Source organism: Rousettus aegyptiacus, unplaced genomic scaffold (genome assembly GCF_014176215.1).
Source record: "Rousettus aegyptiacus isolate mRouAeg1 unplaced genomic scaffold, mRouAeg1.p scaffold_m13_p_1, whole genome shotgun sequence".
In the NCBI taxonomy this organism is placed as follows: domain Eukaryota; kingdom Metazoa; phylum Chordata; class Mammalia; order Chiroptera; family Pteropodidae; genus Rousettus; species Rousettus aegyptiacus.
The window spans coordinates 59,889,388-60,033,566 of record NW_023416284.1 but is presented as its reverse complement, the minus strand read 5'-3'; the positions used below and the strand labels follow the sequence as shown (position 1 = coordinate 60,033,566).

General features: G+C 35.6%; 3 protein-coding genes across 3 annotated transcripts; all 3 read right to left on the bottom strand.

Annotated features, from left to right (window-relative positions):
- Window positions 1-25,473: 25,473 nt before the first annotated feature.
- On the bottom strand, window positions 25,474-52,898 carry CLCA4 (chloride channel accessory 4). Its single transcript, XM_016148525.2, has 14 exons — window positions 52,740-52,898; window positions 45,625-45,765; window positions 45,333-45,480; window positions 42,575-42,683; window positions 40,903-41,080; window positions 40,354-40,572; window positions 37,950-38,177; window positions 35,393-35,570; window positions 33,960-34,066; window positions 31,327-31,542; window positions 30,453-30,720; window positions 27,717-27,887; window positions 26,532-26,765; window positions 25,474-26,175 (listed from the first exon to the last, which is right to left on the bottom strand). The coding sequence occupies exons 1-14, from the start codon at window positions 52,896-52,898 to the stop codon at window positions 25,742-25,744; spliced, it is 2,790 nt and encodes a 929-aa protein (XP_016004011.2). The 3' UTR covers window positions 25,474-25,741.
- Window positions 52,899-77,879: 24,981 nt separating this feature from the next.
- On the bottom strand, window positions 77,880-106,630 carry CLCA1 (chloride channel accessory 1). Its single transcript, XM_016148524.2, has 14 exons — window positions 106,469-106,630; window positions 101,714-101,854; window positions 101,399-101,546; window positions 98,929-99,034; window positions 94,662-94,839; window positions 91,776-91,994; window positions 90,997-91,224; window positions 87,590-87,764; window positions 85,716-85,822; window positions 84,188-84,403; window positions 83,090-83,351; window positions 81,626-81,796; window positions 79,285-79,524; window positions 77,880-78,300 (listed from the first exon to the last, which is right to left on the bottom strand). The coding sequence occupies exons 1-14, from the start codon at window positions 106,628-106,630 to the stop codon at window positions 77,912-77,914; spliced, it is 2,742 nt and encodes a 913-aa protein (XP_016004010.2). The 3' UTR covers window positions 77,880-77,911.
- Window positions 106,631-119,454: 12,824 nt separating this feature from the next.
- CLCA2 (chloride channel accessory 2) lies at window positions 119,455-143,782 on the bottom strand. Its single transcript, XM_016128071.2, is given in 18 exon segments — window positions 119,455-119,746; window positions 119,748-119,919; window positions 124,462-124,520; window positions 124,561-124,655; window positions 124,657-124,719; window positions 124,722-124,741; window positions 128,551-128,802; window positions 128,805-128,820; window positions 131,107-131,230; window positions 131,598-131,698; window positions 133,130-133,245; window positions 134,075-134,243; window positions 135,250-135,480; window positions 138,908-139,045; window positions 139,047-139,139; window positions 141,168-141,272; window positions 141,274-141,325; window positions 143,658-143,782. Coding segments are annotated over 18 exon segments (2,223 nt in total).
- Window positions 143,783-144,179: the final 397 nt, after the last annotated feature.

Here is a 144,179-nt window from a genome sequence, read left to right as displayed (position 1 = left end):
GTACAGCCACTGTGGAAAACAGTATGGAGGATCCTCAAAAAACTAAGAATTGATCTACCATATTATCCAGCAATCCCTCTACTGGGTGTTTACCCCAAGACTTGAAAACCCATATTCAAAAAGATATTTGCACACCAATGTTCATAGCAGCATTATTCACAGTGGCCAGGACATGGAAGCAACCAAAGTGTCCTACAATAGATTGGCTGAAGAAGCTGTGTTACATATATACAATGGAATATTACTCAACCATAAGAAGAAATGAAATACTGCCATTTGCAACAACATGATGGACCTCAAGATAATCAACGCTAAGTGAAATAAGCCAGACAGAAAAAGTTGAAAATCACATGATATCACTTATATGTGGGATATAAACCTAAAAGCAACAAATGAACATGACAAACAACAGAGACTCATGGACATGGACTATAGACTAGTGATTACTAGGGGGCAGGGAGTGGGGGGAGGTAGACAGTGTAAAGGGGGTCAAATATGTGTTGACATAAAGAAATTTAGATATGAGAGGTGAACACACAGTGTAAACATATATATGCCTTACTGTTTAAGTGTACTACTGAAACTTACTGGATTTTGTTAACCAATATCATCATAAAAAAATTAATTAATTAATTAATTAATTAATTAAAAAAAAAGACTAGGGCAGGAATTGTTTGTTAGAATGATACTATAAGCTCTTTGATTGCTCTTTGTTTGTCTTCATCTGCTTGCCAGTCCAGTTTAGGTGTGGTCTCCCCCATAATAATCTTCTCAAATCTCTATGCTAGAAGTAATATTTTTTTTGAATTTGTTCAAACCATTTATTCTATTATTTATTTATTTATTTTTAATTTTTTTACTTTTTATTATTTGTATTGCATTTATTATTATTAATATACATATTATACCTCCCCTACTTAGATTGTAAACTCCTTGGAGGAAGAGACTATTGTTTTCTGAGTTTAACTTCTCTAAACCTGAATTTTGCTTACCTGTAAAATAGAGACAGTAATACCTACCTGGAAGGAATGTTGTGAAGGTTAAATGAAATGATGTGTGAAAACACGTATCGTAAGTGCCTGTTAGATAATAGGCCCTCAATTAATGTGTATTTCTTCCTTTTCCTTATCCCTTTTAATTCATGTGAAAAAAATATATGAGTGTTTTTATATATCAGACTCAGTGCTCTATTCTTGAGAGAATACAGAAATGAGTAAAACACAAGCATTGCCTCCAAAGAACTTGCAGACTCATTGCATGAATTAGATTAGAATAAAAAAAGATTAAAATAGAAGGTAGAGTAAGAAAAGTTCTGCAAGAAAGTTACAAATACAGTGTGAAGGAGCCAAAAGTTGGAGAATAGCTTCCATATGATGGAGGAGGGAATCAGAAAAGTTTTAGGGGCAGATCATTCTTAGGGAAACCAAGTTATGAGGTTAATTAATTTTCCCTAGAGCATACTTTCAAGAAGGGGCAATTTAGGATTTGAATACAGGTCATTCCATTTCAGAGTCTATGTTTTTAAAGTATATGTGACTATGTTACTTTTCAAAAGGATGAATCAGTATTGACCTTGAAAATTATTGTTAAAGTAGTTTCTTTTTGTTTCTATTCTAAACTAGTAGTTTAGAAAAGATCCAAGAGAAAGTGGATCGCTATGATTAACTTGTAGGAATCAACATAATTTTATTTTTGTCTTGTTTCAAGTTTAGATTGAGTAATGGAATTTTCTTCTGGCTGTTTTGCCATGAGAATTTAGAGTTAAGTACAATACAAGTCTTTCATAATTTATTCATTATCAGATATTTTTGAGGACAAAAACCCTTTCAATGAATCCTTAAGTTGTATCTGAAATTGAAATGGCCAACAGGAGTAAAAATAATGTTGTCATAAAATTCCAGAAACTTTATCTCTAATAAAGTTTCTTTAAATGATCTTTACTAAATTTGATTTCTTTATTCATTTCCTGCTGCCTCTTCCTCCTGAAAGATATTTTTCTGGATGCATCATGGAAAGATGTAAGATTGGAAGGTACAAGTGTTCAGGTAATAGCAAATCAGTTTTTATATAGTTATACTACTTTTCAAAGAGTTACATAAAATGAATTAAAAGCAAATGCCATTCTTTGTAATGTGAGATATGAAGAAGGAAATGTTAAAAGCTCAGTTGTGGATATGGTACACTGATTTAGAGATCTATGAGCCATCACAGCCCACACACCCACTCATGGTCCAGTGCAATCATTCATAGATGTCATAGTTAATTCCTAAAGAGATTATGCTCGAATTAACCAACTGTTACCTAAATTTGAAGTTGAAGAATACAGTGACTTGGTAGCTTAATTTCCATGTAGATACTCCCTCTTTATTAACTCTTCTTTCTTTGCTTTTCCTTTATGCCATCACTTTTAGAATGTCATTCTATACTTATGATCTGCATTTGTGAATACTCTCTTCATCCTTTTAATTTATTAATCTTTTCATTTATTCATTCATTTATTCAGCAAACTGAATGGACGCTGAGATGTGTCAGGCATTCTGCTGGGCAGAGATACATAATATTGAATGAGTGATGATCTTTATCTTCTTCAAAATATTTATAATCTAGTGGGGACCCTAGACACTAGCAATTATTTAGACTGATTTTCTGTTGCTTTTTCTACAATATTGAGCATTTTTTCCATTAAGAGGGTGCTCTGATTGATTACTATACAAGTTATTATTGTGAATTTTGTACTTAACATTATCTCAAGCCAAAGTTGTCTCAATATCTACTTAACCTTTCCTCTTTGCTAATAGAACTTCAGTTTTGTTCGGGTATCCTCAGCTCTTGTGTGACTGAAATGAAGGTCACTCGCATTTCAACCTAAAGGATAAATCCACGTTGATCTAAGCCATGGTCCTTGAAATCTGATTTGCAGACCCTAACAGTCCAAGACCGTTTCAGAGCATCTGGAAAGTCAAAATTATTTTTATGATAATACTAAGAAGCTATTTGTACTTTTTTAATGTGTTAGTATTTGATGAAGACACAAAATATATAGACGATCAAACTGCTGGGACTTGAGCACAAATACAATCAGTGACACTAACTTGTACTTATAATCATTGAATTGTTCACTGTCAAGCACTTGCAGTATAAAATAATGCCTGATTCACTTAAGAATGGAAATGATGAAGCAGAAAAATAATTTAATTAAATCTCTAACCTTGAACACCCATCTTTTTTATATTCTTTGTGATGGAATAGCACTTCTGCATAGCAAGGTACAATGTTTATTCTCAAAGAAAACTACTTGGGCAAAAGGTGCTAGTTGAAAGTCACATTTTTCCTTACCACCATTTTAAATTGAGAGACTTACAAACTATAGTTATTCAGACTTAGGTAATTGGCAGATATTTTCTCAAAAGGTCATGTAGAGGAAAACAACTATTAGTATTTGTTGCCAGTGATAAGATTTGATCTTTTAAAATTAAAATTTTTGAGAACTTGTAATGGATATTGCAAATTTGACCACTTCACAGTACTTACAGGCTTCTCTAATGAGGTTGGTGGTGATATTAATTATGTGGGGTTTGATATTGTATAATGAAATGTATCAACATTTGGAAGATCTACATAACTCAGTGAACCAGTATTTTCCAAGTCACCAATGCATGATATTAAAAAATTATACAAGCATAAAAGATCTATTCACAATATAAGCTATACCAGTTGATATTTATTTTACAGTATCAATTTCTTTGATTTGTGAGGTCTTTTCTAAATCGGTGGATGTTTAAAAAACTAATTTATAAAATTTTAGTAAAACCACTCTCATTTTATATTGAAATACCAATTAATAAATACTTGATTTTAGTAGTGCTTTTTAAAACAAAATACTCAAGAAACTCTGTTAGTAACAGTGAACTGCTTCTGAGAAGCCATACTTAGCTTGCATTTTAATCATTCATTCCACAACAGCCAGGAAGTAATTTTTGTTTATATTTGTTAATCAAATTTATGGATGGCATGTGAAGAACAGTTTAAAAATTAGAAAGAAGAGGAAACCCAAGGGACGGATACAGTATTAAATCACTTCTTAGTTATCAGGGGTCAATGTTTGCTACTTACTTGAAATTAACTAATTTGGGCATTTAGAAATGTCTAAACACACACATATGCATATAGACACATACACTAAAATATTATTGGCATTATGTTAGGACAGTTACGGTACAGGAAACTAAGCATTTTAAAAATTAAATATTTCATAACACATTATAATTAAATTTATTTTGGAGAAGAAATTTAGTAAAGTGGCAACTTGGGTATATATATATTTGTCTCTCTTGTTTTAATTATAATTATTGGAGTGACATTGGTTAATCAAATAGGTGTCAAGTGTACAATTCAATAATATATCATATGTATATTGCATTCTGTGTTCACCACCCAAAGTTAAATTTTCTTCTGTCACTAAATATTTGACCCCCTTTACCCCTCGCTACTTCCCCATTTCCTCTCCTTCCCTCTGGTAACCACTAATTCTCCCTCTATGTTGATGAATCTCTCTCTGTCATGTTTGTTGCTTTCGATTTTCCCACAGATGAGTGAAATCATACGGTTCTCGCCCCTCTGAGCCCAGTCTCTGTCCTGCTCTCTTCCTTGCTTACTGGGCTCCACTGCACGGAATATGCTGATCTGTCAGGCAGGACTGTTTAGGGCTCTTGTTCAGGGCTTTAAAGAGCTGAGAAACCACAGTGTAGTTCTCCCCTTTTCCCTTGTCCCACTGGGAACTCCGAGCCTGAGCTACTTTCCGCACCACCTGGATTTGGTTCTTTCTGTCATTCCACCTCCCTGCCTCAGATGTGAATGGTCTACCTTTATACCACTTTCAAATGTTCTAATGCACAGATCTCTCAGACATGCTTGTGGGCAGGTGGGGTGTTATTTGTTGGGATACAGGCTTTCAGCTCCTAGTACTTTCAAGGAGAGAGAATAGGGCAGGTCCCTCACACTGCCATATTTCTCACCCTTAGAGAGTGTTCTATAGGCAGCTAGACTCTAAAGTCCCCAGCATAAAATCACTGTTATTTTAGGAGTTATATATTTATTAATCAATGGATAAGAATTCACTCAAGAACTATGCATTTAAAGACTATTGTGAATTCCTACTATGTGCAAGACATTATACTAGGTGTGATGAGAATGATTTTAATGAATTCATTGTCAGGAAGTTAATCTTCCTCTTTGAAATCTTGCTTGCAATTCTAAAATTTTTACTAAGTTATATTCATATAGTAACAAAGACAACCTTTAGTACAGTTCTAGTTTAAAAAATTCTTAAATTTGAATTATATTACTATAAATTTTTCTATACAGATATTATATAATACATTTACATTAAAACTAATTTTTTTAAAATTTGTGAATGAGCCATGACTGGGATGCTATTGTACTCTTCTAGTGGAAGAATAAATTGGTAGAAGCTTTTTTAAAGCAAGATGAAAATGCACACTGCGAACTTATTTTTAAAATTATAATGGATTCAGCAATCATATATCCATAAGTCTGAGATAATACCCAAAAAGGTACAAAGATATTCATGACAGTTATTTTAAACTAAAATATTTTGAACAATATAAATGACAAATAATAGGAAGATAGATAAGCAAATTATTTTATAGAATATTAAGGAATAAATATAAATCGTGTTTATAAAGAATATTTATAAAAGCAACATAGACTTTGATCCCAACGTTGTTTATATATGGACAGAAAAAGTCTAGAAGGAAATAAAAAAGTTTTTTTTTTTTTTACCATATTTTCTCCTTGTTTGTTGGTATTACAGTTGATTTATTTTCTTTATACTTTTCTGTATCTGTGGAAGGGGTTGAGAAATTTATGGTGGAGGCAGTCTTGAGAAAGAAGAATAAAGTTGGATTATCACACTAGCTGATATCAAACTATATCAATAATCAAAACAGCTGGTATTGGCATAAAAACAGACACATAGATCAATGGAACGACATAGAGAGCCCAGAAATAAACCCACACCTATCTGCTCATTTAATCTATGACAAAGGAGGCAAGAGTATACAATGGGGTAAAGACAGTCTATTTAATATATGGTGTTAGGAAAACTGGATAGATACATGCAAAAACAATAAACCTGGGCCACCTTCTTATTCCAAATATAAGAATAAACTCAAAATGGATTAAAGACTTACATATAAGACCCGAAACCATAAATCTCCTGGAAGAAAACATAGGAAGTAAACTCTCTGACATTGATCTTAGTAAATATATTTCCTAGAACAAGGGAAATCAAAGAAAAAATAAACAAATGGTACTACATCGAACTAGTAAGATTTTGCATGGCAAAGGAAACCATGAACAAAACGAAAAGATAACCTACTGAAGGGGAGAAGATATTCACCGATGATACATCTGATAAGGTGTTAATACTTAAAATTTATAAAGAACTCATACAACTCAGCACCAAAAAAACCCTCAAACAAACCAATTAAAAAATGGGCAAAGGACCTAAATAGACATTTCTCCAAAAAGTACATAAAGATGGCCAATAGACTTATGGAAAGATGCTCAATATCACTAGTGATCAGAGAAATTCAAATTAAAACCACAATGAGATATAACTTCAAAATGGCTGTCATTGATAAATCAAAGAACAAGTGTTGGTAAGACTGCGGAGAAAAAGGAACTCTTGTGCTCTGTTGGTGGGACAGAAGATTGGTGCAGCCACTATGGAAAACAGTTTGGAGGTTCCTCAAAAAATTAAGAGTAGAACTACCTTATGGCCCAGCAATTCCACTTCTGGGTATTTATCTGAAGAAATCCAAAACACTGATTCGAAAAGATATATGAACCCCTATGTTCACTGCAGGTCTATTTACAATAGCCAAGATATGGAAGCAACCTAAGTGCCCATTAATAGACAATTGGATAAAGAAGAGGTGGTAGCTATATATAATGAAATATTAATTGGTCATTATAAAATGAAATCTTACGATTCGTGGCAACATAATGCACCTAGAGGGTATTATGGTAAATGTTAGACAGAGAGAGACAAATATCACATGATCTCACTTATTTGGGTAATTTAAAAAACAAATAAAAAACAAAACAGAAACAGACTCATAGATACAAAGAAAAAAACTAATGATTACCAGATAGGTAGGGGCTTGGTGTGTTGGGTGAAAAAGGGGAAGGAATTAAAAAATACAAATGGTAGTTACCAAAGTTACAAGTATGTCAAGTACAACATAGGGAATACAATTAATAATATTGTAGTCACCATGGATAGTGCCAGGTGGGTACTGAAATTATCAGGGAGATCGCTTCATAAATTATAAAAATGTCTAACCACTACTCTGTACACCTAAAACCAATATAAAATAATATTGAATATCAACTATAATTGAAAAAAAAATTTATGGTTGAAAATGAAGTAGCGATTTTGTCATTGAGAGGCAGTTATCAAAAAATTTTCTAATCATATGATAACCTTTTCTGCCTATTTTCAAATCTGTTTCCAGTGTTACCTGCTTTTCAGAGTTTTCTGTCTGATGTGTGCCAGAGTGTAAGTTCAAGAGATCCCTAATAGTGGTTTCTTTTTTATTGGGTTTTATGTTTAGCAAGTGCAAGATAATATTTTCCAGCCATAAACCTATGCATTTTCAATGGAAAAAGAGCTGGATCCTATTATATATGTATAAAATCACACATTTCTTTAGGCCTATATATGAATGGGATTACATTAATGACAAGGACTCAAATATAAATTATTTTTCTTTATACTTGAACTCCAATCTTCCTTAAACTCTAACCAAGTTTTCCCTGAGAGATTCTGGGTATGTCTTGCAGGATCATATCTGAAATGGTATAAACTAAGTCCTTCTTCCCTTTAATTTACTTTATCCTCAAAGTCACTAGAAACAAGCTTTATCATGACCACAGGTGCCAAAGGGTTGTCTCCTGAAGTTGTTACCTTTTAAGTGACAGAAGTGTATATATTCTAAGACCAAGTGTATATATTCTTTGACCTCTCCTGTCCCCTCAACCCATTTATGAAAAGTGGGCTGTGCCTTAAGAGATTTTTTTTAGAGTTTCTGTTTTTCTGTTGAAATTCTCCACATTTTCATTAATTTAACATATTTGTAATTTTTTTCTCTCAGTTATGGTTCATATTTTCCTGACTTTTTTACATGTCTCACAATTCTTTTTATTGTATGATTGACCTTGTCTTTAAAACCACTCTAGAGATTGGAATGAGTATAGAGATTGGAATAAGGAAAAGGTATGCCCTTTCTTTTATCAGGATTCCCACTGAATCAGGGCTGGATTGTAGCTTTAGGTAGTTTAATTCACCTCTACAGCTTTCTGAATTAGAATATACATATGTCTGTGTGTATCCCCCTCCCCCTTCTGTTGTATCTTTAAATGCTAAAATGTGTAATTCAGACAGTAACTGACTTTGTGGTTAAAGAAGGGAAAGAGATGAATTTGGACTCAGGAAAGAGTTAAGAAGATACAACTGAAATTACTGCTTGAAAGATAGATACCTAATTTTGTGCTATGGAAATAACACAAAGAAGGAATAGAGGTAGGTAAGATGGGCATGTAGTGAGGAGTTTGAATTTTTCCTATAGAAAGGGGAAGCCTGCTGAATTCCAGTAAAGATGCGAGACAATAAAAGTTATGTTTTAGGAAAGGTTCATGAACTACAGCATGGATGGGAAGTATTAGAAAACAGGAGCTTCAGCCATCATGCTATTGTAGTCAGTCGGGTGTGAATGAACTAGAGTGATAAGAGAGGAAAGCAAGAGATGGATATGGAAGAATTTGAGGAAGAATCAACATTTTATGAAAGAAACCATGATGTTGTCACATTTGGTATAAAAAAATTAAATATTTAGATTTTCAAAATAAAGAATTTGTTTAGGTACCATACAAGACTCTATAAGATTCTATAGAGTTGGGCTAATGTTTTTACTTTTCACATTTATAAAGAGTTTAACAGTCTTTTCAGTGTAGTGTTCATTTCTGATTACTAATGTCAGATATGCAGTGATTACTGGAATCATGAGGAAAAAAACAACTAGCCCCAGAACCTCACAGTAGACTGTCAATTATTATCTGGCAAGATTTATGAAACTTTCTCAGTCATCTGGTTAATGAACTTCTTGATTTAGAACTAGATAACTTGACAAACCTCCCATAAAGTTGTCCCTATAAAGATATAGTAATACTTAGACTGTTAAGTGTAAATAAAGGACCGTTTGAAAGTAAATTTACCATATTTACCTATGCTACGCAGCCTCTCATTCACCATATTTTGAATATAAAAATATGTAGAGAGGATAATCAGTTTTGTATAATAGTTTGTTAGCATGATTTATAACTTAAATATTTAAGCATACGGCATTTTCCCCCATATTGTACCATTTATACATAAATGTTAGGAATGTGCCCCTTAGCCTTGTTTTCTGTTGTCTTCTCTTCACTTTCTGCCACAGCCCCTTCATGGTTGTTTCTTCTTCCCCAGCGTGCCCAGCTCTTTTTACGTGCTGGTGCCTTTGCCCTTGTTTCCTCTTTCTGGAATGCCCTTTCTCTTTTGCTGCTTGATAGAATCTCTTCCATTCTTCAAGGTTCAGCTCAAATGTTCGTTCTCTGGAAAGCCTCCCTGATCAGTTGATCTTTTCTTTTTCTGTGATCCCCTAGACACTTGTAATTATATATTATATCACCTACCATAGTGAACTTTTGAAAACAAGTTCTGACTGTGTTATTTTCAGTTACTCTGTGATAAAGTCCAGAATCCCTGCTGAGACTTGTAAGATCCTCACCCCATTAAAACACACATACTTAATTCTTTAGCCTCATCTCCCACTCTAATCAGACTAATCTTTCTCTTTCTTAACTGCCTGAGGCTCTTCTCCCAAACTGTTTGCACATACTGTCCTCTTTATTGTGGCCACAATTTAAAACCCTCTTGGTGAATCTCTACTTACCTGTTAAGTTTTAGCTAAAATTTTACTTTCTCAGAGAGACTTTTCATGACCCTTAAATTAGGTTAGTTCTTCTTGATGTAAGTACCCCAAACACTGTATTCACTAAAATGGTATATTCAATGCTTGCTTTTCCATTAGACTTCATGAGTACGCCTGTTCACAGTTACAGCTTTACTAATTAAGCATGTGTCAGGTACCTCAAAGTCATTTGCTAAATAGTTCTTAATATAATGGAAGGATAAATTTAAAACTTCATTTTGAGAGAAACTTTCTCACTCATCTCACTCTTCTAGTGCCTATATAATTTCTCACATGGAGTAGGCACTCAATGATATCATTAAATTTCATTTTTATAAACATGTTTTCTTTATTTATGAGTTATTTGCAATTGAATAGTCAGAATTTTTAAAGTTTTTCCAGTTCTACCTTTAAAGTACTTGAACATTTTCTGTAAATAATATTTAGGATTTTTTTTTTTTCAATTTCCTGGCAAACCCTTCCCAAACACCTTCGTTGTCTCCTCCTACTCTGCCTGATCTCCAATTTTGGAGATCCTTCCCCAACCAGGGCTCTATCTAGCTATCTTCTCTCCCTTAGGTGATCTCATCCAGTCTTGTAGGTATAAATAACATTTATAAGCTAGCGACTCTCAGACTTGATGTGCATGTACTGGAAATTCCGTCTTGATGTACCCCAATATCTTCTTGATATCTTTATTGGGTTGGCTAATAATGATCTGAAACCCGACATGTCCTTAAATGAGTTTAAAATTTTTCTCTCTTTCTTGACGATAATAAATTCTTATTTCCTTAGGAAGAAATGGAATGATGTTTGGTCACAGTAAAAAGTAACAAGAGAACAGAATTTATACTCATCCCAATTGATCACTGACAACTTTCTACTAGGACATACACCTCTAAAAGCCAGCCAAGCAGCAGCAGCTTCACTCCAATGACCACACTTCTGTGGCTGTAGGTCAATTAGTACATGACCTACACTCCCACCGTGATGTTCCATGATTGCCTGAATTCCATGCTTCCCAGAAACCCCAGATGATATCAGTACTTTGTTTTCTTCAGCAGCTTCACCAGAAACAAAGCTCTCCTTAGCTTAAAACACAGAAGTCAGATTTTGCTTTGTTACTTAATGGAGGCCTCTTCCTTTAACACCCTCAAACATGATCCTTTCTAATTTTCCTCATCCTATTATGGCATCATCATCTTCAGTTCTTTAGCCTACATTGCACGTTTTACACGTCAATAACTTCTGGCAACTGTACCTTCAAAATTTGTTTGGAATCTATCCAGTAGAGCATAAAGGTTAAGTGCGTGAACTGAAGCCAGACTATCCACTTCTCTAATTTACTGCAGAAGTAAATTAAGCTTTTGTACAACAGTACCTATTTCATAGGATTGGTAGGAGGACAAAATAAACCAATACACATAAAGTACATAGGACAGTGTCTGGCACATAATGAATGGCATATACATGTGAACTCTTATCATTGTGATTACCACTCTAATCTAACTGCTATTATCTCTGAAATAACTTCTTCATTAGTGTACCTGTTTCTACTCCTGTCTGGCCAAAATCCAGTTTCCACATGGTAGCTAAAATGATCTTTTTCAGAAAATAAACTTAATTGAAGTATGATTTACATACAAAAATATATCTGTGTAAAGCATTTGTTTCTGTATATTTTCAGTTTATACACTCGTATAACTATAACCACAGTCAAGATATAGAACATTTCCATTATGCCAAATAATTCCCTTGCATTCCTTTTTTAGTCAGTTCTCCTTTCCCAACCCCAGTCCCAGGCAACCAGTAATCTGATTTCTACCATTATACTAGTTAATACCAGTTATTGAAGAGACTATTTTTCCCCATCATATATTCTTATGATAGTTAATTAATTGACCATATGTGCAGAGGTTTATTTCTGGATTCTCTATTCTGTTCCTTTGATCTATATATCTGTCTTTATGCCAATACCATACTTTTTTTTTTAACTAAAGGTTTATAATATAGTTTGAAATTAGGAAGTGTGATGTCTTCAAGATTTGTTCTTCTTTTTCAAGATTGCTTTGAGAGTTTTTGTGGTTTCATCCAAATTTTAGGACTTTTTTTTTCTGTAAAAAATGCCATTGGAATTTTGACAGGGATTACATTGAATTACTTTGAGTATATGGACATTTTAACTTTATATATTCTTCCAGTTCATGAGTGTAGAATATCTTTCCATTTATTTGTGTCCTCTTCAATTTCCTTAATCATTGTTTTATATTTTTCAATATTTTTTAGTTTTATCATGCCTTGAAATGGGATAGTATAAATCCTCCAATTTGTTCCTTTTCAGAAAAAAATATTTTTTTGTTGTTATAGTTTCTTGTAATTTCCATATAAGTTTTAATATTATCTTCTTTGTACCAAAAAATCTGCTGAGACATTTGTCAGACTTACAGATAGATCTTGGGAAAATTACCATCTTAAAAATATTGTGTCTTCTGGCATATAAACACAATGTATAGCTCTCCATTTAGATAGATCTTTAATTTCCCTCAGCATCATTTTATAGTTTTTGGTGTACAAGATTTTAAAAAATAATTGTCATATTATCTCTATATATTTTGTATTTTGCTGCTGTTATAAAAAGTATTTTTTACTTTAAGTTTCCATTTTTTTTCTAGTGTATAGAAATTGATTATAGATTGTTCTTATATACTACAACCTTGGTAAAGTCACACTGCATAGCACTGCATACTTTCAATAGCTGTTCTGTAGAATCAGTTGGATTTTCCACATAGCTGACCATATTTGCAAACAAGAAATTTACTTTTTTTCCAATCTGAATGACTTTTCCCCCTTATCTTATTGCACTGCTGGAATTGCCAGAGAAATGTTGAATAAAAGGGGAAAGGTTGATTTGAATTACCAAATCCACCATTACTATAAGTTAAAATCTATAGAGATGATTTTAGAAAACTTCCAGATGATTTTAATATTTTGCCAGTATTGATATTAACCTACACAAAATTTCATTATCGTTGAGGTCTCCAACATCTTCTGCTTTCACTGTCTCCATATGTGCTTGGCTTCAGTTTTTTGAGCATGGCAAGCTTATTACCCTATTAGAAAGAGGGGCAATCTTTGACAGGGAACCATCATGTTAACATCCATCTCCAAGACCGACTTTCTCCACAAGGCAGGAACCTTGACTACTGAGAGTTCCAGGCTCATATCTTTCCAGCTTTACTACCTGAGAAAGAAGAGCTTATCTCTCCAAACTTGGCTTAAATAAGCATGGCAAGGGAATCTGGTTGCATTCGCTTAAGCCATGTGCCTACCCTTTGTACAAATCTGTGTGGCTAGGGTATAAGGATTTTGTGATTGGCATGTCCAGAGTTAGATGTACACCTTGGCAAGGGTGGCAAGGTCCTAAGTAACTCATTTAGGCTACATGTTAGAGTAGGGAATAACACAAGGGGGACAATGATGCTCCACAAGGAAAGTCATGGTCAAGGGGATGAATCAAGAGAGTTTAGGCATTTCCCTGGTTTGTGTCTTTTACAGTTCCCAAAAGATTCTTTCATGATATTTTACTACTTCTTATTTTAAAGATATGAAATGGAATAAAGCTAAAAAAAAATTACTATCCTGCTGGACACTGTCATGTTCTCTAGGATTCATGCATGCCCATCCCTTCCAATCCTTTCTTGTCTGCTTAACGCACCTTCCCTGTTTTGTTCACTGACCCTGCCATGCCTCTGCTGATGCGCTTCCCTTCAACGTCTTTCAGAGGCTTTCCCTACCTCAGGGAATCCTTTCCTTGGTCTGCTGCATGCCTGCCCTTCCCACCCTATTACATCACACACAGAGGTGGAGTGATCATTCTCTTTCCTTAGTCATAAGAGCTTGCCAGTCAGATAGCTCATCCAAGGGGGATACTCTGATGAATTATGCTAAATCATAGACTAATGTCAGAGGGCTGAGAACTTTGCTCCCACATAAGGAACGTTAGATTTCCGAGGCCATGCACAGAATTGGCACTCAGTAAATATTTGCCATATTGAATTGAACCTGAAGAAAAGAATTTACTAATGGGAAGTAGATAAGTTAGGAGGGGAAAAGAGAATCCAAGGTAAGCCAAGCTTACCTGCTTTCCACAGGCAGGTAGACTTGAATACAGTGATGCAAAAATCACTGCAAGCAGATAGCTGCTTTATACCTGCATGAACCTGTAAGAGATTTTCTATGACAATTATAAGGTGAAGTATTTATTAGCATTTCTTCTTCACCAGGTCACAGTCTGTTGCCAAGAACGCTAATGCTACTCTCTACATGAACTGTAGTAAACCATCCTTTACCATTCAGACTGTGAGAATGTGATTATTGCTATAACAAAAGAGTTATTAAAAAACATTCACCTCTTTTTGGGCCAAGAAGGATAAAATCTACACAGAGACAACAGAACCTAAATGGTAGGCAAGACTGAGCATTGGTCAGGACCTGGTTGAGATACATGTGAATAGTCTGTAGACGGCTTCTGTAATTAATTTTTAAAAATAAATTAAAGGAAGCATGTATAACCTTTGTATTCCCAGTACCTACGTAACACTGCATTGGCAGAGCTAAAAGCTGATAGTGGCGAATTTCTTCTTTACTCACTTTTACCATTTGATTATAATTAATTGATCAATGTGTCTTCTTTTTAATATAAAATTATAAATTCTGTAAAGGCAAGGATTACATTTGTCTTCCAGTGCACATAGCAGATGTTTAAAATATCGTTGATATGGAAATGAAATGATAGGAAATCAGGAGAGAATGGAAGAATGATTGAGCTTCTGTGTGCCAGACATTTTGACAGGTGCTTATATGTCTTAATAGATACTTCACTTTTCTACCCCATGACAATTCTAGGAGATATGTATTATTATCATAATTTTACAGTTATGAGAACTTGGAAAGATGACTTATATTGTTGAGTATCTACTATTCATTGGGTCCTATGGTAGTAAATTTGAAGATATTATCTATATGTAGATCTTCAAAATACTATGGACTGTCTTTCTGCTTGCTACACAAATTTACAGAAAAAGTTGACATATAGTTATTAAGATTTAATGCTAAGATTTAAATCCATATCTTCTAATTACAAATTGAGTGCACCGAATGGATTAATGGATCAATTGTTCCATTAATGAAATTTTGATCGATATTTACTTGCCTATAAAATTCTTATAAAAACAACTTTGCCAATAGCACTTATTCTAAACAAAAATAACTTCAAGATTGTTTTTCACCTGAAAAATAAAAATTTGTATTTGAAAATAGAACTTACTCCAGATTCTGCCTATAGCTTGTATCACATGTGAATAATCTCTGACGTAATTTTTAAATCACAATCCAAAAGTCTTCATAAGATCTTTAAGTAATACATTCCATTATTCAAATAGCCTTATTTTTAGTAAATATAGCCTCATTGAAACTTATTTCTCTCTTTTTCTTAATAGAAAATGCAATGATAATAGATTTTTACAGTCTTATCCCTTATTTTACAGTATAGCATCTTGCCACTATGTTCAATGTTATTTTGTAAATAAAGGAAGACTCTAAAATTTTAATGGTAGCAAAACTATTTGTAACATACTCTTTGTTTCTTGGCCTTAGAAAAAATATCTAACTAATGCAGCTCTCTGAAATTTCATTTCCTGGACCCAGGCTCTAAAGCCTTCCTCATTTTTTATTTATCCTACCAGTTAGCCTCTTTTACTGACATTTACTGACAGCTCACTCCTTTTACTTCTCCTCTATTAGAAGGTCATACTTTTCAATGGAGCTCACTTTTGGAATCTGTGACTACAAAAGGCTTTTGTGGTCCTTTGGATGAGCTGAATCAAAAATGCATTTCATATCTATGCAAATGCTTATAGCCTTTATAATTATATATGCAAAATTTAAACCAATCACAAGTTAATGTCAGGTTCAGAGCAAAATTTTAAAATATTATCAATCTACTGTTAAATGTAAATTAATTAGTTATTAGGAGAATGCAAATTGGAATCATGAGTTTTTATTATACACTCACTAAAAATCTGAATGAAATGGAAAATTTTCCAAGCAAAACCAAATTATTAAAATAGAATCAATTATAGGAAAACTGATTAGATCAAGGATTAACTTTAGCTCAAGTAATCATCAATAAAAAGATATTCCACTTAAAAAATGAGTTAAAGACAAATTTTTGTCAGGTTGACAAGAATTTTAAAGGGATAGTAATATCTACTTTTTGGTGAGTTTGAAGAGACAAATACCGTCATACACAGTTGATAATAATACTTTATTATTACACAGTTGCTAATACTTTCTTGTCAATTAGTTGCCAGTGTGAATAAAAAAACTTTAAAAAGTTATTTTTGTTTCTGAAAATTACTTTTAGAAATTCTTTCTAACAAACCAGCTGAAGATATAAATGAAGATTTTGTTATAAGAATGTTCATCATAGAGAACATCATTGTAAAACAGTGAAATATTGGAAAGATTCTAGATTTCCTAATTGAAGGTTTTTACATTGTATGTGGTCACTGAAAATAAATGTATACATTCATTCATACTTTAATATGTTAATAATTTACAAAGCCCATATGATATTGCAATGGAATCAACAAAGTACAACTACATACAAAAATATAGATGAATCTCATAGATATTTGAGTAAAAGAAATTAGAGAAAACATGTATTATATAATTCCACTTGTATAGAGTACATAAACAGAAAAACAATCTATGCTTTTAGAAGTCAAGATAATGTTTATCTTTCAGGGATATAATGACTGAAAGAGAGCAGGAAAGGGGCATCTGGGATGAGAGCAATAGGAAAAAATATAAACAAGATATTGTGTAACATAAATACTTCAAATAACCCTACTTGGCCTGATTCTATGTTCTCATATGAGAGAAAATACATGAAATAACTAGTTTGTTCTTCTTTTATCTCTTCATTCATTCAACAGTTAATTATTGAGAATTTCCTATGTGCCAGGTCCAGTTCTGGTTTATAAAGTGAGTAAAACCAACAGGTCTCTGCTATCACGGAACTTATGTTCTAGCAGGGAAGATATACAATTAACATTCTATCATTCCATTAAAAATATATCAGGTAGTGTTAAAAGCTATAAGAAACTTTTGCAAGGAGAGATATCGTGGTGACTGAGCTGCTGTTAAATACTGGATTGTCAAGATGATCAGCTAAAGAAATGTTTAAACAGAGATCTCAGAAGGAGTCAACCATGAAAAATCAGGTAGAGGAAACAGAAATTTGAAAGACGAAATGACTGCTGGCTTTAAACTCAGACAGCTGGGTGGATCAGTATTGCCATTTATGCAGGAGTACAGGAAGAGTGGTCATCTGATACAGCAGGGTAGGGAGAGGCTGCATTTCTCAAGTGTACAGTAAGCTTTTATCTGCTTTTGAATGAGTCTGGCCTTGATATCTTTGAAACTGTTTTGAAGGACAAAAGTAAAGACCTGGGAAGGTGTAAACAGGATCATAGAAAGAATTGGGATTGGGGGAATATGTTAGGCAGAAGTAAATTCATGTGAAATTTGAATCAACTTAAAAGAGGCTGAAGGCTAATTGGAAGCTTAAGAGAAAATGTTAAACCAATATTTCTTATTGTAGTAACAATGAGGATATAATTCAAGATACTTTTTACTCATTAGATGGGATGAGTCAGCATTCCTGTCTAAAGGTATAACATCTTTTTGTGGCTTAGACCTACAGAGTAAGGTTGTTAATGGTTCCTTTTTGTGGTCCTTTTTGTCAGCTCTGTTTTCATTTAACAAATATTGTGTTTTCATTCAACAAATATTTATTGAGATATGATAGACATTGGAGATATAATGATGATAAGAGGTTGTCCCTTGCCCTCAGGAAGCTCACCACTATCTAGAGGGAGATAAAGTACAAGTAAATTGTCAGTCAATACACAGAGGGTTAAGTGTTACCCCAGGGGTGAGAATAAGGTGATGTGAGAGGAATTTAACCCACTCAGAGGGGGACTGGAAGAGTTAGGGAATGGTTCCAAGGGGAGTAACACCTAGTCTAAGAGCTCACATTGTGGTTACTGCGCTTATCCACCCTCTCTAATTACTTCACAGGATCTCTCATCCCCAGGCAGGTTGGTGCTTTTCATTGTCAGGAAAGACTCCTGCCACCACCCATCCTCTTCCACATCTTGCAGTCACACCGTTGACTAATATTAATCTTTCAGTTCTTCCCATACACCTCTATAACATTTCATGTAAAAGCTCCCCTCATATTTCCTGACAACCTTGTGACAGCAGAGAATAGGACGCACAATGTATAGCACTTTGCTTGCATTCCTCATGGAGACCCCAGGAACTAATGTGCTGAGCATAACAGATTATTAAAGAAAACTGGGCACTGGGATCATAAAACGAATGATTAATTCTCAACAATGTTACTTGAATAGGTGTATAATAGGCTATTATAAGTTCTAAGATTGTAGGGCTACTTTGATAAAACCATATAAAACCATTTCCAAAGAATATATAGCTTTTCATATGTCAGTTCTATGTGATGGGTAGGGCTGCCACAAAAGGAAACAAAGACTGTACTTTGTGAAACTCTAAGAATGCCATTAATATGATATGATTTAATTGGATCTCTTTTAGGCAGTGTATGTGATGGTCCTAAAAAAGATTTAGGATTATACAGAACCATAAAATAGAAATAGAGGGAAATAAAGCCGATAATCCAAGGAAAGAAGCCATGCTGGGCACCGGAAGTAGAGAGCAATAGTAGGAAGGGCTGGAGATGAAGTCATGGACTTGCCAAGAAGTCCGGCATCGAAAATGACTGGACCTTTGCTTGAAGAAGGAAGAACAGTGGATATGGGGAGGTGAGCACAAGTGTTCGCTATGTGAGAGAAGGCGATAGAAAGACAAGTAGGATTTTGGTGCCTATATCAGTAGATTTGTCATCATACATTTGTGCAGTGATGTTGACTGTGATTGTTGAGACCAGTTCATGAGTAGTCTAAACTTATTGTTATATAAACATGAGAAAACAATGTTTTCTAGTAGCTATAATGAACTGTGTTCTGTTGACCTATGTTTCTTAATAATATCTCAGCCAAATTCTTTATTATTGTCACTTTCAGGTATTCAAATTGTCTTAGTTTAATGATTAAGACCCAAGTCCTATTCATTTTAAAAGTTGTATTTCTTACTTGAACTGAAGCTCTCCACTTTCCCTTCCCCTAACTCAGGCCAGACTTATGTCTTTAGTGGCTTGAAATAGTAGGGGAGTTGGTATATGGACTCAGTCTCAAATAATTGCTTTTCTCTTCTCCTACGGGTTTCTGCTTAGGTCTTGGGGAAGAAGAAAAGGATGGTCAGTGTCTCTTCATGAGCCTGTTCTGCTGTTGTGTGATTTCAGATCTCTCTCAGAGTAGGAGGTGCCCAAAAGCTCGTTCTTTATTAGGTTTTTAGACGGTCCTGTAAGGCTGTTTTCTCTGCACAGTCTCTTGGCATGAGAGAACCCAAGTGGATTATGCTCAGCCCCTTCTACAATTCTATTCAATCAATTAGAAAATTTATACTTATTGTATCAAACATGCCTGATATCTTTAATAAATGAAAGTTGTCCCACTGGCAAATCTGTCTTCCCTACCTTCTCTCTCCTGCCCATTTATCCAGCCTCAGCAGCAACAAGAGCTCTGCTCATCCAGTGGTTCAGCAATGTTTGTACAAGAGGATTACCACTTACTAACTTATGTGGCTTCCTGAGATTTACACTTTACTTGGGGTGGGGGGCGTGATATCCTTTGAGAACACTGCCCTTCCCCCAAAGGCCTGCTCCTTTTTCTCTCGTAATCTTTTTCTTACATTCAGAGGTGGTTAAGGTAGTAGAATTGGTGGGTAGTAGTAGCTTAGCTTTGGTTGGCCCAGTATCTCTCATTTACTTTAAGATGTGACTGGCAATAAGCTTGACTCTGGGATACATAGTACTTTTTGTCCTAAGCTATGGGCTTGCATAATTGATTTCAGGAAAATGGGATCCTGATAGATACTAAATACTATCTTGTTTCAATTGCAACAGTCATATTGAGGGCAAAATCTGTGTTCTCTGGAGGAATCTGAATCTAAATGGAAAGTTAGTAGTGTGAATGGGTGAAGATTTTATTTGTATGTGTGCTTGATGAATGTAATGGGAGATACAATAACTGAATAAAACTTCAGACCACTTTGAAAACTTGTAATTGTTATGTCTTGTGATATATTTAATATCTGTCTTTCTACTAAACTCTAACTTCCATGAGGACTTATACTATTTTTTTTTTTTTTGCATTCCCCATTCTATCTATAACACCTAGCTGCAGAGTGTTGATAAATAGCAGAAGATTAATACCCTGACTGACTGATGGATAGGTGACCCTCAATGCTAAACTCCCTGAGCTTCAGGGATAGCAGTTTAACACTTCTTAATGTGAGAGCTGCCATGACTCAAAACGATCTATATGCAGAAATGGACCATGAACCTGCCATTTTCTAGTGGGATTCACATAACACTTGGAGGTGGGTACTATTACCCCCTTTTTTACAGGTGAGAAAACTATGGCTTTACTTTTGTTGGGATAATGCCAAAGTTTGATTACAAAGACTTCTTTTAAAAAAAATTTCAATGAGTTATATACATAAGTTTAAAATATAAAATAGTTCTAGAATATTTACAATAAATTTAATAATTGCTCTACAAATTATACCTCCCTCGATCACATATTTTCTTCCAATTTCTACTCTTTCCTTATGTTGTACTTTGCAATAAAGATTCTTGAAAGAATTGTGTGTACACACTTTATTTACTCACACCTCATTCTTTATTACTCTTATTAAGGGCACTAATAGCTCTGTGTTGCTAAATTCAATGACCACATTTAAGCATTAATCAAAATGGTTGACTTCTCCTTCTTTCTTTTTTTTCACTTTTAAAATAATTTTTATTTTTCAGTTACAGTTGACATACAATATTATATTAGCTTTAGATATACAATATATCAATAGACATTTATATAACTTATGAAGTGATCACCCTGGTAAATCTAGCACCCAGCTGCTCCTTCCATCTTGAGTCATTCTTTTTTTTTTTTTTCCTTTCTTGGTCTCACACTCAAGTTTTCCCATTTGTCTTCAGAGCATTTTTTTTTTTTTTGGCAGTTCCTCCTCCTTTATTCAATATGTATATCGTTTTTCCTTATCATTTAGAAGATTGTTGAGAATGGCATCTTGAATTCAGCTTAAATTATTTTTACTTGAGTTCATTACTGAACCAGCAAACAAGTAGTATAAAATGCTTACAAGATATGGATTTAAGTGACTAATTGGGCACAACACCATGTGCCTCTACAGTTCCTCATGAGATGAGCCAGAACTTTCTGAGTCAATGTAGCGTATGTGGAGGAAGTAATCCACCAGGTCACAGAAGCTCCTAGTTTCTATATTGCTGCATTTTTTTTTTATTTTTAGGGTCTCCTTACTACCATGTAAGGAAAGTCCTTGTTATGCCACAATAAATCATCATTGCATACTTCCATGGTTGTGGTGGGTTTGCTGAGGAAACTTGGAAGAGCTAGAACTACATCTTCCAGAAACTGTATGATTTGGGGTTAGGGTCGATCAAAAGAGACATTTGCTTGAAATTTGGAAGACAGGAGTAAAACAGCAGCCATAACTATCTGAAAGTGAGTCAATAGGAGGCAGTAAGAAACAGATGCAGTAGGGCTGGCATCCTTGCTCTTCCCCACACCTGCTTTCTGAATACTGGCCTTGTGACCTGTAATGATTCCAGACCCACCACAAGATGCTTAGAAACAAACCCACAGAAGTGCTAGCTCTGCAGAGGTAACGGTCTTCCACAGCAGCCCCCTTCATGGTCCCATTCCAGTTCCTGGTCTTGCTTAGCTTCCAATATCTAACATGGAACAACACCAACTCCAGTGATTTGGGGAGGTTTGTTAGTAATTTTTTTCTGATCCTCTAATTTTTTTCTTTAGTTCTTTACTCCCAGTGTTATGCCCATTGTAAATTCCCTATTCTGGAATTTCACAAAGTGTTCCCTGTTCTGTTTCTCTGATGAAACTCTGACTAATACTATTATTGGTTGTTTGGTTATACCAAACTATTCCCAAATTTGTTGGCTTGAAAGAACCATTTTATTTCTGATTCTGTGGGTTGACTGGGCTAAGGTAAATGGCTATTTGCTGTTCTTAATTAAAATCTGGTGACCATAAATGGAATCATCTAGGGGCTTAATTAATCTAATGCTTTGAGTAAAACCATTTTAAAACTTAGTGGCTTTCAACAACAACCATTTTATTTTATCCAATTCTGTTGGTTGACTGGGCTTAAATGGGAGTTTCCTTTGTTGGTCACGCTTAGAGTTTGATAATTACAAATGGAAGCATCATGAGGCTGATTCGGAAGCAGAGATGTTTTGGCCTCTTTTATTCTCCACATGATCTCAGAACCTCTCCAGTGGTTTCTTCATCATTGTAGTTGAGTTTTGTACATGGAAGGTCAGGATTCCCAAGAACACAAAAATGGAAGCCTTCATCTTTTCTGCTACATTCTATTAATGAAAGCATATCATTGAGCTAGACCAGATTCAAAGTAGGAGGTGACTACACAAGGCCACGTTGTATATTAATAATAAAAATAATAGGCATTTTGGATTTTTAGAGATCAATGTGGAGAATAGCTACATACTTTTCTGCTTGGCCTGTAAATAGGCCTGGCTCACTTCACTGTAACTTTGAGCTGAGATCTTCCTAGTGCCATTTTATACTGATATCATAGTGCATGTTCATCAGGTGCTGTGCTTTGGGTCCCGCTATTTGTGTGTGCTCTGTTAACTCACTCTGGCCTGCAACACCAGCCATTACAAGTAGTATGAGTAAGAGCATTGGAAAGTGGTTTTCTTGATATTGGCTGAGTAGCTAGGATTGTAAATATGAATCACCTCTCAGTACTACAGTTTAAATGGGCACCTGGGGGCAAATGTTTAGCTTGTGACACTGCCACCTCCCCACCTCTAGGAGCAGCAGCCTCTTGGATGCCTGCTAGAATGAGCTTTTTTCCATTCAGGAATTTTGCAGTCATTTCGGTCTCTGGAGTTTAGTAGGGATTGTCTTTCCAAAATAAGGTTACCTCTCTTCCTTTACTGAGATATTTTAGATTTATTTTCTGTAGCTAGATTCTCTTCCAGGGGTGATGGCCTCAAGGTTCCATTTCCAAACTTGGTAATTTTTTTGTAATTAGATCAACTATTAGATCATGAATCGTGAACAGCTATACGGCTGTTATGGAAAGCCCATACAGAACCTCCATACTGTAGGTGCTATCACTAGTTTATTCTAGACTACAGCCAGGTCTAGCTTAGTGGGTATGAGACTTATGCATATGCACAGAGCTCTGTTTTTAGAAGATCCCTGCACTTGGTTTAGTACTTTGCTGTTTCTATCTTGAAATTTTTATTAATTTTTGAACAAGGATTCTCATTTTCATTTTATACTGGGTCTCATAAAATTTGTAGCTTGTTCTGACTACAATGGTGATCATTTAGTTATTTTTCTGAATCCTACTGATTCACAATTAGCTACTGGATGTAGTCCTGGAAATAGATCTAAACCAAGACCTGCCATGTGATGAGAGAGTCCAGTACTGAGACTTACCTGAGCATAGCTATTGCACTAGGGCATCTGTGAGGGTAATAACCAGGCTGGTAGGCTTTGCTTCTAGAGCTGTGGAGTGGGTGGGTTAGAAGGATGCAGGGGAAGTCTAGCTGTTATGTATTATTTCTGTTGCAACACAGAATTTCAGGCTTTTATTCCCTTCTCAGTAAAAGGCCAGTGTAACGCAGGAGCCCCAGGCCTGGAACTTGCATCTGGGTTTGGATATTCCGAAAGAACCACCCGGAGGACCAGAGGGGTGAGAAATGCCGTTTATTACTTACAAAGGAGGGAACCTTCAGCCATGGCTGGTCGAAGTTGCAGGAATAAAGCTGCTAACCAAGAGCAAGCGGAATTTTTTATGCCCATAAGCAGAGGGTGGGGTTATCTCATTGGGGCAACAGCCACCTTCTCAGACGGATGGGAGTGAGATGTGCTGCTTGGTTACAGGAGCAGATGATGTCACTGGGAGCAATAGGAAACACCCTTGGGAGGAGGCGCAGCTGAAAGCTCTTTGTGCACTGCCTTCCTTGGCTGTTGGCCGGGCAGCTCTCAGTCTTCTATGTGGAGGGACTGTGTTCTGAGTCACGTTATAGCCAGGTGTCCTACACTTACCCCTTTCCTACATTTTCTTCATGTTCATCTGTACATCCATAGCCGTTAGCACTGGCTGTGTAGGTGCCAGCCCACTAAAGTAACTAAAGTGCTGATAGGCCTTCTGTTTCAATAGCATAATGTCTAAATGCCCTGTTGTACAGCTCATTTTCCAATGAATGCTATGAGAGTAACTCAAACCTTCCCAGTAAATAGGGGTCTCCCACTTATTTTCTCTTCCCTTCTTTCCTTAACTACTTCCAATTTAAACTACAAGACACCTTTTGTCAAGACTGCTCATTATACCAAATTAATTGTACCAGGCCAAAAAGTCTGGTCTGTGTTTAAAGTTTGTTAAAACTTGGGACTCAGTTTATATGGCTTTCATTTTGGTTTACTTCCAAACCAGCAAATAATTCCTGCTAAAGGCTACAATAGATAAGGATGCACATGATGGATGCTGAGCTTTGGGCTTCTCTAAATCTTCAGGGAATTAAATTATGGTGGTAAAACTCCCTGTGCAAAGTGAGAAAACCACCAGATGGGGAAACAAGGTAACCTATATGTTTATAAACTTGGACTCGGTAGTCTATCTACTCCATGAACGGAAATTCTTTTGGCACCATGGTAAGCTCATGCTCTGTGTTCCATTTTGTTCGCATCATTACCGTCTCTGGCAGCCCTGGCCATATGAACCCACTCTTCTCAACCAACATTCTATCTTAATTGATCTCATTCATTATCATGGTTGTGACTCTTAGGCTATGACTCTGAGTGATAATTAAAATATTATATTCTTTAAATTTTAGTTTTCTTTATCTGAAATATATATGATTATATTGAATTGAAATGAGAGAGACTATGGTTTGACAGGTGGTAACTGATTTTTTTCCTAGTATCATCCATATCAATGAATTGCAGTAAACATGACCTTATTCATATTTTGTATAGTATTATGTAATGGAGAATTTGGATGACTACAGTAACATCAATTTATACTTAAAACTTCCAAAGCCAAACTTGCCTTTTCTCAAATATAGTTTACTTGCTTTCTTACACTTGTGTTTGACTACTTAAATAGACAATTTTAACTTTTTGGTGAAATTTGAAGTATCATTGTAGACAACTTTTGTGTCAAATAATACACAACCTGGTATCAAAATAAACAGGTCTTTATTTATCACTTTTTCTGATAGAATAATGAGTAAATAAAATTGTTAAGCTTTAACTTTGACTTATGATTTTTCAAATACCCCTGGATGTGTATACTTAATCAAAGTATCCCGTCCAGAACTCTTAAAAGTATTTTTATGAGTTCATGATCACACAGGATGAATTTAAAAATTCAGAAATATCCACTTTTGTTGTTGATGTTTTTTAAAACTGTGTTCTAGGCCTGCTTGAATTTTTTTTCTTTGAGACACAAATGGTGATACTTAAAATAACAAGAACAATTACCACAGATCCAACCACTATCAACACCAAAAAAGTAATGCTAACTCTGGAATTAGGGTGATTTTCATTAGGAGGGGGATTTGGATCACTTTCATCAGGATCTGCTTGAGGAATAAACAAAGCTACTTGTACAATATTGGATACTTTTGATGTCAAATTGCTTTTATCCACACTTTGAATGGCAATGAATATGTGGGTTGCGTTTTCTTCTGAGATATTTCCTGGTTTAAATGTAAATATTTCCTTGGAGTTGGCCTCCTTTGGTGACAGATCTGTACTGTTTACTTGCAGAGCATCTTCAAAATTGTCTCTTAGATCCAGGATGCTTCCACTTATTCTTATGATATACTGTTGAACTAAGAAAAAAAGTTACATGTAGCTTAGAAACTAGAGTTTATTAAATTTCTGTTTATTCATTCTCCTCAGAAATATTGTTTAGTTATCCCAAGCTTGTACTCCCATCCAAGGCCTTACAAATTTTCCAGTATAAGATGAACTTATGTTTAAACTCTGCCAAATTCTACCTTCTTTGTGTGAAAATGGGACTCGTTAAAATGTGTCATATTTGATTGATTTAAAAATAAGAGATTATAAAATTAACGCTTTACCAACTTATCAATTAAACATTATTCTCCTCCCACCCATGCTGATATACTTGCTTTTGCATGAGCACCTTTCACTTAATCAATGCCACATGACCATTTATCCTTACCTTTTCCAACATCGAAATCATCTCCTGGTGCTGTCCATGTTAGACTGATCACATCCCCAGTAGGTGTGGCCTCAAGGTCTGTGATTTGACTTGGTGGATACAGGTCAGGCAAGGGAAATGTTGAAACATTTGAAACCACAAATGCACCTCCAGACACTGTTCTGATGAAACTCTCCAAGTTTGTCTGAGTATCCTCATCAATTTCAGGGCTTGGTGGATTCACTTCGATTTCCCCTGCATTAAAAATGTTTTTGTTGGTAATGAGCACAACACTACTAGTATTTTCAATAGAATTCACCATCCCCGTTGTCTTTTCTCTTTTTATTTTTCTTTTGTTATATAAACAGAGTCACATTTTACTAAGTTTTGTGACAAAGTCTTAAACATCCAATTGTTGGGAGAATTTTTTTCTTTAGCATTACGACCAGCATATTGTAGGATATAATTGAATAGTTAATTGCTTTGGAATTAAGGCTGCCCTGAAAGGGAATAATGTTATATAATTGAATATATGCTTTTTTTTTAAAAAAAGAATTTATTTCTCAAATTATCTTTAAATTGGGAATAAACCTGGGGAAATTACTACTGGTTCCTATCCAACCACTTGTGCCAGGTTTTCCCCTTCCACCCTGCTGCAAGTACTGTGGAATAATATTTTGGTTTATATTCCACTTGTCAACATAAAGGCCCTAAAAGTCAATCACAAGATAAGAGACAAGATATAGGAAAGTTAATAAGGAATGCATTCATAATCCTTTTCATCACCTTGCCTAATACATTTTTTCTTTTGACTGAATAAAAAATTAAAAATAATTGTTTACTTATTTATGTGTCTTTTACAGTGTATACAAACTGAAGGATAAATTTTGCTGGCTTATGCTTAGGTACATAACATATTAGCCTGTTTCCTTCGTCCTGAGCTGGAAATCTGTCATGTTGTTTTTCATATAGGTAAGGTGCTCCAAGCTAATATAATAATGGCTGAAATTTATTGAATGTTACTAGATGCCAGACATTGTACCAAAGCTTAGGTTAATTTGGAGGCAAACCCCAGTTATGACTGAGAACTTCATTCTAGAAATGGGAAAAGCAATACTTTGGATTCTAAAATGTTTGAAGCCTTAATCATATCAACTCATAGTTATTCTAGTGAGCATGGGGTTTCAGATATCATGAGTTACTCACCATCCACTACCCAGCCTGGTATATATGCAGCTCTGTTCAGTGGATTCCTTAAGTTTTGTGTGGCAGTGTTTGCTCCTCCATGAGCCCTTACTTTTAAGCTATATCTGCCATTTTCTGAATAAGATATAAAATACCTGGAGTAGACCCCATCATTTTTGAAAGTATCAGCACCTACGTATAGAAATTAAGGAATAATTTATTATTGTAAAGAAAATGAGAAATATAAGCATTTTCGAAGCCAAACAGATTGCCTTGATCAGCATATCCCTTAGACTGACTCCCTGTTTTGTGATTGACTCCTTGGGGAATATTTCCATTATGCTCTTACAACCACTATCTTGTTGAGTTGATATCCTTTACTTATTATACACACACACACACACACACACACACATAGTTATATAGTTGTATATAGTTATGTATATATGTATTATATATAATTTTATAATATATAATATTACACACATATACACACACTGATACCTATGTGTGTGTAATAAATACCTTCACCTTATCAACTTATATGCAGGTAATTAGAATACTCTTCTTACCATTTCTCAGCCAAATGGTTTGCTTGAAGCTCTTACTATACCCAAACATATAATTGTGTCATCTCTCTGTTCATATCAGCAGGCTCTCCAAAGAAAAAATATCTTTGCATAGGATTTAATTCTTACAATAGTCACCTAAAAATCACTTATTTTGACTTATCTTCAACCACTCTTTTTAAAAAAATTTTCACCTCTTGCTTTATGATCCGTTAACTCCCTAGTCTGATAGCGGAAAGACCCATCTGTTATTAGAATAAGCAGTTGAGCAGTTAAGGAATAATGTGTCATAAAATATGTTTTTTGATGTCACTGGGACTGTGATTTGGTAAATTACAAACAAGTTTCTCAGGGCATTTAATATTTTAAGGCAGAGGTTTTTAAAATGAGGTCCTTGGACCAGGATCATCTGCATCCCTTTGGATTGTATTAGGAATGAAAATTTCTTAGGCTGCCTAGGGAAGAGCTTAGCATTCTGTGTTATAACAAGCCTTTCAGGTGATTCCTTTGCATGCTAAAGTTTAGGAACCCCTGCTAAGTCATTGATAATCACCAATACTTTCTTAGGTAAAGGCATTCCAAGTTAGCTAAGTAGCTACCTGGTAAAACCTTGAGAAATGACAAGATACAGGTAAGTTTTAATGTAACATAGAAAGGGTTGGAGGAAAAGGAAGAGTCAGGGGAGAGTTGAGGAAAATATAATATCAGATAAGACACTGTGGTACATCAAAGAATTATTTTACTTTCTAAATTTTTCACAGGGCCAACTCTTAATGATAGGATTATAAGTTGACTGAATTAATTGCGAAAGATAGAAATCTCTGATAATTCATACATTTATTAAATTTTTTTTTCTTTTCTTTCCTTACTGAGCTCTTAAAAGAAGGTTCAGTTCCCAGAATAATCCAGAGTCTGGGAAAAAGGTCTTTAAGCACTACTCACCCATACAGACTAGGGAGACAGCATGTCCAACACTGTCTTGTTTCCTGTCAGATCATGTGTCTGATGTCCTTCTGATGTCCCCTTTTGTCTGCCCTTGGGCTTCAGTTCCCAGGACTATATTTGTGCTTTGTTCTAGCTATTGAGAATTACTCTTGCCTGTGTCCACTTCTCTATCAGGGACTCGAGTTCTACTATTTAACCCTATGGGGCTGCTATGCTTCACTCTCTCTGGCCAGAATTCTTGATGGTGTACCCCTAAGAAACACTCGATCAGAGTTCTTGATGCTGTTCTCCTGTCTCCTGAATGAGACCTTGATTGTCTAGGTAATAGACATTGATTATCTAGGTGACAAATAATGATGACAGTAAATAATTATTCAGTGCTACTAATGTAGGGAGAAGGCCAGAGTATTAAAATGTTAATAAAGCCACATTCAGAGACTGCAAGATGCTAATCAGCCCTGCTTGGCCAGACCAGGGGGAAACCTGTAGGACAAAAGGAGATTTGGGCTGAGATTACTAACCCACTCCCCACACCTGTGAGGCAGAAACAACCCAAGAGTCATTCCCTGTGGCTAAAACCACGGGGAACCTATGGATTAAAGCCTGGGAACTGCCAGTAGGCCCCTCACTCTACATATTCTTACCTTTTCCATGCCGCATACTCTTCCCTTTCCTCACTGTATGTCAGTATCAAAGAAAATGGAAACTAAAGAATGACATAAACTAAATTTTCTGGGTTCCTCTCAGTGCCTTTACTCTGTCTCTTTCACTGTCCTTGTCTCCGGTGACTCTGTCCCTCTCAGTCCCTCAGTGCCTTTACTCTATCTCTCTCTGTCTCTCACACTGTCTCTCTCACTCTCTGCCTCTGAGAGAAGATCACACTCTGTCTGTGGAGTGTTACCCCCTTTCTAATAAACTTTCTTTTGACTCTAACTTTGGCGTATGTGTTAAATTCTTTCTTCGCTCTCCGCCAAAGAACCCTCTCCTTTTCTTGGTACAGAGCTTGGTCTCCTCCTGCCGCCCCACTTGGGGAAATTTGCCCCGTCCTGCATCACTACCACATACAAGACACTTGCTAATCAATTTGTAGGTTTTACCTGGATAGAATTTCCTTCTAATCCTGCTGTTTCTCCATAATCTGCTTCAATTCTTCTGGTGTCTTTCACTACCCCTCACTGCCACAGAGCCTCATAACATATACTGAGTAATGAAAATATAGGCTTATTCATAAAAAATCCATTACCTGCACCATTATCCAAAAGTTCCAAAACTTCTGTTTTTCCACTATTTGATTCAATGAATGCAGTCACATTGGCTCCAAGAATGGGTGTATATCCTTGTAGAATTTCTGCATAAACAATTATTGGGCTGGGGAAACTGTTTGTGTCTTTATTCATTTTAGCATTCAGTATGATTGGAGGCACAGAAGAATTTGCTGCCCGAGAATTAACTGTTAGAGTTAATGTTTCTGGGTTTGCATTGGTTCGAAGACTATAAGTCCAAACTCCCACCTAAAAATTCAATGGAAATATAGTAAATATCCAAGATCAAACTATTTTCTGTATTTCCATTATCTGAGTCTAAAATAAATCTTGTAACTGTGTTGCCGAATAAACAGGGTCTTAGGATTTTGAGGTGTTTTGAAGGTAAAAGGATGAGAGATGAGGCAGTTTGGACAGGGCATCCTGGCTATTGTCATGCACTGAGTGGCTACTGTTCAAACTTTATGAAATCTCAGCTGGGAAAAGTAATTTTGGAAAGTTCATCTTGGTCTTAGCCTTATTCTTTGACCTCAGAGTTCCTAGATTCCATGATCTGGTAATGCTAATAAGGAATGGCTATCTATACACCAAGTTTCATAGAGTCTCCCTACATTGCCTCTTGAAAGTTATTCTTAGCCTACCTAATTTTTACCCTTCCCTCTCTTTCTCCAGATGCAAAGTTTTTTCATCTTCTTTCCTGCCACCACAATTAACCATACAGGCATAGAAAGTATGTTGTATTTTATTTTAATTTTGAAGATGATACAGGTATTGGCACTCTTATTTAGGATATTAAACAATGAATTTTCAGCTATGAAACAAATTTGTGAGGAAGTATAAAAGCTGACTGCTTACCTTTGCAGTTCCTGGAATACTGAGATAGGCCATTTTGGAAACTCTGTCCACTGTAAAACTTCCTGTTGGTGTTCCATTGGGATCCCAAAGAGAAATCATGGGAGACTCTCCGACCCATGTGACAAGAAAGAATGTGTCCTTTCCCACAGTGCTATCAATTATTACAGTGCCATTCATCCAGGGATTATTGTTGAGCATTAATCCCTTACTTTCGAGCTGTTTAAATATATTTTAAAAGTTAATGACTTGAGAAGAGAGTAATTTTATTCTTTATTATTTTGTTTTTTTAACATGGTTCTTAATTTCTGGACTGAGAACAAACTTATATAGAGCATGCTACCTTAGGCTTGTGATCTCTCTGAAAGCTGATTGGGATATGACAGCTGTTAGAAAGTGTGGAAATATAGGGTCTGAGGAAAGGCCAGAGTATAATAAAAGCATTAGAACAGGTGAATGTGTTTTGCTATGGAAGACATGGCCCTATTATTTCTTCCCAATTGTTTTAGTAAATGCCCACCTGAGACTTTAGCATTCAAAGATGCTACAACCTCAAAGATTTGCTGTAGTGTGTGTGTGTGTGTGTGTGTGTGTGTGTGTGTGCATTCCTCTAAGTTTGCCTATCTTCATGATGACTTCAAAGAAAATAATTGGTGGTGGCTAGAGTATTTGAGTACACAAACTAAGGTGGAGACTTAAGAGAGAAAATTGGGACTAGCAAATAATGAGACAGGCAGTCATGGATAGTTTCCTGATGTGAAATCTTTTAATAATTTTTAACACATGATAAAGTGAATAGCACTGGACAATAAACATGTCCAACAAGAGTGTAAAGAGGGCAAAATGATGTTTATGAATGTTGGAATCCTGAGAAGTGAAAGCTAGGACCTTTCTGTTAGAGGAACTCCAGAGAAAGTTTTTCAAGTCTTCTTGGATGGTTCTTAGTCAAGGAGAATCAACTTTATCCACTGACCAGGAAGGTGTAATTTCAAGAAATGATGGGAAATCCCTCTTCTACTTCAACCCAGTCCTAAACCAAACATACCTTCATAGCAATGCTGAGAGAAGGGAGTAAATTCTATCATTGAAACATCATTGCAATGACAAAACTCTTAGCCCTATGTTAAGTGGGCATATCTTTGAGTGGACGAAGTATTATTATCAAGTTAAATCTGAATATGAGTGACTTTTAGATTCCCCATCAGGAAAGTGTAAGGAAATTAGAAGGCTTTGGCTACATAGTAGTACTGGGGGAAAATAACTGAGTGAAGAGTGGGGCATAACATTTCCTATGTATTCCAGCTGCCATTTTAAGTATGGGTAATAAAACCTTTTTTTCTTCCCCTTCCGTACTGTTTAAAAAATCTGTTCTCAAACATTTTGAGCACTTCCTGCTTGCAAATGTTGTGTTTCTGGCTGATTTTCCACATCCTGCTCTTATACTTTAAAATTCCTTTGGAATATTCCATTTTAATGTCTCTCATCCACTAAAAATTACTAAAGTTAAAACAGAACACAAAATAATATCATCAAAATCAGTTCTCCCTCCTTACTTGTCCATTTGAGATAGTGATATCATCATTTTCTAAGTCAACCAGATTTCAACCATCAGAAATTAGCTTTATCCTTTTTCAGTTTATTCTCCATACACCGCCAAGCTAGATCCCAGACCAGTTTTTAATCTCTTTGTAGAGTGACACTACAAAGTGGATCTCTAAATCAATCCACACATAATCCTAACCCTGAATTCTATAACTTACATGCTCTTCATTGTCGGAGAGTAGAGAAAAATAGGTTTGTTTAGGTGATCATGTCAAGTTTGAATATACTCAGTGACTATGTACTGGAAGATAGATGACAAGTCTTCATATAAAGTGACATGATATAGACTTGGTGGGAATTGATATGGATAGAAACAGAGTTTTGTAAAAAATATTTTGAAGGAAACAACAGTTGGTGTTGACATTTTACATGGAACATGAATGAAGAATCGAAGTTTAGTCAAAGTTTTTGAATCTAAGTAACAGAAAATGAGGGTGTTATTTAAATACAGATGAAAAAAAGTTGAGTTCAGAAGAGAGGTGAATAAAATAGAAAGCCAGTGAAAAGAGCGGTTGAAGAAATAAAGAAAACCCTAAGTTTTTAGATATGCAATCATTATTCACTCTGTTTCTTCATGTAAATTTATTTCTAAGATACTTTGTTTCCATTTCCAAGCCTGGTTCTTGAGTTCATTCATCTCATTAAATTTATTTCACAGCAGTGTAGGGTAGGGGAAAACTTGGAAGCATGAGATGTTTTTTATGCATTCATAGAAATATGGATGCTATATTATTAGACAAAGTCTATTATATGAAAATTTAACATTATTAGGTTTTGATGTTGGTCCTTACTCAAACTCTATGGGAAAAGAAAAAGGAAAAAGTATGTCTTCTATTTCATTACTTACTTCACTATTTTACTACTTCATTTGGTTATATCTAAAGAATCATTTCTATCTCATACTGAAGGTTTGATTTGAATTAACAATTTACTTTGAGAAAACCATAGAATTCAAAACTTATAATAACCAAATTATTATTTTTTTGATTGTGGCTAAAGGCAAAAAGAGAAACCCGAGGAGTGGGAGCTCAGACCTGAAGAGGCTGCTGGGTAATATCAGTGTTTCCTGATGCAAGGGCCCCGAAAGCATCAATGAGGCCGTTGTTCTGGGCTTGATCTGAGGAAAAAAAATGGCTTCCTCCTAAAATGTAAATACATTAACTAGGTTGCTTTCTAGAAAATAAATACTTAACACAACTTAATGATTTTAAGATAACAGGGTAAAAAAATTATAGCTTCAGTATATATCACTAAAATAGACCAAAACCCATCAGGTATAAAGATTAACTGAAATATTAAAAATGTCATAACCGAGAAGTGTAAGCTACCTTTATACCTCACTTATAGAAATCTCAGCTGGATGAAATACATCAAGTAATCATAGAATACAAAAAAAAAAAAAAAGATGTTACAATTCTATTCTATGTATTAAAGCTCACAGAGTTTCACAGCCCTTTAGAGGAATTCTTCACTTTTATTTAAGATGTAGATCTAATACTATTGGCCTTTAGGTTTTCCAGCCAGAGTGGATCAGACTCAGAAAATGAGAATGATTAAAGAGCTGCTATATTGAAGTATCCTGACAATAGCTGGCAATGAGGACATAGAAAAATGTTAAGCAATCGAGAAAAGTCCAAAAAAGCACCACTTTTAGAGGGCTACTTGGGATAGAAATAAAATTTACAGTGGCCATGAAAACACTTTAAAACAATGGGAGCTTACACAACTAAGCATTCAAAAAGCAAGTATATGTTTGGTACCATTAGAAGCCAACTCAATATAGTAACTGATATTCATAATGTTATAAATTATGAATTCTCTACTATGTTTAAGAAGGCACTGAAAACATGTAGTACATTTTTATCACATGTCTCGTATTCAAGATAACAGCTACCAGAGTAAATGTTTGTTTAGAAACTTCTCTGTTATTTAGATCTATTCAGCCTGAGCCTCTGTTAATCCCCTTCCTTCCCTACCCCTGCAGCCTAAGTAAACTCTGATATGAAGGATTTCTCACCATGCCTCCCTGTGCTTTGCATTGTCATCCCAACATGATTTTTTTACTCATGACCTGATCATCATTTCTACCCACTTTTCTTCTAAAGAAATTTAATATCTTGTTCAAGGCCCAGCTCAGAAGTTACCTTGTCTTTTATGCCTTCTTTCCCTGACTTTGTACAATCCTGGGAGAATTAATGGCTTTCTCTGCTCATACAGTGCATGTCTCCTATATATTCCTCCTGTTAAGGAGGAATGTTATCTGATTATGCTATCAGATTAATGGTTTTATTTGTCTCTCCATCCAGCTGGGCTCTGAGCACCTTGAGAACAGAGATCAGGTCCAATTTAACACTGGACTCTAGCTCCTGGCATAGCACCTACAGAGCTTGAAAGAAGTTGTTGAATTGTCAGCCTCTACACTTATGTGTTGCTATCAAAAGACTAGAATATATAGCTCATATTTTACCTGTTATATTGCTCATCTGTATGACTGCTTCATCAGCAGATGGTCCCAAAGCAATAAAATGAATTATGGCCCCACTTTGTTTCACTTTATCAACGCAATTCCTTGCAGAGCTATCCTCCCCATCAGTCAGCAGCACTATTTCAGATCCATCTATTTGAGGGTGTATTTCTCTAATTACCTGCAAACATAATTAGAGCATAATTACCAAATGTTTCTAGATCAAATAGACTTATAAGAGATTGGAAAAAAATGTACAGTGAAATAAACAAAAGTGTGCAGGAAAGAAGAGATAGCTTCTGTTTTAAAATTATAGAATCTGCAATCTACAACCCCTAGGGGAATTTAAACTTGTCTGTATTTTCTGTCAATCTGCTCTAGGAAATGTTTGCTCAAATGAAGTTATATGGGAGCAGGGCTTTGGAACATCTTACTTCAGTTAAATGACAATGACATTTCAGTCTGGGAAAGTCAGGTCAACCAGACACCAAAACAAAAGCAAAAACAAAAACAAAAACAAAACAAAAAAACTAAATGTGGCATTAAATACTTCTCTTTTTTTCCTTGACCAGACTTCCCTCTGACAAGCCTTCAGTGTGTAAAGTCTGTTGCATAGACAGCTAAATGCATTAAGAATCCACCTCAACATTAAAAAAAAAAAAAAAAAAAGTTAATGATTCCAATTTAGGGAACCCTCAATCTGCTCATAGAAAAAAGAGAAAATTCTAAGCAGGTCAATGGTAGGGAACTTGTTATACATATAACTTTTATTATACCCTTAAAAGGAATAAGCACAAAACTAAGTATATTAGTGGTACTCAGAGAATACATGAATTATATTTACTGAATTTTATTTGTGTCTTGAACTCTTTTTCTACAAAACTAAATAGTTTATGCTCAGAATTCTGACTCTAGGCTCCTGTAAAAAAGGATAAAGAGAATTCATCACAGGATAGCAACTATATTTCATCTTCTCTGACAGGTTTAATTAGTAGTGGCCTCCTGGTACACCATTTTGAGAAATTGAATCCAGGCCATGAGGAAAAAATGACAGATTATCAGTGGCTCTCATGGACTTGGAACAGAGGTGTATAGATTTGCAGAAAAAAGATTTGGAATCTTTAATACAGTTGGGGTCAGAGAACGACATGACCAGCCTCATTTCAATGTTTGCATATTTTGAGGCAAAGAATTATATATACACATATACATGTATGTATACATATATATACATAATATATATACATCTATATACATACATATATATGTGTATATATATATTGCATAATATATGGGAAATATGCTCTGACATGCATTAAAACAAAACTAAAAACTAGAAATTTGTTTTTTACATTTACAGCATTTATACAGCATCTACACCACATTCCCTCTATATGTTTGATTGAAAAATGAAGATCTCTCTGCTTCACCTGTCCCTTGTATTAGTTATTCACTGAGCACTTAATATGTGTCACTGTCCTGGCTGCTGGGGATTCAACAGGAAGAACTACATAGTTCCTTCATTCATGAAAAGAATGGAATTAAATTTTAAAATGTTTATTGAAATATAAGTAGGCATAATTGTGACAAAGAAGCAATTCATATATTCCATAGTTCAAGAGAAACAATGGGGAACAGTGTGTAAGCAAATTCGTTAGAGCATCAGAAGGGGAGAATTGAGAAAAAAGACTGGAAAGAGATGAGAGAAGTTTCATTGAGGGGATGAGAGATATTTGAAAAACATCAGACTAAGAAATTCAGACTTAATTTTATAAGCTGTGGGGGGCAAAGTTTTCTAAGCAGAAAAATGACAAATTTGATATTATCAGCTCAAGATGACAATTTGGAAAAATATAAGATTTTTAATAATAGTTGTGAATTACATATTTACTAAAACAATAAATATTGTTTTAAGTATATAAATATATCATTTCATTCAATCCTCGTAATAATTCTACCAGGTGGGCATTCTTATTTTCTTGCATTTTATAGTTAAGGCATTGAGAGTCCAAAGATACGAAAAATGTTGCCCAAGATCACATAACTAGTAAATTATAGAGCCAGTAGTCTGATGTCAAAACTCATGCTTTCACTAACATTTCTTACCCCAAACTAATAGTCCCTGCTACATATGCTTTACTAGATAAACATCAGATTGCCCTAACTAAATGACACAGAAACTGAAATGAGGATTGGCCCAAAGTAAAATCATGCCATATACTTGTTTCATTGCCTTAAAAGTTGATAACTTTTTCTGCCAAAGCACAATTATTTATTTAACCTTTATTGAATACTGACTAATAAAGGCAAAAGACAAAGTCCTTGACCTCATTGGGCTTATACTCTAGTGGCATTTTTATAGTAATATATTCATTCATCAGTTTGTTCATCGATGCCCTGATCCATTAAGAAATTCATCAAATAATTTTTTTAATGTTCTTGGTATTATATTTCTTAGAATTAGTTATCTTAAAATTAGTGAGCCAGTATGTGCAGCAGCACTAACAGAAAAATGTCCTAATAATAAAGAAACAAACTGTATATGCAGTATGATTTTCACCTGAAATGCTGATTCAATTCCAGCGCAGATGGAAGTTCCTCCACTAGCTACTGTAGGCAAACTATTCAAGAGCTGATTTTTCTCATTGCTGCTTGTTATTTGGATTAGCTTACTTTTAATGTTGGCAGTACTATCAAAATGCACCATCCCTACCCAGGATCCATTTCCAGTGATCTGCAGCAAGAAATGTTTTGCTGCTTGATTCATTCGATTTAGGCGATTATAATTCTGAATAAAAAAGGACAAGAAAAACAATCAAGTGGTTTTCAACTAGAAAATATTAGCACATCACATAAAATGAGTAAGCAGAATTTCTTGTTAAGAATTTTCTATTGTCTATGCCCATGCCACCCTGAACAAGCCCAATCCCGTCTGTTCTTGGAAGCTAATCAGGGTCAGGCCTGGTTAATACTTGTGCTAACCTAGTACCTAGGAAGACCAGATGCTGTAGGCATAAAAAAAAAAAGAATTTTCTATCAACAGTAATTGGTGTTATTAAAGAAAGCAATTACTTTTTAATTTATAGAATTTAAAAATATAGTTATATGTTTTACGGGACACCTATAGCATAGTAAGGAACACAGGCTTTTGACTACAGGTGATTCTTGGCTGCTAAGCACCCAAATTACAAGTGGAGGTTGGCGGTATTGGGTGGAATTGGTGGGTGATGACTCATTTCTTAGAGACTTTCAATTAGTCCTGGGATCCTCTGTTCTAGTTGAACAAGATGAAACCGCTTCCTAGATCCCACAATATCAAACCAGACTATCATGGATTCTAATTAGAGACTGAAATCTCACCATCCACTGAAGACTAGAAAACTAAAAAGTTGAAACTTTCTTGAGTTGCAGCTATTATCTGAGAGGCCTCATTACTATCTCTTCTACTCCTAACCCCTCCCAACCACTTCTACACCAATAGATTAATTGGAACTGGTTCTTTGATAACCCATTAAGGCCTACATCCTTCTTTTCTAGGTGAATGCCCAGGATGTAAGCCTCTTCATACGTTTGCTTTTTCCAGTCACTCAATAGCAACTGATCTTTAGTACCTCCCTTTAACACATACCCAAATTTCCTTCTGAACTCCCTAGAACCAAATCATAATGAGAAACTTCTACATCCCCATCTTTGAAGGCTCTCTTTGCCATTTTGTTTTACCTTTAAACCTGACTCCGCCTGCACCCTGTCTAGGAGTCTCTCAATCAGGAATATCATCTCTCCCCAATGACACTTCCTAGAACATTTCTATGTGCTGGTGTCTAGCACTCTGATGCTCTTTTGGAAGCCATGTGCTATTGTGGATTATTTCATTCAGCTGTATCATTCTCTGCCCTTTTCATTAACCACACAGTCTCTCATTTGTTGAAGACATTATTCCTGATCTTTAGCATGCTCAGTCCTGCCTCAAATGTCCCATCCTTTCAGGTGCCTTATAACATTACATCTGCTGGTTTGTGTTCCATCCATTTCAACAATTATTTATTGAGCACCTACATGTGATAAACCCTTTTCTAAGCAAAAAGGATACAAAGGTGAATAAGATATGGTTTCAAGTAGTAGAGGACATGGTTCCTAGAGGATATGGTTCTCAGTACTAGAAGAATTCTTAGTCTAGTGGGAGAGAAATGAGATTTTTAATATAGCATACAGTAATAGAGGTTTGTACTGCTCATTGTGGGAGACCAATAAAAAGGCATTTAGCCCAGCCTAGAAGAACAACCCATTTTGTGGAGGAAGTGGGTGCCTGCGCCAAATTTTGAAGGATGAGAATGCGTTAACTAGGTGATGGGAAGGGAGAGACAGTTTTCTCTATGCAACTGTGAACCCTTCAAGTATATGGGTCTCTATCCCTAGAGCCTAGCACAATGCCTATTATTTACTAAATGACAGTGGAAGAAATGAATGGTTGAATCTGACCATATCTTCTTTATGGTGTTGCTTTTTGTTTGTGTATTTGATTATAAAGAGGTTATTTATATAGATGATAAATAAGACTGACTCAGAATGGAGTTCAGCAATCTGCTCTATCTCATGTCTGTCAAGGATTTCCAGTAGATAATGGGGGCAAGTAAGAAAGTATTTCCATATTTCAGTCTCTTGTTCTAATCTTCTAACTAAATCTTTACTGATGGGCCTAAAAGTCCTCCTCAATAAACCATCCATTTTCCGGAAAACGAACAAACAAACAGAGACTCTCGGGTTAGGTCTTTTAAACTCTATTGACATCCTTCTTTCATTACAATATTTAATGCCAGTCCTGTGGTTATGATCAAAGGAAGTGATGGGTCTTATGCCACCATGTAAGTTAGAATAATCCAAGTAAAGATAGTGTTCAGGGTGTTCTTAGGTATTAAACTACCCACTAGTTACCACGTCCCAGAAAAATAGGCTCACGGACTTACCCCCATGCTTCCAGACTTATCAAGAACTAAGCACACAATTCTGTCACTGATCCTCAGCAATGAGAAGACAGGTGGAGGGGGTTGTACCACCATAGGTGTGGTGTTTTTTAAATCCTCAGAATTGCTGATCACCTCCCATGTGCTTCTGGCATTGCACATTTTGTTTTGTATGCTTGGAGCTTCTCGGTTATGTGTTTTTTCATTACAGAATTTAACGACCTAAAAGGTTAATAACATGAAAAAAAAGTTTTATATATGATGAATTTAAAAATTCAACAAATTTGAAAATATTTGCTACAAATATGCTATGTATTTAATGAAATATGATTCAGTGAGGAATCATATATTGGTAAGGAGGATTTTCAATAATAGTAATGATAAGTAACACTTGTTGAGTCTTTGTCATGTTTTCTATATACCAGTCAATGTTCAAAGAACTCTATATTAATGTATTTAACCCCTCAGGTCACCTGCCCAGATATTTTATAAACATGATACCTGTTCTTTGATTATAAATATACAATATGAAGTAATAATTGATATACTCACAGAGTCAATACTTGGCGTAAACATTATGGATGTCTTTTCAGTTTGCTCTTTATCAGGGAAGAATCGACAATCTTTTTCAAACAATTTTGTCTTAGAATCAATTCTGCATCTCTTAATTGCACAGCTGTTTCCTTGACATTTATAAACTCTATTTATACCTGTAATACCTGTGGAACACCTGAAAATATATGACAGTTAGTCTTTGAGGCAACCTAACTATTAACATTTTAAAAAAAATCTTAAGTATCTATTCACAATGATCCTTATAACAAGGTTTTTATTCTTATATGTGTACCACACACATCCTATTTTGACAGCAAAGGTTAAAGGTTTCTCCCAGCGCAGTATGTACAATGGCTGAGTTCTCTGCCAAGACTAAAGTTGCTGCTGACCTGCTTACACTAATGGCTGTAGATTCCCCTTTTCCAAACATTCCTCTTTGTAGCCTTATGGTGGTAAATGAATTGTAGGCATCTGAACAAGACAACCTGTGAAACCATGTACCCTTGGTACCATCTTAGCTTAAAGTTCTTTGTAGGTTTCTTTTCAAAGAAGATATCCCCAAAAGAATGAGATGTGACATAACTGCAAGTGTTTTGGTTATTCGAGGAGAATTTTTATCCAAAGTGAAATGTGGCTTTAAGGAAAAAGACTGAAATGCTTCCTGGGACAGTAGAATCAAGAATGGCAGAGGCATTTTAGATATATACTTCATTTCATATAATTGGCCACAGGTGGCAGTGATTATAACAAACATGCTGAAATGTGAATATATCTCATCTTTTCAATGCATTTCCAGTTCAAATCTAAGAAGCAATGATTAGATTTCATTTAGTCACTTAGGGAGTATCCTACACATATGTATGCTTCTATTGCCCCCAAATTCAGTGAATATAATGATGTTAGCTATGTTAACAATCATGATGAATTTTCTGCAGCAGAAACTAGACATTTAGGGGGAATATGATATAAACAGACATAATGTAAAACTCTTTAAATTACATGTCCTGAAACTGGTGCTATGGGCTGATGGAGGGCCTTCATTAAAATCATATATTACTTGTTTGTACATTTTTGATAAGTCTCCAACCCCAGCAGGGCATCTAAAATTGATTAAACTGATGGCACACAATTTTAGATAGATTTTCTTCAACCATTCTGCTCTCTTACCTTAGAACCAAGAGGATTGTCTATTATTAACTGTGATGTTACATTGGTATTTTAAAGTTAGTTTTGTAAATCCCAAGAAATTTCTGTTTGTCCTGTGTGGCTCCTTAAGCTATTTGACTATTTACTCAGCCTACAGTTACCACTATGTATTAACATGTTTTTTTCATTCTTATCTAATATAAATAATTTTGATCTCCAAGCATATAGTATAGCCCTTAACACAGAGCATAACTTCAGTGTAAATGAGTTCTGGCAGCTATGGCGGAGAGGTATAAAAATATGTCAGCTTGACTTCCAAATGTTCTCGATGTTATGACTATTTTAAATGGGCAACTAGCTACTTTGAGATACATTTTCTTAAACCCAGAAAAGGACTGTTTTGTGATATAGCATCTATTATCTGCATTGGGACAAAATGAATAATTGGCATTTCAAAGAAATTAGACTAAGGAAACAAGAAGTTACAGCCCAAAGTAATTGAAGAAAATTTAAATAGTCATGCCTTGTTGCTTCAATTTTTTTTGACTTAGCACTGTAGTAAGGCTCATTGTCATTGTATTCATCAAACACTCCCCAGCGGAGATGGGCCCACTCATGGACAAACCGTCTACCTGTGGGAAACATATTTCAAATACATGATCATAATTCAAGTGACAAAATTTATCCCTCAAAAATTTTAAGAAATGTTGTTTAAATTAAAAAAATTATATTTTGTTTTTAAATAACTGCCAACATTTATATTTTTGTTTATAAAAAGCATATAGCATTACATTGAATTATAGCATGTTATATGGTATATTATTTCTTATTCTACAACATGTTAAATCAATGAAACATTTATTATGTATATGCTATGGACAGAATAGACTGAGCTTTGGGTTTTAGTTCTAGGGGAGCAAAAAGTCTTAGATATAACAATGTTTTTTAACTCTACAGTGCTCGCTTCTACTAACAAACAGATACATAATGTATTTGTGGTACTAAAATTTCATGAGGGTGTAATTAAATGTTAAAAAAATGTCTATACAGAAAAAGTTGAAAATCACATGATATCACTTATATGTGGGATATAAACCTAAAAGTAACAAATGAGCAAGACAAACAGAGACTCATAGACATGGATTTTAGGCTAGTGGCTACCAGAAGACTATAGACTAGTGATTCCTAGTGAGGTGGCGGAAGAGGAGGAAGGTAGATGGGGCAAAGGAGGGTCAACTATAGGGTTTAGGGTGAGGGCGAAGTGGGTAAAAGGGATCAAATATATAGTAGCTGAAGGAAAATGGACTTTGGGTGGTAAACACACAATAGAATATACAGATGTCAAATGATAATGTACACCTGAAAATTATGTAATTGTATTAACCAATGTTAGCCCAATAAATTTAATTAAAAAGAAAAGATTGGAAAGCACTGCTATAGATCATATAAAATGTTGGGAGTATCTAAATGAAGTGATTAATTTATATTACTTAACACATATAAACATTAATTATATAAAAATAATTGTTATTAATTATATATATATATTCAGTACTAGGCTGGGTACTAGGAAATATAAAGATGAGTAAGTTATATTCCTTTACTAGGATAAACTTACAGAGAGGAAGTCAGAATAAAAAAAAAATTTACCTAAGAATTTCAGGGTAAATTGAAGAAAAAAAGAGAAATTCATAGCTTGAAATACAGGAAGAAAAGCAAGTAGAATTTTTGTTTTATCAATGTTAGGAAAAACTTTAAAGGAACTAGAAATGGAGAAGAAGTTGGAAATAAGTCTGTTCTGCTGCCATGTGTGTTTCTTTAACTCAAATTAACTCATAAAATCTGAAAATAGGGGGAAATTTTCAGTATCAATCGAAAGTCATCTTTATTCTTTAAGTCTTTGCTACTCAAATGTCTTCCTTTACCCAGCAGCATCAGAATCACCTGGGAGCTAACAAGAAATGCATAATCTTGGGCCTGCTCTAGACCTACTGAATTAAAATCTGCTTATTAACATGATCCCTAAGTTACTGCTCTATGCATTAAGCTTTAAAAACACTGGTTTAATATTTCCTAGGCAAATGGAACTCAATTAGGGATTGTGAAATTATATATAACCTTCAGTATAGGAAGAAAAAAATCCTCATGTCAGTTACTGCAATAGGAATTTGGCAAATTTTAAGAAAATTTAAAACTGCCTATACCTATAGCTCTCTTTTTATAATGGTCCACTCTCAGACTTGCTTCTTTCTCGCTCATGGCAGGTTGCCCTGCCTCCCAAACCTACCCTAATTTAAGAAGAATAATACATAAGGATAACAATGATGAGGGAGTTGAGCTATTTATACTTGCCGTGGAAATGACTGACCTTGTTGGACATGCTACGTAGGAAAAAAAAAAAAGTATAGCTAGAAGGGAGCAAAGGATTAGATGTGCCAAGGATAACATGGTCAGACTAAAGTATGAGGGAAAGTTAAGATTGAGATGAGATGAGTTGACGGAGCTTTCAAGACAGGGGTGCGGTATAGGTCCAGGCACTGATTGTTTGACAGAACCAAGAGATATGATTGAAGGGACAGTGGAAAAAAGAGAGGTGATCTTGGAATATGCAGATTCAGAAGGTTTTCCTTGCATAATGATGTGTGAGTTGGGCCCTCCTTTCACAGAAATTTGCATTTTATCTGAAAGGATGTGTTTGAGTTCATTTGAAACATGATCTTAACTTTTAGATTGAACTAGATGAAATTGCCATTTTTATAGGTAAAAGTGATCACTTATAGACAAGTTCTTATGTAACCAAATGGGTTGAATAATAATATCAGCAACTAAAAGCCCAGCAGTATTTTCTCTTGTCCAGGAACTATAATCTGGGCTACTTTCAGCTTTTCGCCCAACTGCCTTCCATCAGATTGACATGTAATTCATTTATATCCAGCTTTGGAGAAATGGGAAATAAGATCTACAAAGCATGCTTTAAGGAAAACATTTATTGTTGCTGCCCTGTGTTCAAATTTCTGTAGACACTGTACTCAGTACAATTGCATGGATTATCTAATTTAATATTCACAACAATTCTATAAAGTAGGAACTCCTCTATTCACCGTTTTGCAGGAAGTAAACACAGATAGGCTAGCTCACTTGTCCAGGGTCATACATAGCTGAGAAGTAGGAGAGTCAGGATTTGAACTTAGGGACTCTGGCTCCAGGGCATATACACTTAATCTGGGTACACAGATATTTGTTGGAAGCATTGCAAAATGTATGTTAACCAAAATTCCTACCTCTTGGTCCATATTCATTTTGCTTTTTTCCAAGTACAAAGTCAGGGGAGAAATGGATGTATTCTCCTTTTTCTTCACAGGCTGTGAACTGTTTGGTGTATGGTTCATCTCTACCTCGGTGGATAGGTGGTGCAACTAAAACATCGGCCTGAGAATGTTTAAAAAGATTTTTAAAACATCAGAATTAAAAATGACAACATTTAGTTTGAAAAACTCTGAAACAATCAATTTGCAACAAAATTGAGGAGCACCATAAAATGCAATATTTTAAGAGAAGTTTTTTGATTCTTACATGTTTGTAGCTTTCATGTTTTGGTCTCTTGTATTGAGGATTTTTCTTCCAATTATCAGGAATTAATATTGATACATTTTTGAAAAAAAGTCTTTTCTCTGTGGCTTCAAACAGGTAAGTAGAAGCTGTGGTCACCATGTCCTATTATTAAAGGAAAAAATATGTGAGGATGGCCAAGTGACAGTGGACTAAATGAGCAGAGGTTCATCACAGGAATATCCTAGATGAAGAGTGGAGAGAAAAAGCAACTAACTAGTAAATAGAGTTTCTGCTTCAGAATTCCAACTCTGCCACCATCGGTCCAAAATTATAACTTAGTCCTGCACATTTAAAGGTTGTGAATCTTCCATAATTCTTCAGCAAAAGGCAAATGCATCTATTTGGTGTTAAGAGAAATTGCATAATATGATAAAGATCACCTACATGGTTCCAGTGCTGGTATTAGCACTTTCTGGGTGATAGATCTTGGCCAATTTATATACACTCTGAAGTTCAGTTTCCTTATCTCTCAAATGGACTATTACTATCTATAAGGTTGGGATAAACATGAAATGAGTTATAAAATGCTCGATACAAAGATAGTCATAAAACTGGTTGATTACTGTTCATCAGTCACAGATTTAGCTTATGCAAGCTGAGGAGAACAGTCTGTAGGCATGAGTTATGGGAGAGGATTTTCATTACATACCCATTCCTTCAGTAGAGATGGCTAGGTTGGAGTCTGGAGGTGAGGTGATGGAAAAAATTCATAGTAGAGACAGAGCTTTTGGACCATAGGGAGAGCTTGTTTGTCTACTATCAAGCTGAAAACATTATCATCTTATATTTGTTCAGTATTCTGAACCCAAAAATACAATGATTAATAAAAGAAATAATCCTAATAATCCTAGAGCTTAATATCTGGTAGGGGAAATAGATGGATTAAAGGGCTTTATGGTAATTAATTCTACATGATCAAACCCACTGAATAAATTGAGGAATCCTGGATGTTAGATTATGATGTCAACCTCTTCATCTTACTGGCAACATCCCAGTCTATAGTGTTGTTTTCTTCGAGGGAGGCTGTGTTCCCCATGATGCTTCTTGACCTAGCGTAAACACACAATAGAACTCTTCTCCTTCAGGAATTACAGAGCTCTCTTCTCTGTTCTGTTGAAGACAGTCCAGTGTGCTGACTCATATATACTGAAGAGAACAGCAAAGTAATTGGGTTCAGAGGCATGGGATCAGTCAGAAGGCCAGAATTCAAAGTACTGAAGGCCCGGAGGACTAACTGGGAGTAAGGAAAGGTGCTTTGAGGAGCTCCCAAAGTGGGTTGAAGGTTACTTCATCACTGGCCTAAAGCAGATGAAAGAATTCTCTACCTGTTCCCTAAGGATATCTCCCCTCTCTTTTTATTTTAGGATATTTCGATCTCATTGGATTGTGGCTGTCTGTTTGAAGTAATGGCTCTCTCTATGCCCATGAGATAAAAGTGTGTATAGTGGTTGAATTCACCAAGAAGAAAATAGAGAGAACTCAACATTAGAAATGAAGGAGGACATGTTACAAGTAATAGCACAGTAATGCGAAGGATCATAGGAGACTATTATGAAAAATTAGATGCCAACAAATTGGAAAACCTAGAAGAAATGAAAAAAATTCCAGGAAATGTACAACATACCAAGACTGAATCATGAAGAAATAGAAAATCTGAACAAACCAATTACTGGTAAGGAGATTGAATAAGTAATCAACCGCCCTCACCAAGCAACAAATAAAAGTCCAGGACCAGACAGCTTCACTGGTGAATTATACCAAACATTCAAAGAAGAATTAATACCAATTCTCAAACTCTTCCAAAATAGAAGAGGAAGGAACATTTTGAAACTCATTTTATGAGGCCAGAATTACCCTGATACCCAAATCAGACAAAGACACCACAAGAAAAGATAGGCTGATATCCCTAGAGCATATATACAAAAATTCTCAACAAAATAATAGCAAACTGAGTTCAATAATACATTTAAATGATCATATGCCACAATTAAGTAGTATTTATCCCAGGGATACAAGGATGATTCAATGTCTGCAAACCAATCAACATGGCACAACATTAACAAAGTGAAAGGTAAAAATAATATGATAATTTCAATAGAAGCAGTAAAAGAATTTGACAAAATTTAATACCAATTTATAATAAAACTCTCAACAATATTGGGGTAGAAGGAACATACCTCAACATAACAAAGACCATATACAAGCCCTCAGCTACCATCATACTTAATGGTGAAAAAAAATGAAAGCTTTCTAAGATCAGGAACAAGACAAGGATGCTCACTCTTGCCGCTTTTATTCAACACAGTTTTGGAAGCCCTAGCCAGAGCAATGAGGCAAGAAAAAGAAATAAAAGTCATTCAAATCAGAAAGGCGGAAGTAAAACTGTTGCTATTTGGAGATGGCATGATATTATATATGAAAACTCCACCAATAAACCATTAAAATTAACAAATGAATTTAGTAAAGTTGCAGGATACAAAATCAATAGAAAAATATGTTGCCTTTCTATACACTAATAACATACTATCAGAAAGAGAAGTTAAGAAAGCAATCCCATTTATGATTGCATCAAAAAAGAATAAAATATCTAGGAATAAACTTAACCAAAGAAGTGAAAGTCCTGTACACTGAAAACTATAGAACATTGATGAAGGAAATTGAAGAAGATACAAATAAATGGAAAGATATTCCATACTCATGGATTTGAAGAATCAATAGTATTAAAATGTTCATACTATCCAAGGCAGTCTGCAGATTCAGTGCAATCGCTACCAAAATGCCAATAGTATTTTTCACAGAAATTGAACAAACAATTCTAAAATTTATAAGGAACTATAAAAATCCCTGAATAGCCAAAGCAATCTTGAGAAAGAACAAAGCTGGAGGCATCATATTCTTTGATTGTAAACTATACTACAAAGCTATCATAATCAAAATAGTATGGTATTGGCCTAAAAACAGACACAGGAGTCAATAAAACAGAATTGAAAGTCTGGAAATAAACACACACATATATGTCAATTAATTTATGACAAAGGAGACAACGATATACAATTTGGAAAGGGCAATCTCTGCATTAAATGGTGTTGGCAAAACTGGAAAGATCCACACAAAAGAATGAAACAGGGCATTGTCTTACTATGTATAAAAACTAACTCAAAATGCATTAAAGACTTGAATGTCAAACCTGAAACCATAAAAATCCTAGAAGAAAACATAAACAGTAAGCTTGCTGATGGTTTTTTGGATTTTACACCAAAAGCAAAGGCAATAGCAAAAAAAAAAAAAAAAAAAAAGAGTCTGATTTAAAAATGGACAGATCTGAATAGACTTTCCAAAGAGGACATACAAATGGCCAATAGGTAGATAATAAGGTGCTTGGCATCTCTAATCATCAGGAAAATGCAAATTGGGATGACAGTGAGTTATCACCTCACATCTGTTAGAGTGATTATTATCAAAAAGACAAGAAATAATGAATAATTCATTAGCAAGAATGTGGAGAAAAGGGAATCCCTGTGCACTTTTGATGGGAATGTAAATTGGTGCAGCCAATATGGAAAACAGTATGGAGATTCCTGAAAAAAAATAAAATAAAAGTAGAACTAGCATTTGATTCAGCAATTTCACTTCTGGGTATTTAAACAAACGAAATGAAAATACTAATTCAAAAAGATATATGTACCCTCATGTTAGTTGCAGAATTATTTAGAATGGCCAAATCTAAGTGTCCATAGGTGGATGAATAAATAAAAAAGATACGGTATATATAAACAGTGGAATATTATTGAGCCTTAAAAAGAAGGATATCTTTCCATTTCTAACAATGTGGATGGAACTTGAGGACATTATGCTCAGTGAAATAAGTCAGAAAGAGAAAAACAAACACTGTACAATCTCACTTATATGTGGAATCAAAAAAAAAAAAAGGAAAGAAAAAGAAAAAACAACAAAAACGGAGCTCATAGATTCAGAGAACAAACTGATGGTTGCCAGAGGCTTTAGGATGTATGTGGAGGTGGGGTTGGCTAAATGGGTGAAGGGGTCAAAAAATACAAACATCTATTTATGAATAAGTTATGGTGATGTAGTATACAACAAGGTGACTATAGTTAATAATACTGTATTGTATATTTGAAAGTGCTAAAAGACTAAATCTTAAATTCTCACACACGAAAATATTATAACTGTTATGATGATGCATGTTAACTAGATTTATCTTGGCGGCAGTTTTATGATATATATGAACATAAAATCATCATGTTACATACCTTAAACTAATACATGTGAATTACATCTCAAAAAATTTTAAAAGGTGTATGTGGTGGTTTGAATTATGGTACCAACTGGAAAAGTAGGGTCACTGCATACAGTTGTGTGGGTTGTACATTGTATAATTCCAGGAGATTTTATTTACTTTGGAGTTTCCATGGCCTTTTGTCACTACCTTGGGTAATGGTATGTTCTCAGGTCATGGAGATATTTCACAAACTCTCTTTCAGATGACTGTGATCTCCTGGAACACACTAGAGTGGCTAATAATGGTTCATGCAGACTTTTCAAGCAAAATTTCTATACTATTCCTTCTAAATTGTTTTTCAGAATTCCTATAATTTTGTAGTTGGATCAAAGAAGATTAAAATATCAATGTTTCCAAAAATAAGTACTCATAAACTAAAAAGATACATGAATACAGGAATAAAGAAGGTTGACAATTGACATCTCAGGTAGTAAATTATAAATCAATTCAGCATAAAACTTATCATGGTCAGGTAGTATCCCAGGCATAAGGTTATATGTCCACATGTTGGTTCACCAGTTATTAAAAAGAATTATTTTTAATATCCTATAAAGGCCAGAACGCAAACCCAAGGTCTCTAAGTCTTCAAAGCCCACGGGCTGGATCTTCACTCTAATTGCACTACCTGGGAAACCTTTGAAAAGTTATTTAATCTCTCCAAATCTTAGTTTTCTCTTCTGTATAATGCGGATGATAGCTTTTTACGTGGTTTTGTGATATTATAAATGCAAAAACTTTGTAGAGGGCTGAGAGAATGTCACGAAACATTTTGTGGTCTAGGAATGTCTACTAAAATGAATTTTTACTTATAGTTTCACCAAAGGACCATTTTAGCAAACTTTTTTTACTCCTACAAATAATCCTTCCAAATACTGATTTCTGAGGTTCAGAATTATTTGAAACTGATTAACTGTTCCTGGACACTAAGAAGCCATCACTCAGAATCAGCTATATTAACTGCTATCCAAGCTTATGTTCTTCGGTAAAAGGATATTTACTTTACCCTGTAATTTAAAAGGTGTCAATAAGTAAATACCACTATACTATGAATGTTTATACAGAATGAGTGATAAATGGCAGCCACAGAATCACCTGCTCACAACTCATGTCGTTCCTATCAGCTTCTGATGGGTAACAACTCCCATGCAGAAGCTGATAAAACAGTGAGCATAAGGACACAACAGCTGTAAACGAGCAGGAAGAAGGGCAGGAGAGCTAAAGTTGGAGAGGCAGCAATGCAATGCTGGAATGGACAGTGGGAATTGGAGGCTCTAGATAGGGTAGTGGAGGAAATGAATATAAGGAATTAGTAGATATTGATGTAAGGGACAGGGGAAACAAATTTACATGGCTGTAAAACCAACCTATTTCAAGGAATGATATAGCTAAAATAAACTTTAGGGATACAATTCTTGGTTCAGTCCTGGAGCCTTTATCTTCTCCATTTGCACTACCTAATGAACTCATGTGTTCTCATGGCTTTAAATCTCATCTACACACTGATAATTCCCAAATTTTTATCTCCTCCCAGGTTTTCCTCCTAAACTCTGATTCCTATCTCCATCTATGAGGATATCTAGTAAGCATCTATAAATTCAAATGTCCCAAACTAACTCCCGATGTCTAAATTGCCCAATAATCTCCACTTAAGTCTTGCCCTTCTCAGTTGATAATTCCATCTTTCCAAGCATTCAGGCAAAAACCCTTAAAGTCTTGACTCCTGTCTTTCCCTCCTACTTTCCCCTACTCCATAAGCATCTAAACCATCAGCAAATTTGCCTGTGATTCCTTCAGATTATGTTTAGAATCACACTATTTTATGATCTCTACCAAAATATCCCTGTTCCTAGTCACCATCACTTCTCACCTGCAGTAGCTTCCTACCAGGTATCTTTCTGTACTTCTGCGCTGCACAGGGCTTATATAGGATGTGTGACAAGTGGAAGCCCTCAACAGTTTCTTCAACATTACAGTCAGAGTGATGTTAGAACATGCATAAGAGAGCACACCTGTCCTCTGCTCAGAATCCTTCCATGAATTGAGGCCTATCACATTCAGAGTAAAAGCCCACATCTTTCCAGTGGTCTGGACCCTGCTACCTCTTCAACTTTAACTCTCTCACCCTTCCTCCTGCTCATTTACAGTTGTTTCCACATTGAGCATGCTTTCACTTCCATGCTGCTGCACCCTTTATTTTCTCCTCTAGATTTTCAATGGGCTCTTCCCTTGCTCATCTCATGCTCCTTCTTAGATTTCACATCAATAGTGAGGCTTTCCCTGACTACTCTACATGAATGAATAATCCACATTCTCTCCCTACTCCAGCCCCAACAATACCTCCTGTTCTCCTTTGCTGATTTATTTTACTACATAGCAACTTACTACTAACTAACCTGCAACACATTTACATGTTTTTATTACCTATATCTTAAAAGAATGAACACATCAAGAGGACAGGGGCTTTTTCATTCACCGTTGTCCTGCCATAAGCATTCAATAAATAATTGTTTAAAGAACAGACAAGTCCAACTACTCATTTACAGATGAAGAAACTGAGGATTAGGGAGGCCCTGTGGCTTATCTTTGATCTTATGCTGAGACAGGGTAGAACCCAGACTAGAACTTCCAGTTCTCATTATCCTTTCCAGCATTATCCTCATTACATCATGCTCCTTTTAAACTTTATGGCGTATTCAGAAGTTTCTGTAATAATTATTAACTACTATTTTTTTCTTCTTTATAATTCAAGCAGAAAAAAACCTCATTTATTTCTTACCTTTATTTGTTCAATTAGTGTTTCATCTTCTGGCACACCAGGGTCTATAGCAATGATAATGTCTTCAAAGCCATTGCCATTCAGCTGAACAAGGGAAGTATTAGACCCCGGCAGCAGGTATAGGACTAAGAGGAAGACAAAATTCCTGAAAAACCCCATTGTTCAGGAGTTGTTTCTGGCCTCAATGTTGCCTTGTTCAAAAGGCTTTTCTATGATCTTCTCTCTCTATATATATATGTAATCCTAAACCTTATTAGGTGTGGCTAATTATGGTATGGTTTGTTGACTGTATAAAGGTCATTATAACATGTGTGGAACAGTATTTGACTTTGGTTTACACAACTGTTTTATTGTATGTTTTTGTAAAAGTGATCATAAAAATAGAAGTAATCAGGTCTTTTTTATAAAATACATTGCAGATTTTAACTTGAGAAGCTTATTTTATACTTTCTAATTTTGGTTAATTTCTTAAATATAGATATATACTTTGTATTTTCTATAGAATGTGAAAATTGATAAAATTTCATAATAAAACAAATGGAAACAATAATGCTAATGTTTTTCAGTTTTACAAAGCAATTTAATTATTACATGTAAATAACACCAAATTAGGTAAGATGGCTTTGAAATCTAAATTAAAAACTTTAAGTACTTTGATAAATTAAAGAAGATTTAATAAAGTTATTAGAGTAAATTAAAAAACAATACTTCCCAGTAAAAAATGAATAGAATTAGCTTTCATATAAGCACATTAAAAAAGTATGGTAAAATGTCAACTATAGATTTTTTTTTTGAAATTAATTTATTTACATTAGTTTCAAATATACAGTACATTGGTTAGACATCTATGTAGTTCATAAAATGATCCCCTAATTGCTTCCTCCCTCCCCTGGCCCTCTACCTAGCCATCATATTAATGCTAACTGCATTCCCTATACCGTGCTCCCCATCCCCGTGACCATCTATCAGCTATTAATTAGTATTTCTTTAACCCTTCACTCCAATTCCCCCAGCCCCACAATCCTCTTCCCCTGTGGATGTCACCAGATTGTCCTCTATAGTTGTGAGTCTGTTTTTGATTAGTTTGTTCTTTTTGTTCCTTAGATTTTGCATGTAAGTAAAATCATATGGTATATATCTTCTGTTTGACTTTTTTCAGTATGTATATAACATCTTGGTCTATGCATGTTGTTGCAAAAGATAGGATTTCATTTTTTTAATGGCTGAATAATATTCCACTGTATATATGAACCATAACTTTTTTATCCAATTGTCTGTTGATGGGCGTTTAGGTTGCTTCCATATCTTGGCCATTATAAATTGTGCTGCCATGAATACTGGGGTGCATAGATCTTTACGAATTATTATTTTGGTTTTCTTTGGATAAATACCCAAAAGTGCAATTGCTTAGTCAAAAGGTATATCCATTTTTAATTTTTTGAGAAACTTCCATACTGTTTTCCATAGTGGCTGTACCAATTTGAAATCTCACCAACAGTGTATGAAGGTTCCCTTTTATCCACATCCTCACCAACACTTGTTGTTTTTTGATTTATTGATGATAGCCATTCTGACAGGTGTGAGGTGATATCTCATTGTGGTTTTAATTTGAAATTCTTTAAAGGTTAGTGACCTTGAACATCTTTTCATATATCTATTAGCCATCTATATTTCCTCTTTGGAGAAGTATGTTTTCAGGTCTTCTGCCCATTTTTTAAATTGGATTGTTTATTTTTTTGTTGTTGAGTTGTATAAGTTATTTATATATTTTAGATATTAACCCCTTTTTATTAGCAAATATCTTCTCCCAGTTGGTTGTCTTTTTGTTTTGTTGATGGTTTCCTTTGCTGTACAAAAATTTTTAGTTTGATGTAGTCCCATTTTTTAATTTTTTCTTTTATTTCCCTTGCCTGAGTTGATGTATTTGAAAAGGAACTCTTATTAGTAATATCAGAGAGTTTACTGCCTATATTTTCTTCTAGAAGTTTTATGGTTTTGGGTCTTACATTTAAATCTTTAATCCATTTTGAGTCTATTCTTGTATATGGTCTAAGAAGGTGATCCAGTTTCTTTTCTTTTCTTTCCTTTTTTTTTTTTTTTTGCATGTATCTGTCCAGTTCTCCCAACACCATTTATTGAAGAGACTGTCTTTACCCCATTGTATATTCTTACCTTTTTTGTCATATATTAAGTGAGCATACATGCATGGATTTATTTCTGGGCTCTCTATTCTGTTCCATTGATCAACGTTTCTATTTTTATGCCAGTACCGTGCTGTTTTGATTTCTGTAGCCTTGTAGTATAGTTTGATATCAGGTAGTGTGATTTCTCCAGGTTTGTTCTTCTTTCTCAGGATTGCCATAGCCAATCGGGGTGTTTTTATGGCTCCATATGAATTTTAGGATTATTTGTTCTAGCTCTCTGAAAAATGCCATTAGTATTTTGATAGGGATTGCATTGAATTTATAGATTGCTTTGGGTAGTATTGCCACTTTAACAATGTTGATTCTTCCTACCCATGAACATGGTAAATGCTTCCATTTATTTGTATCTTCTACAATCTCTTTTTTCAATGACATAATTTTCTGAAAACAGATCTTCTATCTTCTTGGTTAATTTGAGTCCCAGGAATTTTATAGTTTTCAGCACAATTGTAAATGGGATTGTTTTAATTTTTCTTTCTGAAAATTCATCATTGGTGTATAAAAATACCACTGACTTCTGAATACTTATTTTGTAACCTGCTACTTTACTGAATTCATTGATCAGTTCTAACAGTTTTTTGGTGGAATCTTTAGGGTTCTCTATATATAGTATTATGTCATCGGCAAATAACGAGAGTTTTACTTCTTCCTTTCCAATTCAGATGCCTTTTATTTCTCTTTCTTATCTTATTGCTGGGGCTAAGACTTTAAATATAATGTTGAAGAGGAGTGGTGAAGGTGGACATCTTTGCCTTGTTCCTGATCTTAAGGGAAATGCTTTTAGCTTTTCCTCATTAGGTATGATGTTAACTGTAGATTTGTCATATATGGCTTTTATTATGTTGAGATATGTTCCATCTATGCCCACTTTCCTGAGAGTTTTTATCATAAATGGATGCTGGATTTTGTCGAACGTTTTTTCTGAATCTGTTGGTATGATCATATGGTTTTTTATCTTTCGATTTGTTAATGTGGTGTATCACATTAATTGATTTGCGATATTATACCAAATTTGGATCCCAGGAATAAATCCAACTTGATCATAGTGTATGATATTTTTAATGTATTACTGAATTTGGTTTTCTAATATTTTGTTGAGGATTTTCACATCAATGTTCATAAGAGATATTGGCCAAATATATATAGTTTTCTTTTTTTATAAGGTCTTTGGTTTTGGAATCGAGGTAATGGCGGCTTCATGAAAGGAGTTAGAGAGCCTTCCTTCTTCTTGAATTTTTTGGAGAAGAATAGTTTGAGAAGAATAGGTGATAATTCTTCTTTGAATGTTTAGTAAAATTCACCTATGAAGCCATCTGGTCCAGGACTTTTGTTTTTGGAGAGATTTATGATTACTGACTCTATTTCATCAGTGGTAATGGGTCGGTTCAGATTTTCTGTTTCTTCTTGACTCAATCTTGGGAGATTGTATGTTTCGAAACTGTAATTAAAAAAAAAAGTCTAGTAGTGTGATGGTTTCTATTAAAGCAGAGTGAATAATTGGGAACTGAGTCACACAGAAATTCAGTAACTTGCCAAAAATCACATAGCTAGTAAATGGCAGTCAGGGTCTGAACCCAGCATCCTACCCTGGAGCTCATGGATTTAATTACCCCACAATATGGCAATGTTGTTTTATAAGGCAAATAATATAATATGATTTTTTCTTTACAAAGGAGGAAGGGGGCCAGGTTATGAGTGGGGATGATGAATTAAGAATATCTAGTCCTAAAGCAAAAACAGCCATGACTCATCAGAAACCCAAAAGATTTTAGTTCTTATGTTTTCTTCTATGCATTATATTGTTTCAGGTCTTATATTCAGGTATTTAATCCATTTTGAGTTACTTTTGGTGTGTGATGATAGACATCAGTCTAGTTTCATTCTTTTGCAGTTGGCTTTCTACTTTCCCAGCACCATTTATTAAAGAGGCTTTCCTTTCTCCACTGTATGTTTTTGGCTTTTTTGTCAAAAATTATTTGCCTATGTACATATGGGTTTAATTCTGGATTCTTGATTCTGTCCCACTGGTCTGTGTATCTGTTTTGCTGCCAACACTATGCTGTTTTGATTACTGTCACTTTGTAGTATAATTTTAAGTCTGGCAGAGTGATGCCTCCAGCCTCATTCTTTTTTCTCAGGATGGCTTTGCCAATTCAGGGTCTTTTTTGTTTTCATATAAATCTGATGATTTTTTGTTCTATTTCTTTAAAAAATGCTGATGGGATTTTGATGGTAATCACATTAAATCTGTATAATGCTTTAGGTAATATGGTCATTTTAACTATGTTGAATCTGCCAATCAAAGAAGATGGAATATCTTTCCATTTCTTTGTATTTTCTTTGATTTCTTTTATTAGGGTCTTAGTTTTCATTATATAGGTCCTTCGCATATTTCATTAAATTTATTTCTGGGTGTTTTATTCTTTTTGTTGCAATTGCAAAAGGAATTATTTTTTCAACTTCTTTTTCTGACATTTCATTATCAGAATGCTATGGATTTTGAACATTGATTTTGGACTTAAAGAGAATTTTATGAATTTGACTTCAAAGGCAAGGGGAGTAAAAGCAAAAATAAATGAATGGGATTACATAAAACTGAAACGTTTCTTCTCAGCAAAAGAGACAATCATCTGAATGGGAAAAGATATTTGCAAGCAATGCCTCCAATAAGGGCCTAATTTCCAAAATATACAAAGAACTCATATGACTCACTAAGAAAGGATTCAATCAAAAAATGGGCAGAGAACCTGAAGAGGCACTACTCCCTAGAGGACATACAAACGGCCAACAAATATATGAAAAGATGTTCAACATCGCTAGCTATTAGGGAAACGCACATCAAAACCACAATGAGGTACCATCTCACACCTGTTAGAATAGCTGTTTTCAAAAGGACAAGTAATAACAAATGTTGGAAAGGATGCAGAATAAAAGGAACCCTCATACACTACTGGTGGGACTGCAAATTGGTATAGCCACTATGGAAAATAGTATGGAGGTTTCTCAAAAAACTAAAAATTGATCTACCATATGATCCAGCAATCCCTCTACTGGGTATTTACCCCAAAGACTTGAAAATACATATTGGAAAAGGTATTTGCACACTGATGTTCATAGCGGCATTATTCACAGTGTCCAGGACATGGAAGCAACCGAAGTGTCCTACGATAGATGACTGGCTAACGAAGCTGTGGTACATATATACAATGGGATATTACTCAGCCATAAGAAGAGATGAAATACTGCCATTTGCAAAAACATGGATGGACCTAAGATAATCATGCTAAGTAAAATAAACCAGACAGAAAAAGTTGAAAATCACATGATATCACTTATACGTGGGATATAAACCTAAAAGCAACAAATAAATAGGACAAAGAAACAGAGACTCATGAACATGGACAATGGACTAGTGGTTACCGGAGGGTAGGGGATGGAAGAGGAGGGGGAAGGTAGATGGGGTAAAGGGAGTCAAATGCAGGGTGATAGGGGTAGAGTGAAGTGGGCCAAGGGGGATCAAATATATGGTAGCTGAAAGAAACTGGACTTTGTGTGGTAAACACACGATAGAATATACAAATGTCAAATTATAATGTACACCCAACAATTATATAATTGTGTTAACCAATGTTACCCCAATAAAAATTAAAAAACAAAGAAACCCAAAAGAGAACCGAAAATAGAATAACAGTAAGTGTCTTTAAGTTAAAAGTTCAGTTAGAAAGATACCTATGTTGCATTCTGAGCAAGCAACATCTCTACAATAGAGATTTTACCCTATGTGCCCAGGCTGTGCTGTTGTAGGTAGCATCCCACACCATCCTGTCATTCCCTCAGGAAAATTATGGATTACTGTACATTCATAGAATTAATATGTTGTACAAGTTACAGGATGGAGCTGTTATACTGGCAACCCTAGGGAAACTGTGATTTCCTGGATGGGAAATACATCCTAGGCAGCCCTGCCCTGGTCCTCTCACTAATCTCTCTTCCAAATGGACCATACCTCCCCCTGATCTCTGAATTGGGCCTTCAAGCAAACCACAAAGAATGCACCGATCCCATAAAGTTGGTGCTCAGGAAGTCGTTACTGACCGATGGACAAACTGAACTAGTGTATGATCATCATTTTAACTTGAAATAACAACATATCACAATCCCTAAACAGAAGCTTGTCCAAGGGCTTTGAAATGTTGGCAAAACCTGGGGGAATCCGATCCCCTCTAGTGTTTGGAGGAGTATCTATATTATTTTGAGGAGGCATTATTACTCCTTTAATAAAATTGTGAAACTCTTGGTTTTAAGGTAGAAAGGGAGATCCTTCCACTTCACCAGAGGAGTAAGGAAAAGCTCTCTCCCACAGCTCCATGAAAATAGACAAACATTTATAATAGTTCCTCTCTATTTGTTCTTGGTGGCACAGAAAGGAGTGATACTTTATGGACTGCGAAAAAGGAATCGGAGATAAGTGTCTACTCTTAACTTTTTTCCCATCTCTTTCCCTTGCTCTGTTTCTAACCCTCAGGGTAGACATTTGTGCCCTTGTGCCCTTCTCTGGTGCCCTCAGAGCCATCCCTGTTCATAACTAATCTGCCTCTTGCTGATTCCCAGTTGGTTGTCCAGCTACAAAGGCTACTGTTTTCATCAACTCAACCTCAGATAGACATTCTGGGCAGAGGTTGGCTGGGCACAAATCAGAAAGGACTGTGCCAAGTGTGTCTAAACTGAATTCTGCTCAAGCGAACAAGCTCATTCAGGGTACCTAAAAGGATTGGGCTTCCTTGTCCACAACTGGGTCACAAAAGAGCTTTGAAAAAATTTAGTCACTATCCAACACATTAAATCTATAAGATTTCATAGAAATTGCTGTTATAATACCATTTTTTTTCTTTTTTCAAGTAAGTATGTATTAAGAAAATATTAGAATACGTATATGAACATAGGCAACAATCCTTAAGTTGGTATGTACATGCATGAAGTTAGGAAACCTAGTATATGCTAGTTCACATAGAATTATTTCATTTATTTAAATATTAAATACAATTTTATAATATAGAATAATTATAACTTAAGAATTTCCTCATTGTTGAACATTTATAGGCATTTAGTTTTTGAGTTTCGGGATTATATAAGAGAAAGTTTTCTCCCTATGTCTTTGGTATTTCCAGAAATTACACATTCAAAAATTAATTTTGCTGCTTTTGATTATTACTGTTGGTAGTACTAATTATTTCGTTAACATCTTTTATCATTGGCCATTGCTTTAATTACTTTTAGATTTGTAATGTAGTTCTTTTTCTAGCATCTCAAGTTGATTTCTAGCTAATTTATTTTTATTTTCTTGTTGTTTAGTAACAAATGCTAAAAAAAAATACATTAAGTAGTATTTTCACCATGTCCCACAAGTTTTAATATACTATGTTCCAGTCTAGGTATTCTATTTGTTCCACTGATATAGTTGATAGCTATTGTTACCTAGTTTGTAATTTCAATTTTAATTTTGATTTCCTTTTTAATTGTACATCAGATTGGGCAAATTTGGAACATTTTATGCTAAGGCTGTTTTGCTGAAACCTCTCAGTGTCCTTAAATATCATACAGTAATTCTCTATTTGGTTGTATTAATTTTTACCTCACTTTTTAATAAGATATCTAGGTAATACCAGAAAGTTGATAAATCTGTCCCTTTTTTTTTTTTGCAAATATAATTACTATGCATTGTTTCTGTGTAAAAAACCTTTATTATATATACAAATCTTTATTCATCTTCAAAGTACTCATTTTGCTAAGTTTAGTTATCAGATCAAAATCTTAAAAGGAAAATAGTTGGTAACATTTGATTAATAATTGATTCCAGTCGGTAACATAGTGTTAATTAATAGGATCTTAGGAGAACTTAGCTTTATTGTGTTAATAATTCCCTATTCTACTCTTTCTGTCTCAAACAGATGTTTTATTGTCGTGATAAGTAACAATGGGTCCTCAGTTGAATGGGTAACATAATTTTCCAGGAGCCATAAAAGAAACGGATTTGTCCTTTCCCATGCTAAATTTATTAATGAGAAAAGTTCCTTGTATTCCTCACAGGGAGAATGAATGTGTAAAGTCAAGAAAATAGGATATTAATTTTATGGGGTTTTTTTTTTCCTCTCTTTTAAACATCCCATCCCAGATTCTTCTCTTTGGAAATTTAGCTGAACAATACTAAATTCCCCAGGGAGAGTCAGACTTTTGATAACCATGACAACACAGAGGTGTCCTATCGTGGGACTTTTAAATCATGAGTCAGTAACATGCTAAGAGTGTATTAATATCCAGTTTCTTTCCTTATAAAAGGATTTGGACTATTATTGAGGCAGGAATATGGTCTATGATTTCACTTTTGCTTTCCTGGAAGGAAGGATAATCTGTAATATTTTCATTTTTAAAAATGGGAGAAAGCTTCTTTTTGAATTGCAAAACTGTTATTTATTCATCTGTATATAATTTCCTGAAGGCAACACTGGCTTTTCTATTATTATGAGTTATTCACTATTAACATAGAACCTGGGCCAGAATAGGTTGGAATTCATTGTATGAAATTCAGTTGCTATCTCCTTCTCTTTTGGATCTCCCTGCCCCTGGTGTATTGATTCTGTTCTAGATTCCTTATGCTAAGCATGCATGGGTAAGGGTCCTCCTATCCTCCTTAGTCCCCCTGGCTGATGCTTCTGTTGCTATTTGTTACACTGGCCGTATTCTGAGCCCAAGGTACTCTTTTTTTTTTTTTTTTTTGAAGTTGCAAAGTTAGCAATGCTACAGAAATATTGTAACATATCATTCCTGAATTCGAGATTTTTCTTCATGTAACCAGGACTGAAAGAGCCATAAAGAAAAAAAAATCCTTTGAATGAGATTGCTTTAAACAGAAAGTTTGTCCAAGAATTTTATGCCAGGATCAAGTACTTACAGATTAATCTATTCACGATGATCTCTATAATCCATTCTCTCTCTCTCTTTCTCTAAAGATTAGAGAGAACTAATATATATATGTATGTATAAATTATTATATAACTTTCAGGAGTACATTATAATTCAATAGATGTGTACACTACAAAGTGATCAGCCGCAAAAGTCTAGTTACTGTTCCTCGCCATACAATTGACCCTTCCTCATTTTAGCTTATCTCCCTTCCCCCAACTCCTTTCCCTCTGGTAACCACTGATTTATTCTCTGTATCTATGAGTTTCGTTTTGTTCAGTGGTTTTTATTGTTGTTGTTGTTGTTTTCAGATTCCACATTTGAGTGAAATTATACGGTATTTGTCTTTCTCTTTCTGACCTATTTTACTTAGCATTGTTCCCTCAACATTGTTCCCATATTTTTGCAGATGGCAAGATTCCATTCTTTTTTTATGACTGAGTAGTATTCCATTATAGACACACACACACACACACAGATACACCTATCTATCTATCTATCTATCTATCTATCTATCTATCTATCTATCTATCTAATCATCTATCTCTATTTATTCTTTATTTACCCATCAATGCACATTTAGGTTATTGTTTCCCTGTCTTGGCTAGTGTAAATAATGTTGCAGTGAACATAAGAGTGCCTATATCTTTTCAAATTAGTGCTTTCTTCTTCAGAGAAATATACAAAAGTGGAATAGCTGGATATTATGGTAGTTCTCTTCTTAATTTTTTGAGGAATTTCCGTATTATTTTCTATAGAGGCTGCAACGACATATAGTCCCACCAGTAGAGAACGAGGGTTCCCTTTTCTCCACATCCTCTCCAAAACTTGTTAGTTGTTGTCTTTTTGACAATAGTCATTCTAACAAGTGTGAGGTGATATCTAATTGTGGCTTTGATTTGTATTTCCCTAATAATTTGTGATTTCGAACATCTTTCACATGCCTTTTGGCCATCTATATATCTTAGGAAAAATATCTTTTAAGATCCTCTGCCCATTTTTTAATTGGTTGTTTGTTTTGTTGTTGTTCTTAAGTTGTATAAGTTCTTAATATATTTTTAGATACTAACCCCTTATCTAATGTATGATTTGCAAATATCTTCTCCCATTCAGTAGGGTGCCTTTTTGTTTTGATGATGGTTTCCTTCACTGTGCATAAACTTTTTAGTATGATGTAGTCCTATTTGTTTATTTTTGCTTTTGTTTTCCTTGTGTGTGGAGTCAGATCCACAAAAACTGTTAGAACAAAGCAAAAAACTATTAGAGCTAATAAATGAATTCAGTAAAGTCTCAGGATACAAAATCAATAAACAGAAATCTGTGGTGTTTCTATACACTAATAATAAACTGTCAGTAAAAGAAATGAAGAAAACAAAATAATTTACAATTGCATCAAAATAATAAAATACCTAGGAATAAATTTAACCAAGGAGGCGAAAGACCTATACACTAAAAACTGTAATGCACTTATGCAAAAAAAAAATAGAAGATGTAAATAAATGGAAAGTTATTTCATGCTCACAAATGGGAAGAATTAATATTGCTTAAGTATTGATATTACCCAAAACAATCTACAAATTCTGTGCGATCTTTAATAAAACTCCAATGGCATATTTCACAGAACTAGAATAAGTAATTCTAAAATATGTATGAGACCACATAAGATCCCAAGCACTCTTAAGAAAGAAGAACAACGCTGGAGGTATCACACTTCTTTATTTCAAACTATACTACAAAATGATGGTAATCAAAACACTATGGTATTGGCAAAACAGACCCATAGACCAATGGAACCGAACTGAGAGCCCAGAAATAACCTTGCACATATATGGACAATTAATTTACAACAAAGGAGCCAAGAACGCACAATAGGGAAAAGACAATCGTTCAATAGTGTTGGGAAAACTGGACAGCCACATGCAAAAATGTGAAACTAGACTTTGCTCTTTATCCTCCAGTTTTCTGCAGTACCTTAATGCTGTATCATTTGTCCTCTCACTTTTCTGTATCTCCTTCTCCTGTCTTTCTACTCCTCTCTACCCCCTCTCACCAGTATTCAAAAGTGGTACGAACTGTTTTTATTTGAAAAAAAAAAAACAATCAATAACTTAGCTATATAGTGTTTCATGCAGTGAACAATTTGGAGTACTTAATCTTATTTGGCCTCTCTAATACTTGGTGTTGCTGATCATTTCCTCTTTTTTGAAATTCTCTTGGTTAATATGACACACCCCTGATTATCTTTGTAAATCTCTGGCCTTCTCAATCTAGTTTACAATGCTTCTTTCTTTATCTCCCACTTAAGTGCTGGCTTTTCTCAAGAGTTCATTTTTGGATTTCTTCTCTTCTTCTTTCTGTTCCAGTTGGTGATCTCACTTCTGTGCATGGCTTTAGTTACCCTCTGTACACTGTTAATGGCCCAGACTCCTCAATAGCAACCTTAGGTACAAGAAATGGAATACTATTTTCAAAGTGTTGAAAGAAAAAAAAACTTTATATTTTACATTATCACTTAAATGTTAGAGTGAAGTAAAAATAATGTCAAAAATTCTTGGTTTTAGACCACCTAATATACAATCTAAAAACACTCTTGGATGAAATTCTCCAGCAAGGAGCACAATAAATAAAAAAGAATCAATAGGGTATGTGAAATAAATGTTAATAAATAATTTAGCAAAATTTCTCATGTAAATAGCAATGAATAATAGCAAAAATTTATCAGCTCATAATTTAAACTCTAGAAAATATCAGCACTGAGGGAGTCTTCACGATGTTGAATCCAGAGAGACAAGAGTCTGCTAAGACATTTCTGTTGGAAGTGAAGAAGATAAGGAGAATATAGGTATTGATAAGTGTTTGCATTTTATTACTATAGAAAAAATGAATAAATATAAGAATGGGTCTTAATTAGTTGATATAACTAGCAGAAGATGAAAATCATGTGTGATCTTCAGAACAGTAGAGTAAAATTCAGCCTATCCAATGGAAGTTAGGGAAGGAGGGGAGCAGAAGAAACAAAAAGAAATATGTGAAATAGAAAATATGGAAAAAGATGGCCGAAATAATTTTTAACAAGTCATTAAACCTCAGTGAATTGGTTAAACTCACTTTTGGTGAGACAGAGACCCTAGGTTTAGACTTTGAAAAGATACAATAATATGCTGTCCATAGAGACACATTTAAAATTAACAATGCTATAACAATTCCTAAATTATCTGTGTATAAAAGAAAAAGTAAGAAAAGTGGGATACTTGTAACAGGTTATAAAAAAGAAACAGTCAGTTGACCCTGAAAAATTTTATTTTACCTCGCTATAGCTTTGCACAATAACTTACTAGCTCAAAGACTGCGGTCTGTCCTTACAGAACTCCTTACCTCTATCCTGATTCCTCCCCAAATATTCTGCAACATGAACTTTCTAAATAGAAACATAATCTTGTCCTGCTGCAGCTTTTTTTTTTACTATCATCCCCCTATTGCCTACAGGATGAAGTCCACGGTTTTGGGCATTTTATTCCAGGCTGTTCTTGATTTTGTAGTTAAGCTACTTATCCATTGCCTCCCTACCCAGTCTCCTGTGCTCTCCACTTCCTGCGTTAGGCATACAGAAACATTCACACTTTTCCAAAGAGAACATTCTGTCTCTCATTTTTATGACTTTGTTTATTTGACTATTTCTGACTGGAATTTCCTCTTCCTTTTCTACTTGTCCTTCAAGACTTAGATGAGGCGCCACCTCTTCCATCATACTTTCGAATCATATCACATTAAATTACTTTGCCTATCATCTCCCTGACTAAACTGTAAGTTACTGGAAGAACAGGGACCTTGTGGTCCCAGCCTCCAGCATGGTTCCTGTCATATAGTACAAATTATGCTCAATGACTAAATTAATCCAAGTCAACAAATATAATGTTCCAGGTGCTAGACACTACTAGACTCAGATCAATTAATAAGAAACAAAACATCAGAAAATAAGTTTTGTGTATAAAGTTTATAGTGAATGGCTTTTCAGCTCAAAAAAAAAAAAAAGAGGATCAAGTAAAGCAAGTTATTTTTAGAGATATTAATTGTATTGTGTGAGTGTTTTATGCAGCACTCTTGTTGCTTGTGACAGAAAACCAACTCAAGTTAGTTAAATATCTATTGATCGATTTACTTACTTACTTACTTACTTACTTACTTACTTACTTACTTACTTACTTACTTTTTGGAAGGATATTGGGCATGTCTCACACAGCACTGCAAAGATAAGGTTGACCTTAGAGCTCAGGTTCAGTGAGAACTGGGAAAACTAGGGATGTGAATACAGCCAGGTTTTTGCCCATTCCTTGGCCTGTTGGCCTCATCATTTCATGCCACCTTCCCCCTCAGCAGGAAAAGTGGACAGACTAGTCCTGAGCCTCACAACACAGGTGTTGCTGCCGGAGAGACATTAATCATCTTCCCTACTTGTGGTTCAAAAGTCCTGGAGAAGAGCTCTGATAAGTTTACTTTAAGTCAGGTGGCCATCCTGAGAGAATCAACTGTAGCCAGGAGAAAACTCTGATCTGCCTGAATTGGGTGCCTATGTTGGGTGAATCAGTGATAACAAGGAAGACAGGGTCAGATAGCAAGGATGTGAGAAATAGGGACAGTCTCACCCCTTACTACTCAAAGAGAGGTCCTTCAGCATCGCCTGAAGCTTGTTAGGAATCTTGGACCCCTGAACCTATTGAAGCAAAATCTGCATTTTTTCCTAGCTCCCCAAGTGATTTATATGCACTCTCAAATTTGAGAAGCTAAGGGCACTGATTTTAAGTTATAGTAGTATTTCAAGGAAATTTTTGAAAGATCGTTCTAAGTGTTTAAAACATAAAATGCCATGTTTTGAAAGATTTTGGAATTTTCTTTTCAAGCAAATTTACAGAGAAATACCATGTACTGATTTTCTCAAGGATGGTTTGTCACATATGCAAAGAAATGGACATGTCAGCATACTTTACTGCCCCATCATTTTTATAACAAATTCATCAACTCTTATCTCACAGCCTAAAGACTAATTACTGGCTCCTAGAAATCCCCATTTCTAAACCACTAACCTGTTTCTTCCTTAGGCCCCACTCTCATTATGTTTTCCCCAGGTGGTCTTGATTACACAATTGAACATTGACCATGATATCTCTTAGGATATGGTCCTGTGGTGATAGCAATACACTTTCTGGGATTCTTATTATTATTATATGACATGCAATTTCATTGATCTGGATTATTCTAGTGGTACAGTAATTTTAATTAATATGTTGAAGCATTTCCCTTTAATTTTCTGAACACGTGGTTGTACTGTGTCCAAGTAGCAACTATCCATTTGAATTATAATGAAACTAGGGTAGCTGAAGGCTCTCTACATTTGGTCCAAAGATTTACTGGAGGCAGCTGAATTGCTTCTCCTTCAGGAAGTAGTAGGTCCCTGAGAGAACTAGGAACCAATCCTACTGCAGGAACCAATATAGATCAGTTTTGCTGGCAACTTTTTCCATCTAGATCAGATTCTGAAACTATCTGGGGGATGCTTCCTTATAGTCTGAGATGGTCCCAGGTGAAGACCCCCTGGTTGGCAGATGTGTTAGGCTGCTATATAGGTTGTTCTAGGAGAACCAGTCTCAGCCAATCTGGTATTTCTTGCTATTTGTATTGGATATATGGTAGCCTTGATTTTCTGGCATTAATTAGAAATAAATAATGTCACTGAACTTTCCAGATAACTGAAGCCTCACTCATTGAAAGCTTACTTTTAAGTATTTTCATGCCTATCTTTCTGAAAAAGAATATATCGAATAGGATATATTAAAGATAATTTGGGTAATGTCATGGGCCCTAAAAATGAGTACAGTTGGCAAGAGTCTTCATCAATACTGTTCAGTAGACACCACAGTCATATATTCCAAATCTTTACCCAAAGGGATAGAGTTTTATTGAGACATATAAATATTTTCATAGAAGGGAGTTGCTAGATTTTAAATTTTTTAGTAATCAATTCCAAGTAAATTCATACAGTAATCAGTTATGGGGAAAGAGAGTGGAGAAAGCTCATTCACTTTGTATCTTACTCTGAGTGTTTCTTAAGCCTGCCCCTCTGAGGCATATATTCTGTTTAATGTTAGAATTCATTGAGCTGCAAACTCAGGGTCATTGTTGTATAAATCAACTTTTGGGGTCTCCTCTCAAGACCTATACAATGTTCTTAAATTTTCTAATCTCCATAGAGTTGTGTGGTGTTCCATGTGTCTTTGGCATGGCACACTGGCCCCTGAAGTCACCGTTCAGACTTTGTCCTTAAGATGCAGAGCTACATATTCTCCGTTTCCCTTATTTTTCTATTTTCTCTCTCCTAGTACTCATTTTTTGTTGCCACTTTGAATTTCTGGCATCCTTGTTCTGTTTTTCTTTCTCGACATGTTTTGTTTTTTTGTACTTTGGAGATCGTTTCCTTCTTATATGTAAAAATATTTGTTCTGATTATAAATAATACATGTTTACCATAAGACATTTGAAAAACATTATAAGCATTACAGAGGGAAATTTCAATTACCTAATATACATATCTAATTACCTAATATATCTCTCTATATATCTCTATATATGTATGTACATGTACATACATATATAGAGATATATATACACACACACACACAGACATACACATGAACACACACACTTTTTCTTGGATCATTAAGATCATGTTATATATTTTTTTTTGTAAACATTTAAAAACTGGATATATTATAAGCATTCTACCAAAAGACTGCTTTAGAATGAGGATGAAAACAATGGAGGTGATGTGATAACTAATATTGACTTAGTAATTCCTCTGTGCCAGGCCCCGATCTAAGCTCTCTACTTATATTTATTCATTTAATCTTCATATCAATCCTGTGATGCTCTTATCTTCTACTACAGATAAGGAAGCTGTAGTACAGCGAGATAAGTAACTTGTCCAGTGTTCCATAACTAGTGGAACATTTTAAAGCATTTTCTTATGACAAGAAATATTTCATAAATTTCATTTAAAATGACTAAGTAGAATCTACACATGAATATATCATAATTTATTATTGTTAGACACTGAGATTATTTTCGATTTGAACATCTTTTAGATAATGCTGCTCTGAATGTCTTTGTTGGCAATTTTAGTTATTGCCTCATGATAGATATCTGGACATAAGCCACTGTGCCAAAGGGTGAAGATTTTAGTGACCCTGGACATTGCCAATTGCTTTACAGAAAGACAGTGCCTACTTATAGTCCATGAGATTGTATGTGGGAGTATGTGCCTCATTGCATTTCACAAATATTAACACTTAGTGATATGTTAGTTTGAAAAGTAGAAATGGTGATATGTATATATATTTTTATATATATTTTATGTATATATATATATATATTAATTCAGTAACATGGATTTTATTGTTGTTGTTGTTGTTGTAACCAGTCAGTGAGATTGCTCATAGCACACAGAGATTTGGAGATGGAAGATACCCCATTCTGAGATGAAGAAATTGAATGAATCAATCAGTCTCAGTGCTTAGGACTTTCTGTTCATTATTCTTGGTTACCTTTGTCACTGTTTATTACTTAGGAGTACTGATTCACTACCAGGTATGCATATTTGATACATGAGTTTCCACATAGAGTCAATCCTACCCAGTAGTAAAGCAGAATAACAAAACAGCATGGTTATATGATATTAGCAAATTGATCCACATGTTATCTAGCATTAAAACAGAAAAAACACCCAGAAATAAATCCACACCTATCTACTCACTTCATATATGACAAAGGAGGTAAGAATATACAATGGGGTAAAGACAGTCTCTTCCATAAATGGTGTTGGGAGAATTGGACAGATACATGCAAAAAAGAGAGAGAGAGACTGGACCACCTTCTTACACCATATACAAGAGTAGACTCAAAATGGATTAAAGATTTAAATGTAAGACCCAAAACCATAAAACTTCTTGAAGAAAATATAGGCAATAAACTCTCCGATATTTCTAACAAGAATTTCTTTTCGGATATGTCTCCCTGGACAAGGAAAACAAAAGAAAAAATAAAATGGGACTACATCAAACTAAAAAGTTTTTGTATAGTGAAAAGTTTTGTATAACAAAACAAAATGACAACCAACTGATTGGGAGGAGATATTTGCTAATGATACATCTGATAAGCAGTTAATATTCAAAATATATAAAGAACTCATACAACTCAACAACAAAAAACAAACAAACAATCCATTGAAAAATGGGCAGAAGACCTGAAAAAATACTTCTCCAAAAAGGAAATACAGATGGCGAATAAATACATGAAAAGGTGCTCAAGGTCACTAATCATCAGAGAAATGCAAATTAAAACCACAGTGAGATACCACCTCACACCTGTCAGAATGGCTATCATCAATAAATCAAAGAACAACATGTTTTGGCGAGGATTCAGAGAAAAAGGTACCCTTATACATTGTTGGTGGAATTGCAAATTGGTACAGCTGCCATGGAAAACATTCTGGAGGTTTTTCAAAAAATTAAAAATGGATCTACCTTTTGACCAAGCAATTGCACTTCTGGATATTTATCCAAAGAAAACCAAAACAATAATTTGTAAAGATCTATGCACCCCAGTATTCATGGCAGCACAATTTACAATAGCCAAGATATGGAAGCAACCTAAACGCCCATCAATAGACTGTTGGATAAAGAAGTTATGGTTCATATATACAATAAAATATTACTCAGCCATTAAAAAAATGAAATCCTACCATTTGCAATGACATAGATGGACCTAGAGGTTATTATGCTGAGTGAAATACGTCAGACAGAGAAAGATAAATACCACATGATTTCACTTATATGCAGAATCTAAGGAACAAAAAAGAACAAACTAATCGAAAACAGACTCACAAATATAGTGGACAATTTGGTGATGGACAAAGGGGAGGGGAGTTGGAGGGCTAGGAGAATGAGGTGAAGTGTTAAAGAAGTACAAATTAGTAGTTGATAGATGGTTACGGGGATGGGGAGCACAGCAGAGGGAATGCAGTTAGCATTAATATATTGGGTAGGCAAAAAACCAGAGGAGAGAAGAAGCAATTAGGGGGATCATTTTATAAACTATATAAATGTCTAATCAATGTAATTAATTTTAAAAAACAGAAAAATCAAGCAAGGTAGATGATGAACTCTGTGCATGTTAGCAAATTTGATTGATGCTCTTTTCTACGGTTAATAGCTATGCTGGGAACAGTCCTTTGTGACAGTTCTGTGAGTCAGCAGGGTTTTCCCCTTATTTCCTGGTTCCTGGCTATACCGTAAGTATAGATAAAAGGAAGGTGCACATGAAATTGAATTAAATGTAAAATGTTTCCTGTATATGGAACTTAGGCCACATGTTTCAAAAATTAGATCTGTAATGAAAGTATTTGAAATTCTTTTCTAAAAAGTAAAATGCAAGAAAAACTGGTTAATATGAGATTTTAGTTACATCAGATGAACTAAAATGCTATTAAAGTTTTCTGTACTATTATTTTAGGAATACTTACTCACCATTTTGTTTGTGTCACTTGGTTTCGATCCACCTGCCTTCAAGCAAGTGTCACTAATGGATCTTTGTTTAGAGAGGGCTGGTTCAAAGTAGCAGAATTAGCCAGGTTAACAATGCTGACCTTGTGACTAGTAAGCTGTGTGACCTTCCTCAATTAGTTGGGTCACTCTGCCTGTTCCTCATTTGTAAAATGTGGATAATAATATTACCAAAGTCATGGAGTTTCTGTGAGGAATAAAATGAGATAATATAGCAGAAACTCTTAGAGCAGTACCTGGCGCATAGTAAGTGCTTACTTATTCTTATTACTACTAAAAAATAATAAGTATTTTTGACACTATTATTCTATGTATTCTAATTATTACTACTACTGAAAGTTTCTTTCCTTCTCTGTCTTCATCAAGCTAATATTTTATGAATAGTATTAGTATAATTGCAACTATGTTTCTGGAATCAGCCTGACAATAAATCAACCTGCAAGTGCTCTTGGTTATGGCCAAAACAAAACATCTAAAAGTCTGAGGCTTGTACAGTGTTGGCCAAGTCTATGCAACTGGCCTCGTTTCCAGAAAGGAGTATGGTAAACTCATTGAACACATTGGTTTCCAGATTTCGAATAACTCCAATTTAAATACTACTTAAATCACTTACCAATTGAGATTACAGGCAAATTACTTCACTCTGAGCCTTGGCTACCCATCTATACAGCCTTTTGATATGACATTCCTTACCTTTAGAGGACTCCGGTTTGGCCCCTTGCTGGCTGTGCCTCTTCTAGGCCTGGTTTCATGGGTGTGTGACCTGTGTAGTCACATATGGCCCTGCACTTAGAAAGGTCCTGTACTTGGTTTAATGCTCTGCTTTAGTTGTCTTGAAATTCCTAAAAATTTTGTATTTGGACTTATGTTTTGTAAGTGAAGTCTGATAGAATAATGCATCATTCATTTAAGTAGAGGGGATACATATAATATGTGGCTATCATTCCTTGCCATTCATTTGCATATAACATTCATGACGTCCCATAACTACAGAATTTGGGTGGGCCAACAATGTGCTGGAGTTTAGTAAGACTCAAAGTGAGTGCAAGGTGAACATATTTCATCTATGATTGAGTCAGCAGTACCCTGACGGCCTGGAGAGGCTGTGATTTCATTTTGAAAGAAAGCATTGACATTCTAAGAAACACAAATGACCTAGAAACTGTATTATGTCCTTTCTTATTCATGTTATTTGCATTTGTATCTAGTTAGATTGAAAATGATGACCTAGAAAGAAAGAGAAAAATATGGCAATCCATCATTTCTTTTCTTTTCTTTTTTTTTAGTCCTTTCGTACTTACTGGTGAGCCTAAGGTAGATAGCAGGATGTGAAATAAAAATACTTGAATCAGTTTTGTGCAGGGTTTTCACTGTTTGGGCAAGAATGAAATACATACGCATGCATAAGATACAAAAATAGAAGTTTGTGTATTCCACATATGAGTTAAATGCTCTTATATTTGCATTTAGAACTGGAATTGTACAACATACACGTAAATGGTAAGAGTCATATGAATATTTTAAAACTAATTTTTCTATATTTAGAACAACTTTAAATAACAAATAAACATTGTGACAAGCCAAGAAAGACTATGGGAGAAAGGAAAAAGCTCTATATTTTTTAGTGGCTTTAATAACATTATTTGTTACTGCTGCTTGAACAAGGGTCCTGCATTTTCATTTTTCACTGAGTCTCCAAATTAATAAGCTCTATCCTCTTTCTACGGAGTGAGAGGTCCATAGGGCCAGAGGTTGTGCCCATCCAGTGAGTGACCTCCCGCCCCTTCTAGAACACATTACACATGCCTGAAAACTGAAAATTTCTGATAAGTAACTGATCCGCTTCTTGTGGCCTTCCTGGGCCAGAACTGACTTGGATGCCAGAGTCAGTTCTGCCTATGGCAGATTGCATCAGTGGTGTGTGAACTTCCAGGCTGGAGAGATAGACAAAGGGCAACTGTTGATGTGGTATGTAGGCCGAAGGGGCCACACCTATGTACATGAAGCCCCTGAGGGTGAAGACTGGGATTGGGAAAGATAGGAAGAAAAAAGCGTTCCATGGTCCATTTATTTTTCGGTTGCCATATTCCACAATGAGAGGGTTTCAAGAATTTTAAATTTGAACCTGGCTTTCCAAGTCATTACATTATAAAGGTATATTTGTCAAGGTAAGAGATAATACATTTAATAGCTTGTTCATCTGACTTATAATATTTGCATATTTAGGTATGTGGTACGCACATTTCTATTTGTACTTTCGCCCCAGGTGACAGTGGTATTGGTAGTATTCTGCTTTCCAATCCCCAGATACTAAGGACTTACTCTGGACTAGTTGTTTGGATCTTTAAAAAGCTGCCCTGGATTCCACAGCCATGCCTTGTGAATTGGTTGTCTGTGGTCCTGTGCTTGCCTGAATCATGCATGAGCCTGGTATGCCCTCTGCAGTTTGAGTTGTGCCATCCATTCTGCAGCTCGTCACATGCTTTTTGTTTTTCGTTTTTTCCTAATGGATTTGGAATTACTTTTGAAATTGAGGAAAAGATTTATCTCTATGACAGTTAAAATCGGCCAAGAAGAACCATTTATCATGTTTCATTTTTCACACTGCATACCAGGAACTGGGTTAAATAGATTTTTTTCACTCACAATAAGTATGCATTGCTTAGACTTTCTAACTCAATGAATTTTCTGTCTTCATTATTTGGTTCTTACCTAGGTTGTCATATTTGACTGTTTCTGTGAAATTTTGCTGTAAGCCTCCTTGATCACTATTTTGTTGATTTATCTTTCCTTTCTTTGTTTTAATGAATCCCCCTAGCAAACATGCTCGGAATGCATGTTCTTTGGAAAGGTTTTGGCATTTCTTCAAAAGTTTGATCCATGTAGAATTATTTGAGAGGAGGTAATATCCATTGAGGTCATATGTCAGGTAGTTTTTGAAGCCATTTGTTAGGTAGTTTTATTAAGTATAATTTTAAAAACATAGTGTTTATTATCACTTTCCTCTTATTTTTTTTTTTCTTTCTGGTGTTGATATCACCCGCTTACCATGGAGTGAGTGAAAGAAATGAGATCCCAAGGATCACTTCAGAGTGTGTCTTCCAGTAGATTTTGCCCAACATAAAAGATGTAGCAATATTGCAGAAGTGATGTTTTGATTAGGGTCATTTTTTTTTTTCCTTTCACTTGATTTTCCCTCCTTATTTTCTACTTATAGCCAGACATCATGAAAGAGGAAAGACCATTCTCTTTGGCAGACACCATGTGTGAATTAGCTACCAAACCATGGATTTTTAAAATAGATGCCTCTCCTAAAATAGTTCCTACATACTGTGCATTGTAATTCCTAGCTTGCTTATTAATCAATTGACAGGCTATAAACTCCTTGAGAGTAGAAACAATACCTTGTTTGTTTACCCAACATATCCTTGGCATCTAACACAGTACTTGGGGTACAATGTGGGTCCTTTAAAAGATTTGCTAAATGGATAAATGAATGCCTCAAGTATACAGACAATATGCTTAATGCAAAGCTAGGGATTTTCAAGTCAGGTGTAATAAGATAAGTTGATGAGGGAGTTGAAGGGACTTGAAGTGACATACGTTATGTAGGGGCTGTATAGAGCAGGAGATAATAGACAGGATAAAAAGAGACAATTTAATGATGTTAGAGGTTATGAACTTACAAAGCCAGCACAGAAGGGTAGTAAGTGAACAACTCAGGGAAAGCTGTGGCCAGGGTAAGATAGTGGATTTTTCATTGGTGGTGATGTTGCAGGTCATTTCTATGTCTAGATTGTGGCCTTGGAACTATTAGGTCAAACCATTTGGAATTGCCACTATTCTCCCATTTTTTATTTATAAAAAGGCACTTTCATGATCCAATCCAATAGTTTGCTAAAGTTTAGTGTTGATGAAGTAAAGATCATGAATTTTGAGGCTAAGATATTGATAGACATATTCAAATAGATTCTGACACCAGGTGCATGTGACTCAGGTGCATGTGTTGGCTAAGAGTGTGAGTAGATGACAGCGAAGAGAAGGGATGAAGGATAGCATAGATCAATGGTATAGGATGGAAACTTAAAAAGAAAACCATAGGAGTCATGGCCTAGTTTGGAAGCTGCAAAGAGAAACTTGGATATTGGTACTTGGATATTGGGAGAAGGAGCAGCCTCTTCTAGAAGGCAGTCTTCCAATAAACGTTCAGGCTCAGTTAAATAAGGGAGGCAGAGAAGACATTCACAGAGGAAGTAGGATAAAGATGTGGTTCCAGAAGAGAAAGCCCAGGTAGGGTAGAGGCTTTTATTTGAAAATCCTAAGTTACCAATGCCCAAGATACAATCACCAGATTTACCTAATTACTTAGTTGACCTATCAGAAACTTAAAAACTAGAGTCATTGTGGGATAATGATTGCATAAAGCAAAATCTTGGTTTATTTTTATCACATGACAGTCCAGATTCATTTTTATCACATGACAGTCCAGATTCATTGTACCAAAAGCTGCCTTATGACCCAGAGTACATAGGAACGTTTCCTTTGTCGTTCTCCACTTTCTGCCTTCTCTGTGTGCTGACATTTACCTCATTTCTTCAAAGTAACATTATACATTTTTATGTAGTTCCTCACTATATCCCAAGGCACATTCCACTGAGTTCACCCAAATGGGAAATTAAAAATCTAAATTAGTGACTTAGAAATTTTCCAGGTTAAACTCATGGCAGCCATGTTCTATGGGGCTGAGTTGGGGCCTCAGACTCATTTGTCGACATGGGGCAGGTGAGTGGCCCCCTAGTTAGGCATGAGTTCTAGTTCGGTATGGTGAAGGATATTGTAATCAGCACTGCATTAAACTGTTGTGATTATTATATGGATGTTGCTGAGGCTGCAGTCCTTAATATCACAGTGTTCTAATTTTTTTTAGGAGCTGTAGACAAACTTCAAATGGGTCTTAAACAGAAAAGGCCATTTTTCTCCTGAGCCTCTGATTTGTTTTTCTTTGTAGACTCTCAGTCTTGTTACTCTCTATATGTCTCCTTTGTTACTCTTGCTTGGAAGTTCCAAGTGAAATGTGTGATCTGACTGTTGCAATTGTACAGAACATTCTACAGTCTCTAACAGGGCATTGGATGTGCTGAACTTTTCTCTAGCTTTGATTATATATTTACTTCACTTCCATTTCTTTATTTTCTTAATTTTTTATTGTGTTTATTGTATGTATTTCTCTAATGTACCTCAAATCCTGTTTTGGAATAAGGAAGGTCTTTAAATAAAGAAATAAACCTGAGCTCTATGTAGAAACAATTTCCTAGATACTTTGTTTTCAAATAGAGACCACCCACATCTTGAACTTATCATGCTAATGAAACTGAGAACTTGAAACACCGTTCACAAGAAACTTTCCCTTGGAGGCACCGGCAGCAGTGATTAGTTCTTGATGGGGACTGCCATATTGCTAAGTCTCTTTGGCTCATTTTTTTCCTCTTTGTCTCCTTCCCCTTTCATCTGTCATGGCCCTAGCCTCTCCCATCTTTATCCAGTCCTTCCTATGGTCCTAAAAGTTCCATTTCTCAAGAGTAGCTTTGGTTATATCTGCTTCCTGATAATAAATATATATATATATATATTCTTTAATGTTCTTTACTGCCCACAGGAAAAATGCCAAATTTTACTCATCCTTTTGTACTTAGGACCTAGCATAGACCTGGAATATAGTAGGCAGCTGATGAATGTTGAATGAACTGAATTGCATTACATAACATAATACGTATAAGGTAATAGTTTATGGCACAAAATGTTTATTTCTCAATCTCTTACCCTTTACACCTTACATGAACCACCTATCCCACTTCATCTCCCACAACTGTGACTTTAATCATCGCTGACTTATACTTTCATGCACAGAGCATAAAATTTTATACCTATGAAGCCTTCATCACGCTGTGATTTCTTTCTACAATATAATCTCTTTCTTACATGCATTATCTTTGCCTGAATCTAGAGAAAATAATATATACCCTTGGTGATATTGGTCCAAATCTTCTCTATTACAGGCCATACCTTTTATATTTAAATAATTTGACCTGGTTGGTTATTTCTGGCATCTTATATGCAATTACATGTTCTTTTTAACTGGCAAAGCTCCTTAAAATGAATTAAAACATACTTCTATTTATCGAGGTAAACATCCCTTCTTTCTAGTGTTCAAAATCATGAATAAATGATTAAGTGAAGATTAAACTTCTGGATTTGAATAGGTAGTTTTTATATACATGTAGCCACTTGCTTTGCTTTTTTCCCCCCATTAACTTGCCCCCTACAGGTAGTCTAAAACACATTTTAGAAAATTTCATAATCAAAAGAATGATGGATGATTTATTTATCTTATGAAAACTCAGCCCAAGGCTACTGACAGATTCAATTCTCCTATCCACTTCCACATAATTTTTAAAATGTGAATGCCAGGAATGGTGCTGTTGATGTTAATATCAGGACAAGGAAGAGAAGGTCTAGGTGTCTCTGGAGGAGTCTGTGGGGGAATAAACAAAGACACTTGTGCAATGTTGGAGATTTCTGACTTCAAGTTGACCTTATCAACAGCCTGAATAGCAATGAAGAGATCTGTGCCATTTTCAAAAGTGATGCTTTCTGGTTTAAACACAAAGACTTCCTCAGAGTTGGCCTCCTTTGGAATGAGATCAGTAGTGTTCACTTGAAATGATTCATTGAACTTGTCTCTGAGATCAAGGATATTTGTGCTTATTCCAATGATATACTTGTAAGCTGAAGGAAAAAAAAGGACGCAACTTGTAATTCTCAAGTCTTGAAGAAGTTTTAACTTAAAGTAGTATTAGAAACTGTATATCACCACCCCATAAAGTTCCAATGAATAAATGTAACTGGTAGTCCAATTTTACAAGTGTTAGTATCTTTTTACATTCTTGCTCATGTATCTCAACAGAAAGGTAAATGTAAAACTGGATGAGGCTTGGTCAGTGTTTCTGGGCATAGCAGCTGGTTAAGAGAGGAGGTTGTTTTATTATTTTATCTTTTTATTTATAGAGGAGTTTGCAGTACCAGTGCTTCTCACACTTTATTGTGCACACAAATCACCCAGAGTTTTTAAAATGTAGATTCTGGTTCAGTAGCGCTGGGGTGGGGCCTGAAGTGCTACAGTCTCTAACAAGCCTTCATGTGATGCCCACGCTGCAGTTCACAGACCATACCTTGAGAGGTTTCTTCCGAAGGATAGCTTTGCTCCATAGATATCTAAGCTCTATTTCTAGACCCCTCCAGGAGTCATTACTAAAAATGGAATTTATTAAAGGACACTTTGGCAAGATTTCAGGAAAAAAACTGAGGATTGCCTTTCCCTGGTTGAAACTTCTTATACCTAAAGTAGGCAAGTTTTTTTTTTTTTAATTCCAAACCTTTCATTTTAAAATCTTTTTTAAAAAATTAATTTTCTTATTGCAGTAACATTGGTTAATAACATTATATAAGTTTCAGGTGTACAACATAATAATTTGATATCTGTATGATCTATTGAGTGCTCACCACCAAAAGTCTAGTTTCCATCTGTTGTTATATTTGCTCCCTTAACCAATTTCACCCTTCCTCGAACCCCTTACATATCAGAGGGCATTCAAGATCCCTCCTGCCTCTGCCCTCCACAGGCAACAGAAAACACCTGCTTGCCTCACTCCCTTCTGCACCTCTGCTTAGCTGCTAAGCTCCTTTGCAGGGCCCACACCACATTAGGCTCACCTCTTCCGTGATCATAATCATCTCCAGGAGCTGTCCATGTTAGATTAATAAGTTTATCCCCTTGTACTTTTGCCTTCAGGTCAGTGATTTGACAAGGTGGAAAGAGATCAGGTATGGGAGCCTTTGGGACATTGGAAGCCACAAATGAACCTCCTGAGGATGTTCTGCTGAAACACACTTGCTTGCCTTGAAGATCATCCTTATTAATTTCAGGTCTTGGTGGATTCCATTTTATTTCACCTGCATTAAAACATTCCTCAGTATATGGTAAGCGACACCACTAAATGAGTATACTTCCTCTGTTTTGTTATTGAATTACCCTTTTCTAACTCTTCCTTTCCCCTTCTTTCCTCCCACACACAAAATTAGTTTTAACTATTAGGTGTAAAGATCCCAAATAAATTTGCATCAGATGGAAAAAGGCAAAGAAAGAATCATGGTTCTTTATCTCACAGACATTTCCTAAATATTTAGTAGAATAACTTTTATAATTTATTTTCATGACATTTGTCCTGGAATTGTTTATTTTTCCATCTTTTAGCCTATCCTTGTCTTACCTTTCCACAAGTTCAGTTTAAATACCTCTGTTTTAAAACTCTTCGCACTGCGTCAAGAAATCTCTCTCCCCTAAATAATACTGTGGGTTCAATTATCTTTTCTATTTATTTGCTAATTAATTATCTGTAACTTTAAGCATTGCCTTGATGCCTTGATTATTTATTCGGTGCACTTTTTCTCTTTCTCCATCTTTGTGTTTTATCTTTCTTATCTAATTTTAGTTTCTCATGACTGTTTCACATTAGGGGTTCTAAAATTTTATGCTTTTAAAAAAACTTCTCATTTTCTCAATAAATGCATGGAAACCTAGTTCTTGTAGCAAATTTATTTCCTCATAAACTCTACTTCTTTAGCTCTTAAAATTTTCACCTGTAAAGACAGATTGATCTTTGTACCCATTAATCTTGTCTTGGGCAAAGATAAAGTGGGTAAGTTAGCAGTTTCAGGGTTAGTATAAGATTTATCAATAAAGATTGCCTCTCTTGGTATGAAAGCTCATCAAGATATGGATGGAATAAAATGGCTTTCCAGTGCCAAGCCAGGTGGTACCACCATTAGTTATGTGGACCAATAACTTTTTTAGTCTCTGTTTCCCTGGAGATCTATAAAATTGGATAATTAGGAAAATGAGCTGTACTCAGTGTAAAACACTGAGCATAGACTACATATAGCCAGTAAACCAGTCCTGTCCTGCCTTCTTCCCCTCAAAAAAGCAGGAAAATGCGAATAAAATAAGCTGAAATATTTGAAAGAGGTTTGCAAGCAATGGTGTCTTTTAAAGCATTTTTTTTTCTATGAACACCTATGCATGAAGAGATACCAAATGTCTCAGAATCCTCCCTTTACTGAGCATATCCCTAAGAGTACAGTGGGAGGCTTCTTGGAGGAGTGGTTCTTACTACACATCAGTGCTAGGAAAAGAACTGCTTAGGGCATAGTGGAGATTGACTGAAAACAAGTCCTGGAACCTATGAGGACTCAGTCCGGGTACCAATTTTAGCTCTAGTCTGGGACAAGTGTTCATAACAAGAGTGGTGTAGGACTGTTTGTTTCTTGGAGCATAATTTTCCCACTTGCTTGCATATGGGATCAGTGTTCTGGCTGTTATTAGATTCATCTACTGGTCTGAGCAGGAGAGAGGAGGAAAAAGAAGTGGTGGCCTTATGGTGACATTGATGTAGATAAGAAGCCCTAAATTATTTTTTGATTCCATAGAAATGCCTATATGATTTGAAAGACCTTCATTGAAAAATGTTTATAATTTATTAACATTAATAAACATTTATTGAACACGATGTTTACCAGCAATGATTTATTAGGTATATTTCCTTGTTTATTGCTCATAACCATCCCACATGGTAATAACTATTATTATCTCTATCTCACAACTGAGAAAGTGAAGCACAAAGAGATTACCTAAAATAATTTATTTGATAGAGGGCTGGAATTTGAACTGAGGCGGCCAAAAGTAACATTCAATCTAATTTTCTTCATCCAGGGGCTACTTTGCCTCCTAGAGGACAATGGATGATGTCTGGAGACATTTTCATTATCATAACTGCAAGGGCCGCTTTTGATATCTACAGAGGCCAGGAACATTGCTAAACATCCTATACCGCATGGGACAGCTCCCACAACAAGTAATATGTGGCTCAAAAGGTCAATAGTGTCAAAGTTGAGAAACCCTGATTTAATCCTGCACCATTCTCCACACAGGCTTAAGGGTTTTCTCTTGATCCCAAGTCTTTTATTCAAGTCAGGTGGGTTATTACAGTTGACTTACCATTCTCAATCCAGCCAGGTATATACATGGCTCCATTTTGCTGGGGTATTTTCTTCTGTCTGGCCACGTTCACTCCTCCCAGAGCCCACACTTTTACACTGTATCTACCATTTGTATCATAAGCTGTAAAATACCTTGAATAGATACCGTCATCCTTAGTGGCATCAGCACCTTGAGAGGAAAATGAAGGAATTAATGGATGTCCTAAAAGTAATTGGGCACTTGTATATTTCCAACTCATATGTGGGTTAATAATTTTCAAAGCAAAGAGAATCTGGCATTATTTCCAAGAGACTTTATGATTTGATTATGTTAAGAATGAGGCCTACTTCTTCTTTTACGTGTCTATGTGTGTGTGTATAGTTTTATACGTGTACATCAGGAAGATACCTGAGTGTTGTCTTTCTTTTTGAAATCACAGATCATGTCATCTATCTCTATTACATCCAACATAGGATAAGTAAACTACTCAATAAGTATTTGTTGAACTGAATAGAATTGGTGTGTGTTACTGGGGAGAAGAAAATGTTATATGATTGCTTTTCAAAAATTTATGACTTCTCAGGGTAGATTTAGGTAGGAAATGTTTATTTCTAGAATTTGTTCTAATAAGATGACTTGCATCAAATATTATTGAATGTCAATCATAATTGAAAAATAAAAAATAATTTGGAACCCACAGGATAAAGGATTTTCTATTTTCATAACAATATAATTGATTTATTTAAAAAAATAATTTGCTCACAATATATGTAAGTCAAATCATTATGCTGTATGCCTTAAACTTATACAGCGCTGTATGCCAATTATATCTCAATGAAACTAGAAGGAAAAAATACTAAAAAAATTTACTTGTATCATGGTAAGTAGTCAAGTTCCTCCTAAAATGAAATGGAAAATTACTTTTCTCTTTTTCCCTGTTAGATTTTGTAAATACAAAAATAATAGGCAGGCTTTTCACTCTGGGGATGATAATATACAGTTTGCACAGATACAGGAGTAACATGTAATTGTACTTGACTCTATCCATGCTGCTTTCTAAATGTAAAAGCCTCAGTTTCTTCATTTGTACTATAGAGATAATATCTCAAGTGTGTGGTGAAGATAAAAATGAAATGTATATAGTCTTCACACAAAATACCTAACACTAAGAGCTATTAATTTTCCTTTTCTTTTCTTTATGGGGAATGTGGAATATCCTCTGACAACTCTCTAGAGTCTATGAGCCTTTTGAGCCAGAGCCACTAATGTGTTCGGGCTTTGCAGAAACTAAAGGTAGGCCCTTCTTTATGTATTCTAACATTTTGAAATATAGGAATTGTGGAGAGGCGGAGAGCTCTTCCAATCATACCCCAATGCTCGACTCTCTGCTTTTAAGTGTCCTCACCAGACCATGCCCTCCTGCTGTTTCCTGGTTGTTTCTTGGAAAACAAAGATATGTTTTCCAATTTCTTGGGTGGTTACCTGCTCCATTGTCCAATAATTCCAAGGTAACTGTTTTTCCATTCACTGATTCTATCAGAGCTGTGACACTGGCCCTGAGAATCGGCAAGACTCCTTGGTGAATCTTTGCATAAACAACCACAGGGCTAGGGAATTTCACTGTGTCTTTGGTCATTTTAGAGGTCACTGTAACTGGAGGCAAGGTGGTACTTGATGCACGGGAGGTGACAGTCAAAGTCAGGGTTTGTGAGCTTGCTTGCATACTGTAATTCCAAATGCCAACCTGACCAAAACAAATGGAGACATTTTTAGTTAGTAACTAGGTAACATATACCTGCCTTCAGTGCCTCCTATAGGAGGATCCAGATGATATAAACATGTTACAAGCATATCTAAGATGACTATTGATACTTCCTCCTCACCCCTGTCTTTAGTTCTCCCCTCCCAACTTCCACCCCTGACCCATGGATGTTGCCATTTCCCTTAAGAACTGGATCTCTGAAGGCGGGGTGTCTTCTCCCACATGATCGCAGGGTGTACCCGGGCTCCAGGCCCCCTGGAACACTTGGGTCCTGGTGCACCCAGGGTATGGTCCATGGCTCCACCTAGGGCACGAACCCAGGACCTTCTGTGTGTAAAGCATGTGTGCTAACCACTGCACTATGGCGCCAACCTGTTTAATGACACTTTTAGCCAAAGGAAACTTCAGTACATTTGAACTAACTACATGGTTTTTATTGTTAAGAAAATCCTAGTTAGTGAAAATGAAGTCTGAAAGCTCTGTCCTAATCATTATCTTGGTTTCTCAAGAGCAAGGTCAAATTAATCGGTTCCTGAAGTAGAAGAAATAGTTTTTATTATCCTGAAGCTTCAAGGATCATGTTGCATCTTGACTGCTATGTAATTTGAAGGTTCTACTTTTAGTACCTGGAGAAAATATCACCAATTTCCTTTCTCTTAATTTGCTGTGATATTAGTGATTTCCATTGGATGGAGATTTTTCCTTATTCTCTCTTTCTTTCAATCGACTCTCCTTAGCATTTAAAAAGTTACGATTACTCTATAAAAATTTTGTTTTATCTTGTCAAATTGTGAGAAGGAAGAAAACTAACTCCATACCTTGGCAGTGCCTGGGATTTGGAGGTAGGCCATTTTGGTCTGTGCGTCCACTGTAAAGCTATCTTGTCTCTTTCCACTGGGGTCCAGGAGAAGGATTTGGGGAGGCTGTGCTGTCCATGTGATGAGAAACAAAGTGTCGTTTCCCACAGTGCTGTCCACAATCACTGTGCCGTTCATCCACTCATTTTTCTGGAGGGTTAATCCTCTACTCACAAGCTGTTAAGGTATTTAGGATGTATTATGATCTAATTCTAAATTACCTTTTCGATTTTAGCTTCCACAATATTGATTCCTACTGTCCTCAAACTGATATCTATTAGAAGACAGGGTGGCCTGGTCATAGAGCCAGACTTCCTAGTTCATTCTATAGGTAGATTGTGAGTGTGCATATGGAGAAAGTAAAGGGCTCTTATATCTGATTCTTATGGCAGATAGGTAAATGAATCACACTCATTTCTGTCTCTCTCTTGCTGTTAGGTTTCTTAAATACAAAAACAATGGACAGAAATTGCCTGTGAACTTGTCCTTTTATCAATTTAATTACTTTTCTAAGATACATTTCTCCCATTTCCAAACTGGGCTCTTGAGTTTAATTTTCTAAATCTGAGCTAGGATAGCCCAAGTGAATATAATTGCTTTCTTCTTTGGCTGAATAAAAGCTATATCGATAGACCAGAAAGCCTGTTACTTCGAAATCTATCATTATTTGATGTTGACATCATATATTTCTTTACTTTTACCCAAACTTTCACAATAAAAGTTACAATTCACACAGGTACGAATGCTGATTGTTACTCTGTCTAGTTTAAAAATCCATGTAATTTTTGCAACTATTAGAGAAAAGCATTTTAAAATACACCTCTCTCTCTCTCTTTTTAATAGTACCAAAACTTTGTAAAGAAAATTTGATTTTCTTGAAGCTTTAGCATCAGAAGGGCCTATGGAAATTTGCTATTTCATATCTGACTGAGAAACTGAGACCCAGAGGGGTGAAGTTCTTTGCTCATGACAGAGTTAATGGTAAACCCAGGAACAAGATCCATGTGTCTGGACTGACACCATAGGCTTTTCACAGTACAAAGAATTTTCCATTCATTATATGAAAACCTTGGCCAATATCAGAGATTTGAGATAATGGAAAAACAGAGCAAGTAATCCCTGAACACTTGTTCCAGAACATTTGTATTGAGCTGATCTACTTTGATGAAAATTCTGAGCCAATTATATTGCTATGGGTGCTTGTCAACAGATGTTAAAAAAAGAATTCTCGGACCTATTATATTTTATGTTTCTGGTTTTTATGAGGAAGTCACTTAGTATTGTTTCCAAACAAATAAACATTTATTGCCTTGTTTCAACGAGTAGTGTTGCTTTTCAGGAATAATGTCTAATATCAGGCTGAAACTTCTATTTTAATTTTAACTCAGTACCAGGAGAATGTAGAATTTAAAAAACTTTTAACCATTAAACTCTCCATCTTGGCTACAATTATTTATAACATGAAAAACCAAAGAGGAAGAACTCTGACCTGGATGGAGCGCTGGAAGACAGCTCCATTGCCTGACGAAAGGGCCCCAAAAGCATCCATAAGGCCGTTGTTCTGAGCCTCATCTGAAGCATATGTCTGTAAACCTCCTAAGATGCAAGTACATTATCAGAAGTTATTTTCTAGAAAGCAAGTATTTGTAACATTTTAGCTATTATTAAGGTAGTAGAATACACAAAATAAATATTTTATTGTGTTATTATAGTATTAATAGATCAATATCAAATAGGTGTTTAATTAACTCAGAAGTTGATACTAGTTTTTTAATCCTACTAAATAATAGCTTCAGCAACATCTCAGTCTTATAAGCTTCATGTTTTAAAGATCATGTACTTTTACATGAGGAAATTCATTAAGCTTTACTTTAACCCTATTGATTTATTTTTATTTTAGACATAATTTTAACAAGCTCGATTTTTGAATTTTCTCCTAAATCAGAAAAGATATACATGTGCAACAGCAAGATATAACAGCTGACAAGAAATAGTTACAGAAAAGCATAATATGTAGTAAAAATGAGATTATATACCAGGCCTTGGAGTCCTGGGCTATTTAGAACAGATGTAACTGAGATAGTTGATGTGAAAGCACTTTTAAACTATTTAATGCCATTGAAAGTCAAAGAAAATTATTTGGGTGATGCTCCTGTTACTGTACCTAGATCCCCTTATGTGAGTGTGTCTCTCCTCAGCTGCTGTTAGTTGCTAATGGCATTTAGCTACCTCTTTTTCCAGAGAATTGCCTTACCAAAAGGAGCCATCCAAACTAGAGATATAACATGACTCCTCACCTCTGCCCTTCCCTGACAGTCCACAGCCATCCTTCCCCCTTGCCTTCTCTCTTGCCTCAAGATTGGGCCAAATTTGTGATGCAGTTCCACATCCAGAGCCCCCTGTGGGGTCAGGCTTCAGCTAGACTCGAAGTCTAATCAGCATCTGTGCCTAGTTCCTTCTTCTGCCCTATCCTTCTCCCCTCCTTCCCTTTCTCCTGAGAGTTCTCGCTTTATAAATCACATGCACCCAAGTCCCTGTCTCAAGCTCTGTTTCTAGGAAACCAAGCCTAGGACAGCTGGTATCAGGAACAAAGAGTCATGTCATGTTAGCTGCCTCAAAAGAAAACTCAGCATAATAATTGATATCCATAATACTGGCCCTAAGTGAAAAATATACATAAAATAAATTGTGCCCACCTATTCTGCTAAAGAAGCCAGGGACATACGGGATCTCTTTCAACCATATGTCCTATTTTTATGTCTTATGATCTATTTTAACAACAGTGTATGAGTTAGAAGCAGGATATATTAATGTTCTACAGAGAAAGTGCATTATATTCTACATTTTCAGAGTGACCTTACGCATGGTTCAGCAGGCCCTGTGACCTCCTTCTGCTACTCCTTAAAAGTCCCAACTCAAATGTCAACTTTCTAGATGCTTCTTTTTCCCCAGATAGAACTAAAGTCTCCTTCTTTGTGCCTCATTGTACTTTCTATTGCTAATTGAACACTTGTAACAAGGTATTATGTAGTTAGTGGCTTATCATCTGTCTCTCCTGGGTCTCTTGACCAGCTACTCTGGAAGTGAATAGTTCCTGGCTAATCTATTAGATTCCTTCAAGTCTTTATAAAGTTCCCAGGAAGAGAGTCCCAAGTCCTCAGGTCCCATCTTCTCCAGACTGCCCTAGTCCTAGAACCGAGGCTTTAAAATAAATGGGTGAAGTAGGTTATAATGGTTATTTAGGGGTAAGGGCAGCCAGGTGGGCAATGAGATTTACCCTTCTCTCTCTCTAACCTACCCTTCTCCTACTCCCCAGTTCACTGGAGTGCACAGTCCAGCGGAACTTAGTTGAGTGTCCCTCACCTGTCATTTTAGAGAGCTCCTCTAGTTCTTGTGCAGCAGAGGGCCCCAGGGCAACTGTGTGGATGATGGCCCCACTCTGTTTCACCTCATTAAAGCACGCACTTATAGTGTTGTCTTCCCCATCAGTCAGTAGCACGATTTCAGATCCATCTGTTGGGTATTTCTTCTTAATCACCTAAAGGCATAATTCAGAGCATGAGTTAACCGACTCGGGGAGGTGGGGCGGTGGGGGGAGGGGAGAGCAGGGTGTCAAGGTGTTTGTGAAAACTGCATTTATAGAGAGCAAGAAAGGAAATTCCAAAGGAAATAAACAAAAGTGTCTGGGAATGGTCAAAAATCTCTTTGTTTTGAAATGATGTAATTTTACACCAGCAACATTCACAGAAGGCAATGTGGTCTTTTCTCTTGGCTACCCTGCTGTGGAGAGGGCTTTATAAAGTGGGATGCAGGGCAGTTCCAGGGATGGGCAGCACTGGGAAAGCAGCAAAGAAGGTTTTTCTAGTTTCCTTCCCATGATCTCTCCTTAACAGGCTTTCAGAGGTTCCCAGATGCCTTCAGAAACTCCCATTATTGAATGGGAATAATATTTGGGGAATGTTAAACCCAGGACGGATTTTAGCTTATATGATATTCAGCAGCCTGACCATATCTACTGGCATTAGTTCTGATTGGTCAGTGCTTAGCTCACATAAGTTCTTAAAAATTTTAATATCCTTCCCGATTAAAGCAAACACATTTTGTTCTTATCAATCTCAGTTCTTATTTGTCCTATGACACCTATGTCTCAACTATTCCTGCTAGACATAGACTATAGTTTTTCACATGGTGTAGAGAGGACACTCTTCTGCCAATGTCAGATGAGACTGTGATGCAAGGAAAATTAGATAAAATAATAGTATTATCCACTTTAGGGCAAGAGTCTACTCTTCCCCTAAAAAGAGTGAAGAAAAAGAGCCAGAAGTAGAGGAAATAAGTGATCAATAACCACCCCTTTCTGGACCAGACTCTCAGAAAGGGAAGGTATCTTAAGTAGGTTAAAATGAAAGCTGAGAGCAGAGATTTCTGCTCCACTCTGAACCTGAGAGCGGGCTGCTACACAAGGGAAGAGGTAAGAACCGTGAAGGAGCCCAGAGCCCAGGAACCTGCCAGCTGTGGCTGTGTCCTTGATCTGACCAAGCCAAGGCCCTAAGAAGCCAGAGTTAAGGCTTAAGTTGGATTCCCTTTTCTTACTCCCCATCACTGCTATGTTTCATGGAAAACACGCAGAAGTTCCCACATATTCCATTAGGGAGACAGAAGACAGCTGACTTGAGAATCAGCAGGCAAGAGAAGAGATCATCTTGCTATAAAGGCTGACGGGTATACAGCCTTCCTTGGGGACTGGATGGAGAATATGGGCGTGCTCAGGGCGCTGCTCCAACTGTGAGAGCCAGAGTGAGGCCGAGTTAGCCAGGGAGGATCAGTAGGCCCTGAACAAGCCAAGAGAACAAACAAAGTTTCAGTGGCCACATCTCAGAAGACACCACCGCCAGGAGCTCAGACAGACCTGATCAGGGTCCTATAGCAGAGACCAGTGGGAATCTTGAGGACAGTGTAGGATCCAAGGACCTTTACCTCATCACGCCAAAGTCACCCACAAGTTTCTCCCACCCCAAACCCAAACTCTATTGTGCAGGAGGAAAACCTAAATTTCAGTTGTATCTCTCACACTTTCTCACCCATCTGAATGGAAAATACAAAACCAGATGTTCTCTCTTCACCACCATGCCATCTGGCATTAGTCATCTTCCCTAGGGTTTTGCATAACGGAAGTGTAGTATGACATGTCAGTGATTTCACTGTCAGTTTCCCACCCTCATTTGCTTTTTAACTCAAAATTTGAATAAGGAGCAGAGACAAGAGACCCCAGATACACGTAGGCACCTGGTGAAAGGTTTTGCAGCTGACTGTCTACACAATAGAAACCACATTTAGGAAACTGGTTTTCAAGATGGAATAAAAGGACCAAAGAGACAGACTGCATTCAAAGGAATGACTGAGTCTGTTGTTCACGTGCAACAGTTCTAGCTAGAAACTAAATATTCCTGCTGGTGCTTGGAAATTTGGAACAGCCCCATAGATATGTTGTGCCCACAGCAGGCAGAGGACAGACCAGCCCAAGATATTGCAGAGATTCTGAGACAGCTTCTTTCAGCCTCTTATCCTTTGTTTCATGGGGCTAAATGGCCTCTAAATAAATATAGAATATTGTATTCTGTATTTAGAGCAAATAAGCATTAGGTACAATCGAACAACTAAATTCAATTTTATTTATTTAGAATGTTCTGTATAAAAGATATTGTGCTAGCAGCCTGGTAAGAAGATAAGTCCTATTCCTAAAGAAGATTTGCTTTAGTAAAGCACGTGATTAGAAAATAAGAGAGAAGAGCCTAGAAATCGTCAGAGATTCTGTTTTTACAAAGATTATAGGATTCAGAGAGAGATTCTATGCGGTTGAAAGGATCAAGAAAGATGTCAAGAAGTAAGTGATGTCTGTGCGGATCTTTAAAAAATGAGTGTGGTTTGAGGTACACAGGAGGGAGGAGAAAGTACTCTAATGGGGAGGTGGCCTGGCAAAGGTGTGGAAGTTCTGAAGGAGAGGTGATCTAATTTGTTTTAACGTAGGATACCTAGAAGAGAGTCCCTGGTACTTAAGCCTGGAAAGGTAGGTAGAGGCTATACTATGAAAGATTTAAATATTAGATAGAGAAATTTTTACTTGACTTTGTTGAAAATGGCAAGATATTGATATCTAATTAGAGGGATGATATGATTGGATGGTCAGGTGAGATATTTGGATATATCCTCAATACAATTATAGTTACAGTTTCTAAGGCCTCCTCCTTTAATAAAGAACCGAAAGGAGGGCCTCTATGCACCCAGAAGTTTAACCATAACTTCAGAGCTCATTCTTTTCTCTCATAGAATATACTCTCTTATATCCCCATGTACTTTCCTTCATTGCACTACTTACAGTTTATACACTTATCCGTGTTCTATGTGGTTAATGTATGTGGTTAATGTATCTCCCAAATGAGATTATAAGCTCTGTGGAAGGAGGTGTGGTGTCTTTTGGACCCTCATGGTATTCATAATGCCTCACACAGTGCCTGGCCTATAGAAGACGCACCATGAATACTTTGAACACAGAAAAACATGAATGCGCAGAAGCAGAAAAAGCACGAATGGATTAGTAAACAATATAGCTTTGGGAGCCCGTGTCTTTGCATCATTTGAACCATTGCTCTGCCTTTGGTTGTCTAGTTCAACTAGACATTAGGCATGTTTGGAAACACTGGAAAGGGGAATTTCTTAGGAAACATTAAACCGTAAACATTGGCAAACTACAACAAGGGAACTTGTCTCACGGTAAATGCTGATCGGAGCCCACTGCAGATGGATGTTCCTCCTGAGGCCGCTGTGGGTAACTTTGTGGTGAGTGTGTTCCTTTCGGCGCCACTTTTTATCTGTATGAGTTCACTTCTTACATAGGCAGCACTGTCAAATGTCACCATCCCAACCCAGGACCCTTGCTCAACTGTCTGCAGCAGGAAAAGTCTGCCTGCTTGGTTCAGTCGTTTTAGGCGGTCATCAATCTGGAGAAGCAGAAGAAAAGCAGTCAGGATGGGTTTAGGTGGCAGACAATAACAGAATAAACTAAAGGGAATTCAGAAGTGGTTGCCTCAATGTGGAGAAAATGCTAACAAAGCTTACTCAAGGCATATGTTTCTACGGAGGAAATATTCCTCTTTCTAATTAGTAGCATTTTGGGGGAAAATTTTAGGGCTTTTGTAAAAATAGCCTTAAAAGATAAAGCCAGATTAGGCTTTAGTTCAATCATTAGTTTAATGATTTAATAATAGTTTTATAGACCTATATATTGTCAGTGAAAACAAATGTTAAGACTATGTAATTTATTCGATCTTTGTTCATAAATTGAAAGCTAAATTAATTTGCAAAATGAGACACTTTATGCTGAATGTTTGTTGAATAAAGCAGCAGTAGGCATATTTGATGGCATTGTTAGTGTTGCACTGTCTGATTCTCTGTGTTGTGTTTACTCCCAGGAGTCCCAAACTGTGGCCCAGATTATATTGTACACAAATGTGAGACCAGAACCCAGAAGACCAAGACTCGTTGCACATACCGTCATACTTCCAGACTTATCAAGGACTAAGCACACAATTCTTTGTCCGATCTGCAGCAATGAGAAGGTGGGTTTAGGTGGCTGTGTCGTCATAGGAGTGGTCGTCTTGAAGTCCTCAGAATCGCGAATCACTTCCCATGTGCTTCGGAGATTGCATTTTTGGTTTTGCATGTTTGGGGCTTCTTTATTGTGGTTTTTTTCTGTACAGAAGCTGACCACCTGAAATTGTCAATAAAATGATATAGATAACAGTGAACTAATGTTAAAAATCTTTAATGGTTTGATTAACTTACAATATTTTAATCGCTTGCTCTCTTCCCCAGCCTGCTTTACTAATCCATAATCTTGGCTCAATCCCATAATCAAACACTGCTACAGAAAATCATAGTCGTAATTCAGAATTTCTATCTTAAATCATGTTTTCAACTTTGTTGGACCCTTAGAGCTTCTCAGTAACCATTTACCTGCTTTTGGCTTCCCTCCTACTTCTCAAATTTGCAATTTTGAGCCATCACCACTATCTTCAAGACACCCACATCTCAACATTTCTCTCTGGGTACCACCTCATCTCTCCATCCCATCTTTTACTTCTCACTCACTTCCTTACTTCCCATTCACTTACCAACATCTTACATTCCAACTTTCCACACCCAACATTCCAGCTCTCTCTAAAATCCACTCGGGTGTCCCACAGGCTCCTCAAACTTCACATGTTCAGAATTGAACTCATGACCTTTCCTCCAACTCTGCTCCTCCTCTTCATGTATTTCCGAAATTGATGTCACACTATCCACACAGTCACCTAAATCAGGAAACTGGGAGTTTCCCTACCTTCTTCCCTCTATAAAATAACCAAGATCAATACATTTTGCTGTCTCTCCAGTTCATCATCTTTTTTCTCTTTCTCTAGTGGAATCTTCATCACTCAAGCCCTCATGGTCCCTACCTCAGGCTATTGCAGTTTTCTACCTGATTTTTTCATCTTGCTTCCCCTTCCGCTGGTCCATTCCACAACTGCAAGAGGCATCTTCCTTCTTACACCTGTATTTAAGACCCTTTGGTCGTTCTTCATCACTTACATCCTGCAATCTGTACTACTTCACACGGCAAACAGCAATCTACATGACTCGGATTTTTGCTTCACTCTCCATCCTCACTCTGGCTGTGTAGTCCAAGTCTCTGATTTTCCCCACCGTAGTCTTGCTTGATTGTTTTATTTCTCTATGACTTTGCTCACGATTCTCATTCTCTCAAGGAGTTCCTCTTCCTCTGTCTTCTGCATTGTGAACTTTACCTTCATTTTTCAGCCAAAGGGTCATTTTCAAAATATTTTCTCATTTTCTACCCTTCCCTCAAAGAGCTTTCACTCAATCCTATGGCCTCACAGTACCCTATAAAAATTTCAGTAAGACCCCTTTAACATTGTAGTACACTCACTAAGCTGTCAATCCACCTATGCCAGAAACTTGTCCCAGTAAATTTTACTTCTTCACAACTTAGTCTAGTGTCTGACACATAATAAAAGCTCAATATGTTATTTTTGAGTAACCTTAATCAATCTGCATATCAGTTTTTTTTCAAAGTCTACAAAATTCAAGAATTACATAAGAATATGTGCAGTAGGATCAAAACTAACACAGCCAATAAGTGATCATTTCTTCCCCTTTCTTAAGCATTTATATCGCTAGCATTGGGGGTTTTAAAAAGAGGCATAGTATACGAAGAAGGTATAACCTAGTCTCTCCTCTCAGTGACTTTCGAGTATTATCATTCAATTAAAAATCTTAAATATTTGGAATTCTAGTAATTTAGAAAATAATTAGCTATAAAACATTTATTTTTCTCTTTGCATTTTTCAGAACATTTTGACAGTGTCTCCATATTATCATTATGACTACTTTTTAGCAAGAGAATCTGAAAAAAATTTGTGTAAACCCGAGGCAGAATTTTACAAAATTTGCTGTGCATAAAATTTAATTATGTAATTAACTTAAAACATATATTCTGGGCCCCCTCTTGAGAGTTTCTGAATAAGTCTGGAAATGGACTACAAAGCCAGACTGAAGGATGGGTCTGGAACCAGGGCACGCGACATTTTTAAAACTTGTGCCACATTATTATTGATAGACTCTTGCAGGTTACTTCACCCTCTACTCAAAAAGGAAAACATAATTTATGTAGACTGGAAGATAAGAGGGACTCCACATTAACGTCAGTTAACTGATGCATTTAATCTTTATGCAAATTTACTGATGTGTTTATATATATATATATAAAATATCAATCAATCTATCTATATATATATGTGTATATATATATATCATTAATAAGGATAACTTGTCAAAGGTATCTTATGGCCAGTTGGTCATTTAAAAAACATTAAGAAATATTTTAAAACTATTTAAAGCTATTAAAACTGTGTACAAACTCCATAAGGGAACCAGCACCCTTAAAATGATAGAAAATTTCACCTAATGACCAAAAGCAAATATACAGTCTAAAAAGAGATCTCTGAAAGTTAAATTAAAGATTATTAATCATGTCCTTATTGACTAATTCAAAGAAGTGCCTGATCCTCCTGGATAAATTTCTCATTTAACCCAAAATTTTTGTGCTTGTCTGCCTTTAAAAATATTTGAAGTAATTCTAAGCACTTAAATTGTAAGCTAGTTGGAGGTAGATGGTGGAGAAGCAAGACCGGACTTAAAGATGGGGGAAGGGAAAGATAGGACTTTATCCCTGATTTTGTTCTCCTAGCTTGTGCCACAGAGAATCAGCTGCTCGCTGATGAGTTCCTAAAATTTGATCCTCTCTTGCAGCATCTGGGGATAAAAAAAAATCTCATTAAATTCTTAAGTGTCAAGAAAAATAAAAGAGGGTACTTACAGAATTAATACTTTGTGAAAACATTATAGAAGCCTTCTCCGTCTGTTCTTTATCAGGTATGAACTCACATTCTTTTTCATACCGCCCTGTTCCTCTGTTAGGTCTGCATGGTGTGGTAACACAGCTGCCGCCCTGACACTTATTTACTGCATTTTTACCAGTAATAGCTGCTGAACATCTGAAAATATATTAAGGTTAGATTTTAGATGATATATTCATTTCAAGACTCGGTCAGTTTCCTCGGATGGCCTTCTTTGATTTCCTCTCACAATTCAAGAAACAAGTACATCCCCTTAAATAGCAAAATTATTAAGTTTTCATCAGAGTCATTTCTGTATGAAAGAAAATATTTGAGAGGTTCCAAAAATGGTATCGGAATTTGTTTCTATGCAGCAGAAAAGCTATGTCTGTCTTATGGCTACTGTTAGAATTAATAAGAATCAAAGTCCTGAGACACATCCTAGTCTAGTCCCCTCATCCTTGGAAATCAGGAGTCCTCTTTTGTTTTCCTTAAAAGGCTAGCTGACATTTCTTTTTTTTTTTTTTTTCTAATTAGTTTGTCATACAGTTTTATATGTTTATAGGTATTTCAGATTTTTCTTTATATTATATATATATGAGATTTGTTGCTAACATAAATGGAACGATTTTCCCCCACATCTTATTTTTTAGTATATAGATAATATATTAACACTAGAAAATTTAGGAAATATAAAGAAAAGAAAAAACTATGTTCCACGATTAGCAATAAACTACTGTTAACATGCTGAAGCATTTGCTTCTCTATGTATCAGCATAGTATGACACATACAGCTTTGCTTCATGCTTTTAAACAACTTAGTATGTTAGTATAATTAAAATTTTAATATATTATTATAATTCATATGATTCCTTCAGAATGTGATTTTAATAATTTCGTGTTTGACACTATAATATAAATTTACTAAATTTATTTAATTTGATTTCTTCACCACTTGTCAGTAATAAAAATAAAACGTCAATGAATAAATAAAATTTCACATGAAATTTTGACTCCGTTTCCAGTTTTCCTATATGATTGTTTTCTGGACTAAATGATCACATCTAAAAGTCTGAATATTTTAAAGACTGTTAACAGAGCTTATTCTATCATTCCCCTTAAAATGAGTTTTTAAACCTGAAATTATTGGATCATGAAATACAAAATATTTTAGAGATTTGATATATGTGTTACCAAATTGCTTTTCAGAAAAATTGGACCAATTTATTCTTCTAACAACCCTCTGTGGGAGCTTTCATCCCACCGACAGTAATTTAGTAGGTAATAAATGATTCTCATCTGTGTCAATTTGCATGTTTTTGATTACCAGTGTCTAAACATTTTTACATGTGTATCATACATTTTTATTTCTTCTTTTCTGAATTATTTATTCTTCTCCCATGTCTATTTCTTTATTATATTATTGTTGTTTTTCTACTGGCTTTCAAAAGTTCTTCATGTTTAATAATGGTAAGCTTTAAAAAAGCTCTTTTTAAAAATTTTTGCAAATATTTTTGGTTTTTTTTTTACCTTTTTATTTAGTTTATGTTTGATTTGTGTGCAACAAAATTTTTAATTAATATGTAGCCAAATGTATTATTCTTTGGTTACATCAATTTCCAATTCTTGACTGGATAGAAAGACCTTCATTATATAGAAGTGTGATATCTATTAATAGTCTTTTAGTTGTCATTATGGTTTTGATTTTTATATTTAATGAGTCTATCCATTTGGAAGAGAAACTGTTAATGTTTTCCCTCTCACAGCTGAAAATTGTCCTAATATCTTGAGATCCTTCTTTTCCTCATAGATCTGTAATCCTAGCTGTATTAAATAGTAAACCATTATATATATATATATATATATATATATATATATACACACATATATAGATAGATAGATAGATCTGTCAGTTCACATAGTTTTAAATAGTTTTATTATATATTTAAAGTGGAATAAGTAAAAATCCCCTTTATTACTATTCTTTTTCAAAAATGTTCTTAGCTACTATCTACTGAATGAATTTTGGAATTTTAAATATGAGATATAAATGAATGTACTTTTGACTAGTTTCATAAAACTTATAAATTAATTTGGGTTGCATTTACATCTTTCACGAATTGAAAATCTCACAATTTATTTTGATTTTCTTTTAAATCCTTTAGAAGGATTTTATAATTTTCTTAAAATATGACTTTCATATTTCATAATTCATTATACCTTTAATTACTATCTTGAATGGAGTATCTTTCAATTATATTTTTGAACTAGTTATTGGTAATATAGAGGAAAGAAATTTGAATATTCATTTTGTATCTAGTCACCTTATTGACCTCCCTTTTCTATTTATTTCCTCGGGTTTTCTAAGTGGACCACGTATCATCTGCATAAAAGCAATTTTCTCTTTTCCTTTCTAGTAGCTGCTTTTTTTTTTTTTTTTGGTTTTACATCCCCACTTTCCTATGTAATTGCATTGACTACAACTTTCTAAACAATGTTAAATAACTGTGCTAATTACAGCCATCTTTGTGTTATTCCTGCTAATGTCTCTAGTATTTCTCTATTAAATATGAGATAGGCTGTTGGCTTTCAAGTAATGTTCTGTATCATATTAAGGAAGTAACCTTCTATTGGGTGAACTACTGTCATTTTTGTGATTGCTTCTAGGCCTTAAAATAATTTTAAAAATTGGAAGAAGCAATAAATACTATTAATATGTTACAATAAAATTTCTCTTTAAGAGACATAGTAATTATGCCAACTTTGCTAATATTATCTGTAGAAGAACATGATGTATACATAGATATTTCTAGAATATCTCTAGAAAGGGATATGTATTAATCAGCTTTTTTCTTGAGGGAATATACAGTCTCTAACTATATGGTAGCTTAGAAAAGAGGAGTGGGAAAGGTAAATGTCAGGTTCAGAGTGGCATCCATTGGCTGAGATTTGAGAGGTATGTTTAACATATGATCACATCAGGGAAGTGACCTTGGTGTGGACTTCGTAATGCATAGAGAACAAGCCAAAGGGATCTTGTACAGTATGCATGGCTCTAGAAGGTACATAGTGTCTATGCCTGAAATGATATAACAATGAGGAAAAATATAATGGAAGTGAACCAAATTGACAGAGTTTGAATGTAGTGAAGAAAGAGAGCAGTGGAGAGCAGTAATGTTCCTTTGAGAAAGTGGGAAGCCAAGGCTGAGCTCTGAGCCCAGTGCGACTCCCCTTAAAAACCAGTACCAAGTGAAGATGGTAACCACACATCTCCTTAAAGAGCCATCAGGCAAGCAGAAGTGGAAGCAAAAGTGGAGAGGGGTGGTGTCCCAACTTCTAGTCTTTAAAAGGAGGTGTTTTTTTAACTGAGGCATAAATGTGCAAGGTAATCAAATCCTTTTTGAGAATCTATTGGAATAGTCATTTATTTTTCTTCTTTACTCAATATACTATATTAATTATTTACCTTATATCACAGAATTTTCAGATTTATGGAAGACATCCTACCTGGCACCATTGTGCTTGTTAATCCTTTAATTCTGCCAGATGTCATTTACCGTTCTCTTATTTAAAATCTGTACAGAAAGCTGTATCTACAGATTTTTTTTTTCATGCCATCTGTCAGGTTTTAGAATCTGAGTTGTGCTAGCTTTTAAAAATAAATTGGAAAGTTTCCTATCTTTTATGTTTGTACTTAAGCAGTTTATGTTCACTGAAACTGTTGGTTGCAAGAATTCCCCCATAAAATAATGGCAGCCAAGAGTACTTTCCAAGTGTTCAGTTCGCTTTCTCCTGATGCCACACAGGGTTTAATTCAAATTGGGAGAAGTTTTTTGTTTTAATATTTGGATTGTTTTTTAGGTAAGTTCCACAATCCCTCCCAGGCCATGCATTCTGACAAAGTCCACACAGATATCAATCTGCCCTCAAGGCACTGAAGAGCCACCATTAGCTTTGTTTATGTCACTGATTCTGATATAGAAAGATGGAGTCACTGAACATAGCACCTGTGAGTTTTTTTTATAGTCGTACACACAAAGAGGCAAACGATTTGTAGCTGCAGAGTAGAGAATTCAGCTATTTGAAATACTTGCGAACTGAACAAAAGTGGTAGTTTTGTGGAAATCTGAAACAGGAGGCACAATGAATGAGAGAGAATAAGACAGAAGACTGACATTTTTAAAGTGATCAAGAAAAAGTTGGTTGTGTTTTAAAATAGTTTGGGAAAAGTTGTCGAAACATCCATACCTTACTGCTTTGTTTTTCCCATTAGATAAGTAGAATTTCTGGTCATTATTGTACTCATTGAAGACTCCCCATCGTAGATGAGCCCATTCATGGACAAACACCCTTCCTGCAAGAAAATAGTTTAAACACCTGATTACAATAAGAATAGTAAAATTACCTCGGCACACTGAGAGAAAGTAATTCTTCTGAACTTTTATTATGCTTTTTATGTTAACTCTTTAGAGTTTTGATTTCCTTAGAAAGGAAAATCTAATATGACAAATGTACATTTCTGAAAAATATGACTACTTATTTTGGCTCACCTAATGCTAATGAGGTACCTAGTAAATGCCAGGAAGTTATTCATACAAAGATGAAACAATCGCCCTGTCCTCACATAGCTAGCTCATGGTCTAATGGACGACACACACCATCAGATAACTAAAATCCTTAGTGGTGCTAGTGTAATGACAGAGGTCAGCACACACTACTATGGGAGTTGGAGGCATCGATAGGGCAGCCAGGGCAGCACCCCCATAGGACCTTCTCCCTCATGACTCATTTCTGGTTAAACTTCAAGGACTGCTGACTCTACCTCTGCTTTTTGGCTCTGATCTATTCTCATCTTTCCAGTCTTATTACCACTTACTCCTGAATTGCAATAGCCACCCAACTGCCTGCCTTGTTTCTAGTCTTCAATGGCTCCACTATGGTGTTTCAGGGTTAAGTCTGGCTCCTTAACATGGCATATAAGGTCCCTGATGATTCATGCTCTGCTTCTCTCTGCAGCCATATTTCTTGCTGTTCTTCACCTACTTCCAAAACTCTATAATCACAATGAATTCTTGAACTCCTTTTACTTTCTAGAGTCACACCATATTCTTTCTCATCTCTGGTCCTTTTCATATCTATTTTTTTTCTGCTTCGAATACTCTCTATTTATATCTGCCTGGATAAATGCTACTCTTCTATCAAAATCCAGCTTAGATCCACCTAGAAGCCCTGCCCAGACTAGGCCAGGTACCCGTCCTTTATAATATCATTATATTGCATGAATTATCATGTGATATTATCATTGCTGCTTACTTGCTAGTCTCTTACACTTGTCTCCATGAGGACAGGCACCATGGCTTCCTCATTGTCATGTCTGGGCATATAGTGTCTAGAACTTAATAGGCACTCCGTGAGTGTTAAATTTGGATGAATTAGTGACTAATGTACACCTCAGTTTTTCTGGAATGTAAATTCCTAGGTAGACTGAATTTGGAGGGTTAGGTAAAAGAGTACATACTGAGGAAGCTCTAGTATCTCACACTAAGGAATTTAGACTTTATTCTGTAAGTGCTAGGGAATAGTTGACAGGCTCCTAAAAGGAAGGGAAGGTTGTGAGGGAGCGGGAGTGGAGTCATAGTACATAAAGGAGAGATTATATAGGAATGACATGTGGTGACTACAATGGCTGGAGTGGGTTCAGGAGGGACATGAGGCAGTTAGGTAAATCAGTCCAACACATTCATTGAGCCATACATTGGGAATTTTCAGTTCCTGTTATGGAGGTGAAATGGAGTGCTGTAGAAAAACAAAGAGGTATGTTCGACACCTCTTTCTGATGAGATCTGTAAGTACTCTGGTGTAGTTGGTGGTGGGCCATGGAGGCACCAAGCGTTCTTGTGTTTGTTTCCTCTGCTTTGCCTATTTAAATGAAGAAAATCTATCTTGTTCTAATCTTTTTGAGATAGTAAAGAAACCTAATATTAGTTGTTAGTTAACTTAATTAGTTAATACTAATCACATTTGATTATACTTGGAAAGTACATACTATATATACTACATTACTTATTTATTTTAATATTTTCTCCAAAGATTGCTCTAAATAACTCATATGGGAATGACAAAGAGTTTATTTTGTGAAGGAAAAATTGGACTTTTTCTTTAGCTATAGGTTTTTGAGAGCTGAACCTCAAGGACATTCTGTCTACTGCTCAAAGTGTGGCCTCAGTGGAGCAGTATGGGCATCACTTGGGGGCTTGTTAAGACACAGATCCTTGAGTCCCACCCCACACCCACTTAAGGATCATCTGCATTTTAACAATCTCATTTACTGTTTGAATGTGCATCAAAGTCTGAGCGGACTTTGAGTCTTGCCATTTGGTTGCTACTAAGAGAAGTGCAGGCAGGAAGTCAATTTGTTCAGGTTTTCCCCCCACAGATCCATAGAAACCTAACAATACTTTGACAAACAGTTATTTCCTGATAATAATGATTTCTAAAAATTAAAAATACTGTATTTACACATATATGCAGAACATGAAGGAATTAAGTTTCCAGCTGAGAAATGCACTGTTCTGAATCCCTTTTTAAGTGAAAGCACATGCTGTAATAGTTTATTTGGCTTACATGTGCTCACTTAGTAAGATAATGTTATTGCAATATACTTTCAATATGAAATTATTAAAATATGAGAAACAGCATAATTAATCTCTATACATACCTTGTGGTCCATATTGAGGCAACTTTTTTCCTGCTATAAAGTCAGGAGTGAAATAAATCCTTTCACCCTTTTCTCCACAATTTCCCATCTGTTCAGTATAGGGTTCATCATTACCTGGAGGATTAGGTTCAGCAACTAGAACATCAGCCTGAAATTTAAGAAAAAAATTAGATCATTACAAAATTTCAGCAAGTGAATCAACCTTATTCATGCCGGAGTATTTTGAAACAATTTCATTTGGTTCTAGAATATTTTGATGAAAAATATACAAATCACAGAAGAAAATTGAATTTGAAAAAAACTTGATATTCTCACATTTTTGAAGGTCTCAAGCTTTGGTCTCACATATTCAGGTTTTGTCTTCCATGTTTCAGGAATCAAAATGGCAACATTTTTAAAATAGAATCTTTTTTCTGTAGCTTCAAACAGATATGGAGATGCCTGAGTCACCATGTCCTGAGAAACAAGAAAACATACAGAGCAAGCACGATTATGACTGAATATAGACAAAAAGTTACCAATCATTCAAATGTACATCTATATTTCACATTAGAAAAAACTAATTAATAAAGACCTATTATTTCTCAGATTAGAAGAGGACATGTGGAAATACCTTTTTATTAATAATAATAGCTAACCTTTTTTTGAGCCCTAACCACCTGCTCTGTGCCACAGTGTAATTGTTGACGATGCACACCCCAGAGGCTGACGCTAATCCTGGCTCCATCACTTCTTGGGGGACATCGGCAATTGCCTTTAACTTTCCTGAGTCTCGGTTACCCCATTTATAAAATGGCAAATATTACAGCGGCTAGCTCATAAGATTGTTGTGAGGATCGAATGAAGTTAAGAAACAGTCGAAACCATGTTTACTTAGCACGAATGCTTATGAAATATTAGTCGTTAGTTTTATCTCATTTGATCCTTTGAAGATCAAAAAACATTTCAGGGAGAAACTAAGAATCAGAGAGTATAAGTCTCACTGTCTCACACTAAGTACTGGAGAGAAACTCGAATTAAAATGAATATGACTTCAACCCCTATTGATTCTTATAATAATTTGGGGGCTAACTAAATGTTATTATAGGATTTATTTTTAGTATGGTACTAAGTATCAGATATAAAGAAGTAGCATAATTATATCATTTCTTTTTAAATTATACCTAACTGTATTTCTCTATGATGAAAGAGCTGCAGTGTTAAATTATAAGTGCTTCTGCAGATTACTTGAGATACATTATGACAAGATAGTAGAGAGGGTATTAAAAGAGATTTATTATTGAAAGTGCATTGGGTCTACTAAGACTGAAAATCACTCACTACAAAAACAAGACAGAGGAAAGATGAGGGCTAAAGACTGAGCCCAGAGAGCCACCAGGATTTATAGGTGGGAAGCGAAGAAAGCAGCAAAGGAGACTCATCAGATGCAGCTGGTGCACAGGGAGGACATCAAAAGGCACGTGGTTAGGGTGTTTCAGGAAGGAGTGATCATAGGTGTTCGACTCTGCTGAGCGATCAAGGAGCGTGAGGATTAAGAACTGGCCAAGGATTTGGCAACCTGGGTGAGCCATTTTAGTGGAATGGAGCCAAAAACTCCATATGAGTTAATTTCAACTCATTGAAATTGAAAGGGAGAGGTGAGGAAGTGGAGGCAGTGAATAAAGACAACAGCTCAGTTTTTGTATAAATTAAAGAAGAATAGAGAAGTGAAGCAGCAGCTAAAGGAGGACTTCCGGGCCAGGGAGTTCTATTTCGTGCGCATGTTTTTTTAAATGGGAACTATTATAGCATATGTATATGCTAATGGGGGGAAAAAAACGATAATGCAAGAGAAAAAAGGGATAACTGTATGAGGGAAGTCCTTCTGGGAGCAGACCAGACTACTTAGACTCCAGTGCCTAGTGGGGTTGGCCTGAGGAGTGTAACCAGTTCATCACTATATAGGGAAGCTGTACTTGGGTTATTGATACAAGGGTGAATCTCCCTTTGCTACTTCCTAATGGAAAAAACTTCGGGAATTTATTATAGTTCTCTGAACCTCAGTTTCCCATCTATCAAACAGTAGTAATAATGGTTGTCTTACTAGTTTTAAAAAGTTCTTGTAATAATTTGCATTTCTGTCTTCCAAAAAGGCCAGGTTTTTGGCAATCACTAGGAGATTTAACATTGCATCATTTAAAAAAAAAGTCAAAGTCACCAAAAAGTGTCATAAAACTTTCTATGTTAAAGTATTTTATTACAATTTGACTTGTGAAATGTGAATTTTCAGTGTCTCTCAGGAAGAATATTAAGCAGTATGAAATGCTCGTGTCTTCCGTGGTTTTTAAAAAAAATTTATTATTACTTTCAAGTATATGGTACATTGGTTAGACATTTATATAATTTAGGAAACAATCCCCCTGATTGCTCTTTCTCTCCTCTGGCTCTCCGCCTAGCCATTATATTAACGCTGACTGCACTCCCTATGCCGTGCTCTACATATTCGTGACCCTCCATCAACTACTAATTTGTACTTATTTAACCTTCACCACTTTCTCCCAGCTCGTCACCACCCCTTGTCTTCCATGGTTTAATAGAAACGTTAATAAGGAATCTTCACTTTGGAATCTGTTCCTGATTTTGAGAAGGTAACCTCATATCCAAATAGACATTTAAATTTTGAGGCTTAGAGAAGTTGAGGATGACAGTTTATAGGACTGACTGGAAATTCCTTAATGACAGGGATGATATATTGTTCAGCCCTGGATTCCTGGTACCTGACATAATGCAGATGCCCTGTAAATATTTGTTAGCTGAATGAACAAATGAACGAACGAATGAACGAATGAATGAATGAAGTGGCAAGCTGTCCAGGAGTACCAAGACAGGTAGTTCCCTTCCATTGAGGAGACCCCTAGCAGTACTCCCACTGAATATCTGTGTGTGTGTGTGTGTGTGTGTGTGTGTGTGTGTGTATGTATGTGTATGAGAGAGAGACAGAGAGAGAGAGAGAGAGACAGAGAGGGAGGAGGGAAGGAGGGAGGGAGATTAAAGAGTTCCATCCTGACTCTCCCTCATTTTATGAAATGAGCTCTCGGCTTCTACAAGTAATACAAGGGCAGGCGCAGTGGACACAACTGCTGCAGCGCCATCTGCTGGTCTTGTCGGTGGAGCAACACCGGGGACTGTCCTGAAGAACCAAGTATTTAAGAGCTTAGCGGCGTCGATCCCCACAAGGGCACCAGGGGGAGTCTCCCTTCAAAAGCAGAGAGAGGAATGGCAGGAAAGCCGAAAAGCCCACTGTAAGGTCCTTCAGTTCTGCATTAAGAAAGAAAAACTCACTTTTGTTAGCTACTCAATTAGAGACCCTGAGCACAGTGTTGCCCTTAACTTTTTAAGAGAAGGAAATGTGGAAACCAACTTATCTCACACCCAATTCATTTAGGACTCATATTAAAAGCCAACTTAATAATTGTTATAAGAAGTACATTTCTCAGGAGCAAAACTCCCAAAGAGAGAGGTGAAAGCACTCTGAAATCTCTAAAGCACAATATAAATATGAATTACCATTGCCATCAGAGATAAAGAATTTATTCTCTTTTCTTAGCGCTGTTCTTGACCCCATTGACTGTCTAGCCAGAGATAGAAGCATGTTGGCCACGTTGTTCTCCCACGTTTTCTGTGTCTGTTATTCCAAGTGACTCCTTTATTTTTGCTTAGGCCATTTCTAAGTTTAGAGGCAATCAAAAACTCACTCAAGTTTTGACTTTCGAGAGTTTTCAAAAGGTAATAATATCTGATAGTCATCCATTTAAAAAGTAGGCTTCCCCTCTTGCCTCAACTACTCAAGTGTCTAACCCCAAACTCCTTTTGGTGGTAGAGATGGTTCTCTCTCCAAGCTTCATCTTTCTGGCTTTGTTTCTACTCAAAGCAAGGGTCATCTAGTGGCAACGCATGGGGCCCTTGCACTATTAACTTTTGAGCTCACATTCCTGAACTTTGCCCAGGAACAAGCCTCAGTCTGTTTGGCTTGGTTAAGAAAAATGAACTCTTTCCATCTAGAAGAATTAAAAGGGGGACTGGTGACTGATGGTTATGCTTGCTATTTATTGAGCTTTTACTATGGACCAGCCACTATGCATGCATTTTTGAAAATTTTTAAAAATCTTTCAAGATAATTTTAAACTTATAAAAAACATGCAAAAATGTATGGTCCCCATATACCTTTCATTAAACTTCCCTTGTATGCATGCATTGTTAAATTTAATGCTCACAAAATTCCATGAGGAAAGTACTTCTTATTATCTCCATTTTACAGACTAGTATTTTCCTCATTATACATTACTGCCTCTGCATGTGCTGTAGCCAGATTCCAAGTCGACCATCCATAAGCCACTTTCCTCTTATTCTTATTCATTTGCTGTTGTGCACAACCTCTCTAATCCCTCCACCTTACAACAGGTAGACACCTCTGCCCAGAACAAGAAGCATCTTCTTTCCTAGTTTTTCCTTCCCCTATAGAAGTAACAAGTGAGGTGAGGCCACTCAGCAACCTGAGAGGGTCCCCTGCACTCAGGCTGATAAAATGCAGAAGTTCCTCTCATTAAAAGGGTCAGGATTGTTCATAAGTCAGAGATTTGCATCTTGGGCTCCTATGTTAGGATCACAGAGAAGAGGGTTACAATTAGAATAAAAAGAGAATCTGATATGAGCCAATAGTAAAATCAGGCAAAATCCTTTTTGCATTTTACAGTATCTGTTGATTGCATCTGGCTTTGCCTTAGTGCAGAACTGAATAATTTTAAAATGAAATCACCCACTATCAATAAATGTAGACATCATTTATTAAGCACCAACAATGTTTGAAACTCTTAGTTATGTGCATTGCATTTATTATCTTCTCTTTCAGAAGAATTCTAATGGTTTAAGTGTTATGAGTTCTATTTTACAGCTGAAGAAACTGAGACTTAGACATAAAAAAAATAACTTGCCAGTATCACACAGTTGGAGTTAGAGAACTCACATTCACTCTATTACATTACACTCAATATTTTTTAAAAGAAGCATGGCTAATTACCATTTTAAACTTACCTTTATTTGTTGAATGAGTGTTTCATCTTCTGGCACATTAGGATCAATTGCAATGACAATGCCTTCATAACCATTATTATTCAGTTGAATGAGTGAATTGCTCAGGGACCCTTCCAGAAGGAAAAAGACCAAGATGAAAACAGAACTCTTAAATGACCCCATCGCTGTACATATCCCTTTGATTATTCTTTTGAAAAATGCTGGGTTTAGAAGCATCTTTCTTTACCCCTATTTATATATGAATATGTAGACACACATTTTTCCAAGTTATCAGAAGTAGTTTACCACAGGACTTTAACCCATGACCCCAAATTGTTTTACTATTGCATTTGTCTCCAATATGTGGCCTGTAACAATACCTTATTCTTAAGTTCTATGTACTTTTAAATGTTTCATCTGAAAAGGTTATTAGCCTTATCTTCACCTATGCCAGATGCTGTGAAAGAGGGTGGGGAGCCCACCACCAGTTTTCTGGAAGAACTCACAGGTGACAAGCAGCTTGGCCATTGAAAGATGTTTACTTCCTACAAATGTTTGTCTAGCTAGGTATACTGGCCCACCCAACACAACCCTCCACACCCTGCCTTTCCAGTGGAGGCGTGGCTGTTCTGTGTATTCAATAAGTATTCAGTAAGTGTAAACAATATATCCAGTTATCCCTCATGGTGGTCACTATTTTTTATCCTCATCGATCTTGACATAACCTCCTCACCTCTTGGTGCTCCCTTAGACAATCCACTTATCCAAAAAGCATTAGCAAGCTTCATAGATATTATTGAATATTTTATGCTGGAGAGAAAAGGTAAAAATTTATATCTCACTGTGCAAAGCAAACCTCTTCAAGTTTCCTCATCAGACCTCTGTTTCTCTTTTCCATAGCTCCTATTGCTCAATAAAATTCAAATTAGCAACATTAAATTACTTTACTGAAATTAAATATCTCTCAGAACATGAATTATGGACTGCCAGCTACTGAATAGACCCTTTTAAGTTTGCCAAACCTCAGATGAAAATTCAAATGGGTCCACCACTTTCCTTTATTCAAATTACTTGAAATATATCCCCTTTATCCCATGACTTCATTTGATCTTCATGTGGTGGTGAACGTCAGTTTCATCTTGTCTGTACCTTTTCTTTGACCTTGGCTCATCAAAATTAAATTAGTACTAACTGCTAATAACTAGTACTTATTGCTTAAGTATATAATGTTTAAGCAATCAGAAGTGAAGCATTTGAAATAGAATGGAAGTACTCATATATAAAGTGGTTGTCCAGATGATCCAAATAATTTATATAAAAATAATTTATTTAATGCTTATTGAATAAATGTGTGCTTTATTATACACATGACATAAAAATTTTAGATTCTAAAATATCTCAAAACCCAACTATTTGTCTCTCCTGGGTTCCCCAGAAAACAGAGCCTAAGGCAAGCCTATGTGCTATTGTATTGATTTGAGAGTTTAATCTCAGAGCAGTGAGAATAACAGAAAGGGGAAAGAGTCAGGGGAAGCTGAGAAGCAATGAAAGGTCAAGTGTTGCTACGTTGGCTATTGGGGTACAATGAAGAGACTCAGCCGGTCATCCTGCTGGTACACCTGCCCTGCCATCTGAGATGTCTCCCAGTAGGCTATACAAAGAAAACATGCTTTAGAACAGTCCATTTGAGGGAGGAAGGGAAAGTGTTTGGCTCCTTTTCATCTCCTGCAGGTGGTCAGCTGCCTTGAACTTCCTGGCTGTGTCATCCAGCCCCTTCGACAGCTCTTGGAAAGAGAGTTCCAATGCCCTGTGGTATAGGAGAAGCCAAGGATTTCAAGTGGTACCTTGCTGGCATCTGGCAGTGGAACTACTCAGGCCTAGCAAGGATTGGGTGTCTGAGAGGGAGCAAGTTACTGAGGGCTCCAGATTATAAATAGAGTCAAGAAACCTAGGGTGGTTCAATAAGATAAGTCCAATACAACTAACTGCTTGAACTGCTCAAATCCCACTCATGTCCTTTCATCATATCTAGCTACTACAATATCATATACTTTGCATTTTTTTATGAGCACAAGCTGTCTCACTTTTTCCCTGAAAGTACAGATCCAGTCTTCATAGAATCTCCTTCAAAGTGGTGTAATCTCCTAAAATACCTAAAACAAAAGAGTTATTGAAATAAATTGTAGTGCTTGCTGCTACCACTGGTCTCGGGGCCATAGTAGATATTTTTTACCTCCTTCCTTCATCACCAATTACCCTCCTTTTAGTCAACATTTTAGCTGACTGTGTTTTTTGTTTTCCTGTTACTGTAACCTGGTGAAGATTCCTGAGGACTCTGAACCCTTCTTGGGTTGTGGCTGCTGCAGTTGACTATGATAGGGGTCAGCTTATATGACAGGTCTAGTTTAGGTGGCTCTCCAGCTTTGCTCAGCCTTCCGCACTGGCTGGGCCTTGGCTGCTGCCACAGTCGCCTCATCTCCCAACACCACTGGCTCTTCTCTGCTTACCCAGGGAGAGGACCTAGTTTAGCATGGCCTCTATTGGGCGGGCTGTGGTGGCAGCCCCATTCTCTCCCTGGTGCCCAAGTCCAGACTAAACAAGTTCACAGAGGCTTTGGTTCACACAAAGCATTGCACCACTGCACCTGGGTCTGGCTTTGTCAGAGGCAGCTCAGGTAGGCCGAATGATACAAACTTGAAGTGCAGGGAGTTAGCACCCTGAGAGACAGACTCTCACCAAAGACATAGAATATTTCCAACATCCTAGAAGTCTTTTTTGTGTTCCTTCCTAGTCAAAAAACCCCAAATGGTAATCACTATTCTGACCTCCATTGCCACATAGCTTAATTTTACTGATTTTTGTACTTCCTATAAACAGAAATATATGGTATGTCCTCTTGTGTCTGACTACTGTCACATAACACTTCCCACATAAAATTCAGCCATGTTGTTTCATGTGGCAGTAATATGTTCTTTTCTCATTTACTTTATTGTAAAAATATACCACAGTTGTGAATGAGGTTCCTACAAATGTTCAGGTCTGTTTTTGGATTCTATTCTGTTCTACTGTCTATGTGGCAATCTTTACCTCAATATCATTTTGTCTTGATTACTACTGCTTTTTTAAATCTTGATATCTAGTAGTGTAAACACTCTAGTTTTTCTTCAAAATAATTTTGGCAAATTTAGGTTCTCATTTCAATATAAAATTTAGGATTAGCTCATAAATTTCACCCCCAAAAATCTGCTGCGTAGATTTGGATAGGATTTTATTGAAAAAGTTTGGGGAGAATTGGCATCTTGATAATATTGAGTCTTTCAATCTATGGACATGGAGTATCTCTTCATTTTATTTAATTGCTCTCAATTATATTTTACAGTTTTCAGGGTGGAGGCCTTGTACATCTTTCATTAGATTCATTTCTGGGTTTTTGTGGGGTTTTTTGATGCTGTTATAAATAGTGTTTTTGTAAAATTTTATTTTCTAATTGGTTACTCCTGGTATATAGAAATATAATAGAGTTTTATGTATTGACCTCATAAATAGTAAGCTTGCTAAATTTACTTATTTCTAGTATGTACTTTTTCTTGGATTTTATGTTTTTAATCGTGTAATGTGTGAGTAATAACATGCTTACTTCTTCCTTTCCAATCATACAACTTTTATTTTGTTTCTTTCCTTATTACACTAGCTCTCACCACCTGAAATTTTTGAATGCAGGTGAAGAGGATCATATCTTTTTTCTTGTTTTCAGTCCCAGGTTGAAAAGCATTCTATATTTTACTATTAAATATGCTATTATCTAGAGATATTTTATAGATGTCATTTATCAGATTAAGAAAGTCTTCTTCTATTCCTAGTTTGCTAAGAGGTTTCTTTTTTAAAAAAGCAAAAATAGGTGTTGAATTTTATTAAAAGCTTTTTATGCATCCATCAACGTGGTCATGTGAATTTTCTTTTTTGTTCTAGTAATGTGGTGACTTATTTTACTAATTCGACCTTTCAATCCTAGAATAACCCTTTTTCATCATGTTGTAATATCTTTTTCAATTTACTAATATTTTGTTTAGGATTTTTGCACCTATGTTCATGGGAGAGATTTTTCTTACTTTTCCTTTCTTGCAATGTCCTTGCCAGGTGTTAATACCAAGGCTATCTGATCTCATAAAATGAGTTGGGAAGTCTTTCTTCTTTTTCTATTCTCTGAAACAGTTTGTTTAAAACTGGTATTATTTCTTCCTTAAATTTCCTTTCTGACTACTGCTTTAGCTTCCTCGTATATGTTTTGATATGCCATATTTTACTTATCATTTAATTCCAAATATTTTCTAACTTTCGTCTTTAGTTCTTTTTTTCAACATATGGGCTTACAGAAGTCTTTTGCTTTTGGAGATTCTTTTGTTAATCTATTATTGATTTCCAGTTTAATTCAAAGGTAGTCAGAAAACACACTCTAAGATTTAGATCCTTTGAAACTTGAGACTTGCTTTTTGCCTCAGCTTATGAGTCTACTTTGGTAAAACTTTCCATGTAATTTTGAGAAAAATGTATATTCTGTAGTTGTTCTATATAAGTTAGCCCAAGATGGTTAGTTATGTGATTCAAATCTCTATTTTTACCATTTCTTGTCTGCTTGTTCTTTTATTTACTGAGAGAGCTCTGTTAAAAACTGTAATTATGATTGCGAATTTTTCTATTTCCTTTTTTTTAGTTCTGTCAACTTTTGCTTTGTATATTTAATGCTATGTTTTTGGTGCATGCAAATTTAGGATTGTTATATAATTATTACAAAAATGTCTTTTCTATCTCTAATAGGATCACTTGCATTGAATCTACTTCTTAGGATTAGGTAACAATGGTAAACTGGTATTTTGAAGATTGAAAAATTAAAACAAAATTAAAAAATACAACACAGCTACCACAATGCCTGGCACATAGAATTTATTAAGTAAACAAAATATTTTTACATTTCTCCTTCCCTCCCACTGACACAAACCTTCGTCTTGGAGGGAGAGATAGAAGAGGTGTTAACAAGATGGAGAAAGCTGACCTTTACATTAAATGGCATCAAATAAGAATGACCGAGGAATATTTTAAGGACATTGATGTTTAAGAATCAATTTTAAGCTGTTTGCCATGCAGTACTTCAGTATGACTCCTTCTTTTAACCTCGACTCATGACTTCCTTTAGCAATAGTAATAAGGCCATGAGGAAACAAGTATTTGTATATTATTGATGAGAGGAAAATTGGTACAAATATTTTAGAGAGAAATATTCATCAAAATTTAAGGGTGTGCACCTTTTTACATAGCAATTCCACTTCTAGGAATTTACCCTAGAGATAGACTCACACAGGTGCACACACATACACAAGGAACAAACTCACACAGATACATATGATTATATGTACAAGGGTAGTATAATTTGTCCCTCAAAGCCTACTTTGTAATAGCAAGTAATTGAATTACCAAATGTCTATTAACAAAGAAATAAATAAACTTATTTATTTAGTATCTATTTTATTTGTCACATCTTACTTAAACATTTGTACTTTGTATAATAGTATTACTTTTGTAATTGAAATAAATTTATACATAAAAATAAAAATATTATACTAAAGACTGTCAACTTGAAATCCTAACATATTATCATAAGAGTGGTAGTCCTGTTTTCTCTACTCTTAATTTCTCATCTTTCTTTTTTATTTTTACTTTACTTTTTCATTTCACTCTTTTTTTTCACTTTTATCTTCTTCAGACTTTTGCTGCTTCTTTCCTATTGGGGTGAAGTAAGGTCACATCAATTTTAAGAAAGGTTTCTTTTCAACGTTTGTTCATCTATATTGCTTCGGTTCCACAGAGCCAGGGAAGTAAAAAAACAATTGCCCACTGTACTGGGTAGCTTCCTCCTTCTTGTTCCCTTGAGATAATTGTTCTCTGAAAGCAGCTTTCTGATAAGACTCAGCAGCTTGTAGTGAGAGGGAGGTGGAAATAAAATTGGCCACCATCTGGGTCACTCCCCACCCATTCCAGGAACCCTCTTGCTGATAAGAACTAGGCATTCTAAGTGCAGGAAGGATTTATGGAGGGAGGCATTCTTTTTGATCTTTGGGGACCAGCTCTAATTACCTCCATGGTTACGAGCATCTGTTTCTGTGCCCTTGACTGCTTCTCACTCTACCTTCATGTACCCTGTAATCTGTATCCCTAACGTTCATATCTTATTCTGTCTGTCTCTTGGACTTATCTGTGCTTTTTTTTTTTTACCTCCTATGACACATATACAATAAATCAGATTTCCATTTCTTCAGAGACCACTACTCATCCCTCTTTTTTCTGCTTCTATTCCTTGTGTCCCTGTATTTTACATTCACAGATTGTAATACAGATCTTAACACATATACAGTGTCCACTCAATTTTATATACATTTTCCTTCTTTGTTTTTTCACCAGTTGGAATTTCTACCAGCCTTATGAATCCAGTCCTCTAATATGGACCATCTTTATTTTATTTAAAATACTTTTTTCTCAACTTTATTTAAATCAGGCTTAGTTTTGTGTGCCTCTGCATTAAGGCCCCTTTCTCTCATATTCATGTATCAAATGTCCTTATGAATAAACCCTTGCTCCTCCTCTGTATGAAGTGAGGTTTTTCAATCTCGGCACTATTGACATTTCTGGCTGAGTAATTCTTTGTTGGGACTGTTCTGTGCATTGTAGAATGTTTATCAGCACCGCTAGCTTCTACCCACTAGATAACTAACTCCCTTAGCTGTGATCATCAGAAATGTCTGCAGACATTGCCAACTGTCCCGTAGAGGGTAAAATCACCCCTAGCCTGAGAACCATTGCTATAAAGCTTGTTAATGGGTAAGGATACAAAAATTTGTTCATATTAAGTTTCTCTTGGGGTGAAATTTATATACAATAAAATGCACCAATCAAGTGTACACAGATAAATTAATTTTGAAAAATGTATACACCCAGGTAACCACCATCTCAGTCAATACATATAACATTTTAATTGCTCCAAAAAGCTCTTTTGTGCCCCTTCCAGTTGATTTTCACACTTTTGCTTTAAGGCAACAAGCGTTACAAATTTTATATCCAGAGATTAGTAGTGTTCTTGAGCTTCTTATAAATGGAATCATACAGTGCATGCTCTTTAGGTTAATATAATGCTTTTGAAATTCATGTATGTTGTTGCAAGCATCTTTTTGTTACTGAGTGGTATTTTATTATGAATTCATCCCAATAACAATATTTATTTTATCCATTCTGTAGAGAAAACTTGTTTGTTTACAATGTGGGGCTATTATGACTAAAGTGGCTATAAGATTTCCTGAACAAGTCTTTTGGCGGACAAGACATATATTTTCAGCTCTCTTAAGTGGAACACTAGGTCCAGGGTTAGATATATGAATAACTCTTAAGAAATTGCCAAACAGTATTCCAAAGTGGTTGCACACTCACCAGTGTAAGACAATTCCAGTTGTTCTACATCTTTGCTCACATTTCATATTGTCAGTCTTTATAATTTAGCTCTTCTAGTGGGAATGAAGAAGTATTTCATAATAGTTATTGTTTTCAGTTTGTCAGTGACTGATGGTGTTGATTGCCTTCATATATGCTTATTAACATATATGCGTCAAGTGTCTGTTCAATCTTTACCCATATTTATTTTTTTGTATTTTTATTACTGATTTTATAATATATTTATGTATTCTGAATATGACTTCTTTGTCAGATATGTGTTGTGAATATATTCTTCCATTCTGTAGCTTGCCTTTTTCATTTATTAATGGCTCCCTCTGATGAGCATAAATGTTTAGTTTTAATGCAGTCCAACTTATTTTTTTATGCTTAGTGTTTCTTTTGTTCTAAAAAAATCTTTCTACACTATAGCTGTGAAGATATTATCTTATTGTTTTAGAAGTTAATATCTTAACTCATTTATATCTATGATCCATCATGAATTCATATTTTATTAAGGTAAAAATAAAATTGTTTTACCAAATATATGGTTGGTTTTCCCAACATCAGTTATTGAACAGAACTCTTTTACCCATTGAGTTGTCTTCCTCAATTGACTTGCACACGCCTTTGTAGAAAATCTGTTGACCATATAGTGTCAGTCTATTTCTGTACTCTACATTTAGAGATATGTTTTGTGGCCTCGCACATGATCTAATTTGATAAAAATTACATGAGTACTTAAAAAGAATGTGTACTCTGCAGTAATTGGTTTTATAAATGTCAAGGTCAAATCTATTGATAATGTTGTTAAAATATTCTTCATTATTACTAAGTTTCCTATTTAGATATTTTTCAGTTATTGACAATGAAAGATTTAAATCCCTAAGTTCAGTTGTTGATTTGTCCATCTCTAGTTTTGGCATTTTTTTGCTTGTTTGTTTCTGATATTTTGAAGCTCTATTAATAGGTACATGCACATTTAAGATTCTTATATCTTCTTGAATTTATTTTTTTACTATCATGGAATGACCCTCTTTTTCTCTCCTTTCTCAAGGTCTGTTCTGTCTTATAGTAATATACTAACACCAACTTCTTATGCTTAGTGTTTGCATGATATACCATTTTTACTTTTTCACTTTCAACTTCTATGTCTTGTATTTAAAATGCATCTGTTTTAAATACCACATAGTTGAGTCTTGCATTTTTATTAGTCTGCAAATTTTCACTTTTTAGTTGAAATGTTTAGTTCATTTATCTTTAATACAGTTATCAATTTAGCTGGCTTTAGTCTACCATCTTGCTATTTGATTTCTGTTATTCTTGTTTATTCTTTGTTCATTTATTGCTCTTTACCTGTCTCCTTTGTGTTAATTAGGTAGTTTTTGGGTGGTGTTCCATGTTATTACATTTGTTAGCTTTATTATTGATAAGTGCCAAAGGGGTTGCAATATACACCTTTAATTTATCCTAGTCTACCTTGAATTAATATTATACCACTTTATGTATAATGTAAGTAACTTTCAACAGTATAATTTTATTTGTCACCTTTCTGTTCATTCTGTTTTTATTGTCATATATGTTATTTCTTTGTTATTAATACCATAATATATTGAGGTTTTGTATGTTTTTTTTCACTTTAAACAGTTAATTGCCTTTTAAAGGAATTGAGTAAAGGAAACCAATGATTTATTATATCTATCTACCTATTTACCATTTCCAGTGATCTTCCTTTCATACTATAGATCTATATTTCCAGTAGACATCATTTTCCTTCAGCTTAGAGAAATTCCTTTGGTATTCTTTGCTAGTGAAAATTATTTCAGCTTTTATTTATCTACCTTCATGTTTAAAGATATTTTTGCTTAATATAAAATTTTGTGCTGACAGATTTTTCTTTTAGCACTCTAAGATGTCATTTTGTTGTCTTCTGGCCTCAATTGTTTTGAATAACAGTCATCATTTCTATAATATAGTAGGTGTTGTTTTCTTCATATAGATCTTATTTTAGGTTAACTGAAGATTTTAGATCTGTAAGTTGATAATTTAAATCAATTTTGAAATTTTTTATCTGATAATTTTTTAATATTTTTATCCCCAATTTTTACTTCTTCTATTTCTGGAATTGATTTACATGTACACTAGACTGCTTGATTATATTCCACAGTCTTTTTTGCTTTTCCATTTTTTTTAAATGAAATGCTTCATTTTGATGCTTTCTATTTTCCTATCTTTAAGTCATCCAACCTTTTCTTCTTCTATAGTGTCAGTTTGTTGTGAATCCATTACAAAATTTTTTATATTTTGTATTTTTCGATTTTTAGGATTTTCATTTGCTTCTTTTTAAAGAATTTCTACATCTTTCCTGAATTTTCTCTTCTATTAATCACCTACTTATCTCTTTTCTATAATTTCTTTATAAACTCATTGTCTGCTAATTCCAAATTTGGTTAATTTTTATATCTTCTATTGACACATTTTTATTCTCATTAATTATGGGACATGTTTCCTGCTTGTAGGTGTGTCTATTAATTTTTTATGATATACCGGATGATATGTTATCGAAATTGTATAATGTTATCTTCCTCTGAGTTATGTTATAGCAGTAGTTAAATTATTGGTGAATAATCATCTCGATTCTGTAGAGACATGGTTTTAGGCTTTGTCAGAGCAGATCTATTGCAGTTTTGCCTTTTGTTTTAGGATATAACTCTTAGTCTGGGGACATGGCCCTTACCCCTAATATGGTCCTTCTGAAGTTTCAGTAGAAAAACAAGGTGCTAAATAAACACTCTAACTTGGTTAGGGTTAAACCTTAAACTTTTTCTCCCCAAAACTGGGCAGTTGCTAAAAACCTCTGTTCAGCAATTTTAGTCTCCAATCTCTTGTTTTCCATTAGATTATTTTTGCAATATAAGACCCAATCAAGGATTGAGAGGATCCAGATTTGGGAACTTTCCCTTTGGCGGTCTCTTCCTTTCTATGATTTCCTCCCCCAATTTCCAAGTGCTTTGGCACCTCAGGACTCTTACTTCTGGCTTTTTAACCTAGTAGACTGCTATGTTTTGCTTGAGTTCTATCCAGATGCTCTAAGTAAACTGGGACTGGCTTTAGGGAGAAAAGCTTTTAAAATGTGGATCTCACCTAGATTGCTTGCCTTTTTTCAAGGGTCATATCTCTTCCAGTTTCTACCTGCTTTTGTTGGTGCCAGTGCTTTCAGAGAGTGTGTTTTATATTTTTTTTCCCAAGAGTAATGACTGTTATCAGCAAAAGGATTAGTTTGATTTGAGCAACTCTGCCATTAGTGCAAATGGATTTGTCATATTAAGTTTTAAATGAATAATATTTTTAGACATCAGCTTTTATAAGAACAATTACAATACAACAGAAAGCAAAGTTAAAAGCAAAGTTTTTGGTAGGCTTTCTGATACTAACATGCAGGTAAAACAGTACTTTTGGGGCAGTCAACAGTGTATACATAAACAGCAATCAGTATATAGGCTATATCAACTCGTCCCCTAAAAATCTTCTGTCTCCTGCTTCTATTTCTCTCTCATTTAAATGTAACCATCTTTTTCTCTAAATAAATATCTTCCTACATTTACCATATATTTTGTCTGATGCTACACTTCCTCATAACCACTGAATATTGTTTACTGTATATACTTGATGAGATCACTCTTTCTATTCTATAATATATTTCAGTTCATCATTTTAGCATCCTTTATCCTAGTTTTGCCTCTTCCAATTCACTAATTCCAGACTCAAGTCTATTTTTTCATCCTTACACCTACAAGATGAAAAAAAAAAGCAAAAACAAAAACAAAAAGCCAACAATCCAGTTTCCTAAAGCTAGACCTAGTCTCCTGTTAAATGATCTTGAAAGAGTTAAATATTTCTAGGCATAATCCCCACCTTCTCACACCTTCTTAAATAGATAGGAGTGAAAGAGCAGTAAGAGAACCTGTCTGTACTCCTATATAGCTCTGTCATTAACCAACACAGTTTTTTGGATTAGTCTCTTAAAACTCCATTCTCCTGTTTGTAAAATGAGGGTAACATCTGATAACTTAAAACCTGCCAAACTCTGTCTCAGTATTTTACCAGCCCATTGAAACTACAGAGAAGCAAATTCCAAGTTAGCAGGCATTAGAGAGAGGAGAGACTAACAGCCAAGTGGGTATTTGATATTTCCCATCTGTGAAAATTTAGGCACTCTGAGACTTAAAATGTACTAGTCCAGACCTGGGGATGTAGCATGACTGCAAGGAGGAAGCCTAGGTGGAGAGATTTGCTGGTTGTTTTTCTCCCCAGAACTGCTCTGAGTATCTTGCTCAAGGCTTCAAATTCTCTGTCTCTTTTTTTTATTGCCCCAGTTCTCCACGATTCCTTCCTCACCTCCCAAAAACTTAATCTAATTTTCACTCTTAATTGGTCTTGGTTGTAAAATAGATCTATTCTACATCATTATTTGTAGTTACCTAATAAAGTTTTAACTTCTTGAATATACAAAGCAAATGGTTCTATCTCTCAAGAATATCTTTTAAAAATAAGAGAAGTAAAATTAGACGGAAGATGATTTTTATTTCCTTGTGACTTATGTTTCCCTCTCTCTATTTGCCCCCACCCCATAAGTAAATAACCTTTAATACAGAAAGGACTTCTAGAATTTTATTTAAACAAAAAACAGAATCAGTTAAACATTTCTAAAGGTCAGTCTCTCTCCCATGCCCTCTTCTTTGGTCGAAATTTAATGAAACTATGTAGCCTATGTATATATTAAAATAATTTTAGAACTGTCTTTCATTGTTTACTTAAAGCCTCATAAGAACTATTACCATTTTCACTGAATAACACCCAAGACAATAACTTGTAAAGCTGGTTTGATGAGGGTAGAAACTTATAAATAATAAATTCAATAGACATCTTACAAAACTGGTGTCAAGGGATAAGGGTAATACCTACATTTTAAGGTTAACTTTCACAATAAACAAAAATCTCTGAGCATTAGTTGTGGGATTTGATCTGTAGTATAGTTAACCCAAGGGCTAGAGGTAAAGAATTTTACAATAGGGGCTTCATATATAAAGTGCAGATTGATCTTTATTTATAAATATGCAATCTATTCTGAACATATAAAGAGAAAGAAAAATTAATTAAAGTAACTAAACAATTGCTTCATACAGAGAGTTATACTATATCATTGAGATTTAACCTTTTCTCTAATTGGGTCTATTTTTCTTTTTCAATAAAACAAGCTTTTCTTGACTCTTCAATTCACTTCGACCTTGCCTTTCTTGCCTTTTAAAGACATTATCTTGGAGAATAGTTTTTATTATTTTGTCCATAGCCTGAGTTTAGAGGTGTTCTAATTTCCCCCCAAAACAAGTGTTATAAATCATTTTGTCATGTAATTTACCATGTAAAAATCTGATCCGAATTATGCAAAAATTCAAAGCATTTTTAACAGCTTTAATGTTAATTTGTTTTCATTGCTATATTTTTGGAGAGTGCAAAAGGCATGGGTACTATATCTAAGAAGGAAGGTACTCTCTGCATTCGTTCATAGTCATTTTGTTCCATTCTCTTTTTTTGTCTGCTCCCTTTTTCCTATTTAAAATACAGTGTGTTACAGCTACAGTGAGGCAAATGATTCCTATCAAACCCATTGCTGTTAAAACTCCTTTCAATATAAGACAATCTCTGGCAAGTACAGGAGTAGAATTTGGGGGAATAAACAGAGATGCCTGGACGATGTCAGATACTGGAGATTTTAAGGAGTTCCTATCTATGGCTCTTATTGCCACATAAATTCTGTGGCTTTCTTGTCTCTCCACCAGGTTCAGGTTCATTTATGAAAAGCTTTACTGAGAATGTAAATATCTCCTTAGCGCCAGCTTGTTGAGGATTTAGCTCTGATGTATTCACTAAAATGGCATTGTTAAAGTCATCTCGAATATTCCTTAAACTTTTACTCATTCTTGTTTCATAGATGTTAGCTGAAATTAAAAAATATAAATGGGAAATTTAGTCACTTTAAGTTTTCTAATTAATTATGATTATTGAGAATAGCAACAAAAAATTAAAATACCTAGAAATCTAATGAGAAATATGCACATGAACAAAACTTTAATACACTACATAAGAACTCATATTAAAACCAAAACAATAGGAAAGACATGGTTTTTTTGAATAGTAAAATTCAGCATAATATTTTCTTTATTTTATAAATTTTATGTGATTTTATTAATAGTACCTCTAGTTTTAATTTAACATGCTTATTGTAAAGTTTAAATGGAAAATCATCAAGATTGGCCATAAAAAGTATAAAAAATAGCAGCGTAGAAGGAATAACCCTATCAGATATAAAAATGCTGTCATGTTTTAATAACTAAAAAAAATGCCGTACTGGCACATGAATAAGCATGTCAAAAATAGGCCAAAATACATTCAGGAATTTAGTATATAATAGAAATAGAATTCAAATTAATGGGGTAAAATACAAATTTCTTGATAACGGTATTGTGACAATTAGGTAAAAAGCTGGGAAAAATAAAATCCATACTACAAACCTATTTTTTTAGGATAAACTCCAAAGTGATAAAAATGTTTATGTAAAAAATTAAAATATTAAGTTTTTAGTAGGAGACAATGGATGAATTCCAGTATAATCTTAAAGTGGGAAAAGTTTTTCTAATCAAGATTCAAAATTCAGGAGCCATAAATAAAAAAATTTATGAATTTGAAAAATGTCTGAGTAAAACTTCCAAAGCAAAATATAAACACAAATATTAAGTGGCAAAACTATTTGTAACTTAAATCAAAGGTAAAGTTTAGTTATGTTAATACCTGAGTGGCTTATATTAACTCTCTAGTAGGTAATAGATATAAACTCTGAAGAAAGAAAGAAAAAAAAAAAAACATTGAAGCACTGGACTCAAATAAAAAAAAAAAAACAGGCAGAAAACTGGAGGAGATAAAACCCTTGAAAGAAGAGAACCAGACAGGGAATGATTTATATTTATTTAGCTATTCTTCTGAGGGCACTTACCACTCTGGTATACATAGCAATGATACAAAAAGCCACTATCTCATTAGTCTGAGAAGTCAGAGGACTAAGTGTGGGTTTCCCAGAGTGGATGAAAATCGTAGGAGCTAGAGAGGGACAGACCTAAGATATGTGTATTAACTTCTCTCAAATCATTTGAAGACCTCTGAGTTATGCATGTTTGGGTGAAAAATCAAGGGCTCACGGACAAAACAGTTAGAAGGCTGAAAACCGAACAGTTTTATGCTAATTCCCACCACAGAGGAGAATAGAGTTAGGAGTATGAGTCTTACTAAGTTAGAGGAGCTTGACAAATACCTAGAGATGTCCCTTAAAACACTGAAAAAGCCACACCTTAGAATTAAAGATTGTGTCCTCAAATTAAGAGATATCCCCATGGATTAAGAGCAAAACCAAAATAGACAAATCCTAGCCAAAAGTATAATCAAGTCTTCTTAAATTCGAGGTGATCCAAGGTATCTACTAGAAAGATTTCAAAACTTTTTAGGGAACTATAACAGATTCCAGAGTCTATAATTTGCTACCACATGTCCAATATATAATTTAAAAAATTACTAGCCATGTAAAGAAACAGACAATGTGATGTATGGTCAAGAAAATATCAACAAATATAAAAGTCACAAGTAACCGAGATTTGAAATTAATTGACAAGGACTATAAAACAACCATAATGGGTATGTTATAGGTCTACAGGGAAAGTTGGATATAGTGAATGAAGAGATGGAAAATTTGAGGAGAGATGTGGAAACTTAAAAATAAGAAATGGGAATCCTAGAATTGGAAAAAACTACAATGAAAAAATTCATTTGAGAAGATTAAGATCAAATTGAACATACCAGAAACAGTAATCAGTAAACTTGAAAACAGTTTCATGAAAATCATTCAAACTGAGGCACTCAGAAAAAGGTGATAAAAAAATTAAAAATAATCTCAGTAATCTTTGAGATTCACTAACATCCATTTAGTGTGCATGTATTATAATATAACATGTTATAACATGATATAATTAATACGATATGATATAATATAATAACATATAGTATAATATAATTGATATAATATAATATATTTATTCAGGAAGGAAAGAATTTTTAAGGATAATATTTTGAATGTTGGTTCTATAAGAACATGATGGAGATGTCAGAGGAAGCTGTGTGAAACTCAGGCTGTTAGGCAGGTAGGGAAGATAAGGCCGGGAAGGAGCTCTAAGAGTGGTGATTTTCGTGGTCTGGCTCCACTCTAAAAGCCCTGCACAGGTCCCTGGCATTAGAACCTGGTCTCTTTCTGCTCTCACCTGTGTCGTTCAAGGGTCATCTGTACATTTCCACACATAATAGTGATCTGGTAATGTTTTGTTTATTCCATGTCATTGGTCATCTTTTCTAGGATATTGTGTAAGGTGAAGAGCTGGTACCTGGATGTATACTAATATGTTTATGCATATGTGAGATATTTATTTATTGCTAACAAAGTTTTTAAGAATATGTAGTCACATTTTAATAATTAAAAAGCCAGAGACATACACCCATGGCTTCTAACTCTGGCCATAGAGGTGAAGAAAACACCTTCCTAGACAACAATTTGTGAAGAAAAGAGGCAATGAAAGTACATGTTTATGAGTTAAAAGGGTGCCTTCTTGCTAGTTGGTCTACTCATGCCTACTTGGTCTATTTCTGGCTAGTTGACCAGTTTTACCATTGCTGAGTGATCTCAGTAACTTAATACACATCCAACTATTCCTCCCACAGATCTTTTATGGTCTGAGGTTTTTATAGTATACCATCAATCATTTTGCTCATCAGTGAAGTCTCTCTAGTAGAGTAAAGGTCTCTCTCTTCCGTTCTAATTCCCTTTATGACATCGATTCTATCCTGAAGTCCTATTTGGTTCTATATAGTCTTTTTAAGCCATAAATAACCACTAATTCCACACATTGACTTTCTTTCTACTCTTTCTGTACACAGTGGTATAGATGAAACTACTGGGGCTCTTGAAAAAAAATGGTTCCCAGTAGTAATGGGAGTCTGAGCTTCAGTTTGCCTCTTTTAGCACACTACCATGCTTCTGAAGCAGTGGAGGAAAAGGGAAAATACTAGGTAGCAGGCACCACCCTTATCATCAAATAGAGATGGGAGGGAGTGTTTGTGGCTTCTTACTCCAAATAACAAGGTGGAGAAGTCTCTAACAATGCAAACTCAGGAGCCCAGGAAACTCACTGGGCATACTTTCTCTTCCCTTGCTGATTTCAAATGTGTTTTCTCATTTCTTCTATACAATGCCTTATGAAGGAGGTAGTTTTAGTCCTGTTTTCGGTAAAAGAAAACTGAGGCAAATAGAATTTAAGCAACCCGCCAAAGATCAAAAAGCTGAATTAAAGCCAGAATGGGAATCATTTTTTTCCTGATTTCTAAGTTATAGCTATTTCCACTCTACAAGGGTCATATTCCATCCCACAGTTTTAATTGTCGCACATCTCCAACCTTTATATTAGGAGAATCCTTAATTCAGAATGTAAAATATTTCACTTCTTTCTTCCCTGGCAAGAAGAGAGAGATTTCGATTAGAGAATTTGCAATATTGACTGTTTCTCAGCAGCACAAAATTATTTGTAATTGAGATTCCTTCTGACAATGTAATGAGCAGAGAATTATAAGCCAAAGAAAGATGACCCAAGTTGGAAGGAAGACTGGCAAAGGCCCAAGAAAGTCACTATTACTGATGAGTATTGAAAAAGTCAACTCTCAATAGAAAAGATTGGTTCGTATAGGATTCTCAATCAGAGGCATCGGAAATAAACCATTTAATATGTAATCAATAATAACCATGTTTAGTGATGGCAAAAATGTTAGAAAGGTTATTCTTTGAGAAGAGTTATTCTGTTGAATTGCCATGGAAATCAAGAGATGAGGTACATGGAAGCCTGAATGCTGGAAAGTTAAAAAGGAACTTCATCAATGTTCACCCAAGCAAAGGTAAGACAGCCCCGAATCAGGAAACTGGTCCTAGGCCCTCTAACAGAAATAATGGCTAGAGCAACTTGGGAGAAAAAAATGTGCCAAGTTTTACATGACGTATGGAAATTGTTTCCTTAAACCTGGCTTATAAATCTGAATAAATATCCATTATCTAATCTGCAGAAAACTGGTCACTTTCAGTATTTGGAAGTCCATGCTCTGTAGTGCAGAATCCATATCTGCTGATAAGACAGCTACATGTGGTATTTATGTGTCAAGGTTTCTATGTGATTAATGCGGGTCAGTTTAACAGGGCCTCTTTAATCCGGAGGGAGTTGACATACCCTCATTTCTACACTCCATGATATAAAGCTTTATCAACAACTCCAAGCTTTTCATGACAACCCTCTATAGCTATGTATGCTCTAAACTCCCAAAGCTATTTTTATTCAACTAACCCCTGATATAGTTATTAGAAATGCTACCTGATAGAAAGATATGTAACGAAATCAAGAAACCTACCCTGCCCTGATCGAAGTCTTCTCCAGGTGCCGTCCAAGATAAAGTCACCTCCTTTCCACTTTCTCAGCTTCCAGGTCAATAATTTTGGATAGTGGTCCACTTTCTCAGCTTCCAGGTCAATAATTTTGGATAGTGGAAATACGTCAGGATGGGGACCAGCTGGAACTCCCAACATGGAAAAGGAGCCCCCCCAAGCTTATTCTGCTAAAGCCCCACTTTTGTTCCTGCTCGCTTCTGCCCACTGATTTTTGGGGGGGGCATTCATCCGAATATTACCTGGGGCATCAAAGAAAAGAATAGCCAAAAAGCCAAAACACAGCCTCCTGAATAGCTCGTTTTTGACAGATTATTGGGAGAAAGTTTAAAACCTTTTTTCTTTACTACATTTTTAGAATAACCAAGTTTATTTATTCAACAGTACGTTCATTCATCCATCCATCCATTCATTCAGTAACTCTTTTGAGGGCATATGCTGTGCCAGTAATCATGGACAAAACAGTATACCTCATGGAATTTATAGTCATATTAATAGACATATATTTACAAATTGTGATTAACATAGGAAAGGAAAAAAGGTACATAATTTAGTGTTATCACGGAAGTTATGTTTAAAAGTTTCCTAAAATATGTGTAAGAGTCAGCCTGGTAAAGAGAAGAGGTAAGAATATCCCAGGCAGAGGAAAGAAGTTGTGTAAAAACTCTGAGGTGTGGAAGAGCTTTACAAGTTAGAAAAACTTAATTAGAGCAAGGAGGAGAGCAGTTTGAGATGAGACAGGAGAGAAGTTCTTGCTGGCCATTGTGGCGGTTTTAGAGTTTAATCTTACTTGCTGTGGCGAAGCAAGGCACTGATGTGATCACACTTGCTCTCTAACAGGTCACTCTGGCTGCTCTCAGTGGAGAATGAATTCAAACACAGCAAGCAATGAGGCCACTGAGGCAGCCATTGGCACAGTTCAGATGAGAAAAGATAGCAGCTTGGGCTGGGTGACAGCAGTGAAGAGGGGGCAAGAAGCTGGCAGTTCGAGTTGTATTTGGTGATAAAATCAGCAAAAGCTGATGTCGAATTTGAATAAGGAATGGTGAAGAGAAAAACCTGATCAACAACAAAAACAGAAGCAGCTCCCAGGTTTTAAAATGAGCATCTTGGGAGGAGACGTTGGCTAAAGTGAAGGAGACTAAAAATTTAAGTTATATGGTTTGTGATTCCTGTAAAGCATCCAGTCGAAAATGTCAAGGAACTAGTTAGATATGGATTTTTAGCTCAAAAAGGGGTTTTAATTGGATTTAATAATTCTGAAGTTATGAATTTGGAAGTTATAGTCATGTAGATATTAATAAAGCCATGTGATTGAGATTACTTAATAAGAATTTCAACTATAATGATAAATTGCATTTATTATTGAGTGCCTGGCTCACTATGTACGAGGCACTTTTCTAAGTACTTCACGTGTAGTTAATTCTCCCAGCAATGCTATGAGGAGGGTACAATGATTACCCCTATTTTTATAGATGATGAAACTGAAGTACACAGAAGCTAAGTAACCCAAAATCATACAGCTAGTAAATAGAGGAGCTACGTTTCCAACCCAGGCAGTGTGGCTCCAAATAGTACAGTGATAAGGTTAGCCGAGCTCTGAAAAAATGGCAACGATAGAAAAGGAGGGGCTGGAAAAAGAGCCTAATCAAATATCCCAAAGTGTAAGAGGTAATCAGGAGAGTGTGGTATCATAGAAACCAGGAAATGAATGTCCTGAAATCTGATTTAAAAAAAAAAAAAAAAAAAAGAACTTCTGATGAAAAAAACCTTTGGTCAAGTTGATCAAATAGTGGAAAATCATTTCATTTCCTCAGAGGGTATATGGAACCATTGTTCTAGATTAGAAGGGGCTCACTGATTTGGAGTTTGACAGGTGTTGGTTCCATCCACTGCACTTTGCTTCGGGAGGCATTCTAAAAGCATGGACAGTGCTAGACTTCTCTCCTTTGGTACTGAACCTCAGAGAGACGCTCAGCTCCTAACCAAGTGCATGACTGAATGACAAGAAGGCCTAGATTCCAAGGCAGCAGAGAGGTACAGCTTAGCCAAAGTACAGATCACATTCACTGTTCAAGCATAGGCGGCCACACTGGGAAAGCAGTTTGTTCTATTATAGTCAGTTCAGTTCTCATACCACACATGCAGCCTCATGCCCTAGCTTGGTACCATCACTAAAATAAGTGCTCTGGAGTCTCCCCTGCAGAGGCAGGGCTACTCCTTAACATGAGAAAAGTATGAGTATATTTAATTAAAATAAAAAATGCTAAGCAACTTATGATCATAGTAGGTTTAGAAATTGTTTTTATGTACTGGAAAGAAATCAAATCTTGGTATTTAGTGTTTTCATTATAAGTTCTATCTTTGTTGACAAATGATTAAGGGAAATCTCTCTATGGCACGTTTACCACTGCCACCTCTTTTAATCACTGAATCAGAAAGAAATGGGAAAGAACGCTGGCTTGAGTGTCAGGGAACTTGGTTTTAAGGTCTGTCTTTGCCTCTTAGTAGCTGTGAAACAATCGATACGAGCCTCAGTTTTCTCATCTGTAAAATGATAACACCAGACAGGGTTGTCGTGATGATTTTTTGAAAGTGTGTATGAGAAAGTACATTTTAAATTATAAAAGATTTGACATGTATAAATTTTATTGTTTATTAATTTTATTTAGCAGATAAATAGTTTCCAATATAAAAATAAGTATTGGACAATACATGTGTGCTAAATATTAGGAGAAAAACATCTAAATTTCCACTTTGTGCCTAAGCAATCTTTTTTTATTGTGTTTTTCATTAGGGTATAAATTTAGACATCAAATAAGTAAAATGGTTACAAGGAATAAATATAAAAGCTTATTGAGTTATGCAAATGAGCTTTCCTAAGTTAGCTATATCTGTTCTCCTGTAGACCAGGAACATTCTGCAACATGCATTTTTGGACCAAATACAAACAAATGAAAGGTGTGGCCATGGATAAGCAATCATGAGAAGTTCAAACAAAGCAAGAGGACTTCTCTGGTATCCTCCTAAGGTAGACCTGAACTAACGTCCCTTAAATGAACTTTTATTTCGTAAATGTCATACAGGCTTGCCATGGCAAAGATACTAATGGGTTGCCAAACCTAAGAATCTTGAAAAAAATTTTCTTTGAAACAAGAGGGAAGGAATATGATTTTGTTAGTAAATCAGACACTTGGGGTTGCTAACATAGACTTTGAGGTTCATTGTCATTCTGAGAATTTAGCTTGGGAAAAAGTAGAGCAGGAAAGATATAACGACAAAGGTTAAAAGTCAAAAAAGTTAGCGGGGAAGAGCTCAGGAGCTGCTGTTTGCGATGTATGGTGAGAAGGCTCTGAACTGTGTGCAAAAGGAGTACTTTGAAGAAGGGTTTTGTTTTGTTTTACTTTATTTTCTCAGCGGTGGGAAAATCTCTGTCTCGATTCCACTAGGTTTGCTGGCTTGACCTTCTTGTGATCAAACCACATATGTAAAAGGCACTTGGCCGAAAAATAGTCTAGGATCGTCTCATGGATTGCAAGTTCAGTTTCCAATTTTCTCTTCACAGTTGGGTTCAAGAATTAAAAATGGATTTACTGTCATTGCATCCCCCTTCCTGGGTTTTCATTTGCTATTTTAATCGTTCATTCTGATTATTTCAGTGACTAGTAAAGCTGATAAATCTTAGCAGAATATGGGTATGTCACAGGAATTTAGAACCCGTTTCTGTGTGACCGCACTATGTGAGTGTGGCCAATGTCACTGGGCAAGTGGAAGCCAAGACATAGGTGTCAAGCAACTTTCTCCCACTATTTTGCTCATGCCCAGCCTCTCTGAGGAGTCTCATGGAGACTCTTTTCTCAAGTTCACATCTGCTTTCCTGGTGCAGGTGCTACTTAGTATATCAGAGATTCTGTGAGAAATTGAGAATCTCATAAGATTGGATGAGAAAAATAATTGAATTGAAAGAATTTAAAAGATAAGCATAATATTGATACTGCAGCATCACAACAGCTCTTGAGAACATGAAAAATGACATAACATTCCATATTACCTGCTCCATCATCAAAAAGTTTCAGTATAACAGGATGTTCTGTCTCTGGCTCAATTGTAGCAGTTACGGTAACATTGAGAATGGGATAAAACCCCTTTCTCACATTTGCATAAATCATCATGGGATGGGGAAAGCGGGTGCTAGCTCCTTCTTCTACAAAGGCTTCCATGGTAGCAGGAGGCATGGCTGAGTGGGAGGCGCGAGAGGTCATTGTCATTTTCGAGGTTTGAAGAGAGTGGTGGGTATTGTTTTGTAAGTCCAGAGCCTGGGCTGCAAAACAAAAGCTTTTTATTTTGTCAAGTGTGAAGAAAAAAATCAACCCTTAATTTTAAAAGCATAAATCTAAGCTCGTTGGGTTTTGTTCTTGTTTTGTTGATGATGTTGCATTTTCTAAATTACTACAAAAGAGTGTCAGGAATAGTAATATTGATTAAGTGATAACTAAATTCAGTATTTACATGGCTCTCAGAACATAACCCATTTATGGTGTTAGGTACCTCTTTAGGGAATTACACCCTGAATTTATTTGTGGGGAAGGACACATCTTAATTCACATTTTGAAGATATAGATAACAGTGTTTCAAAGCTTCAGGGTACTTTGCAACTATTAATCAGAGCCCTTTTAACCAAAGGGAGGTTCAACATTTTTATTCCTTTTATGTAACAAAGAAAGTTACAGCAAATTTCAGTGCCCAATTGTGATTTATGTGGATAACCTGGACTAAAAGTCAATAGTATCTTTCCTTCCCTCCACTCCCCACTCCCCACCTCCAGTGCTCAGAAATATCAAGCAACAAAACCCATATGCACTATTAGGGACCAAGAAAAGGAACACTATTTTTAATAGGTCAGGATTTTACAATGTCTATGTTGAATTTCTAGAAATATTGCTAAATACCATTCTCTTTTGCCTAGGCTTCCTGGGGGGAAACTGGCAAAAGAATGTCCGAAAGAAAAAAGCTTAAACTACAATGTAGCAGAAATTCATTCTTTTGATTTAACTGTACATAAATACTCCTTTTTTCTTCATTCCTACTGCTGTTCCTTCTAAAATCCTGAAAGAGGAGGAACACAATCGAGCAGGGGGAAGAAGAAAGAAAACAATGGGTTACTGTGTGACTCAGTTTGGAAACTTAAGATGTCACCACACCTTACCCAGCCTTCTTCACTGGAATTCATATGTTTTACCATTCTCCAGTGAAGTCACAATTTAAGCATCAAAATCATTGATTGATTGATTGTAATTATAACATTAATAACAGATACATGGCTGGAACCACTGCATCGAAAACTTTTCCTTGGGTGTAGTAAGTCTTTCAGCAGAGGGCACCTAATTCAGACTAAGAGGTTGGGCAAGGGCAGCAAGAAGTGGATAAAGTGTTCCTGGCTCTTATGCACAGGTATGAAAAGAACATGATGAGTTTTCAGAAAAGTTAAGTAGGAGCAGAAGCCAGGGTATTTGGGACAAGGATTAAGAGAGAAGCTTGGACTTGGTATATAAGAGTAACTACATACATTTTATCCTGAGACCACCAAAGAGTTTCAATAGGAGACAGATTTGATCCAATTTCTGCTTCAAAAGGATCATCTGATAGCAGATGGGAGGGATGCTAGCCCAGAGGCAGGGAGGCTGAGCAAAGGCTGTCTACAGTAATCTGAAGGGAGGGAGGGCCTCCAGTGCTGAGGAGGGACTGCATTCAGGCAGTGCAAAAGTGGATCTGATCAATTCACCACCCTGCTTAGAACCTTTTCTAGTTTCCGTTAGTATTCAATCTCCTGCTTCCTTTCTGCCATTTAGTTCTTGCTAAACAGGCTCTGGCTCCTGTTTATCTGTCTAGCCTCAGCATGCCCTCTACTTTTCTTCCGCTAAATCTCCACATTCCGTGCTACTTTGTTGTTCATCCACATCGAACTACTCGTAATTTTATGAAGAGCCATATTCTTTTTCTCTGAATCTTTCTGTGTGCTGTTCATTCTGCCCAGATTGTCATTCACACTTCTGTCCCCTTTATCGTCCACATTTCCATTTTTATGTCTGTACTTCCAAGAGGCATTCTCCTTCCTACCCCCTTGCTTCCTCCCCTATCTGCACATCCCTCCTGTATTTTCTGAATACCCATTCTTATTCTTATCATGACATTTTACTATAAAGCATCTAGAACAAGACCCAGAACATAGTAGGTGCTCAAACACATTTGTATTACATATATTTATATTATAAATTCTAATTAGAGGGGTTTTTTTTTTCTTAAGGTATAGATAAGTATTCTATATGGATTTTGTAAGGAAAGAAGTAAGCAAAAAGATTCTTTTTACTATATAAATATTAATTTCTACTGTTGAAGTGAGAAGGCTTTGGTATCTATTATTTAAAGTTTTGAACATACATTACTTGTTCCCCTTAAATTTTTAACATTCACAAAGTGCTCTCATAAATTTAAAGTAAAATTTTGATATATCAGAATGGTATTTCCTTTATACAGTGCATTTAATTATGTGATTCAACTAAAAGTCATGACTAAACGTTGTCACTGTGAACAAGCTCACAACACCTACCTCAGCAGTTCCTGGAATCCAGACACAAATAGTCTGCAAAGCTTGATTGATGATAAAATTATCTGTGGGATATTTCCTCCCATCAGGATCAAATAATACAATTTCAGGGTGACTACTGGCCTGCCTGTAAAGTAAACGCGTGACACACTGAGAAAAGTTTTAAAAGCAAGCCTTTATTGGGAGAGGGCTCCCGGGCGAGGTTCACTGGTCCAGAGAGGAGAGGGGCCAGAGAAGTCGCACCCTGGGGCAGGAGGGTATAGTTTTTAGAGTTATGTGGGAGTAGGGTAAAGAATGGGGAGTGTCAGTTGAGTATCTGGGTTGGGGTAGTGGCGCCTGGGCATTAGGGTGGGCCCTTAGCAGTTGGGCAGATTTAGGGTGGGCCTTTATCGGATGGGCTCTCATGTCTGGCTGGGAGGTCTGGATTCCGACATCAGGCTGGGAACTCTCCAGGTAGGTATCCAGCTGGCCCTCCCCCACTGACCTAACACTGCCATGTGACTAGAAAGGTAGTGTCATTGCCTACACTGTTATGCACAGTCACAGTGCTTTTCAATTGATGGTGAGGTTTAACATTCTCACCTGTACTTTCAAGCTATTCAAGAGAATACATATGTGACATTTTCTAGTGTATGCAGAATCATTCCATCTTTTTCTTAACTTTTATGACAAAAATGAATTGGAAAAAATAAAAATCATTTAATTCTTATATGTACTATATTTACATAAATCGTTTTTCACATAATACTTTGCTAAAGCAAAATATAGTATATTATATAAATACAGAAGATATAAAATATTTTGTTATAGCTAATACAACTGTCAATTTAACAGCATTTAATCATCATGTATTCACAATGGATACAACTGTAAATAACTTTGAAAAATTATATTTATTAAATAAATACATTAGTAACACATAGTACAATTGCTCAGACTTGGAATGCATATAAAATTTTCTTGTTGGGTGACAGCAAAGACATTGTGAATTATTTGCTAAAATCAGTTTAATGAGTGTTTGTGGACTGCCGACTACTATGCCACATTCTGTGCTGGACCCTGAGCTGTTGTTGAGGATCAGATTTAGAATAGTCCACAGTTTAGTGGGGTTTAAGACATAAAAACAAGTGGGGAGAGGTGGCCATGTTTGAGAACATAAGGCCAGTTTGAGCCATATGAATAATACTTTGGTGTTTTTTTACCATTTAAAACATTTTATTTCATATTATTAGAGAGGAAATCACAGAGTGAAAAGATTATTCAGAAATGCCAATTGTAATCTAATCTATAATATATATTGTCATTTGTAATTCACATTTTTTCACTTCTAATGATGGATTGTGATTATTGCCTTTATTGTGTACATAGTCTTTGTGTTAAAGATTTCCTAAGAATTAAACAATTCTTATTGGCTTTATTGTTCACATGAAGTCATTAACTTGGTAGGTTCAATTACCATCTGTGAGGAGACAGCAGAGAAATTTTTGTTCAGTTACTTTAAAAATATCTTTAAAGTACTCAGAAAGAAGAAAAAATGTGGCCCTTTTGAATACTGGCTTGATTAGAGTAAGTTTTGTGAGCAAAATCAAGTAAATTGTGGTAAAGAGCTATGTAAGAATTTTTAGAATTTAATGAAATTGTTGATACTTTTTATATGAGACAGGAGCTTCAGAGAAGTTTTAAAAGAACCAAAAGTAAAATGGATTCTGATTGATGGAAAGTTATTATGAAGCTAAAACTAAATACACCGCTTCTTATTTTCTGGGCCTTACGCCCACAGCACTCCCATCCCACTCCCATTCTGAGCCAGGAGGAAGGAGCAAGCTCTGCTTATAGACCTTGAAAAGCTGAGTAGCAATTACAGAAAATGGCTCCTAGGGCTGAGAAGTACAAACATGTAAAAATAAGGCCTGGCTCTGGTGATGCCATAAAGCTCATCACATGTAGGCAGTTTACATAATTCATCTATATCTCTTTCTCCTTCACCCAACCCCAACTGTAAGTATAACATTGAGGAAATTTTGGCTTGCAAATATTGTCGAAAAATATCTCTGGTTCCAGAGGAAATTCTACTGAAAGCATAAATCATGCCATTGGAGTTTGATTTATCTGGAATAAAGAACTTTAAACCTCCTGAAATATGTAATCGGGATGTTAACTATTAAAATGTTTCGAATAAAACAAAAAATAAAAGTTAGCCTTTTTCCAGCAACGTTTCTTTGCATAAGGGGGTTAGTTTGGAGGAAGTAGGAGCTGTGCTTCACTTGCTTTACATGGCACTTGGTACAACTGCCTGGTGAGCTGCGCGAAGGGAGTGGTTTTGTTTGTTCTCTTCACGACTGTAAGGTTAGGATCTAGAACTGTACTCCATCTGGGGTAAAATCTTAATAAATATTTATTGACTAATCTTGTAAAGAAGATAATTCTTAGATAATCTAGGTTAATTACTATCTACATTGCTACATATTTAACATTTACATTCTGAAAACGTTGTTTTAAAAAATAATTCAATAAAATCTATCAATTTTCAAGTCAGCATACCCATTTTTATTGAATATAAAGACTATGAGATAAAATTATTCTGTACCTCATTTGGAACAAAAAAGGGTATGTATCTTACAATATTGTATGTGCTCTTATCATTGAAGTTATTGTGTTAAATCCTAAACATATTTTTTAGCTTCCCGATAATACATGATCAGGTTGGTTTAACAAAGAAATTATAAAAATATTATTTTAATTGGATATCTATAATTGGCACCAAGTAAAATGTAAAAAAAAAAAAGGCATCAAAATTTAGGCAAATTTTAGCAATGATTTTTGGTTTTTTCCTTATGAAAGCATTTTTTATTTCCATTCAGCCATGTAATCTGTTGACATAACCAAGGTTTCATGGTGATGCTTTGAATATTCAAGTTTAAAGCAAATGCTCTAAAATAAACATTTTTAGAAATTTGTTTACTTGCAGTATGCAGTAATTCCTCCAGGTTTTTGACTGCAGATGAACCCAAGGCAGTGGTATGAATGGTTGAACCACTGCTGAGCACAGTGGGTAAGCAATTGCCAATGTGCTCATCATTCCCACTAATCGCTAATATCATCACAGTGCCATAGGCTTTTCCATTCAGTTTTTCAACCACCTAAACATAGAGTATCAGTCATACAGAGGGAAATGTAATGCAAATTGTCTTACTGAGCAGAAAAATTCATTCTCATTCCAAATTCCCCACCAGTTAGGCGTATGTCTCTTGGAGGTACTCCATGGCTCCCTGCACTTCATGGTCTTCCTCATTCAGTCTGCTCCTCACCCCATCACAGCACTTGTCATCCTGCATACTACTGCTGATTTGCTTGTGGACAGGGACTCTTTCTGATCCAATCGCCAGGATATGCCCCTAGTAGAATGCTGGCCATTGTGGAGAATATGAGGGAACAATATCATCTGGGACCTGGCCTCTGAGATCCCGCTGTGACTACACATAATCAGATGGGGAGCTTTAAAAATGTTATGACTAGGCCATATCCCAGATCAACACTCTCTGGGAGCGAGACCCAGGTACCAGGATTTTTAAATTCCCAAGTGATTCCAATGGGTAGCTCAGGTTGAGAAATATTTATCTATAGGCAGCAATAATTTTAATTAATGCGTTTTGCTTGCTACCAGATGTTTGACTCATGGCCGCATCCCAAATGAACTCTATCATTTTTGAAACATACCTCTGGCCTTAATTGAGTCTCATATATGTGAGGCCTAGTATGATTGTAGGCAGGAGACAGATATACTGATTTTGACTGGAAAACCAAAGAGTAACCATGACCACAGCTGGGAATTGACAAGGACAGGGTCAGAAGGTATCCAGATGATGAAGTTCCCCAGTTTGGGCCACCATTTTCATTTATTTACTTGTTCCTTCAACAAGCAGTTATTAAGCAACTATTATATGTCAGATACTTGGTTAGGCACATGTGATACAATAGTAAACAAAACATGGTTTCTGACCTTAAAGATAATTCATCATTATTCTCCTATAGTTGCGGCTGTTATGAGCACACTGTAACAGATTGCCCCAAATCAGGAGCAACTCAGATGCAAAATGAGGGAAAGAAAAGTGATGGTGATTTGAGGCTTAGGGTGCTCTACTGTACCTCAAATCCTTTTTTAAGCCCTGAGCAGATGCTAGTTTCTGCTTCAGCTGACACAGTGGCAGGCAGACATGAAACTAGCAATTTGGGGGCATCATCATTGTTAAATTGATATAGTTGGGCTCTGATCTCTCCTTTGCTGTTGAAACTAGCAATACCCACAAAGGTGTGAATTTCAAAAATCTGCATCAAGTAAAATTCTGCTGCTTGTTGCAGTCAAAGGAGTCTGTCTGCCTATGTCCCAAAAAAGGAAAAAGAAAGGTAACAACATTTGGTTAGGAGACAGAAGTATGACTAAGTAACCTAATAAGCAAATATCTCTGCCAATTCTTTAGAGATGTCGAATTATAATATTTTGAGTTGTAGAGAATGATACAATGAAAGAATACTGCTCAATTAACTGCAAGCTCAAAAATGAATGATTTTCTGGGAGGAGGGAATGGTTTAGAATTCTGTTCCCAATAGGTTGTTCATAATTACCACTCTTTAAGAATACATATCCCCACTATTTCTCTTCAATTCAGAATTCAAATATCTGTAGGACAAGTTGAGATTATATTTGTAGCTGCTGCTTTTAAAATTTAGTCTGGGTAGAGAAAACATTGCAAAGAAACCTTATGGTAGAGAGTAGCAATCAGAAGTATCTACCTTGGCACTATACTCTGTTATAATGGTCATCTTAGGCTGGGTGCTTTATCTGTAAGTGGGGGCCATAATATCATTTTTAATTATTAAAGTAGAATTGTTGTGAAGATCAACTGAGATATGTGTATGACAGTACAGTTATACCTTGAAGTATTAACCACATATAAAGTAATATTAGTGACCAAGTTTGGTCAAGTGATGCTACTGATTAATTCACTAGGGTTGCTTGTTTTGAAGGCAGTGGACAACAAGCTGAGCTTCAGTTACCAACAGCTCAGTGAAAACTGTGGTCTCTATCTACAACCCAGATATCTCCCTTAACGTCTGGACTTGTATATTGCACTGCTTAGGGAGCATCAGAAGTTTAATGTCCCACAGGTAACCCAAACTCTCTACACTTTGAATTCATTGCCTTCTTTTCCAAATATTATTCCTCTTACACATTTGAGAAGTAAGTTGGTAGGGCGAATAAAACAAGGACTTTGAATCTTGCCTTCAAGTTTTGCTAATTATGTAACCAGAGGGAGACTACTTATCTTTTTTAGCTTCAGTTTTCTATCTACAAAATGGAAACATAGTAAGCACTTAGTAAGTAGTTGCTATCAACTGTCATAAGTCATCATTCTCAATTATGGCCTTTATTCCCAACTAGTTAAGTCAGAAACCTGGAACTCTCTTTCATTACTCCTTTGTTACTAGCCTCCATATCCCTTATCAGGTCCTCACAATTCAATGTCTTCAATTTCTCTCAAATTCTTACCATCTCTCCATTTTATCTATCACTTCCTTATAGCCACCCAATGTTAGTTAGAACCGTGCCAGGTGATGCATTTTCCCTGAACAAATCCTTCTAATTTTGCCTCTCAGTCACTCCACATACTCTTCCCTACCCTGGCATATCTTCCCTTTACGTCCTTCCTTTCACCCAACCTAGCAAGTATGTTCTTATTGTTCAAGATTCAAGTCCAAGTTCACCCTTTCCTATATAGCACTAGATGCTGCCCCACACCTCTGCTGGACTTCATCATACTGTATTGTATTTATTTGCACATGAGTGTTATGTCTCCTTTATTATACTGTGAGCATTTCAAAGCAGAGATCCTGTTCTGTCATTTCTGTACCCCCCAAGCCAGCACAGTATGGGTACCTGATAAATAAATGAATTGCCATGATGGCTCAATGACATATTGTCAGGAAAAGGGAAGGAAGTTTGCTTTGCCATGAGTTTGCACCTTTAGGCTTATTCCTCTTCTGCTTCTCTCAGGTCTTCACTCAGGTACAACTATCTTTCCCTTTCACTCAATCTATTCGTGCTCAATAAAGGCAGATCACTAACATAAATTACCCTGAGACCATATTTGAGAAGATCATACCATAGTTAACTGTAGGTAGGCAACATTACAAAATTACCCCAAAGCTGAATGTATCCTAATAGTTTAAAGATAAACCAAAAATAGCAAAATTTTCAAGACTACTGATCCAAAGAATGCAAAAGAATAAAGTGTCCCTTATGACAAATACTATAATAAAATAGCTACCACTTATGAACCCAAAACTTGATATTCATTATCTCATTTTTTCCCTTCAACAACCCTATGAAATACATAGTGGTATACTAGTAAATGTCTAAAAACTGGCCTCTGAGGTGTGTGTGTGTGTGTGTGTGAGAGAGAGAGAGAGAGAGAGAGAGAGAGAGAGAGAGAGAGAGAGAGAGAGAGAGAAATACCCTGATTTGTTACAGTTAACAATTTCTGCGGAGTAAACTCCCACTGAGTCAGATTTCAAACTGTCGATATGAATTCAGTTAGAGAGAGATGCAGACCCATACAGACACAATGGACCAGGAATAATCTTAAGAGCATAGATCAGAGGCCAGAAGACATTTTCAGGAAAGGGCTGGATAGTACATATCTTAGGTTTTGTGGGCAATATGTTCTCTGTTGCAACTACTAATTCTGCTATACTAGTACTAAAGTGGCCATAGATGATATGTAAGCAAATGAGCACCTAATAAAACTTTATTGTGGACATTGAAATTTGAATTTTATATAATTTTCAAGTGTAATTAGTATTATTTTTTCCTAAACCATTTAAAAAAGTAAACCCATCCTTAGCTTATGGGCTATGCCATAACAGGTAGGGGACCAAACTTGGCCCATAGCTATAATTTATTGATTCCAGGCATAGATAATACAAAATAGTAGAAAAATAATTAGGAAATAATTTTTGAAGATTTTTATGTTTGTTTTAATATATTTTATTTAGTTATAAGTCTATATGGTATAATGGCCATGTTTAACAACTGGCTTGTAAATTTCCTAAAAATTTAACAGTTTACTCTCATGAGTCAGTATGAGCTGGTTCTTTCACAACACTGAATGTTGGTATTATTGTCTCTATTTTACAGATGAGAAAACTGAGCTTCAGAGAGATTATTTTGCTCTTGATTATACAAGACAGTAAGTGAATGAGCCAGGATGGAAAGCATCTCTATCTGAGCCCATAGACTAAGCCTTAACCATTATCTGAGAGTTCTGGAGTTTTTGAGGGTGGGTTTCTGGAAAGCTGCTAGATTGCTAAATGACTGAGATATGGTGTTCTGCCTGCAATAACATGGGAAATATATGCGTACTGGACATGCATACTTGCTGCAAATTCATAGTTTCTTACTCTGACCAGAGATCTTCACTGATGAGTAGAATGTGGCCAGGTAGAAGCCTTTTGTTACATGTTTGAGTTTTGTAAAAAAAATTTTGGTTGTTGGAAAATGTTTCAATTGGTAACAAAAGAGAAGTTTAGAAATTATATGTAGGTTTCAGTTATCCACATTATCTCAATTTCTGAGGCACACTCTGACTTTCTTCCTTCTGTCCCAAAGAAAAAAACAATGTCCATGGCTATTCTAAACCTTTGGCCTCCCCTTCCTTTGCTCTTACTCTCTGAAAATAAAAAGAATTGAAAACTTATAGAAAAAAAATGATGAATATTTAACAACCATTTTGATTCAAAATGTTACCTCTGCCATCTTGCTGGACATGTCTAGCACTAAACAGACCACTTTTTCACCAGCCTGTATAAGGGAGAATGTGGGAAGAGGTGGAAGGTCAGTCCCATTCATGGGAAAGCTGTGATTGAAGTCACCAGAGTCTGAGAGAGATCACATTCCATGTACTTCTGAGGCTTCACATTTGGTTCCGTAGGTTTGGAGCTTCTTGGTTGTGGGTACTTGCATTACAGAATTCAACCACCTAGAAAAATAACAAAGCCTACCTGATAATAAAGGCTCTCCCTTCATGCTAGACATATTTCTCATTCTCAAACAACTAAAGGTAAAATGAAAAGTGAGCTGAAACATGGGAAAGCAGTGCCACAATGATGTCCTTCTTTACTTCAAGAACGACATCAAATTTACACCTAATTTTTGGCACCCTTTACTTCAACACTAGAACCTTATGGTAATGAGATTAAGCTCTATTAAAGTGTATTTTCACTTGGATAACAGAGAGCAGACCAAATATACATGCATATATATATATATATATATATATATATATATATCTATCTTAGTCTTAAAAACAAACATAGAAACAAATACACAGACACAAAAACCCACAAAACAATCTTCTCTTTCCTTAGCATGATATTGTGTTAAAGAAAATACCCCAAGAGATGTTATTTTGTTCAGCCTATTTCTTGAAATCATATTTAATGATGACTGCACCTTTATTGATCAGTCAACATATATTGATCTAGTTCAAATATTGATCTCTCTAAGAACAGGATAAGGAGAAAACCAACTTAAATCTACTTCTTGATCTTTCTCTCCATTTGGAAATGTAGATATAATTGATTTAATAAACCTAAACCTATGCCAACACCTCTTTTAAAGGTACACTTTGCATTGTGAAGTAATATGTTACCATCTATTACCAGTAGCTATGTTCCTACAAAATATATATATCCTGCTAATGGAAACATGGGTGCTTAGAGTTAGAAGAGTCCCTCAGCCCCATCTCTAATTTCATAGAAGAGGAAGCCAAAGCTTCAAAAGGTTGATAATTGCTTAAAGGCAGTTAATAATTGCTTAGCAGGTTGGGAATGCAGGAGTAGAACCTGTTTGTTTTCGTTTTTGTTATTTGTTTTTAACTCTTTTCTCAACGTTTCATGACTGTGGTTGAGGGATTGTAAACTGACTGGATTTAATGAGCAGGTCTTTCAAAAGGTCACAAAGACAGCATCGACTTAAAAACAATGTGAATGAAATACATGGAATTAGATTGACTTCAGATATTAAAGCTGTAAATTTAAAGCATAATGGATCAGGCCCAGATAGATGAAAAATTGCTTCAAAGTTACAAAATGACTCCTACCCTTGACTAAAACCAGACTGAAGAAAAAAGTTATCTAAAGAAACAATGTGTCAATCCAAGAAGCATTGGTCAACTCTGGAAGCAGAAAACTTTCCAGAGGCATGTGCCCACAGTGCTCCAAGCTCTGTGAAGAGATGGTTCACAGACCTGGCCTTTAGGTTTTTGTGGAGATAGATAGATTTATGAAAGCTTATGCTGCTAAAACTCTGCATCACCTAAAAGTCCTGTCTTTCTGATTCCATGCTCTCAGAGCAGGCTTCTGGTGACAATTTGGCTGTTCTGTGATGCTTCCTTCAGAGAAAAAATGAACTGGCCTGAGGAGGCAAGTATTGGATCCTTATGACGCAGTATTCTTTTTGTTCTGTATTTATAGACTAGTCTCTTATCAATTAGTGTGGATGCTAACAAGGTTGAGTTTCTGGACCTGTCAAGCTAAGGGTTACTTGACTTCCCTTGGTAAGCACCTGACTTTTCAAGTTCTAGACTATGCAAAACAAGGGAAAGAGAATTAGAAAGTAAAATTATAATAAGAGTAGATTACTATCTCAAATGAGAGAAACATCATCCATCATGTGCTGTATCACTCTCATTAACCCAGTATACTTTCTTATGAAAGGATACAAGAACACAACAATTTATTTTGAGATTTATAGGGCTTCCCTTGTTAAATAATCCCTGGAAAGCAAATAACCACTTTTATAAAAGAATCTATTTTAAGTGATCATCTTTGAGTCCTCAGTTTTCTTTTTTTTAATCTGTAAAATAAAAACTGGATGAACTCCAAGGTCCCGCAAACTCTAAAACATAGTGAATCCTATCTTTCTGTTTAAATACTTAAAACATATCAGTCTATCTTGGGAAGAGATGAAATCTTGTAGTAGCTTATCATTCCAAGGCGATACTTACAGAAGATAAACTTTACATGAACATTACTGATGAAGTTGCATTTTGGGTGCTATTATATATAAATGTGCATCCTCAGAAAAGCTTACTAATAATACAGTTTTCTTGGAGGTAAAGGCTTTTTTTTACACACAAACATGCCTGTAATGTCAGACGAACACCTAAAAATAGAAAGAAAAATTGAGTCTATTTTAGATATACTTGTGTTTTTTTCTTCACTAGCTCATATAATAATTAGTTGCAAAGATTGTAGCTTGCTAGATACACATAAAATATTTTTTAAAGAACTCCGTTAAGATTGTTCATCAATTAGAAATGTACTCCACTTTATTTTAAAGAATTTAATCTTGACGAGGAGTTCTGTATTGCCAAGGGCGTTAACAATTAAGCAGAGTTGAAGTAAAAGTTACCAAGAAATCAACATGAACTTTTGGAGGTCCAAGGAAGAGCATGGCTGGCAGTATCCTGAGTCAGGACTCCTTTGAGCACATCGCCCTTGAACATTAGAGGAAATAGAGAACGAATATGTAATGATGATATTTAAAATAATTCCATTCTAAATAAAAAATCTTAAATGCTGTCAATGGGAGTGAGAAATAATATAAGCTTTAGGAGAGGAATCAGTCAATAGCTACCGAAATGACAGCTGAGGGTACCCTTTGACCCAGTAATTCTTAGAAGCTATTCTGTAGACATACAGATCTGCCTGTATACATGAGAAATGACTAGACAGACAGACAGACAGACAGGCTTCTATTTAGCTTCATATAGGCCTATAATTTCAGGATTTGGAGAAAAGGAAAGAATCACATTTAAGTATAATGTAGTGAATGTTTATGTTCCCCGTAAATGTCTATGTTGAAACCTTAATTTCCAATATGACAGTATTAGGAGTTGGGGCCTTTGGGAAGTGATTAGGTCGCGAGAGTGGAGCCCTCATAATGTGATTAGTGACCTCATAAAAGAGATCCCAGAGATGTTTTTTCTTCTTTCTGTCAGGTGAGGACACAATAAGAAGACGATTGTTTATGTACCAGGAGGTGGGCCCTCACCAGACACCGAATCTGACAGTGCCTTCATCTTGGACTTCCAGCCTCCAACACTGAGAAAGTCTTGCTGTTTATAAGCAAGCTAGTCTATGGTATTCTGTAATAGCAGCTCAAACAGACTAAGACACCAAATAAGCAAAGAAATCTTTCCTGTTCTTCAGTCTGTGTTATCTAGGCATGCCTGCTTCTTTCTTGTAAGTAATTCTACTATCCAGAGCAATGATTAAAACCTTGGGTCCAGGGGTGCAGGAAAGAGCAAAAAAGAACATAGAACTTCTTCTCCAGCTTGGTGGTCCTTTCTTTTTTATTTTATTCCTAATTCTTCATGTTTACATTTATCTCCAAAGCTTAGCTCATGGAAACCCTCATCCTCATCATCAAAGCCTTTATAACTTTTTCTCTACCTTTCTAATTCTTCCATTTTTTTTCAACGTCCACATCAAAACTGACTTCTTTCCCCTTGAAGCTTTCCCAATTAAGTCCCCTTCCAAAGTGTACTTTCCTTTTTCTGATTTTTTTTTTTAAGTTTTGGGAACCCAGGAAGTTTTCGCCCAATTGACTCAGGGTGTGACATATTGTACAGTTTTTGGACTTTGGGACAAAAGAAGGGAGAGGAACAGCCTAAGCTGAAAGTATTAAGGAAAAGTTTGTACCTGCTCATGGAATTTAGAAGTGCGGATGAAGTTATATGTTTATGCAGAGATTATAAGCACCTCATACTAACCAGAAAAAGAAACTCAAAGTTTTAAGTGTTTTACTTAAGTGTTTTACTTAAGTTTTTTAAGTGTTTCACTTCCTGCTAGCTATACAGAGGATTATAGAATCTATTTAGATTTAAATGGGGATAAAAAGGAAATCATTTGTAAGGTACTACTGTATGCTAAAATTAATAACAAAAAAATAAGAATGGAATGGTTAGGCCGTGATCCACAGATCTATTTTCACTACAGTTTTTCCCTCAAATCTCATCCACTAGTCTCCAAATTTAGCATCCTGATTCCTAAATTCCAGCCATCCACATCCAACCACAGGCTGGGTTTTTCCATCAGGATAGTCTACTGCTCCTCACAATCAATTTGCTTCAATCCAGACTTGTGGATTTCCCCTTAAACCAGTCCCTTCTATTTCTGCCCAAAACTCACTGTGTTCCATTCATACATATCGCCCTTGTCTTTTACTCAGTAGCAGTTCAGACCTCTATTTCTTTTTTTTCCCTTCTGGAATATCTCCCATCACTTAGTGTTGTTAGGATTAAAGAAGACAACATTTGAAAAGTGAACAGCACAGCATTCTCCCACTGCATTGCTGAAGCTCATGTGCATGGCAGTCAAAAGTTTCTTGCTGCCTCGCTAAGACAAGTGTGCCCTAACCCCTATACTCTTCAGCTGCCTCACTAAAGCCTGCTAGCACATGAAACACACATAGAAGATGCCCCCTTGTTCACCTGGCTTTGATAGCCAGGGGAGCTGGGCTCCACTGGACTGCGACAATTGGAAAACCAGTTCTTGGCAGGGAGCTGCCCTTGGGGCACTGCACAAAGAGCAGGCTGAAACCATCCCCAGCCTTCATGTGAAAAAGACCTGTTTATTCATCTGAAAGCTTCAGCCTGAGGAACAGGTTTCAGGTTTCCCACACGTACAGAGGCTAAAGAGATCTCCCAGGTAAGAAACCATAGGTATGTACCCACTTGGCCTCACTACAGTGCGATGATGCCTTTGAGAAAGGAGCTTATATCCTTGTCTGGAACCTCAATTTTTGCAACTGTCACCTAGGAAACACCTCCAGGTCTCCTGACTTGAAGATCAGCAGGGTTTATGATTATGTCTCCATACTTTAAAAGCTGCTGCCTGTGTGTCTGGCTTCCGATCAGCCTGAATCTAGGTGCTAAATGAGGTTTCTATCCTTGAGATACTGACAGGTCTTTGCACCCCCTCAACAGTGGGGACTTGTTAAGAATAAATCAGGC

Excerpts from the sequence above, each read along its gene's own strand:
- CLCA4 (XM_016148525.2), bottom strand. The coding sequence starts at position 52,898 with ATGGGGTTTTTCAGGAATTTTGTCTTCCTCTTAGTCCTATACCTGCTG. Across the intron at positions 45,766-52,739 it reads CACTAATTGAACAAATAAAG|GACATGGTGACCACAGCTTC; the intron begins GTAAGAAATAAA and ends CTTTAATAATAG. Across the intron at positions 30,721-31,326 it reads GTATTCCAGGAACTGCAAAG|GTGGGAGTTTGGACTTATAG; the intron begins GTAAGCAGTCAG and ends TTGAATTTTTAG.
- CLCA1 (XM_016148524.2), bottom strand. The coding sequence starts at position 106,630 with ATGGGGTCATTTAAGAGTTCTGTTTTCATCTTGGTCTTTTTCCTTCTG. Across the intron at positions 87,765-90,996 it reads GGCTCCGATCAGCATTTACC|GTGATTAAGAAGAAATACCC; the intron begins GTGAGACAAGTT and ends TTATGCCTTTAG. Across the intron at positions 85,823-87,589 it reads GGAGCTCTCTAAAATGACAG|GAGGTTTACAGACATATGCT; the intron begins GTGAGGGACACT and ends CTTGCATCTTAG.